Below are 105,368 nucleotides of genomic sequence, written 5' to 3'. Positions count from 1 at the left end.
GGGTACCTTAATAGTTAAATTTGCCCTTTCTATGGATAGGGACAAGATATTAAACTTGTTTATGAAAAAAAGATCCTCCCTCTATCTGGGTCAAAAAATATGGATCTATCCAGATGTAACGAAGGATACTCAAATAAGAAGAAAAAAAATTTATAGCGTTAGCAGGAATGGCCAGAACATTTGGAATACAAATTAATATAAGATTTCCATGTAAATGTTTTATGAAGGTAGATGGAATAAAATATGTTTATTATGACCCTACAGAGTTAGAAAGATTCTTGGAGGAACGTAGACCTCAAGGAGGGGATCCAGAACCCTTAAGTTGATATCAGTTTGGCTTTATTAGAGTGTTGCAATGCTTCTGTCATTTAATTAATATGACCATTAATGGTATATAGTTATGAATAGATTTGCTCAACAGGCTTCCTTTGTTTGTTAATACAGGAAACTAGGTTAATATGTTTGTTTTTTATTCTTAAGAATATAAATTATGTTATCTAGTGATCCTATAAAACTCAATACTGTTAAATGTGTTGAACATAAACGATTTCGTTTTTGTAAAATTGGAAATCTATAAATAAAGAAAAGAAAAAAAAAAAAAAGACAGTTCCCTAAGCAAGAGAGGTCTGCTAGTTTTTCATGGATGTCCTCTCAGAAGCTATTCACTTAAAGACATGCCATATACCTAGCCCTAATAGAGGCGGATGAATTACATGAAACAGAATCAAAAGGATTCATATACTAACCGTAGAAGATGGTGCATGCCCTCTTCTACATCTAGGAATGGTTGTGGATAGTAACTGCCTTGCTGTATGGCAGAATACGGTTACATATGAACTGCACAATACAGAACTGATGGGTGATTTTGCAAGCAGATACCATTGCACTTTGAAAACTTTTGACAAAAGTTATTTAGAAGTTTGTGGTCTTTTCCAGGAGAATTTGTGTATGCATGTCTGTTTCATTTTTTTCATAGCAGGATCAACTACTAAGGACTGATGAGGGAGCTAGATGACACTGAAGTCTGCTGCTTGCTGGACTCTGAATTTTGAAGTCTAACTTTCCCACAGTTGGAGTGACTGAAATGAGAGTTTCCCCACATTTTCATTTGTAGAGCATTAACACTGCTATGAACTGGAAGGACTGCTGGTTTGGCTGGAGTGTCCAATATGCAAAGAAGCTCAGCTCAGGCATCTTATTATGGACATAAGACACCCAGTGCAGTACTCATCTTTTGCATGAAGATATACCAGAGGATCTGAGCTATCTGGAAGAGGATTAGAGGGTATACCGGTAGAGTCTTCATCTAGCCTAAAAGGCAAAGGGTTGCTTACCAAGGACTCCAATAATGAAGCTGGGGAACTGGGAGGGACTTTAGTTGACTTGGAGGAGCAGCAGCCTGGTCTAATACCTCTGATCTTCTCAAATCTGTTGAAATAGATGAAGAATGCCCAAGCAAGGGTTCTGAGGAGTTGACCCCACACCAGTCTGTAGTATCGCCATTGCAATTGTGGAGAAGAGAGGGTGGAACCTTCCATCTCTTTGGTCACAGAGATAAAGAAACAATCAAATCTGCAATGTGGTTGCATGACTATTTTCCTATGGCCTGGCACAACAGGTGGTGCATCCTCTTTCAAGATCAGGATAGGCTCCTGTATGAGGACAGGCAGCCTGTTAAAAGTAAATGGTGGTAGAAAGGTTACTGGGTCTACAGTTGAAGGTTTGCTGGCACTAATCTAGGCAGAGCAAGTGCCCTGGTTATTGGCAGTGGCAGGAGTAGTCAACTCCCTCTCCTAACAATTTAGGATAGGTTCTATAGAGCTATGTGGGCAAAGCAGCTTGATAAAACAAAGTCAGAGGTGGATACATTGATAGAGTGGAGTGTTTGGATACCTTGGATGCCTTAGCATGCTTTAATGGGTCTTAAGAGATGCATGTCAAGGAATCTGGCACAAGTCATAGATGTTGCATCAGAGTTGCACTGTGGATTCTTGCATTGTTCATTGTTGGATCTTGCATGGAAGCCTCACACCTGTGTGGCATCAGAGCAATAAGTGCAGCAGAGATGTGTCATAGAAACACAGAAATGACGGCAGACCAAATGGCCCATCCAGTCTGCCCAGCAAGCTTTCATACTTATTTTTCATCTGGGTGACACCCTTATTGATAACGTTTTGGTTCTAATTTCCTTCAACCCCCGCCAATTGATGTAGAGAGCAATGCTGGAGCTGCATCAATGTGAAGTATCAAGCCTAATTGGTTAGGGGGTAGTAACCGCCGCAATAAGTAAGCTACTCCCACGATTGTTTGCCCAGCCTGTGCAATTTAGTCCTTGCTGGTTGTTGTCTGAATATAAATCCTCTTTTCTTCATCCCCCCCTGCCATTATGCAGAGCGCTGCTTGGATATGCATTGAAAGTGAAGTATCAGGCTAATTTGGTTTGAGGTAGTAACTGCTGTAACAAGCAAGCTACTTCCATGCTTATTTGTGAATGCAGATCCTTTTTCCCACATTTCCTCTTGCTGTTGAAGCATAGAGCAATATTGGAGTCACATTAACAGTGTGTGTTTATTGAATAAGGGTAGTAGCCGTCACTCCCGTAAGCCACCCCCCATGCCTCTTCGCTTCATTTCATTCACATCCTCAAGAGTTTAGGGATCCACAGTGTTTATCCCATGCCCTTTTGAAATCCTTCACAGTTTTGGTCCTCACCACTTCTTCTGGAAGGGCGTTCCAGGCATCCACAACCCTCCCTCTATGCACTGTGTGCCACTGGCATTGGTGAAATTGCATCAGGCAAGTCTATGCTTATGCTTTGATACAGGCTAAGATAGGTCCAGTGACTGATGCTGCCTCACCTTCAATGCAGGATGAGTGGTGGAACTCAACCCCCATGGTTTCGGCTTGAGCACACAGGGGAAGTCTGAGGAGCTGCTGCTCATCTCTCTTGGCGAGGCAGAGGCGGTTATAGTGCAAGGATGAGGACCTACTGCAACTCCAGCAACATTCACAGTGCCTAGATTCAAAGCACCCTGACCATTTGCAAGTGCAGGGACAGCAGATCACAACTATAGCAGTTCTTTTGGTTGTGATCTGGTTCAAGGTATTCAATTTTGTGGCTATCTGTGCAAGACAATCTTCTCACAAACACAACTCTTGAAACTGCTTACTATAGTTTATTTCTTTTTCTGCCTAGAGAAGGCCATATACACACACTAAGATTTTTTTTTTTGGTGCTATATGGGAATTTTTAGGATTGTTATAGGAAAAAAGTGTAGGAGAAACAGATCACATCTTTGCTGTGCTCAGACAAAAATGACTGAAGACTCACAAGCCAATGCTTGTGTGGGGAACTCACACATGCCCAATAAAGTAAAAGCTCTAGTAGATGGGAAAGAGACAAGTCCTTTCAGTGCCACTGGATGACATCACCGTCATGTAATGGCTAATTCACCCTACTTGACAGAAAAAGCATTTGCATGTAGATTCTAGTCCAATAGTTGGTGGAAGGATGATGAGCAATTCAAGTTGAGGAGAACACAAAGTACAGGAAAGACAATATGGCAATAAATCTGATTGTTTGTCTGGTCCCACCTAGTTATTTAATATGAAAGCAAAAACTTTCAATTGCACTCAAAACAGGGAGCCAATGAAGCTCCACTAAAAGAGGGGGTGAGATGATGCAATCTTTCTCCCATTCTCACAATGTTTTGAATCAACTGGATGCACTTAACTGCTATTTTAGTGCAACTTGGATATAAGACATTACAGTAGATAAATCCTGTTAACTTCTTTGCAGGAAGAAAGTGTTTCCTGAATGGACTCATGCCTCCTAGAGGTGAAGGCTTGTTTTGAGGTGGTACTGGCAAGTATCTGAAGTACTGTGTACTATTCAGAAAATAGCTCCTCTGATCCATAATGGGCTGGGCTGGGCTGGCCCCCCCCCCAAATAAAATACTCAAAAGTCACTTACAAAGTACCATCTAAGTATATAAAACCATGAATGAACCATCTTTGCACAATGAAAACTGACTTTTTGGGCCTCAAAGTTAAGTATTGCCAATGGTCTAAAAAGGTTTCCTTCTCATAGGCAATCCAGCTTCAACTCTGTGCATAACTACAAGTTCAACGATAGACTTCAATACAAATATGCTTCAGTAGGCAGATCACTAGACAGTAGGTAGAACTGAACTATTCAATGCTATCTATCCACTTATTTGCCTTCTGAGTTCTTCCTCAAAAAGATTTCTGTACCAAGACGTCAATCTAAACAGGACAGCCTCCCTTCAGCCATCCTGAGGGGAGCCAAAAGTTTGAAGTTGGACTTTCAGAGACTAACAAAGCAGCATGTAAAACAGAAGGCAGAGCTTCCCTCCACATAGAGTTGCTTCCAGGTCAAATAGCACACTTTAGAAGGTCCCTATTAGAATTATGCACCGAAGGAGAGCTGGACTGTGACTTTGAGCTCTTGGCACCATTTCTCCTCTGTTCCATGCTCACGCAGCATGAGCTAAAAGCAACATATCGTGATCTATCTTTGGGCCTATCAGACTTTGGCACCAGAGCTCAAATGCCATTCACAGCAATTACCTGCTTCCAGTGGTCAGTGTGGCTCCATGGATTTTGGATTCAAATCAAAATGTCTGGCCTTCTTCAGTTTTCAAGAAGCATCAGTCTCATCTTGCAGATCTTGATAGCACTTGGTAACATACACAAACTGCTGCTGCAAAGGGCAACATTATCCTCACCCAAATATTTGTAGGTGGTCTTGTGATGCAGTGATTGACATCTGTTTGCTGTCCAGCCAAAACTTGAAACCACTGGCTGCCTTCTCTGCTATTGTCAGAAAAAGCAGACAATACAAAACCAAATGAAGAAGAAAATATAATTGCCATGCTGGGTTAGGTCAAGGTGCATTGAGCCCAGCATCCTGTCTGACAGTGGCCAATCTAGGTCACAAGCACTTGACAGATCTCAGAGTAGATGTATTTCTTATTTCCCACTCCCAGAGATAGCAATAGCTTTCATTAATCTACATGGTTAATGTTATGGACCTTTCCTCTAGGAACTTGTCCAAACCTCTTAAACCACTAGATTCCACAATTTGATAGTAAACTTACTTTTTCATTCAACGCACTATATGTTTTCAATTTGTGGTGATTAGTTTCATGGAATGTCCCCTGGTTTTAGTATTTGAAAATATAAATAACTGTCCTTCATTTACCCATTCCACCCTATTCATGATTTTATAAAAACTTCATGTCCCATCTCTGCCATCTCTTTTCCAAGATGAAGAGATCTATCCTGCATAGCCTATCATAGGAGAGATGTTTCATCCTCTGATTTTTGTTGCTCTCTTCTGCACCTTTTCTAGTTTTGCTATGTCTTTCCTGAAATGTGGGTGACCAGAACTGCACATAGTGCTCAAGGTGCAGTCACACCATGGCTCCATAGAAATACAATATTTTCCATTTCTTTTTGGATCATTCCTTTTATTCTCTTTTTTTGATCACTGCAGCACACTGAGCAGAGGATTCATCTTTTGTCCACAAGGACTCCAATGTCCTTTTCCTAAGTAGTGACTCCCAATACAGAACCCAGCATTGTGTACTTGTTTCGATTTTTCTCTATGTGCCTCACTTTGCATTTTTTCACAGTCTCCTAGTTTCACAAGGTTCTTCTGCAGTTCCTCACAATCCACTGCTGTTTTAACAAATCTGAATTGTGCCATCTGCAAATTTGATCATCTCACTCATCACTTTTCCAGATCAGTTATGAATATGTCAAACATCACAGGTCCAAACACCAAACCATTTGGAAAACTGATCATTTAGTCCTACCCTCTTGTTTCTGGCTTTTTAACCAGTTATCAGTTCTCAATAGGACACTGCCTCCTATCCCATGATTTGTAGTTTCCTGAGGAGTCTCTTATGAGGGACTTGTCAATTGCCCTCTGAAAGCCCAAATATACTATATCAACATGTTCATTTACACCTTCAAAACATTCTAAAAGATTGCCAATACAAGACTTCCTCATGCTAAAGCCATATTGACTTCCCCATTAAGCCATGTCTATTTGGCCAGTACTTTTGTTTTTAAGAACAGCTTCTACCATTTTGCCTGGCACTGAAAAAAGACAGAAAAATGAACAAGAGGGCCATGCACAAAAGGCTTATCAGAAGGCTTGAACAAAAAAGTGATGACCAAAAAAAAATGTAAACTGAAGTCAACAAAAAATTTAAAGTAAAACAGAAAATAAAATTAAGGCATGCTAGAAATATCAAATGAGCCAAAACAGCAAAAATTGCAGTGAAAACCAACTGGCAGCAGGAAATGAACTCAAGCACACTGCATATCAAAGGAATTGCTGTGCATGCTGAAAAAAGGCCCTTCATATTTTCCTACAGTGCTCTGGAAGAGTGTTCTGTGGTCAGCACTGGACAACATCACCTACATGTGACTAAAGTGAACTGCTTTCTTAAGGAAAAAGAGATATGAACAGTATTAGGAGACTGGATAAAAGAGCCAGTATAATGAGTTAAACAAATGCGATTTTATTCTTAAGAAATAAAACTGTAAAGATAAAATTGAAAACCTGGGTAAACTGCATGATAAAATTTCATAAATCATACAGTTAACAGCAAATACAGAAATTCATTGGTTATAGATGACTTAATAGTACTCCAATTTGAAATGGGAAAAAAAGGACAGTTTAAGACAAAGGGAAGAAAAGTTTATTTGTAAAGGCTAAGATTAGTATTTGCTTTGTACATGGAGGACTGCCATCAACATTAAATAAATACATTCATACAATCTGATTGAGTCAATGCATTTAGCATTTGTTAATACAGTATGCAGACTGTGCCAATCAAAAAACATTTAGGCTACAGATATAAATATTCACGAACTCCAAGACTACTAGAAATCTCATTTATGCTACATTTGTGGTCACTAAAACCATAGCAACAAAATGCAAGATTTCTAAAGCAGGAACAAACAGGCATCTCACTTACTTTTTGTAAAACACAAGGTGCTTTATTTCCTCACCTGACATCAAATAGTTATTCACACATTATCAGAAGTCATCAGAATAGAAGAGATTGCAGTGTGAGCATCTTAACTTGCACTTACTACACAGCAACAGTGTGTAAAACAAATAGGATTCTAACCAATGGGCTATTAAGACATGATCTTGCAAGAAACCTCAACAAAAAGTTGTTTTATGCTTCCAGCATAGCTAGGGTGTGTTTTTGTTTTTAATTATTTTGTTTGGTTTAGTGCAGGTTTAACTTGCATGACCTCATCTTCAGCAGCAAATCTACTCAAAAAATAGTTTAAACGAGGGTTACCCAGGTTGTTTTAGCTCATGAAGAGGAGCAGCCCTAGTTTTCAGCTCACCTCAATGTATTTGTAGCCCTTTCATTTCTTTAAAGGGGAAATCATATTTACAATGTGCCAAACAATGGGACAAAATCTGAACTAGCTCAGTTTCTTCCAGATAACCTGAATATGGACAGTCTACAGTAGCCTATCCTCCGAGCACCACATTCAGCTGAAGATTTTATTTTTTGTTGCGTAGAAATCAGAGAAATGGTATTATGGAGTGTTTCTGAAAAGGAGCCAATAAAGTTGAAATCTCACGGATCACGAAGCAAAGCACTCAAATTCTTGATGTTCATCCATTCTTACTCAGAGCAGAAACTTTTCATTGTTTATCTGCAGTAACAGTACAACCTATAGAACACTGACTGCACTTACACATTCTGACTAGTAAAAGAAACATTTCCTGGTTCTTCTACATAACTTCCAGTTTTCAAAAAACTGACTTCACGCTCTGCATACTCTGGCAAAAATCTTTAGAAGGATCACTTTGTTCATTTGACAAACAATGTGCAGGTAAACAAAAAAAAAATTTTTTAAAAGTAGTGTCCTTTGATCTATACATTTGGTAAGGAAACCAGAACCAAATTTATCTCACTCCTAGAGCTCTAGGGAGAATGATTTGATAAGTCACTATACAACCTCGGAAATGTGGCCTGTCCATCTCATCATGGAACCCAGATACAGAGCAGAAACCCCTGGCACATGCCCAGCACAGATGCGTAACAGCTGGAGAAGACGCTGTGCAGTATGGCAGCAATCTCCTTCAGACTGCAAAAAGAAAAAAGTATACAACAAAATTTAAAATTGCAAGTAAATTGATAAACAAGGGTTGTTTACAGTGTACCTAAAAATGAATGTTTATTAGCAAAGTTCCTGATTTCCTTCAATAGGTTACAGGTAGATTCTACAAAAAAAACACACACAACCATACATATTCATTGCAGATAACCATGCACTGAAAACCATAAGGGTGAGGGGGTACTCAAAGAGTCAGGAACCAGTGAACTAGGGTAACTGATCTGATCTATTCAGTTGGAGCTGGAGGAGTACCAAACAGCTGTTATATGGTAATGACTGCCACCAATGGCTGGGTCTATAACAATCAGCTGGAGCTGAAAGGCTTTTCACTGCTGGAGCAGGCCACCAAAGCAACACACTGATGCTCACTCTTCTAGATGGGAAAAACAAAAAGCTACAAAGAATCTGGAAGAAATAAAGTCACAAGTGATAGTATTGAAAGGGGCTCAGTTTCTAGTACTGACGATTAGACATTTTTCACAAAATATTTAAATATGTCCTTACATTTAGTTTAGAAAACAGCAGGATGCTGAGGTAGGAGTCTGCCAGCTTCTTAACTGTGGACATCTCAACAATAGCATGTTTCATTTCATCACCTGAGCAGTAAGAAAATGGTGAGGTTATCCTGGTTGAACACCACTTAAAGGAAAATTGGGAGGAAGGAGCAGATGCAAATGTGTGCATGCAGGAATGAATTTTGTGTGTGTGTGGGGGGGGGGGGGGGAGGAGAGGATGGAGTATGAAGGAGCAGTAGAAGAGAGGAGCATTAAAACAGAGAAAGTGGACAAAAAATAGACATGTGTTTATTTATTGCATGTGTTTGAGATCGAGGACTTGGAAATCCATCCAAAGTCTAGAAGCCTCAACTCAAGTCACTCCCACAGTGCTAGAACACATAGGGATTTCAAACACTTGTCACCCATGGCCCCACAGAGCAGAAAGGCAGTCTGGAAGCAATGTTTGGGTATGCTCTTCAGTGTCGCTGCCTGTTCACTTACCTCCTGTAGCAAGAAAGCACACTTTTCCCAGGAAGAAGCTGGCATCCACATGTGACAGTGATGACACCACTGTGGAATAGCTGGCAAAGGAAAAGAACGCAAAGACAATACATGTTTCCATGGAAGAGAACTGAATGGAGGAAGGAGTGGTACAGATGACAGACAAAAGAACTGCCAATTCCTTTCCTAATAATCCCCAGCATTCTATTTGCTTTCTTGGCTGCTGTTGCACACAGAGCAGAAATTTTCAGCGTATCAATGATAATACCTAGATCCTTTTCCCCCCCAAGTGATGAATCCTAATGTGGAACCTTGCATTTTGTAGCTATAATTTGGCATACTCTTCCCTAAGTGCATCACTTTGCACTTGTCCACATTAAATTTCATTTTCAATTTGTATGTCCAGTCTCCCAGTTTTGCAAGGTCCTCCCTCTTGCAATTTCTCACAGTCCTCTAGTGATTTGAATAATTGTCTCATCAGCAAATCTGATCACCTCATTTGTTGTTCCCATTTCCAGATCATTTATAAAGTATATTAAAATGCAGTGGTCCCAGAACAGATCCTTGGGGCACTCCATTATTCACCATTCTCCAATGGGAAAGTTTACCATTTAGCCCTACCCTTTTTATTTTTCTGTCTTAGCTAGTTTGTAATCCACAATAGGACACTGCCTCCTGTCCCATGACTTGTCCTAAATTGTCTCATGGGAAACTCAAATGTTTTCTGGAAATCAAGATACATCATATCAAATGGCTCATCTTTATCCACATGTTTATGACTTAAAAAAAAATGTAGCAGATTGGTGAGGCAAGACTTCCCTGACTAAATCCATGTTGGCTTTGTCCCATTAAACTGTCTATTTGTACGTTCAGCAATTTTGTTCTTTATGATAGTTTCCACCATTTTGCCTGGCATAGATGTCAGACTCACTGGTCTGTGGTTTCCTGGATCACTCCTTGATCGCTTTTTAAAAATTGGAGCACCATAAGATTTTTTTTTTTTTTTTAATGCTATTAGTTTACAAATTTCCAATAGCAGGTCCAAATTTTCATTTTTCAGTTCTTTCAGCACTCTGGTCCAGGTGATTTGCTACTCTTTAGTTTGTCAATTTATCCTAGGACATCTTTCAGGTTCACTAATATTTCAGTTCCTCTGAATTATATTTGAAAATCATTTCTAGCATGGGTATCTCATATCTTCCTTAGTAAGAACTGAAGCAAATGGAGAAATTACTTACCTGATAATTTTGCTTTCCTTAGTGTAGCCAGATGGACTCAGGACCAATGGGTTGTGCTCCTCTGCCAGCAGATGGAGACAGAGTCAGGTTTCAAATCTGACATAACCCTAGATACACCCCTGCAGTGACCTCAGCCCTTTAGTATTCTCTTCAAAAGCCACTGTGGATATACTATTGAAAAAACTTGATTAAAAAATGATTAACAGATAACCATAACTGTACTCAACCAAACAAACCGTGAACCCCAATAAGATTATAGATGCCCTGATCTAGGGACTGGATGACAGCTTACCCGTAACACTGCTAAACAAATTTATGGGAACACCTTCGTTGAAACAAGTAGATTTTAACAAGCTGAACACAAATGTGCATTTATTATTTCTGTATCATGTACAGTTTGCCAGAAAAGTGCAATATACATTAAGCATTGTTGTGTCTGTAGCAGCATAAGCTTTAATGGCAATGTTGGCACCAGAAAACAAAACTAAAAATGTTTTGCCGCAGATTTTCGTTTGTAATCGCTGTCCGACAATCACCCAGCATGGAGGGGTTCCACTTGCCTTGATACAGTTTCTCCATTTTGTCAATGTCTTGATGAAACCTTTCACCATGTTTGTCACTCACAGCGCCAAGGTTGTCTGGGAAGAAGTCCAAGTGGGAATGAAGAAAATGTATCTTCAATGACATGTTGCACTTCAATTTGTATGCCTGAAGCAGATTTTCAACCTGTTCGACAGTCTGCTGCCTTATAGTTGCCTAGAAAGTTACAAATGACATTCTTGAAGGCTGTCCATGCAACATGTTTCTGTACCTTGCAGAAGACCAAAGTGGCTGTCCTTTATCACAGCTCGGATTTGTGGGCCAACGAAAACACCTTTAATCTTGGCGCCACTTATGCATGGAAACATTTGCCGCAAATAATCAAAGGCTTTACTTTGCTTGTTCACTGCCTTAAAGTTTTTCATCAGCCCAAGTTTGACGTGCAAAGGTGGAAGAAATCTCTTACTTGGATCCACCAATGGGTCGTGCGCAACGTTCTTCTGCCCTGGAACCAACTTCTTGCGGAGGCGCCAGTCTTTTCTGACGTAATGAGACTCTCTTGCTTGACTGTCCCACTCACAAAGGAAGCAATAATACTTGGTGTAACCAAGCTGCAGACCCAGTAGAATTGCAACTACCTTCAGATCACCACACAAATTCCAGCTGTACTGGAATCTGCGTATTATTGTCAGCATTCTCTCTCTCCCCGGATTGCGTCAGGAAAAAGGTACAGAGGGCCGGGACCACAGCATGGCAGTCATACATCTCCGTCTCGGGGCCGCCCTGGAGTCGTAGGTTACATCTATGGTTCCAGTTTTCTAAGTCTTCCAGCTTAAGAAACATTGATTTCTGTATTAGCCTGTTTATCGCATTGGGATTGCAGTTTGTCTATTTTGTCCGCTTGGGCATCCAATCTTGTATCGCAGTCGTCTACTCTGCGGCCTATCTTGGCCATTTCCTCGTGGATTTGACAGTTTTTCCATCATTTCGTGTTTGTTTGCTTTTACGTCTTTTCGGAGGTCAGTGAAACACTGGCAGAATTCGTCCCTGGTGGGCACTTGTCGGCTGAAGGATCGAGTCGGCGTTTGTTACAGCATCACTGTTCTGTTTGCCTGCCATCTTGGTTCTTCCCGCTCCAGTAGGCCCTCCGGGTCCGCCCCGCTTTTAAAATAAGAATATTGGCTGAGATCGGTGCCTTTTCTCTTGGAAGCCATATAGGTTTGCACTGAGGACTGTCACAGAGTTCTCCAACTGTGCAGTGTAATGAGGATGGGAGGTGATTCTCACAGGTATTAGTTGTGGGTACTCAGGAGCTCCCTGTTCAAGCAGCCATCACAGCCCGTGACGTCACCAGCCTCTTCTCTCTCACTTTTCTAAAATGCTTCATTCCCTGCCGCCCTTCACTAATGCTTTCTTCTCTCCCCCACTTTCTCTTGTCTTTCATTTCCCTCTCCTCCTTGCTCACCTCCATTGGGAGACCACAGCTTGAATACTGTGTGCAGTTCTGGTCGCTGCATCTAAAAAAAAGATAGTTGCACTGGAGTTAGTGCAGAGAAGGGCAACCAAAATAAGAGGCATGGAACAGCTGCCCTATGAGGAAAGGCTAAGGAAGTTAGGGCTGTTCAGTTTACAGAAGAGACGACTGAGTGGGGAATATAATAGAGGTCTACAAAATCATGAAAGGGCTTGAACAAGTTAATATAAATTGATTATTTAATCTCTCAGATAATAGGATTGGGGGGCCACTACATGACGTTAGCAAGTAGCTCATTTAAAACAAATCGAACAATATTCTCTCACTCAGCGCATAGTTAAGCTCTGGAATTCATTGCCAGAAGATATGGTTACAGCAGTTAGTATAGCTGGGTTTACAAAAGGTTTTGATAAGTTCCTAGAGGAAAAATCCATAAACTGCTATTAATTAATAAGCAATAGTAGCAAGATTTATTTAATGTTTGGGTACTGTCAGGTACTTGTGACTTGGATTGGCCACTGTTGGAAACAGGATACTGGGCTTGATGGAACCTTGGTCTGACCCAGTATGGCATATCTTATGTTCTTATGTTAAGTTGGAATCCAGGTCAGATTGAGGAGCCATAATATGACCAGCAGCGCAGAGAGCAAGGCACTTATGTTTCTTGGCTGCCAACGCCATTGGTGGTGGTAACTGTGTTCAAATCGGCTCGTGTTTAAAAATTTATGCGCGCACATTTTGAGCGCCTAGGCGGGGCGCAGGGAGGAGAACGCACAGCCTGTGCCCCATGTTTTTCCTGTATCCTGTGCTTACTTTGTTATGCGTTTTAAGTACGCGCACGATGTTATGCATGTGGCACGTGCGCAGAGCCAACATACTGTGCATACAGACATCCTATGGAGGGCAATATGTGATACACAAAGATACATGCAAGATGGCACCGCCACGGCCTACCATGCGGTGTGCCAACCAAGTTTAAAACGGGGCCTAGCCCACTCATAAGCCCAGTTCCCTATGCCCCAACAGGATCGGGAACGACATTGGTACTGCACGCCAAGTAAATAGACCAGAGGAAGTCTTACTGAAAACTCCTTTTCTCTGAAGATAAATCTTCCTTTTTTTTTTTTTTTTTTTAAACTTACCTGAGCTAAACGCTTATCAGCTGAGTTCAGAGTGTCTCCGGCTGCAGGGAGAGAGGGCTTTGGCCGTCACCGCCTCACTTGGCTTCCTGCATCCATTGCCTTTCAGCTGCTTGAGCAGCAAAGTCCATGCCGGGAACTGGCCAAGGCACACCACACTGGCCAAGGAACTGGACCAAGGCACACCTTTGAGGGATTGCTGAAATCACCTCAGGAATTCTTAACTCGGGGAGGGACCTTTAGGTATCACCAGATAGCAGGGCTCAATCTTTTCTCCAATTTAAACGTAGAATTTCTTCTTCCAAAAGGTACAACGATCCCCATAGGGAAAGCATGTCTACATCTGCTGGAGACTGAAATACTGAAGGGCCGATGCCACTGCAGGGGTGTATCTAAGGTGATGTCAGTTTTGAAACCTGACAGTCTCCATCTGCTGGCAGGGGAGAACAGCCCATCGGCCCGAGTCCATTTGGCTACACACTAGGAAAGAATTCATTTACTCTCTGCTATGACTGTCATCCCTAAGTGCCCTTTTTACCCCTTGGTCCAACTGACTCTTGCAGGCTTTTTACTTCTAATGTACTTTTAAAAGTCTCAGTTTTTGCTCATAAAGCAAGCTTCTTTTCAAATTCTTTTTGCCTTCCTTATCAATGCTTTGCAACTAACTTGCCAGTGCTTATGCTGTTTCCCCATTTTCTTCATTCAGATCCCTTTTCCATTTCTTGAAAGATATTTTTAGCTATTTATAGCCTCTCACCTCACCTTTTAACCATGCTGGTAGTTTAGCCTTCCTTCCAATTTTTCCAATACGTGGAATATATTTGGCCTGAGCTTCCAAGACAGTATTTTAAACATTCGTGCCTGATCTAAACTCTTAACCTTTGCAGTTGCTTCTTTTGGGTTTTTTTCCTGACCATTTTCCTCATTTTATCAGTCACCTTTTTGAAAGTTAAATGCTGTCACAGTAGATTTCTTTACTGTCTTCCCTCCAATTAAGTCAAACTTGATCATGTTGGAAACACCTGGCAAAAGTGATACAACCCTTACCTCACACCAAATCCTGGGTTTCATTAAGGACTAGGTCACAAATAGTTTCCCCTCGTGTTCATTCTTGAACCAGCCTTTTTTTAAATCTAGGAACTTTACTATTCTAGAATGTCCTGATATGACATTCACCCAGTCAATACTGGGGTAAGTGAAATCACCCATTATTGTGCTGCTGATTTTGTTAGCTTCATTAATTTCTTTTAGCATTTCATTGTCTACTAGTTCATTCTAGCCATATGGATGGTAACCCCCCCTGTTATTTCATTTTCACCTGGAATTTCTATTCATAAAGATTCAACATTGCATTTTGTTTCCGGCAGAACCTTTATCCTGTTTGACTCGACTCAATTCCCTCTAATATATAGTGCCACCGCTCCATCAATTTTATCCATCCTATTTCGATATAATTTGTACCCTGGTATCACAGTGTCCCATTCCACCAGCTCTCAGATGCCAATTATACCTACTTCTTCATTCAGTGCTATGCATTCTAACTCTCCCATCTTATTTTTTAGACTTCTAGCATTTGTATACAGACATTTCAAAGATTTCTAGTTTGTATTAGCAACCTGCTTATCAGTTGACAGGGGTAATTTGGAATCTTTCTGCTCTGTCAACTCTTTACTAAAGGCACCTGGATCCATTTTAGCATTTGCCACCTCTCTACTGGAATGCCCTAATTTCCTATTCTCTTAGTATCTTTCAAAGATGCATCATTTCAAATCTTCAGAGCGACTGTCGGCTTTCCTTCTCATCTACTTTAAAAGCTGTTCTCTCGCCTTTTTAAAAGGTTAATGCCAGCAGCCTGGTTCCACACTGGTTAAGGTAGAGCCCATCCTTTCAGAAAAGGCATCCCACTTCTCCAAAATGATGTTCCTAACAAACCCAAAACCCTCTTCCCTGTACCATTGTCTCATCCATGCATTGAGACTCTGGAACTTTGCCTGTCTCTGGGATCCTGCATGTGCAATGGGAAGCATGTCTGGGGATGCTACCCTGGAGGTTCTCTATTTCAACTTTCTACCTAAAAACCTAAATTTGGCTTCCAGAACCTCCCTCCTACACTTTCCAATGTCACTGGTACCTACATATATCAAGATAGCCAGTTCCTCCCCATCACTATCTAAAATCCTATCTGACGTGTAAGGTCTGCCACCTCCGCACCAGGCAGGCAAGTTACTAAAATGATCCTCACGTCCACCAGCCACCCAGCTATCAACTTTCCTAATAAATAAGCTACAAGAGCCATCCTAGTCCTTCCCTCCTGGGCATGTGCCCCTGGAGACATATCCTTGGTACGAGAAGATATTACATCTTGAGTGCAGGTCCTAGCTACAGGATTGCTTCCTGCCTCAAGGCGATGCTCTCCTTCCAGGGGCTGCCAGATTGGAGATGGGACTTTTGTTATGTCCCTGAAGGTCTCCTCTATATGTCTAGTCTCCCTTAGCTCCTCCAGGTCTTCCACTCTAGCCTCCAGGGTTCAGACTCGTTCTGACAGCCAGGAGCTCTTTGCACCTAGTGCACATATACAACCTCTCACCAGCCAGGAAATAATCATACATGTGGCACTTGGTGCAAAAGACTGCAAAGCATCTCTGCTGGACTGCTTTCTGCATCTTAATTTTCTTGATTTGTTAGAGTTAAAATTTCTAAGGGCGTAAGGATGTAAAGTTAACCTAAAGTACTTTCAGTCAATTTATTTTATATTTATCTGAAAATGACCCTCAACTCTACAATTAAACTAGTTATATCTATCTAGTTACCAACCTTATTGACTATTTTTGAATTAAATTTTTCTATACAAAATCTGTAGTACATTTATAAGAAGGAACTTTTGAGTTGCAGCACGCACTTCTGGTCCTCTTCTGCTGCAAGGGGTGCAGAGCCTCTGGAAGCTGGTGCTGTGGAGCCTGAAGCTTAGATAGTTCATGGTAACCTCTGGAGTCCTTTCCCAGGGGCTGCTGGGTAAAGGTATGCAGATGAGCCTTCCGGGGCCACAGAAGGCAAGGCAGGGGACTGAACTTAGATGCTCAGCACAGAGTGTCTAAAGTCAAGTCATTCATATACCTAGCCTAACTATATGTGCCCTTAACGTGAGTCATCCAAATTCAAAGAAATGTTTTAGGTATCCATACTCTGAATATAGGTGCCTCAAGTCATGCAAGTATATTTGAGTGCTCAGTGCTGAACAATGTGTCTTCAGTACCTGAAAAATGACCTGAGAAAAAAGTTTATAGAAAATTTCATGTACATTTGTGCTCCCTTCCAATATTTCTTCCAAGCTTATTTTTTCTGTAAAGAACACACACACATCGATTACAAGGTATGTGAAAAAGGAACTCAAATACCAAAGCAGCCATACACAGCACTGAAAAACACAAAGCAGGAGAAAAGGAAGAGAAGAAATGAAAAGGAGAAAGACAGGAAGTTGCAAACAAAGGAGAGAGCAGCAAGGGAAACTGGAGTGATGCAGGCTAGAAGAGGATGTTTATTCACAGGAACTATAAAGACAGCCAACTTGAAAAGTATTTCCTGCATGTGTCGCTCTTGAGCATGGTTAGCTTCTCCTTTATTAAAATGTTCCAAATCTTAGCAGCTGAAAAATTTTGAGGAAAGAGCTGGGGTTTTTCCATCTTGCTATATGCTGAGTTCATGGACTCTTGGGCTGAGGTAGAGTTGGCGCAACCTGCAGGAAGGAGTGCTGCAGGTCCCCATTGTCAGCAGGAGGACCTGGATGAGGCAGAGGCCCAACTGGAGCTTCACCTTTACCAGCCCACATTTCCCTCAGTTTGAGCCTTTGAGTGACGGGGCAGACAGCTCTTAGGTAGGGACCTCTGCTTATGGAAATATCAGTTGAGGTTGCTGGGTCAGAGATGACATAGGGCAGGCGGATCCTATATCAGGCTGAAGTCAGTGGCAGGCAGCAGTCAAGAGGATCCAGGAGTCAGGCCAAGGTCAATACTGAGTATCTGTCTGAAGGGAAGGAAGGAAGAATAGGCAGGGCAGAACAAGGAGATGAACAGGTGGGTGACGGGAGACAAAGGACTGAAGACATTAGAACTGAAGAATGAAGACAAGGATCACAGGAACTGATGATGAACACTGAAGCAACTCACACTACTAACAGAAGCGAGACCTGTTGCTGAGGCATTGGTGACGTATCAGCCCAAGGCCTTATATAGGCCTGAGAAGATATCATCCAGAGATGCCTCCTGGATGATACAAGCAAGACGGTCCAGGGTAACAAGCTCACAGACCACCAAATACAACACTATAATCATGATTAACTGCTATCATTAAGCACTAGGATAGAGACACCCTAGAATAAAAGCAGCATCTAGGGCAGCTACAACTAGCAGCAGCACAAACATTTTAAATTTCAGAACGAAATGCCAACAAAGGGAAAAAATCTCTGCCAATGAGCTGCCAGAAGGGCTGATGGGGTATGCCTATCATGTTTACTGGAACTACAACCCATCCAACCTAAGGGAAGCCCAATAACACCTTAGAAACTCAGTACAAAGTGAAGAGACTAAAACTTCCTTAATTTCCAGTACTGGCAATTAGCCCTCAGCTTCAAAATCATTGTCCAAGTAAAACTTCCATCTATGGTGGTGATGAAAGCTCTTCAGATGGATACTGGTCATATAGCAGTGCCTAACCTCTACATGTGTATGAGAAGCCTGGCAGATACTGCCTGCAGTCCTACTAGATTTACTTCTCTTATACAAGATTTCATTTCCATGTTTTTCTTTGTAGAGTTCTGGTAGCTGTACAGACCCTGGATGAAAACTGAAATCTTATAGGTTGTGAGAGCTTTTATCAGACAAATAAAGAGTTGTATTGCATGAGCTATGACCATGAAAGGTCCCTTCTGTTGTAACCTCAAGCTCCCTATTGGTCTTCCAGAAAATGCAGGTGCAAAGTGAGTACTTTTGCACCTGCCCCCACCATAGAAACAGAACACGGTAGCAGGTTAAAACCACATGGCCCAGTCACATCTACTCAGCTTTATAGGCCTGAATTTTCAAAGGGAAATGCCATAGGGAATTTTGCCTTTGAACAGCTTATTTACAAGTCCAAGCTACTTAGGCACTTAAAAATTTGCCCCATGCAAGATTTAAACAGGGTTTGCAAGCTTCATTTTCAAAGGGAATACCCCCTTACCCCTGTGGAGTTTCCCTTTGGAAACTGAAGCAGCAGCACAAAGTGGGTACTTAATTCTTGTGTACATTTCTATTTCATATTTAGAAATCCCTTCCCCAAAGAAGGGGATCCAAAATAGTTTACATCACAAAACATTTCAGACAAGGATAATCATTAAAATGCTTAATACAATACCTATGCCAGCCTTTTTGGGTTGGCGAGGGGGATTTTGAGATTCGAACATACATGGGAACCGAATGGTTTGATCTCATTTTCCTCGTTAAGTGCACGCTTCAAGTTACTGGCTCATGAAGTGTTTCACTACCTGCATCTGCGTCACTTTGAGACAGGGGGGTGCATGGAGATTTAGTGAAGGGAATTACCTTTGAGAACTTACATAGAGAGGCAGATAAAATTACCAAAATCTTATCCAAAATATATTTAGTGTTAAACAGGATCCCCAACATAAACATTCATTTATTAGAGCATGGGAACAAAATTTGCAGAAAGAAATTCCAGAGCATACCTGGAGAGACATTTTCAGAAATATAGGCTAGGGTTTAATTTCAGCGGGTCTTATTGAGAATGGATATAAAGTCTTATATCGCTGGCATTATACCCCAGAAAAATCGAAGAGAATTTTTCCAGAATCCTCAGACCAATATTGGAAAGGCTGTGGTGAGCTCGGTACCTTCCTTCATTTATGGTGGGACAAGCCGTAAAGCCCGTTAAAACGGGCTACATCCCTCTGTCTCTCACCTCCCCCTCATTCTCTCTCCCCTCACTCTTCACCACCCCCCCCCCCCCACCCACTCCTCTCCACCCTCCCTCTCCTCTCACTCAGTCCCCCCTCTCCCTCACTCCCTCCCACTCAGTCCCCCCTCTCCCTCCCTCCCACTCAGTCCCCCTCTCCCTCCCTCCCTCCCTCCCACTCACTCAGTCCCCCTCTCCCTCCCTCCCTCCACCCACCTCCATTTCCTCCCGGCGCCGTAAGCGCGACTTCCCGCAACCCTCACCCGGCTCCATTAACTCCTCCCGCTCCTGCCGGCAGATCTCGGGGGGGGTCACTCCCGCGCGCGCGGCAGTGACCCCCCCGAGATCTGCCGGCAGATCTGGGGAGGAGAAGCAGCGGCACCGCGCGCGCGCGCGGCGCCGCTGCTTCTCCTCCCACTCCTGCGGCCCCACCGCCATTTTTTTTTCTGATCGACATCCTTGCCCGCACATGCGCAGTAGAGCTGCGCTCTACTGCGCATTTGCGGGCCGGTCACAGGCCATTTATAAGGTAGATTGCCCTTCGGTACAGGTTTCAGAATGGTTGAGCTCCCTCTTTAAAGGTAAAGTTGTCACTTACACCAGCTCAAGCTCTTTTGAGCGTTGATATACCCATAGACAGGTATATGCAAAAGACGGTAAAACAAGTGATCCTGGCTACTAGATGCGAACTAGCTCTTAAATGGAAAGATAAGACTTTCCTCATTGCAACTAGTCCAGACTAGACAAGCTAGGAAAGATTACAGCCTTTAGAAATAGAACACATGCACATTTCTTAGAAGTGTGGACATGTTATATTCAATGGATATCTAACCCATAAAAGGATACCAATGTTGGCCAAGTATATCCTATTGGGCTCAAGGATAGCACCTGTTTAGGAGGTTAAATTAGCAAATTATTGGGCTCTTAGTTCCCTGTGAATTGGACTAGAGGGGGGGGGTTGAAATGGGAAAAGAGAGAGACAATTTTGGTATACAAGGTATTATTTAACTGGATGGGGTCAAGATGTTTTCATTGGTTTGTATAATTGAGAATTTTGTCAGCCCCATTTGCATCAGACACAGCTATGCATCTTTTGTATACAAGTAACATGTATATAGACTGCTGTGTATGGTAACAGGAGTTATTAATTAATACTTATATTTGCTCTTGAATAAAATTCTTTAATTAACAAAATAAAATGCTTAATACAAACTACACCAATCCCCACTCATTAGGGGAGGTAACAGGTCCACTCAGTTTCATTACAATTAAAAAAAAATCACCACATTTAAATCCTATTACTACCCCTTTCAGGTCCCAAGCATAATATCAAAACAAAACCAAAAATAGACATGAGCACTCATCCCATTTGCACTTGTTCTGAAGCATGTGGAAAGTACATGTGGGGCAGTCACACTGTCTCCCCCTAACCTAGCTGCCCCCCTTAATTGCCACAGGTAGAAGCGCTTGCATTGATGAGGGGTGGACAATTTTCAACTTCTCATAGCAAGTAAAATACCACTCTACCAACAGGAAGGTCTTTGAAAATTGCCCTCTTAATGACCAAACCAGAAAAATGTGGAAAGCTAATTATCCAGAAAAATAGGGCTTACTGAATTAAGAAAATTCTATTTTGGCAAATCCCAATGGGAAATAGCCAAAAACCTACAAGAAACCCATTGTCAAGAGTGGTATGAGACTACCAAGAATTCTACCATTTTATCCCGAATTCTGTATAATTTACAACCTTTTCTAAATATTTGATGGCTGCATGACTTTAGGAAGTACTAGTAATTATATCATGAAAAGGAATGGCCCAACTAGTGGTTTAAGGGTTAGATCGCTGGACTATGAATCTGAAGAAGTTCTGGGATATGAATTCAAGACTCCCCTTGGCCACTGACTAAATGGACATGGCTTTGCTCACTGTGCCTCCAAGAGCCAGTTGAAGTCAATACACTTGCCCTAAATTGGCTTTCAAATCAGGATTATACTTTTACTAATTTTACCAAAGTGATATTGGCAAGGTCTGGCAACAAAGAACCTCCATGCACTGCTAGCAGTGATCCATTCTTCAGCAAAATGACTTCTACATCAAGTATTATTGTAGCACTCCCACATGTAAGCACAGTTTCTTAAAAACTTAACCTCCTACTAGACATTTTAAGTCTAGATTTTCCAACTGGGCAAATCCCTGCATCTGAGATGGGTGCAAGGATACTAGGCATGTTGTGGACAGAACTGAGATTATCCACAGTTGTCCATGAGACAATGGTGCTGGATTGATGGCAGATAAGAGCCAGTTTCTATAACATTACAAATCCTAACACACACCTGATGGTAACACAACCTTCCTGAGACTGGATTTCTGAAGTGGACCAATTATATACTGTACCTGAATTGACTCTGTAGGTTGATCAGGAATACAATCAGGTCGAGACGGGGCCGGAGATGATCCTTTTCCACAGGGAGAGGCAGGGACTTTGCCAAATGGCTGAAAGCAAAAAATGACATTTTAATTCTTTTTTTTGAATTAAAGATTTTTATTGTTATTCAAACAAATACATAGCACTAACAGTAAAGAAAAAAAAAAGATTCATATCCTGAATCGGGCCAATTGACTCATTTTCATAGAAAGAAATAAAGCATTCCCCTCCCTCCAATAAGATCTAGAGGAATTTATCAAGACAGTAACTTCCATTCCCTGGTATCATGATGGTTCAAGTTTGATTAGTTTTCGCCCAATGTAAATAAGGACCCCATATTGCTTAAAATTTTAATTTGCTTTTAGACAGAGCAGCTGAAATGGCTGCCATTCTGCAATAAGAATTTACTTGTTGAAATATTTGTAAAGATGGAATTCTTGGCGACTTCCAGTGAAGTGCTATAGCTATTCTAGTTGCAATAAAAACTTGACAAAAATAATATCTGTTTCTGTCAATGGTGTGTGGGGGATATTAAGCAGTGCAAAGCCAGCATCAAGTAAATTGCTAAGCCCCAGGATCTTTTCCAACCAGTGTATTACCACCTTCCAAAACTCAAATCTTCCCACAGCTCCATGTATAAAAGAAGGTCCCCTCATGCCCTCCAGCATTGTTCACTGAATTTAGGATATCTACAGTGTAGGGTGTGGGGAGTAAGGTACTATCTGGTAAGTATCTTATAGCAATTTTCCTGCAATGCTGTAGCAGGGGTGGAAGGGAAATAGAACTAAAAGGTTACTAAAGGCCAAGAGTAACAGATAAGTATGAGAGAGAAAGAGAAAAAAAAAGTGTGGAAGCTTGCTGGGCAAACTGGATGGGCCATTTGGTCTTCTGCCATCATTTCTATATAGAGCATTTCCGTACAGAGTCATAAACCTGGTCCGATTATCAGATTTGATAGCCCTAGACCGGCTTCCCAAGCAATATGGGGGTGAGGTTGTTTTACTGGTCTATTTAAGATTGCGTATATTTTAGAAATCAGACCTCTTTTCTTATTTGCATCCTCACAATAGTGCTCAAATAGTGGTTTCCCTTGATTTAAGAAGGTGTCATTTCTGATTATCTCAGAAAATGCAATACTTTATAACCAGCCAGGAAGTCACTATTAGATAAATGGTAGGTATCTCATATGTCATCCCACTTCATAATAGAGCCTCCCCATAGTAAATGTTCAACCCTGGTAATTCCATGTATACGTCATACCCTGAACGATTTATTAAGTCTCCTGGCCAGGAAATGACTACTTAAAAAAAAAAAAGTGAGTTAATCAAAATATTCCATATTTCCCACTAGGCATGTTTGTCATTTGAGCCAAACTCATGGTTGTCTCCAAAGAGATTGCCAATTCACCCACAATAGTCCAGGTATCGTGGGGTTGCCACGGCATTGTTTACAGAGGCATGCCTCCTACAATAGTTTCTTCAAAAGTCACCCACTGTTTTACAGAGGTTTCACTATGCATATCTGGAATTGCTTTAAGTTGGGCAGCCACGTACCAACATTCTAGGTTGGCACCCCCAAACCACCTCTTTCTCTGGGTTGATAGAGCAAACGGCACAATACTCTTGAAGGCCTCCTTCGCCAAATAAAGTCAAATATTTCTCTTTGCCAAACACAAAGTATGGTGGAGCTTAGAAAAATTAGTAATATGATAAGTATAGAAGTCAAGGTAACATTCATTTTCACTACAGCAATGCGTCCCATCCAGGAAAATTGCTCCCTGTCCCATTTATTTAAATCCTTCTCTAATATGCAGATCAGCGGGACACAATTAAGTTGAAACAGATCTGTCACATTGGGACAGATGTGCACCCCTAAATATTTAATAGAGGTTGATGCCCATTTAAAAGGATAGTGAGATCTGAGCTCTGTTACAGCTGTTCAACATTAATATTTAGAATTTCAGATCTATCTTAAATCCATATACCACACTAAATGCTTGCAATTCAGCAGTGACATTTTGTAAAGATTGAGCTGGGTAGATAAAGTTAATAAAATGTCATCAGCAAAAAGAGAAATTTTTAAATTCAAGTTTCCCTTCTGTACCCCAGAAATGCCCAGATTCCCTTATTCTTATAGTGAACGGTTCAAGAAAGAGTGCAAATAGAGGGGACAATGGACATCCCTGATGTGTACCTCTTTGCACTGAAAAATAGAGCCATATCCCCCATTCACCTTAACCCATGCTAGCGGGTCTTGATATAATGATTTCACCCAGGTCATTAAAAGAAAGAGCCAAATCTCATCCTCTCCATTGTCACAAATAATTCCCAGTGGACTATGTCAAATGCCTTTTCAGCATCTATGGACAGTAAAAGAGTATTCTTTTTTTAGTCCACCATAAGAGAAAGTTTGCTTACTGTAAATGGTGTTTTCTGTAGATAGATGAATTAGCCATGCTGTCTGGGTACAGTCTTCCGTGCCACTAGGTGGCAGAGCTCTAAGTATAGCAAAGTCTTTCAGCCGGGTGCTCTCTCTTATAACCTCTAATTCACCTCAGGCTCCTCAGTCAGTATTAAAGCAAGTGCAGGTTATGCTGGAACTGTTCGGGGAGGCGGGTGGATCAGCATGGCTAATTCAGCTGCTATCTACAGAAAACACCGTTTACAGTAAGCAAACTTGCTCTTTTCAAGTAGATAAGCAGCTGAATTAGCCATGCTGTCTGGAGTCCTCAGCTGAAGTATTGAGCTTTTATGTGGATTGATTGTTAATTTTCTCAATACAAGTCTTTAGGCGGACAGTTCCTATGAAGGCTGTATATTCGATGAACATGTGCTCATCTGTAGGGTGGTCCTACCCATTACTGCATCATCCACAAATATCTATGATGGGAACTTCATGGAGATGGGCCATCGAAGCTGCTAGTGCACGAACTTGATGCGCTTTTGGATTAGAAGAAAATCTGCGAAAGTTGCTGATAACAAAATTGAATACAGTTCGAAATCCACGTGGAAAGCACTCTTTTAGTCACCGGACGTCCTTGTGCGTTCAGGTTGAAAGATAGAAAGAGTTGTGAAGGTTGGTTAGGTGAAGTAGTGCGCTGCTTGTAATAAGCCAGTGCACGTTTACAGTCCATAGTATGGAGCTTCCTGTCATTTTCATTTGCATGAGGTTTCGGATGAAGAGTTGGTAAGGTTATGGTCTGGTTAATGTGAAAACTGGAAATAACCTTTGGTAGGAATTTTGGGTAAGTTTGAAGAGTCACCTTGTTGTGGTGAAATTGAAGATAAAGCGGGTAGTGGACTAGCGCTTGCAGTTCACTTACTCTTGTTGCTGAAGTTAACGCAACTAGGAAAAGTACTTTCCATGAAAGGTATTGAAGGTGACAAGTGTCCAATGGTTCAAAAGGGGGGCGCATTAGCTGTTCAATGGCCACGTTAACGTCCCATGGTACTGGTGGTTTTTGCAATGGAGGGCGTAAGCATAACACTCCTTTCATGAATCTGGAGACTAAAGTATGACAAGAAATGGGTTCTCCATTAAGTATGGTAAGCTGCAATAGCACTTAGATGATCTCTGAGTGAGGAAGCTGCCAGACCTTCATTATAAAGTAAATTGAGGTATGAAAGAAGTTGTTCAGGTGGGCAAGTGAACAGATCTGTTTCTGTTGTTGAACACCAAGAAGCATAGCGAAACCACTTTCTTTTGTAATTGAGTCAAGTGGAAGGCTCTCTCGAGGATACCAAGATCTCTTGAAGATCAGGAGAAATATCTAGGTGTTGGTATGCAATCTGTTCAACCTCCAGGCTGTGAGATGTAGGAAGGAATGAAGAGGATTGTAGGAGAGACCCGTTGTCCTGGGTTAGAAGTGGAGGGCTGTTTTCCAGGGGAATGGGGTTGCATATCGATAGATGAACTAGGTAACTGTACCATGGTTGTCTTGGCCAAACTGGTGCTATTAAGATCAAATCGGCCTCGCCTTCTATGCATCTCTGTATGGTGCAGGAGATGAGGTATTGATGGAAATGCATACAGTAGGTTGTGAGATCAACTCACGAGAAAGGCATCAGACGCGATTCTTTTTGAGCTGGGGTATATTGAACAGAAGCTTTCCAGCTGCGCATTGTTTACTATTGCAAAAAGATAGATGGAGGGGTGACCCCAAATCGTGAATAGGCGATGAGCTACTTCCCTGTCCAACTGCCCTGAATGAGAATGAAATATCCTGCTGAGTTTGTCTGCCCTGGAGTTCTGAATTCCAGGCAGGTAAGTTGCTTGAAGAGATGGTGATCTTTGATGAGCACATTTCAGTAACTGTACAGTCTCCTTGCAGAGGTTCCAAGAACCAGACCCTCCTTCCTTGTTTATGTAAAACATCGTGACTATCTTCCCTCGAGATTCTTCGAAAGCTCGAAGGGCGTTTGACCGCTTTTAGTTCTAGTAGGTTGATGTGCTGAGTCCTCTCGAATGTTGACCATAAACCTTGAGTTGTCAATTGGTCTAGATGAGCTCCCCAACCCTTGGGAGAGGCATCTGTGGTGAGTATTAGATGTTGTAATGGTCTCAATGGCACCCCTGTCTGCAGTGTTGACTGAGAAATCCACCACTGAAGATCTATTTTCATACTGTTTGTCATGTAATGAGAGTGGATAAGGGATGGAGGAACTGATTCCATTGGTTTTTCAGTTCCCACTGAAGGCGACGCATGTGGAGTCATGTATAAGGGACTACATAAATGGAAGCTGCCATGTGGCTGAGAAGAGTCAGAATATGGCAAGCTGTTATCGAAGTCTGAAGGAGATCTGTGGCCAGAGTATAGAGAGCCACTGCTCTTGGATGGGGAAGGAAAGTCTTGTCCTGTATCATTGGACTGTTAGATGATTGAGGAGTTAAAGGGGAACTTAGGGAAAATAAGGCCATTGCGGAAAGATTAAATGATTTCTTTGCTTCGGTTTTTACTAAAAAGGGTGTTGGGGAGGTACCCATACTGGAGAAGGTTTTCATGGGTAATGATTCAGATGGACTGAACCAAATCACGGTGAACCTAGAAGATATGGTAGACCTGATTGACAAACTGAAGAGTAGTAAATCACCTGGACCGGATGGTATACACCCCAGAGTTCTGAAGGAACTACAAAATATGAAATTTCAGACCTATTAGTAAAAATTTGTAACCTATCATTAAAATCATCCATTGTTTTTGAAGACTGGAGGATAGCTAATGTAACCCCAATATTTAAAAAGGGCTCCAGGGGCGATCCGGGAAACTACAGACTGGTTAGCCTGACTTCAGTGCCAGGAAAAAAATAGTGGAAAGTGTTCTAAACATCAAAATCACAGAACATATAGAAAGACATGGTTTAATGAAACAAAGTCAGCATGGCTTTACCCAAGGCAAGTCTTGCCTCACAAATCTGCTTCACTTTTTTGAAGGAGTTAATAAACATGTGGATAAAGGTGAACCGGTAGATGTAGTGTACTTGGATTTTCAGAATGCATTTGACAAAGTTCCTCATGAGAGGCTTCTAGGAAAAGTAAAAAGTCCTGGGATAGGTGGAGATGTCCTTTCATGGATTACAAACTGGCTAAAAGACAGGAAACAGAGTAGGATTAAATGGACAATTTTCTCAGTGGAAGGGAGTGGGCAGTCGAGTGCCTCAGGGATCTGTATTGGGACCCTTACTTTTCAATATATTTATAAATGATCTGGAAAGAAATAAGACGAGTGAGAATCAAATTTGCAGATGATACAAAATTGTTCAGAGTAGTTAAATCACAAGCAGATTGTGATAAATTGCAGGAAGACCTTGTAAGACTGGAAAATTGGGCATCCAAATGGCAGATGAAATTTAATGTGGGTAAGTGCAAGGTGATGCATATAGGGAAAAATAACCCATGCTATAGTAACACAATGTTAGGTTCCATATTAGGTGCTACCACCCAAGAAAGATCTACGCATCATAATGGAACACACATTGAAATAGTCTGTTCAGTGTGCTGCGGCAGTCAAAAAAGCAATCAGAATGTTGGGAATTAGAAAAGGAATGGTGAATAAAACGGAAAATGTCATAATGCCTCTGTATCACTCCATGGTGAGACCACACCTTGAATACTGTGTACAATTATGGTTGTTGAATCTCAAAAAAAAAATATAGTTGCGATTGAGAAGGTACAGAGAAGGGCGACCAAAATGATAAAGGGGAATGGAACAGCTCCCCTATGAGGAAAGACTAAAGAGGTTAGGACTTTTCATCTTGGAGAAGAGACGGCTGAGGGGGATGATAGAGGTGTTTAAAATTATGAGGTCTAGAACGGGTAGATGTGAATCTGTTATTTACTCTTTCGGATAATCGAAAGACTAGGGGGCACTCCATGAAGTTAGCATATGGCACATTTAAAACTAACTGAAGAAAGTTTTTTCACTCACACAATTAAACTCTGGAATTTGTTGCCAGAGGATGTGGTTAGTGCAGTTAGTATAGCTGTGCTTAAAAGAGGATTGGATAAGTTCTTGGAGGAGAAGTCCATTACCTGCTATTAATTGAGTTGACTTAGAAAATAGCTAATGCTATTACTAGCAATGGTAACATGGAATAGACTTAGTTTTGGGGAACTTGCCAGGTTCTTATGGCCTGGATTGGCCATTGTTGGAAACAGGAAGCTGGGCTTGATGGACCCTTGGTCTGACCCAGTATGGCATGTTCTTATGTATCAATGACAGCCCCTATGAATTGTAAAGTTTGAGTGGGCTGCAGATGTGATTTTTTGTAATTTATGAGAAGGGCTAGATTGTCGAGGCAAGAAATAGTTCGTAGGAGATTGGCCCGTAACAGGGTCTGATTGGAGGCTACTAGGAGCCAATCGTCCAGATAAAGAAATATTTGCACCCCTTGACGACGAAGGTGTGCCACCGCCACACACATACTCTGGGGGCAGAGGAGGCGCCGCATGGGAGAACCTTGTATTGGGTAATGTTGACTGTCCACCTAGAAACATAGGTAGTACCAGGAACTGGGGTGCATAGGGATGTGTGCATAAGCATCCTTTAAATCCAGGAAGCACATCCAATCCTTTGGTTAAAGAAAGGGAAGGATGGATTTGAGAGAAGTCATTTTGAATTTCTCCCTGTAGAGATGTTTGTTCAGGGAACGGAAATCATATATCGGATGCAGTCCCCCTAATTTCTTGGGAATTAGAAAATATTGCAAGTAGAATCCCAGATGGGATTGTTGGGAAGATAACCTCCGAATGAAGTTCCGTAGAAGATTCTGAATTTCTTTCAGTAGAAGTTTTTTGTGAGATGTTAATTGTTTTTGCGGAACCCAATGTGGAAGGGTTGGGAGGGATGAGAAATGAAGTTGGAAACTGTGGGCTATGATTGATAACACCCACTGGTCCAATGTGATATGAGTCCAGGCGGGAAGAAAGTTTGATAATCTGCCTCCTACCGTGAGGTGATGGGACGGTGGCGGAATTATTTCTAAAAACTGGTTTGAGTTTTTGCGGACTGAGGGTCAGCCTGTTGTCTAGGCGGGCGAGAAGCCCTTGCTCTTTGGCGAGAGGCTGCAGGTTAGTATGGCTGCTGCCTTGAAGGTTGGTAGGGTTGAGGTTTGTATTACGAAAACAGTTTATAGGGCTTAAAGGGTGGTTTTCAGTATGACCCTGTGGGAGTGTATTGCCTTCTTGAAGTAGATGGCTGATGTGGTGAAGTTAGGGAGAGGAGAGGACAGCCGTCTGTTCCTTAAGCTTCAATACCATTTCCGTGAATTTATCTCTGAAAAGATTGTCTGGACGTCATGGCAAATTCGCTAATTTGTCATGGACGTCGTTTCGTATGGTGCGAGACTACGTGCAGCCAAAGCATTTGCTGAACCTCTGGATGAGATGTCAAATCCCTCAGACTGTTCTTAACAAGTGCCTTAAGCCTTGCTGTGATATTGAAGAGGCAAAGCCGTATCTGGAAAACTCTGTTGGAGATTTGTTTTAAGTGCCTGTAAATTATCAAACAGGTACTGAGTAATATAAAATTGGTGATTCTGAACTCGCATATTCAACATTGCTGAATTAAAGGATTTCTTTGCAAATTCATCCAGTTTATGGTCTTTGTGAGGTGGTGTATTCGAATGAATACGGGATTGTCATGCCTTCTGCATCGCTGACTCAAGAACAGAGTTATGTGGCAGTTGAGAGGAAGTATGAAAAGGAGAATCTTTCATCTTATATTTTATATCAATGTTCCTAGAAGTTGGAAGCATGGACAATGGAGTGTCCCAGGATTTCTCTATCAGCTGTGTTAGAACAGAATACTGTGGAAGGGCTATTGGTTCTGTGGGGGCATTAAAAATCTTCAGTATGCCCATCTTTTCCTGGCATGGATCAGGCAATTTTCTGGTTTCTACATTTAGAAATTTACCAACCTTCTCTATAAATTGAGTAAGATAAATCTTCTGGGGGTGAAGATGGCTCTGGAGGTATCTCTGCCAGATCAGACGGATAACCCATGGAAGTGTCTGCAGAGGTATCTGTATCATATTCAATTGGGGATGAATGTGGTACTGGATGAACCTTGGGTACTGGACCTGGTGTAACAGGAACTACTGGAACTGTTGGTAAGTTGGGTTTGAATATTTGATTTTTCTACTGACTGTAGAAATTGAGACAGAATGCTAATAATTTGGGTCATGGCTTGAATAGCGAGACCCGAGGTGGACTGTACCTGCGTTGGTTCCGTACTTGGCGGCAGAGGAAAAGGGATTACCTCTTCTGAACCGTTCCCTGGTGTGGGTTGAGATTGGCCTGGACTTGATGCCCCGATGGAAATTATAGACTCAGATGTTCCAGGCGAGGTAGGAGATGTGGGCGAGATATGAGAAGGCAAAAACTCTGGATCCAATTCTAAATTTGGAAGAGGAGATACTTCTCTTCGCCTCTTATGACCCGAATGGTGTTTCTTATGCTGTTTGTGTGTAATTTGTGTCGGTTGTGTGCTGATATGCGTCGACGATGTGTCTATTATATGAGATGTTGAGGCAGGAATAATTGTGCGATGGTATAGTTGTTGCATTGGAACAACGCAGCTTCGACGCAGAGGCATCCGTGCGCCGGACGTGTTTTGATGCAAACATCCTTTGCTGCATCTGTGCGCCATACGTCCTGTGGCGCGTCGATGCTTTGGGGTTTTTTTTAGCCGTCTCGACGCATCAGACTGCTGGCCATCGATGCGTCGAGTCCGGTGATCCCACCGACGCATCCCTGGCACTGTGCCCCGGTTTTTCGTGGATAAGCAACGGTGGGGGTTCTGACCTGGGGGGGCTCAACTGAGGAAGCTCTCCTTGAAGAGGGAGACCTTTTCCTTTTTTGGTCCTGGTGATGCACCAGAAGGTGCATAGGAACCTGAAGTCTTGGATTGAAGGTCCTGTATTTTCGCTGCCCGTTGATGCTGGGCACGTGGGGACATGTGTCCACAGTCTGCACAATTAATTTGGTCGTGGGAAGGTTCCAGACACAGTGGCTGACATTTTATTTATTTAAAACTTTTCTATACATTCATGGGTATATCACATCGGTTTACATTGAACAGGGGAAACCATTAGCTTTTGGGAGATGGAAATTAGAAATTACATGTAACGATGGGAGCTAGAACTGGGAGTAAGAGCTAGAGTAGCTGAGTCAGGTGCATGCAAGCTTTGATAACAAATAGTAACATTAACAGTTATTTACAAAAGAGAATCTTACCACAAGAGCAACATTTGAAACCAGGACGTGGCATTCTTCAATCTGTTTGTTTGAAGAGGATTTTCACTGGTTTCTTTCCTTTTTTTTGTTTGGGTCATACAGAAGGTTTCTCACAGGAGAGCACAGTTCTGCGTGCCACGCGGAAAAAAAACTGACTGAGGAGCCTGAGGTGAATCAGAGAGGATATAAGAGGGAGCACCCGGCTGAAAGACTTTGCTATACTAAGAGAGCTCTGCCACCTGGTGGCATGGAAGACGTACCCAGACAGCATGGCTAATTCAGCTGCTTATCTATGTGAAAATATCTGTTAATTTACGGACATTGTCCGCTGCCATTCTTTGGAGTATGAATCCCACCCGACCCCAGTGAACCAATAGAGGATAGTATTTAGGCATCCTGCTAGAACTCTAGCTAGAATTTTTAGGTCCACATTGATTAAAGATATGGGACAGTAAGACCCACATAGTGTAGGGTCTCTCACTGGCTTCGCTATGGTTGTTATTCCAGCAACATTAAAGTGAGGAGTAAGGAAGCACCCTCTTGGATACTATTTAAAAAGTCCATAAGGGGTCTCACCCAGCAAAGGGCTACATTTTTTATAATAGCAGCCCATGAAGCCATCTAGGCCTGGCGACATGCCTACTCTTAAAGATTTAATAGCTGCCACTTCTATTGTGCTAATTGGTTCATCTAAGAATTGTTTTTTGCGCCTCGGTTAAAGTTGGTAGGGAGACAGACTGCAGATAGTCTGCTATAATATCTAGTGTAATAGAATCATCCCTACTATATAGTGAGGAATAAAATCTAGTAAAGAATTCCCGTATGTCAGGGGAGGATGTTAAAATATTACCCTTGGTGTCCTTGATTTTAGCTATATTATTCTGAGTAGTTAAAATCTAATTTCTGTGCAAGCATTTTACCAGCCTTTTTATTCCCTTCAAAAAACCTTTGCTGCGTGCGTTCAAGTGCATGCGCTATCTTGGCTGATTCTAAAATATTAAGTTCACTGTGTACGGCACTAAGTTTCTTAAATTCTGTGCTATCAAGCGTGAATGTATAGAGGTGCAATAAGCGGGTTATATCTTGTAGCAATTTAGTCTTACGCTTTTCTTTTCTCTTCCTTTTTTTTTTTTTTTTTTAATTAGTTGCTTGTGCTATAAATTGACCTCGCATAACTTTAGAACATTCTCATAGGGTACCTGTTGAGTTTACTGTGGGTTTGTTAAGTTGGAAATATTCTAAGACATTCACAATCTTCCTGCAGTAAACAATCATTCAGCCTCCCAATATCTCAAGCCAGTATCTGAGTAAGATAGCTGTATTGTGACCCAAATTGGGGCATAATCGGACCATGTTATATCCCCAGTGCCCATACTGGACACCCCATTTTGCAAGATCTTGTCTAGAAGTATAAAATCAATTGCTGAGTATGTACCATGTGGTAAGGAGTAAATGTATATGATCTGGAGGTTGGGAAACTGTCTCCAAATGTCTACCATTCCCCATCTGGACATGATTGAGGATATCCAGACTTAGCTTTCCAGTTTGCCGTTAATCTATAATTAGATGTATCCAATCTGGGGTTTCATACTAGGTTATAGTCTCCCCCCATATTGTTTGCCTCTGTGAATTGCTCTAGTACTCCATCTAGTGATCTCAAAAAGTGACCCTGATCTGCATTCGGTGCATATACACTAATCGAGGTGAACACCTCATTACCTATTTTTATCTTAGTAAAAGAACACCCATATGGGTCTGGAAAATGAGAAATATTCATAAGTGATTTCTTGGGCTACAAGTATATCTACACCAGCATATTTCAAACCTTTGGTACTGGCTGCCAAATATTGGTTATGGAATCCATTTGCAACACTGACTCATACCGTCACTTTAAGTGGGTTTCTTGAATTAAAGTTATTGATACTTTATATCGTATTAAGTCCTATTGTAATAGATGTCTTCTTATGGGAGTTTAGACCCTTAACATTAAGGGACCATGCATTTAGTGAAACCATGTCTATTAAGATAACATTGTAAAATTTCATCTTCATCCCCTCTTAAATATAACCACAAAATATGACTTTCATAAATGCTAACAATATCCCCAGTGAGCTCACGGGTGAGCTCACGGTTAAACTCCCCTATAAGTCCCATACCTCCCCCTCCTATACTGTATCCTCCTCTTGGATACCTCCCTTACTCCGGGGGCTTGTTGCACCAGGAAAAAAAGTTTGCTCCCCCGCAAGAGCTGACAGAATCCAGTTCCAATCCAAATACTTTGCACATCTGTCAGGCAAATACCATTGTTTAACGCCACATGTGAAAAAAGAAAAAAAAAAAGCTGTCTGCCATCTGAATGATGTAGGTTAACTGCCAGCTGGATTACATGTGAAAACTCGCCGTCAAACACTGTCCTCAATCCAATCGATTGACTGATTGGAGACTTGGGCGTTAGATGTTGACACTCCAGCCACTTATGGTGATCCACTCTCTGCCAATGTGGGGTAGCAGTCGTTTTTATGTGATGAATCAGTTTTCCTTGCCACAAAATTAACCAGCAGATTGACTTGTTTCAAGGCTTCTGTAGCTTCAAAGTTTTTATTCGGTAAGACACTTGCCATCCACCATGAAAGATAGACCAAATGGAAATGTCCACCTATAAATCGCACGTTATGCTCCTGAAGCGTTGAGATTACTGCTCCGAGATCATATTGTTTTCGCAGTGTAACCACAGCTAGATCATTTAAGTTTAAGATCTTATGCCCTTCCCAATTCCAATCACACTGCTTCCTTGCAATAGCATACCATTTGATCTTTTAAAAATTATGTAGGCAGATCACTATGTCTCTCAGGCATCCCATTGTTTTTGGCCCCAGGAATTGTGTGCTCTGTTTTAAACTCCTTCGGTGTCTCAATTGTCTGACTGTTCAGCTGATGAATTTAGTAAAAACTTAAAATATTTACTGCAAGGAGGGCGAGAGGAGAAGGAGGATATTATATTACCTGTTTCGCAGCTGCTCTGCTTTCCGGGGGTAAGCAGTTTTGTTTGCCCCGACGGTGCCAAGATCTCCAGCCTGCGACTGACGCCGCCGGAGGGGCGTGGCTGTACCCGGAAGTGAGGTGACTTTTATCCTTGTTATAAATTGGACCATTCTTTGGTGCGCAGCTGAAGCTGCGCGCGCTAAAGGGGCACGCGGCAATAAGGCTTTGCCGGGATTCAGCCGGGCCCAGCCAGACTGCAGGTTATTTGTTTTGTCTTTTCCTTCTTTCTTCTCTTAAATAATTATTACACCACTGTATTTTGTGAAAATTAGTGTCCTTGAGTCTCTTAAGCCCTCCATCAAGTGATAGCTACCACAGTTTGCATTTACATTCGATACAACTCTGACTTTTTGATTTTAGTACTGGTCTTTATTACCTATTAAATAAGATATGCCTCACACCAAGAGGAAGGCAAGACTAAAGCCTCCGACTGGTGAGATGATGGCAAATTCAAGTCAGAGAACTGTATCTGAATGGTTGACTCAAAATTCCCCAGATGAGCTGACCATTGAAGGAGTAGGGTTAGAGCGGGACACACCCCTTCCGGTCGAGGAGACATCTTTGAGACCCTGGGGCACCCGATGTACCACCACCACCTGGGATAGAGGGAGTATCACTCCCAGAAAATTCAGGTGGAAAACGGGAAGAGGTAATTCTGAACACCTCGGTTCTTGATAATAAAATACATCAAGGGGATAGGTTAGATTTGATAGAAAGTCAATCAAGAACCAACTCAGTATACCACTTTGGACAAACTAAATGTTTCTCCAAAGAGTACCAGTACCCCTAAATTAGTTAAACACGATAGAGAGAAACCCCACCATAATGTTGAGGTTATCATCAAATCAGATGTAGCAATGTCTAAACCAGCAAATGTCACATTGGACAAAGTGTGGAATATTTTAGTTAAGATGGATGGATCAATCAATAAATTAACAGAGATAGTGATGAAACACACAAATATATCAGTTCAAAATTCTGAAAAATTAGTAGAACAAGAAAAGGTTATGAAGGAACTAGATAAGTGAATATTTCAGGTAGAGAAAATACAGAGTCATCAAATAACTGTAGAAGTAGAGGTAAATAAACGGATGGAGGGATTGGAAAATTCGATCAAATCATTAAACCTCAGAATAAACAATTTTCCTATTAGGAAATTGAATCCAGTAGAGCTTTTTAGAAATTATTTGATGCAAATTCTAGGGATTCCTGAAAAATGCCTCCCAGTAATTGTAAAAGCTTTTTACGTTGGTATAAAGAAAGAGAATATAAGGCAAGAACAACAAATGGAAGATGAAATACAAACTGATATATCCCCTGAAAAAAAAGTGGATAAAGATAGTTCTTTAGATCTGTCAGATTTGATTCAGAAGTCCCAAGAAGAAATCGAAGTTAAATCAAGAGGCACACTATTAGTCCAATGTGCTTTTATTACTGATAAAGATACAATAATGAAATCCTTTTTTCGCAATTGATTAAAACTGTTTTACGGACAGAAGATCTGGATTTATCCAGACTGTGCAAGATCCACTCAATTGCAAAGGAAAACATTTCTTTTGTTAAGGAAGGAGTTAATGGAAAAGGGAGGATCTCTCATATTAAGATATCCTTGTCTATGTTTTGTTAAATTTGAAGGGAAGAACTATATATTTACAGAACCAGAGGATCTCAGAAACCTTCTCGTTGTATAGTATCGGGTTTAATGGTTAAGAAGGGTCTAACAATGCAACATTCTTTAAATTTAATGCCTTTTCTTAGTATTGAATTTGTGCCGCTTAATGATAGTAGACTATCACTATGATTTACCTTTTCATTAAAAATAGACAGGTTTCTTGTTAGTTACTTTTACCTCTGATACTAAAGATGATGTAAGATAATGCGATTTCAAGAACCAGTCATTATTATTGTTTTTCTTGTTAGTATATTTATTTATTGTACTTATGTTTTTAAAACAATAAATAAAGAATTCAAAAAAAAAAAAATTTACTGCAATGGTGCTGCAGTCTGAGTATTCTTGAGGGATGCCACGGATCCTAAGGTTGTTCTGTCTTGACCTATTCTCCAGATCTTCTAACTTGTCTGCTAGGGCCTCCTGATCTAATCTGAATTGTTGCTGGAGGTTCTCCAGTCTCTGCTTAGAGTCCTTCTGCCTCTCTACCCAGATATCAAGCTCATCGTCCCTTGTTCCCACAGTGGCTAAGTCCTCCCTTACCTCAGAGAAGGAGATAATTAAGTCTTGTTTACTTCATTTCAGGTCTGCAAGCAGTTCTATAAACCATTCTCAGAGTTCCTTTCGGGAGGGCAGTTCTGATAAGCCAGATGGGAAAGTGAGGTCTGACACCTGCTCACAGGCCTCACCCAGGGCCTTCTCGCATCTGTTCTCTGCTTTTTCTCCCTCAGGTTTTGAATAGGAGAATTGTTGGATATCCGGATTTTTCCTTTTCACCACCATAGCAAGATGGATTTATTCTCTCATTTTGTGCCCGATGCTCAAAGGATGGCAATAATTCAAGCAGATTCAGTCAGATTCTCCAGGAGTTCACAGATCAAGCACATTCTCCGCTGGTGACATCATCGCGCCCACCATGACATTTTAATTCTATACACATGTCTCAAAATTGAAAAGCAAACAGATCTTAATGTTTACCATTTCTCTTTCTCCCCTTAGGTGGTGTATGTGCTGCAGACCATATTAAATTCGCTCTTAAGACACTGTGGCCTTTGCAGCCCTCCCCACTTCTACCACCAGTTTTGACTGGATGAACTTGGAGAAGAAAACGCCAAAAGGAATGAGAAAAGGACTGTGAGACTGGTAACTTGCTATTTTCAGAGAACACAGTTTACAGGTAATCGATTTCACTTGCACAGAAGGCAAGCTAGGTCACCTACTCACAATTGGCATACCCTAGCTAAGGGCTGCCCTCAGACTAAGAACATAAGATTTGACAACAGATTTTGGTTTTAAACATGGAAGACAAGGCAAAATATAATGGGCCCTAGTGAGGATGGAATTGGGTTGTAATCCTCAAAGAAACAGTGAACAGACCAAATCTACTACCCCAACACCAGGCCATATCCAAACAGTAATGGGATGTGAATGCATGGACTGAACGCCATCTCTCTGCCTTGACATTATCCTCAAAGATACACCATAAGCAAGTGACTGACAGCCATGCTTAACACAAAAGGATTTGACATACCCCTCTAAGGTCAGACCAGTCTGGCCAAAACAGCAGAAGATGCAATCTATCCAATTAGGAATGATACATTTTGTCACCATACTGCCAGGACTATTAAGGTAAAGGAAAAAAAGGTTTGGATAATGGGCTTTAGTTTACTCTAGGTAGAAGCTGATATAGTAGGTAAGAAAACTGGTGAGTATTTTGTCAGATTTCACAACACACTTTATAAGCATAGAAATTTTACTTAAGTCTGAGAACAAACAATAAAAGCATACAAGATTAGGGTTTGCATTAAATAAGTCACAAAAATACTTCCCCTCAATTCCCCAATGTGAGTCTTTGTAGATCTGGGAACAGCAAGCTGGGAAATCAACAGCTCATCAGGCACTACATTATCCACTTAATGTCCAAAGCCATTCTTTCTCCAATTTCAAGCAGCTTGTCTCATGTTGCTCTTTTTAAGTTAATTCTTACATAACTTACATAATTCTTACATTCTCTGACCTTTGCTCTAGTTTCTTCTCTGAACTACTCCCATGTGTCTTTGGGGTCTCAACTATCTTATCACATCAGCAAGCAATTAGGTGTGGCCAAGAGGTTACTGTCCTGTTTTCCTCTGATATCTGCACACAGTTAGCCTCCTGAATAACTTCTCTTTAATATACCTGATTATGACTTTTGTTGCAAGCAAGCTAAGAAAAATGGCATATTTATTCTCAGAACTTATAGACCTTATATCAAATAATTACACTAATATCTGCTTCAATAGCCTATCGTGGCACAATATTCTTCTCCAAGCCAAATAACTCCTTAAAATAATTTCCCACAGGCCAGAGCCCTTGCAATCCAGACAATGATGGGCCTATTTAACCTTGAGATGTTGATTAAGAAAAAAATGATAGAAAGGCAATTGACTAAGGAGGAAATCCACCACCATCCTAGGGAAGAACATGAAATATCACACTATGATTATGAAATCTGTTATAAGATGAAAAAGTCATTTAAGTCTGGAGCTTCCCAACACTGTTACTGATATGACTGCAATCAAAAACATCAAGATCAAGTGCTTAAGCTCCCAAGAATCTAGGGGCTTAATAAGGGGATGAGCAAGAACCACAATGTCCCATGACACCTGTGGAAGGCTTCAACTGAAGCAAGCCTGTCAAATTTGACAAATGAAAGTTGTACTGAAATGATTTCCTTCTACATGTTAGTGACAAGGCACCAACTACAATGAATTGCACCCTGAGTGAGCTGGTTTTAAGGCCAAACTCTGAAAGATATAGAAGGTATTCAAACAGGTTTTATGTAGGACAAGCAAAGATCTACGGTCTTTTCACACCAGATTACAAACCTCCATTTAAAAACATGACCTTCTGGTGAATTCCTTTCTAGAAGCCAGAATGACTTCATACTCCAAGGAATGTTATTACACCCTCAACATACAGGCTCTGAGGGCAAAAGACTGGATGTTAGGATGCAGCAATGTTCCCTTGTTCTGAATTATCTTGTTTGGACAATAGCCCATCTTGAGCTTCAAAGCACAGGTCCTATAGGAGTGGAAATCAGATTGATCTTGGCCAAAAAAAGAATCCATTAGCATCACAGTTCCTTGGACCCTGAGTTAAGGACTTTTCCACAAGAAGCATTTGAGAACGTGTAGAGAAGACATGTCATCCAATGAAAAGAAGTCTGCTGCAAGCCTGCCTTCAGATCTCCTGGTGCTGAAAACTTCCTATGCTGGGAAACTGCACACAAATCTCAGGTGCCTTGCTTCAGTAAGATTGTTTGCTAGAGCTTGATCCAGGAACAGTCATGGGGAACCCAGCGACAGTCTGTGTCCTGTCTCCCCAGGTACTTTCCTATTTATTCAGTGTCCTGTTTTCAAAGCAGCTTGTATGTTTGAGGCTGATGTAATAAAACCCACACTAAAACTGGAGATAGATTTTAGCATGTGGTTTATTTTACATGCTAGCTCAACAGGGTGCTTCCCATGAGATGCAAATAGACCAGGTGTTAAAAAAAGTGCACTATGTGGAAAAATGCACTTTTGACTCATGGTCCATTTACATGTCAATCTGTGCTTTAAAAAAAAAAGCCTCCCACAAACCAGTTGTCTAACCTCTCAAATGGAATTCCTCGTCAAAAAGACCAATGCCGAGTGGACTGGGCCAACAAGTTCTCCCTCCCTCTCTGGCATGCCCATTCTCCACCTTAAAGTCGGCCCACCGGGCCAGGCAGAGTACATTCCAGTTAGTCAGCTCCAAGTTGCGTAGGTCCTCCTTTTCCTAGCCCCCTCCCACCTTAAATATTGGTCCTGCAGAACTCCCACTTAACACCATCCGCATCCCCAGCTGGAGAAAAAAAAAGTTTACCTCCTTCTGGCAGTGCTGACAGCTGATCGGCTTCCTCCACTATCACATGTCAGTGAAAGGACGGACTTCTGAAAGGGAATTGGTCCTTTCACTAACAGCTGACACTCGAGGGACCAAATCAGCAGACAGTGAAGGAGTGAATTAATATTAAGTGCCTAGTTTCTTCTGTAACAGATACTCTCCCCTCTGGTCCCCGAGTTGTTTGATTCCACTAAGCCTTTAGGGTCAATTGAGCTGTGCCATTGGAATAACTTTTTTTTTTTAATTCTTTAAGAAACACAAATTTTGCTTACAGAAAGAAAAACAATGTGGGACTGTATATTTTTCCAGTATTCCATTAGAAATAATATTCAATTCAAAAAGAAAGACAATTATACTTATATTTACCCTATTCAGAATATCGCAAACAATTCAAGGTTTAAATTTTCCCCACTACCAAGCAGAATAGAAGGGAGGAGACGCAAATCAAGGGAGCTTATCCATACGAAAATACTATAGGAACAAAATCAAAGCAAATTACAGCACAATATATTTTTCACTACAGGGTAGAAGTGATAATTTGTTGTAGCCAGAAAACCTATTTCAACTGTTCCGAGGTGAAAAATACGAAACACTTCTTTTGTTATATAACATTTTCAAGGAAAAAGGAGTTTAAAGGAAAAGCCCAACCCCACAACCTCGTCTAAGATTTAAAAATCCAAGACGTCTGATTTGTGTGCTTGAGGCAAGATCTGGAAACATTTTTATAGGAGAATCATAAAAAGTATGTTTTCATCACCAAGTTTAGATCTTTAACAGCAATAAGTTATACTAGTAGTGTCCCTGTATCAATCACCTCCAGGGTTGAGTTTTCAAAAAAATTAGACAAATTTCCTTGAAAGGGAACACTGTTAGCATTCCTCAAAGACCTTGAGGTTGGGAGGAAAAAGCAAATATTTGCTGAAGGTAAACTTTCCTCATTAAAGTCCAGTTTTTCACAGAAAAGTTTTAGAGTTGTAGATGGTATATCCCCCACAACCCTTGGAAAATTAAACGGAGGTTTAAATGTCTCGCTTTGTTTTCCCCAAGTACTCCCTACGTCTAGATAGGACATCCCGATCTTTAATTGTTGCTATTTTAAATTCCTAAGAGTTTTTTTCTCTTTCCTCTAGACCCAAGACTTTAATTTTTAGAGAATTAACTTGGTCTTGTAGCTCCTTAAGACTTTTGTGAACACAGAGTGAGTGTTCCTTTTTTTTTTTTTTTTTTTATATTTAGGGAATTCAGTGTTGAACCCAACCCAGCCACCAAGTCCCATATGGCATCGAGAGTCACCATCTCTGGGCAGGTTGGAATCTTAAACAGCTCCCTGCAAGGAACCATCTCTACATTAGGGGTTGTTGCCCTTCTATTTCTGTTCTCAAGTTCTCTCTCCATACTCCCGATGCTACCTGATATCCCCATAGGCATCTGTCCTTCAACAGGACTCGACGTTGTTGGTCCAGGTTCCAAATTTGCAGGAGTCCATGGTGTTCCTTCCGTGCTGAAACAGGCTATGAAATCAGCCGATACTGCACCCAGGATCACCGCATCTGCCCTTTGAACTGGTGGATACCTCAGTTTGAAGAATAGGCCGAGCAGATAACCAAGAATTCCCAGATGCCTCTGCTGTACTGTGGCTTGTCAGAGGTGAATGAACTTTGAGTGCTTTTCTGAGCATGACTTGCAGAAAATCCCTGAGACAGATTTGCTGGCAACAACAGGAAGAATGGCAACATTTACTTCACAATACAGAGAAACTGGGTCCAGGCTGCAGGCTTTTGTCTTGCAGATGCCTATTTCAACTGACAGGAGCCAGGTAAATGAAGATGCCCCTGAGGGTGCAGCTTTAATTAAATCCTGGTGCCACAAAACGGAATTCATGCTGAGTTTCTATTCAAAAACCAGACTTGTTACCTGTTTATACAACAAAGAATATCAAGAGAAGAACAGAAGAACAAAAGCCAGCAAAGCCATGATTGATAAAGGAACTTTTTATGGTGGGAGGATATACAGGTTTAGTTGGTTAGGAATTCTCAGAATGGGGGGAGTGATCCTCACAAGCATTTCCTATACATGATAGATTGTCATGACTACAGCATAATGTATTTTTGTAAAGAAGTCTTTGGGCAGTCACGTCATGGATTCTGGAAACTTCTGTAGTGTTGTATTTTGATTATATAAGTCAGGGCATGTCACATACTCAGGGAGATGCTACTTATTACAGATAGAGGGCATATTGCATCTCACAAGAACACTTGTCTTTTAAGAAGCCAAATAAATTTGATTAAAAAAACCTCTTGCTGATTTTGAGTGTTTTTGTTGCCCTAAGCTTTGAGTCCAGAAAAAATTATACACTGGCCTGCTCACCAGGCTCCTCGGCTCTCTGGATGTTCTGTTGTGCTGGGGAGTCCATGAATTTGGTAATCTCCTGCTGTAAATTCAACAAAGGGAAAGAAACAGACGGGTATGTCCAGACTTTCCCTTTGCGTTTAGGAGGCATCTCTGTTGCAGGAAAAAAAAACCAAAAACGATAGCAACCCAGAGCAAGTCAAACTCATGTGCTCTCTGTGCGGCCATCTTGGCTCCTCCCCGGAATAACTTGAACCATGGATGCCATGTAGCCTAACATTCTCAACATGAACCAAGCTAACATCTGAAGAACTGAATTGCTCCTTCAGCTGAAATCACTCATCACAGGTCATTTTGATGGTACGAGAAGCCATGGCTTGAATTGCATATGAGAGCGCCCCTATAAATTCCAATTGATGGTGTCAAGATTCATATTGTATTTGAGGTTGTCTGTGAACCCCAGTGAGTGCACCACCAGAATGATACTCTGTATGGATTAGTCCACCCTGCTTACCATTTTCTCTTTGCCAGGTAATTTCTAAGTAGAGAAACACATGAATTCCTAGTTTGCATACAAACATCACAAGTGCAGCATTTTGTGACAACACATGGAGCAGATGTTAGACCAAAAGGCAGTACGTGGTATTGGAAGTGCTTCCCTACTACAGATTTGAGATATATCCAAGTCACAGAAGTATTTGTGGTCTGTCTGCCTCCTGCAAATCCAGGGAATTTAGCTAGTCTCCTTTATTCAAAAAAGGATTTACAGAGGTAATAGTAACTAGCTTGAACTTTCTTTTCCACGAATACTTTCCTTTTTGCAAAATGGATTGCAGAAAGATCTAGCCTCAAGTTCTCTTGAGGTACAGGTTGTGGCATTGGCCCATTACAGAGGGAAAGAAGATAAAGCTTTATTGGCCTCTCATCTGGATGTGGTAAGATTTCTTAAGAGTACAGCATTTGGGACCCCCCAATTCAGCAGGTAGTGTTGCATTGTAATCTTAATTTGGTTTTGACAGCCTTGCATAAAACCCCTTTTGAACCATTGAGAAAGGGGACATTGAAAGGCATCATCTTGAAGACAATCGTTTTGGTGGCTATTTGCTCAGCAAGTTGTCTTTTGGAGCTGCAGGCTTTATGAAAAGATGCCGCCTTTCAGTTTTCAAAGGAAGTGATTTCGATTAAAACAGTACCATCCTTCTTACTGAAAGTGGTTTCTGCATTTCATTTGAGTTTGTCTGCTTTTAGGAAATTGGAAGCTTCATATTCCAGAGAGCTTCATGTCTTGGATATGCGCAGGGTTCTCCTTTGATATTTGAAGATCATGAATGCTTTCCGTGGTCGCAACAAACGGGAGAAGGCATCAAAGGTTTCTGTTGCCAGATATATTAAGGAGGAAATAGCCACCAACCATAGGGCCAGTTGACTCCAGTTTTACATACTGGCAGGTAGGCAAGAGTACCTGGGAAATGGCCCTTGCCCCATTTTAGACCTGCAGACAGGTAAAGATAGGCTTGGAAGGAGAGAAGGTGTCAATTTTTAAAGTCTGGATTGCTGGAGGGAACTGGGCTTTTTTGCAGAGAAGGGGGGGGCCCAGTGAAGAGATACAGACCATTTTTTTGTGTACTGTTTATTGGAAAACTAAAATTAAGCATTAAAAAATTCAAACCAAACACACCACACTAAATGAGGAAGGAGCAGTACAATAATTGTTCATACAGGGCAGCAAAAAAAAAAAAAATTAGTACCAGCCCCAGGTACACAGTGTGTGAAGTTTCCCACGTATCTTCTTCTGAACATATTGAAAAAGGGTGGACAAACTGGTTCCAGTACAGATCTCAGGAGTATTACACCTTTTACCTCTGTCTACATTAAAGAATCATAGTTTATCACTCGCTTTTCCATCCAGGGAGGTCAAATCATTACAGATAGACATACCCATTACAAGGTACCTTTTGACATAGTTCAAAGCATATTACAGCAAGACATATATATGGTACTTATGGACAGCTTAGGGGTTATGTAACATTTCCTCTCCAACAAACTGGTTTGGACCATAGTACTTTGCTATGGTCTCCTTAGAGGCTGTCAGAGGGTCCAAGTTTCTCTGTGCCAACATCCTCACCAGAAGCCCTCTATCCTCTCCTTTAAGTTCTTAGTGTGAATTTTTATGCAGTAAGTAAGCTCTGGTATTTAACAGGGTTTCAACTCCTAAAAAATGCACACTAAACCAGGAGTAAGACCACCATTAAAAATCAGTATGGGGTCATGCAAATCCCATGGAAAAGAAGGTATTAGCTATTCCCCAGCAATGCAGTAAGGTGCTTTGAAGGTAAGACAGCTTAAGACACAACTTAACACTGGAAATTTAACTCCTGCATCAGAGCAATAGTAAAAAAAAAAACCTCACATTTCTGGCGGCCATATTGTACTATTGCTGTACACAGAAGCAGCTAGACACTATTAAACTATCAGATTAAGTGCAGCAGCAGAATAACTGACCACCAAGAATGTGAGTTTACTCCACCTCACACAGGAGTTTACATTTCCAGTGTAAGCTCTCAAGGTGGACACCTACAGTTGAACAGTACATAGGCACTAGGCATCCCAACTTTGGCACACTGTTTAACTGTAGATGCCCATTCCATGGAGCTTGCACTTTGTTCAGCTAGCTGCAAGTGCCCACTCCGGAGAGCAGATTCTTGCATCCAAGGCCATTTTGCAAGGAATGGCAAGTAAAATGCAAGCATAATCTCTATGGAAGGTACAAACAGCTAGCTTAAAGCATAAACTTCCCAGGGGAACACTTGCAGCTGAACAGGATACCAAAATCAGATGCAGAGCACCAAAGTGCATACTGTTTAGCTGAAAGTGCATGCCCCAGAAAGCTCATGCTTTGAATTTTCTTGCCAAAATGACATTGCATGTGAGATTGGTACTGTGCATCCCAACTTGTGGGCTCATTCTCTCATTTAAGGCCATTTTGACAAGGAATGGCAAGTAAAATTAAAGAATAATCTTTCTGGGAAGGCATCCACAGCTGGATAAACAAAGCATGGGCTGTCAGGGTAGGAGGCAACAGCTTAACAGTACACACTCAGGAACACAAAGAAATCCTGACTGGTGCCTACCTCAGAGAGCTTATGTTGAAAATTTAACTCCTGAGTCCGATATGGAGTAAACTCACATTCCTGGTGGCCAGTGTTATCTACTGTGCCCAGGTGGTACTCCCATCTCAGACCCAAGGAGGACTTAAATTTCCAACATAAGTTCTCTTGAGCTGGAACCTATAACTAAACAATGTGTTAAGCTCTCTAGGGCAAGCACCTACACCTAAATAATATGTCAAAGCTGGGATGCACAACACCAAAGTGCATACCATTCAGCTGAAAGGGCCTTCCCCAGAGAGCTTATGTTTTGTTCAGCTGTAGGTGCAAGTACCAGAGAGCTTACACCGGAAATATAATTCCTTCTTTGGTCTGAGGTTGAGTAAACCCACATTTCTGGCCAAACTCTTTCTAATGCTGTGCCCAGTGTGGTAGAAACAGCTAGACACTACCTCAAGGTCACAGCAATATAGATTATCATGGCTACCAAAAAAGTGAGTTAACTTTTACTCCACCTCAGGCCAAGGAGTTTAATACATAGGATTATTGAGGTAAATGCTCGAAGTTGAGGAGTATGACCAAATGGGCAACTACAGCCATTAGGGAGGCACACAAAAAAGAGTGTACTATTTGGCTGTAGGTGCTTTCCCTAGAGCTTATCCTTTGATTTCACTTAGCATGCCTTGCCCAAATGGCCTTGCATCTGAGATTGGCACTGGGCATCCTGACTTGGGCGCAATCTTGCATGCAAGATCATTTGTCACACTGCTTCCAACCTCACTTTCCTCTTTACTCCTGTTTTAAAGCACTTTTTTTAAATGCACGTTTCTTTTTTTAACATGAACAATTTTATTGACACACAGAGTAACAATAAAACAACAATAAAGTATTGAACATAAAAGAGATGCGTCACAGTGTCATCATTTCATACCCTCCCAAGATTCTTCCCCCACCCCTCCCCAAGTGCCTGGAAGGAGCCCCCTCCCTTGTTTCCAGCAGCTATGATAACATACAAATACAACAGCTTATTAAAGTAAAAGAAAAGCAATTGTCCATTAAGCCAAGGGTCAAGGCAATGAGAGTGTCTGCTCCACGAAGGTACAGTCTCACAGGCCAGGTATAAAGGCAACTAGTCAGAAAAAGGTCAGAGTCATCCTGGGCTTCCCGAGGGCTCGAGCTCTGTAGCAGACGTCAAGGAGGCCTCGGTAGCCCGCCACCGGAGATAAGGATTCCAGGTTTGATAAAATATTTTCAGTATCTTATGTCTTTCCGCGGTAAGTTTGCTAAGGGTGCATAGGTGATCCGTTCTCCGCTGAATCACCGCCAGACTAGGTCCGTTCTTGTCCCTCCACATACGTGCAATTTCCAAACGAGCAGCCATGCACACTTGTATACACAGTTCCGATGTCCCCACATGCTCGATGTTGCCAATATCATGCAGCAGTGCTCCAGCGATGGTAAGGGAGATAGGGCGTGTGAGCATCCTGTTCAGCCAGCATTCAACTTTCCGCCACACAGACTGGATACAAGCCCCCTCCCACCACAGATGTAAAAATGAGCCCCGCGCATCACACCCTCTCCAACATTTGCTATCATAATTGGGGTTCATTTTCCCCAACTTTTCTGGGGTAATATACCAACGATATAATAATTTGTACCCATTTTCTACAAGAAGAGAGGAAATTGAAGCTTTACTGATATGGAGATAAATCCGATCCCATTCACTTGTGGTTATGTCCCGACTGAGATCAGCACACCATGCTTTGATATGACTGGGTACCACCAGCAATCTACCATTAAGTAACTTATAAATCTTGGAGAGGAGGCCCCTCGTTCTATGAGGGCTGGAACAGAAACCTTCAAATAAGGTTTTACCTCCCCTCAGGTCCGCCGGCACACTGTTGGTAAAGCAAAAATGCTCCAACTGCTTGTAAGCCAAATATTCAGTAGCCGGGATGCCTACCTTCTCTCGTAGTGAGGCGTAAGAGAGAAGTTTATCCCCTCCCCATAAATGCTCCAATCTAGTGATAGACCTGTCCTTCCAAGCATGAAATGCTGATGTAGGCAGCCCCGGGCAAAAAGCAGTATTATGATATAGACTGGTCATATAAAAATATTTCTTATTGCCCACTAACTTGGTTTTCCAAGCGGTCCACAACGATAAGGTATGTCGAGTGGTAGGCAAGACATTGGGACATGCCCGCCATGTACTCCTAGGCTGCCATGGCAAGGCAGCTAACTGCATCTCCGACACCTGATATTGCTCAATAGCTACCCAATGTTTCGGGTCCCTGTCCGCATGCCACTCTATGAGAGAACGAAGTTGACCTGCCACATAATACCATGTAAGATTAGGCACACTAAGTCCCCCTTCCAGTTTAGATTGGTATAAGACCTGTCTCCCAACGCGTGGTGGACGCCTTCTCCAGATAAAGCTAAAGAGCCGTCGTTGCCACATTTTAAGTGCTGCATTAGGTATAGCTATAGGCAGTGATTGGAATAGATATAATAGCTTCGGGAGGATGTTCATCTTAACAGTAGCTATGCGCCCCAACCAGGACAGAGGTAATCTATGCCATACATCCAAATCGAAGTAAATTTTCCGGATAAGCTGAGGATAATTGCAAGCATAGATATCCCTCGGATGACTAGGTAAATAAACCCCCAAGTACTTGAGTTTTTTATGAGCCCAGCGGAAAGGGTGGAGAGGTTTTAAGGATTGTACGGTAGAAGTAGAGCAAGTAAGGTTAAGAATCTCCGACTTGTCCCAGTTGACCCGGTACCCAGAGGCCGCACTAAACCACCGTATTTCCTGTTCTATAGCCACTAGAGAAGCATGTGGGTCCGTCACTGTAAATATGACATCATCTGCAAAGAGGCAAAGTTTATGATGTATATCTCCCACCTGGACTCCTTGAATAGCCAGATTACTGCGAATTTTAATCGCCAGGGGCTCCAGGAAAATCGCGAAAAGAATAGGCGATAGTGGACACCCCTGCCGCGTTCCCCTTCCCACAGTGAATCTATCGGAATGCCCCCCGTTGATTTTGAGGCACGCTTGAGGGTGATCATACAATTTAAGCAGCCAATCACAGAAATACGGGCCAAATCCCATTTTACGCAGTACCCCAAACAGAAAAGGCCAGTGGACCATGTCGAATGCTTTTTCTGCATCCATTGAGAGGAGAAGCGCATCCCCCCGGCGACCATGAACCAACCACATCAAATCTATCAGTTTCCGAACGTTGTCCCCAGCCATTCTCCCCGGGATAAATCCCGCCTGGTCCTGATGTATAAGGCCCGTGATGTAATTATTCATGCGACCGGCAAGTATTTTCGCTATGATCTTAAGGTCCAAGTTTATCAGGGAGATGGGACGATAGGAGCCACAGACCGTGGGATCACGGCCTGGCTTGGGGAGTACAGTAATGCCCGCTAGGTTAGCTTGAGGACCCAAGTTGACTCCCCTTCTTAACGAATTATAGACTTTTTGTAGATGTGCTACCAAATGGGGCCCGAATTGCTTATAAAATTTAGCCGTTAACCCATCAGGACCTGGGGACTTCCCCACCTTCAACTCATGGATACTATCAAGGATCTCTGCTACCGTGATCTCAGCATCAATGGCCATCTGCGCCTCGACAGTGAGGCAGGGTAGCTGTATATCCGCTAGATATTCATCTACAGTAGCCTGGGAGATAGTATCATTAGAAGCATACAAGTGAGCGTAAAAATCTAAAAAACGCTTCCTGATATCCGTATTGTTAGTTAGAATGGTTCCGGTTGAGGATTTAATTTTGGCAATATTATTTTGATATTGTATGCGTTTTAAACGGGAGGCCAACTGCTTTCCAGCTTTGTTGCCCCCCTCAAAATAATCCTGCTTCGCCAGCAGCATGGAGTGAGCAATCTTTTTGGTTTCCAAGCGAGTAAGATCCTCCCGGGCCCTAGTAAGTTTCAACCATACCCTCCCCGAGCCACTAAGCTGATGTTGTTGTGATAGATGACGTATAGTGTCCCTCAATTCCATAGCAATTTTTGAATCCCTCTTTTTGACAAAAGTGCCACGAGAGATCAATAATCCTCTGAAATAGGCCTTAAATGCATCCCACACTATGGGCGCAGAGACATCCTCCCCCATATTGAGGGAAAAAAAACTCTTGATGTCTTCAGTGAGGACGGAAACATAATCTTCCTCGCTCAGCAGAGATTCGTTTAGACGCCAGAACCTTACCCCAGCATCATATCCCTGCAAGAATACCTCCAATGTCACTGCATCATGGTCCGACCACACCACCGGGCTGATATCTGAGTGATGGATCTGGTGAAATAACCCCTTATCTGCAAGAAAGAAATCTATTCTTGAATAGGAGCAGTGTGGTGATGAATAAAACGTATAGACTCTAGAGGTGGGATAATGTACCCTCCAGACATCCAGCAACTGCCAAGTATCCATGAGATTATGCAGCTTAACTCTGTGATCATGAGAAGAGGAAACACTGCCCTTAGAAGCGTCTAGTTGGGGCACCCGCACCACATTGAAATCCCCCCCCAGCAACAAAAATCCCTTGCTATGCAAGAGGAGCAGGTCACCAACTTGATCATAAAACCTTCCCTGCTCCTTATTAGGTGCATATATATTCATGAAAGTATATGACACCCCATTAATAGAGATAACTAGTATAAGATAGCGACCCATGGGATCCCTGATACAACTAAGACATTCAAAAACCACATGTCTACTAAACAGAATTCCCACTCCTGCATATTTCGCTTTGTTAGAGCTGGCTGCATAGTATTGGTGCGGATAATTAGAAGATACCATGAGCGATTCGTACCTTGCCCTAAGATGAGTCTCTTGCACGAAGACAATATCAGTTTGAAGACAGCCCAATTCCCTATAAAACAAGCGTCTCTTATAAGGAGTGTTAAGCCCCTTAACATTAAAAGAGGCGATACGCAAGGTTGTCATTTTATCCAATCTAAAATGGCCTCTGCAGTGCTATTTGGGCTGTGAGATCCCATCCCCCTCACCACCACCGTTGACCCCCCTACAGAATTATCAAAGCTGTGAGCCACTCCCGAGGTCAGTAGCGCTACCATGAAGTGTTGAGCTCCTCCCTGCCCCCCCCCATATCCCCCCCTCCCTATCCCCCTCCCCTCCCTCACGTCAGATCTACACGTTCCATCCTGTAGATCCATACTCTCTGTATGTATGGAGGAAGATTATAACTGACTTCGCTCCCCCTTCCCAAATAGCATGTTAATAAGGTAGTGACAAACTTAAAGTCCCCAACTCTGAACACATGCAATGTTACAGAAAACTAGATAACAAGTAAAACAACGAACGCAGGCTTGCTTGGACAATGTGCTCACTCAGCCTGAGGCAGGAAATTCAAACAGATATTCAACTCTATGATCCCTTAACAGGTCAGGTTTTCCCATCCGCGTGCTTAGTAGCGTCGGAGTTCCTCTTCAACCGGCTGTTTCTGGTACTGGCTCTCTGCCATCTGGGGTGTTGTCCTTGTGGGATAGCCTTCCGAGAGGGGCCAGATGTTGGTATCGTAGGGCAGAACCCCTTTTCTTTCAAAAGTGCATTCGCCTCCGCCACCGTTTGCAAGTGTGATGTCTTTCCTTCCCATATGAAAGTCAGCCCAAACGGGTGCAGCCAACGGTATTTTATATTTGCGCCCCGAAGAAATTGTGTTACCTCCCTAAACTCGTAGCGGCTCTGTAATGTTGCTTGGGAGAGGTCTGCATATATAGATATCTCCTGGGCTTCCCACACCCACTTCTGCTGTTTCCGTGCTGCCGCTGCTATTTTCTCCTTCTGTGTGTAGCTGTGAAAGCAAACAATTATGTCCCGTGGCACATTCGCTCTCGGGGGACGCAGCGCTCTATGCGCTCTGTCAATCTTTATTTCCGCCCCCTCCTGCGACGTATCCGAAGGCTCACCGTTTAGTAGATATGTGCAAAAGCGGGTAATCAGAATCTCACAGTTCTCGCTGTTAGGGTTTTCAACAAAGCCCCTGAATCGTAAATTTCCCCGTCTTGCCCTGTTCTCCAAGTCAGCCATTTTAGCACGCATGGCGACATTTTCTCCCTGTAAGTCATTGCAGATATCCTGGAGCTGCTTCGTTGCCTCCACCTGTTCATCCATTTTGCCCTCGTGGTCATCGACCCGCCGTCCCAGGGCGTGCAACTCCTCCTGAAAGTCCTCCATCAGTTCGCGAATCTCTTTCTTGTAGCTTTTTAAGTCCTGCCTAATGCCGCAGAACCAGTCGCGAAATTCTGAGCGCGTCGGCATCTCTTCCGATGCAAGATTAAATTCATCTGCGCCATCTGGGGGTTCAGAAAGCATGTCTGAAGTCGCGCTCCTCGTCGATGCCTCTGCCTCCTCTCCACCCGATTTCTGGTAAGAAAAGCAGCGGAAATCCACGGATTTTCGCTTCGTCGCCATCCTGGATGCCTGCTAGTAAGAATCGCCGTTTGTAAAGCAAAAGTTTGCGAATTGTCACCCGTAAAAAAGCTTTTGGTAGGGAAGATAGCGGGAGCTCAGAAGTTAGGCAGCCATCTCGTCGGCTGACGTCACTTCCTCCTAAATGCACGTTTCTGCATTAGCATACATTTTTCAGTTTAACTCACATTTTACCATTTAGTGCATTTATTTTTACTTGTGTTCTATTTGCATCCCATGGAGACCCCTGTTTAACATGTTTGTAAAGTAATGCTCACATTAAAAATGTACTTACATAGAAACATAGAAATGACGGCAGAAGAAGACCAAATGGCCCATCTAGTCTGCCCAGCAAGCTTCACACATATTTTCTCTCATACTTATCTGTTTCTCTTAGCTCTTGGTTCTATTTCCCTTCCATCCCCACCTTTAATGTAGAGAGCAGTGATGGAGCTGCATCCAAGTGAAATATCTAGCTTGATTAGTTTGGGGTAGTAGCCGCCGCAATAAGCAAGCTGCACCCATGCTTATTTGTTTTACCCAGACTATGTTATTAGCCCTTATTGGTTGTTTTTCTTCTCCCCTGCCGTTGAAGCAGGGAGCTATGCTGGATATGCGTGACGTATAAGTCTTCTCCCATGCCGTTGAAGCAGAGAGCCATGCTGGATGTGCATCGAAAGTGAAGTATCAGGCCCATTTGGTTTGGGGTAGTAACCGCCGTAACAAGCCAGCTACTCCCCGCTTTGTGAGTGCGAACCCTCTTTTCTTCTCCCCTGCCGTTGAATCAGAGAACTATGCTGTATATGCATTGAAAGTGAAGTATCAGGCTTATTTGATTTGGGGTAGTAACCGCCGTAACAAGCCAGCTACTCCCCTCTTTGTGAGTGTGAATCCTTTTTTCCACATTTCCTCTTGCTGTTGAAGCTTAGAGCGATGTTGGAGTCAAGCCTGTGTATGTTTATTTAATAAGGGTATTGACTCCAGGCAGTAGCCATCATTCTGGAGAGTCACCCACTCTTCATTGGCAGCCTCTTGACTTTATGGATCCACAGTGTTTATCCCACGCCCCTTTGAAGTCCTTCACAGTTCTGGTCTTCACCACATCCTCCGGAAGGGCATTCCAGGCATCCACCACCCTCTCCGTGAAGAAATACTTCCTGACATTGGTTCTGAATCTTCCTCCCTGGAGCTTCAAATCGTGACCCCTGGTTCTGCTGATTTTTTTCCTTAGGAAAAGGTTTGTCGTTGTCTTTTGATCATTAACACCTTTCAAGTATCTGAAAGTCTGTATCATACTTGTGTGCCCTTGCAGAAGACCGTGGCGACATCACCCAGCACTACCAATGATCTCTGCAAGATTCATAAGCTTCATGTCCCAAATTTTACATGGAAGCAAGTGTCCAACATTCGGCGTATTGATGAGAAGGTAGGTTGGGGGATTATCACACAAACAACCCCTGAAGACCCTCATGAAATATGAACAAGGAGGATTAAAGATAAGACCATCAAAACACAAAAACATGCACTAAAACTTACATTTTCACATCAAATGTTTTAGATTCCTTCAGCATGGCCTCTGCAAGTTGTTCCTGGTGACACTCCTCTGTTCCCACAAACTGGAAAAGAAAAAAAAATATGCCTCAAGGTAGATCTACTCCTTCCACAACAGCAACTGCTTGACTGTGTAAAGAAAGGTCTTAAACTGCAAAGCAAGTCCCTAGTTTCTCTCAGACATTGAGACTTTTCTGATGTGCTAGGCCAAAAAATTACAATGTACAGAGCTATGAAATGGAACCTGATGGGCAGCAATTTCAGTTTCCAAAAGTCTCAAACTGCTATGCTACAGTACAGGCGAGTATGTCACAACACAGCTAGAGGAGGTACAGAATTTATAGCTCGGGACAGCCAACCATGGAATTTTATAAGTTATGGATGAGGCTGCCGAATCATTTTAGGAAGAAGAATTAGAATGTGGTGGGATAGGAATTCCTTGGGAACAGTTTTAATCAAAACCGGGTTGATGTGATGCCTGTCATGAAACTCGGTATAACAAAAACAATAAATAAAATAAATAAATAAAAAAATCTAAAGAGTCATCTGCCAATTAGACCCACTCCTTGAATTTAGTGGTTCATCAGGCATTATGGACTCCTCCAAAGTTATTTAAATCAAGAATGGTCAATATGAGTCCATGCTGGTTGTGTCACCCCTGATCAGGGATCATCTCACACTTTTCTACTGTAAATATTTTGCCATTTTGAAATATCTGGCAAACAATTGCAGCTATATTGAACCTTAAATGTGATATACTTAGCTGTAATTTTGAAATCCTGCATGTTCTTAAACCAATTATTGTCCAATTATCGAAAATTGAGCAATCTATGTTAAACAATTGCTTAATTATAACTAATTTTAGATGTATATTACTGGTGATATACTGTTTATAGTATATAAATTCTAGTGGGAAATCCTATCATTAAACAAACAGGAAACTTAAGGAGGAGGAATATAAACCCAGTCTCCTGTTCACATCCTTCCCCCTTCCCAAAAGACACTATATAGCACTTCTAATTCCAACTACATCCTCCCCTGGAGTTTAGTGGCTAGTGGTGCTGCACAGTCAAGTGGCTTAGGTCAAGGGGGCGCATGGGAAGTATGCATGTGAGTGGTGAATATGAACGCAAGGATTTACTGTGTCCCTTGCACTCTGTTCAGTGTTCTGTCCCTTCCCCTCCTTTGCATTCCTTATTAACAAGCCCCTATCAGTCCTTGGCAGCTCTTAATCAGTCCCTTCAAGTCTTGCTGGCTACATATTCCCTTCAGCTCTCAGTTCCAATAAATGCACATCCCCCTTGGTTACTAGAGCCTGAACTCTGTCAGCTGTGCCAATGCTAGACAATATTGCAACCCCCTTTGATCGGACCTGGGCTCCCTGCCAGCTGTACAACTTCTACAGCTGGCAGAGTCTGGGCTCTCAGCCAACTGCACCACCGAGTGCCAGCAATTGATCTACAGCCAGAACGGCCAAGGCATTCCGCCAACCATGCTGTTGTGTGTAGCAGACACTGCAGGTGATCTCCAGTTCTGCATCTCTGCTCCCTCAGAGCGAATAGTCTATTCCACTTACATATGCAGTCCTCCAGCATATGTGCACTGACAGATAGTGTCGATACACATCACGCGAACAAACTTGCTTTTATATATAAATAGGATGAGATTGTAGTATCTGAACAATCTAGCACTGTAAGAATCTGTACATCTACACAGGACCATGGTAATAAGCCAAGTTATTCTTATAGCTGCATCTGATGTTAAACATTCATTAATACAGACATTATTATATTTGTATGTTATAGGAAAATTGATTAACAGCTAATTTTCATTCCTGTAACACCACAGATCAGTCTAGACTCCTGGGTTTTGCCTCCCTTCCAGCAGATGGAGACAGTTTTACACACACTGCCATATAACCTAGTGTGCCACTTGCAGTCCCTCAGAACTGACCTGTACGAGGAGAGGCGATACAAGATGGCCGCACATCGAGTGTAGGAGCGGAGTTCTCTCTTACTGCAAGTTTGAAATATACCCGTTTCCTTCAATTTTATGCCTTCGAAAAGGAAAGGGAAGATCAGGGTTTATCCCTCAATCCCCCCACAGACAACTATGCAGCAGGAAATTACCTGCTTTCCTGCCTCATCAGTTCTACATCCAGGAGTTGAGGAGCCCTTGGTGCAGGGGACGGAGAGAGAAGTCCTGGCACCAGAGGAGACCATACTGAGTCCAGATCAGAGAGTAGTTCTGACACGAAGATCAGAGCCACTGTTTCAACCCGACTTGCTGAGTGAGGGGACTTCTTCCGGGTTGCCTGCAGCGAATTCAACTACAAACGCAGCCCTCCAGGCACTAGCATCTTTGATAGCCGCCCCGGGAGTACAGCTCGGCATTGAGCAGCAGAAGTTGGTTTGGGAGAAGGGGCAACTGGGATAAGTCATATTGGAAGCGACTTGCAGCTATTACAAGAGACTATCCCAGAATTTAAGCCCCTAATGATCCCTGAGCGGCCTGAGGTCGTCACAAATGCTGCATTATGGGACCTAATGGTGGGGGTAGCAACCACAGTGAATAATTTGAGCAAGAGTGGAACTTTTAGCTTCACAAAATAATCTAATTTACAAAAGAAAGTTGAAACAATATCCACTAAAGTTTCTACATTGGAAGTGAAGCAATAGGAAAATGAAAAAGTTAAGGTGGCTATGGTTAAAGAAAGAATTTCTGGCCAGAAGAATAGAGACTCTCGAAAACGCCTCTCGTTCTTTAAACATCAGAATTCAAAATTTCCCAAGAATATTAGGAGAAACTCCTTAAGTCTCCCTGAAAAGATTCTTGAGCGAGGTTCTGGGCTTTGAAGAAGAAAATTTACCAACGATAAACAATGTAGAGATTACTTACCTGATAATCTCGTTTTCCTTAGTGTATGCAGATGGACTCAAAACAAGTGGGTATAGTGTGCTTGTGCTAGCAGTTGGAGACGGATCTGACGTCAGCACGGGTACATATACCCCCGCAGGAAGTGCAGCAAGTCAGTAATCTTCCTTGCAAAGCTTTATGGATATATGTGTAACTGACCAGTCGGATTAAATGAACAGGATTACCCTGACCGATTGATAGTAGCTGGAGACCGCCAGTGTTCTCAACCGGAAGGAGTCGACACCCCGGTAGGGTGGAATGCCCTATTATAAGAAAAAACATGGCTACCGTGAGTCGGTGAATCCCCATGTATGCCGGCAGCCGGGCGGATGCTGAGTCCATCTGCATACACTAAGGAAAACGAGATTATCAGGTAAGTAATCTCTACATTTCCTAGCGTGTAGCAGATGGACTCAAAACAAGTGGGATGTACAAAAGCTACTCCCGGACTGGGCGGGAGGCTGCCTGAGGTCCATTCAGGATTGCCCTCGCAAATGCTGTGTCCTCCCTGGCCTGGACGTCCAGACGGTAGAATCTGGAGAAGGTATGGAGGGAGGACCACGTCGCCGCTTTGCATATCTCTGCAGGCGACAGCATCCTAGTTTCTGCCCAAGAGGCCGCTTGCGCTCTGATAGAGTGAGCCTTGACCCATAGAGGTGGTGGTTTTCCCGCTTCTACGTAGGCCGCCTTGATAACTTCTTTGATCCAGCGGGCGATGGTTGCCCGGGAGGCCGCTTCCCCTTGCCTCTTCCCGCTGTGAAGGACGAACAGGTGGTCCGTCTTTCGTACTGCTTCTGACATTTCCAGGTATCTGGACAGCAGCCTGCCGATGTCGAGATGGCGTCGTATTTGACCTTCTTCCGACTTCTTCAAACCTTCCGTGGTAGGCAAGGATATGGTTTGGTTGAGGTGGAAGTGTGAGACTACTTTGGGTAAGAAGGAAGGAACCGTGCGAAGATGGATAGCCTCTGGAGTGATTCTGAGAAACGGATCACGGCAGGACAGTGCTTGTAGCTCTGAGATGCAGCGTGCTGAGCATACAGCCAGCAGGAACACCATCTTCAAGGTTAACAAACGGAGGGACAGGCCTCGAAGTGGTCTGAAAGCATGTCCTGCTAGAAATTCCAAAACTAGGTTGAGGTTCCACAGGGGTACTGGCCACTTCAGTGGCAGGCGAATGTGTTTGACTCCTTTCAGGAAACGTGAAACGTCTGGGTGTGTGGCGATGCTGTTGCCGTCACTCCGGGGACCGTAGCAGGATAGCGCTGCCACTTGAACCTTGATGGAATTGAGGGACAGACCCTTCTGAAGTCCATTTGCAGGAAATCCAAAATGATAGGGATTTTAGCGGCATGTGGATTGGTGCTATGAGTTTCGCACCGGGCTTCAAATACTCTCCAGATCCTTATATATGTTAGTGATGTGGAGAACTTGTGTGCTCGGAGGAGTGTATCTATTACCGGCCCCGAGTATCCTCTTTTCTTCAGTCTAGCCCTCTCAATGGCCAGACCGTAAGAGAATTGAGCTGGATCCTCGTGGAGGATGGGACCTTGCCGCAGCAGGTCCCTGTGTGGAGGCAGGGGAAATGGAGTCCCTGCCAGTAGTCTTCTCATGTCTGCGTACCAGGGTCTTCTTGGCCAGTCCGGGGCCACTATTTATTTATTTGTGTTTTTTTCTATACCGGCATTCACGGAGTTCGTATCATGTCGGCCTAGAAGAACTAGGCCTCTGTGCCGCTGAATCTTGTGTATAATGGCGCCCAGCAGGGGCCATGGAGGAAAGGCATATAGCAGGATCCCCCCGAGGCCATGGCTGTACCAGGGCATCGATCCCCTGGGATAGCGGATCCCACCTGCGGCTGAAATATCTGGGTACTTGAGCGTTGGACCTGCCGCTAGTAGGTCCATGCCCGGCGTCCCCCACTGATCCACAATCATCTGGAAAGCTGTGGGCGACAGCTGCCATTCCCCTGAATTTAGGCTTTCTCTGCTGAGGAAGTCTGCCGTGGTGCTGCCCTTCCCGGCGATGTGGACGGCGGAGATGTCCTGGAGATTTGCTTCCGCCCAAGTCATCAGGGGGGCTATTTCTAGGGATACCTGTTGGCTTCTGGTTCCGCCCTGTCAATTGATGTATGCCACCATGGTGGCGTTGTCCGACATCACTGACCGCTCTGTTGCGAAGTCTGTGGGCAAATCGCAGGCACGCTAGCCTGACTGCCCGTGCCTCTAGTCTGTTGATGTTCCACCCGACTCTTCTCTGTTCCACCGCCCTTGGGCGGTGAGTTCCTCGCAATGTGCTCCCCCATCCGTTCAGGCTGGCATCTGTAGTGAGCAGGGTCCAGGTTGGGGAGGACATTCGTGACCCCCGGCTCATGTGGCCGGGCTGTAACCACCACCGTAGCTGATTCCGCACTCTGGCTGGTAGAGGTAGGTGTACGGTGTAGTTCTGTGATCGTGGGCTCCACAGAGACAGGAGGGCGCGTTTGTAATGGTCTCATATGAGCCCGCGCCCATGGTATCACCTCCAGAGTGGATGCCATAAGGCCGAGGACTTGTAGGTAATCCCAAGCTGTGGGCCGGGTGGCGCTCAGCAGGGCCTGCAGACGATTCCGGAGCTTTGCTCTCCTCTTGGCGGTCAGACTGACCTTGTCTTCCTGGGTGTCGAATCGGACTCCTAGGTATTCCAGTGACTGAGAAGGCTGCAGAGAAACTCTTGTTCAAGTTTACTACCCATCCTAGGCTTTCCAGAAGAGATATAACTGTTGGTTTGCCTGGTGGCTTCTCCTCCGGTGACTTTACCCTGATCAGCCAATCGTCCAGGTAGGGATGGACGAGATTCCTTCCTTCCTGAGTGACGCCGCCACTACTACTATGACCTTGGTAAAGGTCTGCGGCGCGGTGGCTAACCCGAAGGGTAAAGCTCGGAACTGGAAGTGTTGATTCAGGACCTTGAAGCGTAAATAGCGCTGGTGATCCGATGGATTGGGATATGCAAGTAGGCTTCCGACAGATCTAGGGATGTGAGAAACTCCCCTGGCCTGTACTGCATTCTTGACAGACCGCAGGGTTTCCATGCGAAAGCTGGGGACCCGTAGGTGTCGATTGACTGACTTGAGGTCCAGGACGGGCCTGAAAGTGCCCTCCTTCTTGGGTACTATGAAATAAATGGAATAATGCCCAGAATTTTCCTCCCTGCAGGCAACTGGGATTATGGCTTTTAGGGACAGGAGCCTCCGCAAGGTAACTTCTAGTGCCGCCCTCTTGAGGGGTGAGCAAGGAGATTCCACAAACTTGTCCGGCGGGAGCCGAAGAAAGTCCAGGTAATACCCACTGGTCCGAGGTAATCTCAACCCACCTGCGGTAGAAGAGGGTTAGCCTGCCCCCTATGGCTGCTACCCCCGGATGGGTCGGCTGATTGTCATTGTGGGGTGCGACCGGGACCAGAGTCCGAGCCGGTTCTCCTCTTGTTGTGCTTAGTCTGAAAGGGCTGGTTCCTGGCCTGAGAACGAGGTGCTTGGTAGCGAGCCCTGTAAGGGTTGAAGCGCTGAGAGTTTCTACCTCTGGATGGTCTAGGAAAAGGGCACTGGCTCCTCCTTGGCCTGTCTTCTGGTAGAGGCGCCCCATTTATTGGCCAGTTTCTCGAGGTCGCTGCCGAACAGGAGGGATCCCTTAAAGGGCATTCTCGTGAGACATGTCTTTGAGGAGGAGTCTGCCGACCAATTACGTAGCCAGAGCTGTCTCCTGGCTGCCACTGAGGATGACACTCCCTTGGCTGCCGTACGGACTAGGTCGGAGGCTGTGTCAGTGAGGAACGAGAGAGCAGATTCCATCTCTTCTCCTGGGGTGTTCCTAGCCTGTGATAAACAGGAACGCGTCACCACGGTGCAGCAGGTCGCAATTCGTAGGGACATGGCTGCCACCTCAAAGGCTTGCTTCAGTATGGCGTCCATGCGCCGGTCGTGTGTATCCTTGAGGGCCATCCCCCCTTCCACAGGAATGGTGGTGCGCTTCACAATTGCGCTAACTATGGAGTCTACCTGAGGGCACGCCAGCATCTCCTTAGTTGCCGGGACTAAGGGGTACATGCCAGACAAGGCCCGACCCCCTTTGAATAAGGCCTCCGGCGCATTCTATTCCAGATCGATTAGCTGCTGTGCTGCTTGTAGGAGGGAAAAATGGTGAGCCATTTGGCGCAGGCCCTCTAACAGGGGGTTCATTCTAGGTTCCCCTGGGGTGTCATGGCCCGGGAGAGCCAGTTCCAACAGGCATTGAGAGATCCTCTTTCAGAAAGAAGCGCCTCATGGTCCGATATGGTTCAATCCCCGAGGGAAGTTATCCCTCCTCGAGGGGCTCGTCGTCTTCCTCAGGGCAATCTGAATCCCCATAAGTGGGGGTTCCGGGTGGCAAGTGGCCGTGCCTAGGCCTTGAAGGTCCAGGGGCCGGGTCATCCGGTACGTATGGACCCATTCGGGGAGCAGACTGCATTGTGACAAAGGCATGAATCCCCTTGAATAATTCCACCCAGGAGAGCGAAGCAGGATCTGGCCTTAGGGGCATCAGGTCTCTTGGGTTCCCTGGCAGCTCACCGCTGCCTGCTAGGTCCTGGGTGTTCCCTGAGGAACTGGCAAGTACGCTGGGCTGAGACCGGTCCTGGCCTGGAACTCCCAGGGCCTCTTCACATTGGGCACATAGGGAGTCTGCTTCCTCGCTCTGTGTGGCTCTGAGGTTGCATGCAGAGCAGAGGCTTATGCCTGATTCTGGAGGTGCCAGCTCCGCTGACGCATGGGCTCTCTTACGCTCCATCTCGTCTGTTAACTCGGCTAGAGTCTGTGCTTTGTAATACGCGCGAAAGATGTGCGCCTACCAATATGCGCGTATCCACGTGCGCCCAGCAACAGGCGCCCATGGCACGGTGACGAACCAGGGCAGAAGGCGACAGCGAGCAGGCAGGCAAAATGGCGACCCCCTTGGCGGGTTGCCACGTAGGCAGACTCTGCTACTCCTCGCTTCCTCGGAGACCAACAAGTAAAGATGTATGCCTTACCTTGTCTTTGGCGCTTCCCGGCTGCGACCCGGGCGGTCTCCGGCTGCGGAGGGAGAGGGTGAGTACCGTCACCGCCGCGCTCGAAGAGGTGCACCCGCTGCCTCTAGGCCGCGCCCGAACTTGTCTCGCTCGAGGGCCAAGTCCACGCCGGGACAGAGGCTGCCTCTATGCCGCGCCCGAGCCCTTCTCACTCGGGGGCTAGGTCCCTGCCGCGAACCGGCCACCGGACAGAGGCTCTTACCTCCGAGGGACCACGGAAATCGCCTCGGGAAACTCAACTGGGGGAGGGACCGAATGGTATCACCACAGGAGTGCGGGGCTCATCTTCAGGTAGGTTTCTTCTATGAATTTAGTCGTTAGAATTTGGAAAACACTCAGCGAACGTGAGGTAGCTCCAAAGTGCTTTGGAGACGGAAATTACTGAATTGCTGCACTTCCTGCGGGGGTATATGTACCCGTGCTGACGTCAGATCAGTCTCCAACTGCAGCACGAGCACACTATACCCACTTGTTTTGAGTCCATCTGCTACACGCTAGGAAAATGTTATTTTTTGCCTAGAACTGTTACTACATCATAAGAATTAACGTTCAGGAAAATTTGACTGAAATTTCTGGCCGGTCCACTGACCAGTAGCGCTGGTCGGGGAGGGCCGACCCGATCCGAGGGAGGAGCGCAGGACCGGATAGCACTTCCATGACTACCGCTCGGTCCTTCAAGCCATACTATTCTCAAAGATTGATTATTGTAATGCGCTGCTGCTTGGTCTCCCGGCCTCTTCTACCAAACCTCTTCAAATGCTGCAAAACGCTGCAGCCAGGATACTCACAAACTCTCGCCGTATGGACCACATCACACCGATTCTAAAAATACTTCACTGGCTACCCATCCGCTACAGAATTCTCTTCAAGACACTGACCATCATTCACAAAACCATATTTCAGCAATCCTCTCTCCAACTCACCATACCCCTCAAACCACACTCCTCAGCAAGACCTACCAGATCTGCATACAGAGACTCCCTCCAGGTTCCCCCGAACAAATCCGCTATACACAACGCCATTGAAAAACGAGCGCTATCAACTGCCGGTCCGCATCACTGGAATTCTCTCCCACCAGATCTCCGCCAGGAACATTGTCATATCACATTCAGAAAAAAATTAAGAACATGGCTGTTCGCCCAAGCATATCCTTGAAGAAGCCTTATGGTAATCCACACGGACCAACACCCCACGGTTGCGTCCCCTTTCCGCCGCACAAAGGAACTGTTTTGCTGCTAACTGCGCTCTCATATAACTTGTCTAATCGACTCCACTGTGTAAATTGTATATAATTCTTACCATGTAAGCAATTACTCTCTGCTTACATGCACTGCTCTCCAGTTAGAAATGAATCCCTTTTTTCTAACAGCCTTGTTCCACATTCCCTGTTGTAATGTAACTTTCGCTTTCAGTGTTAACTGGTTTACCCCCTAGTTTATTGTAAACCGGTACGATAAGACCTGGTCTTGAGCATCGGTATATTAAAAGAATTTAAATAAAATAAATAAATAATAAATAAATAAATACTAGAAAGTTCAAACTTAAGAGGTTTTGGACAGAGCAACTCTTCTGGTCTCATTAATATCTCAATTAGATGTTCAAATTATCATGAAAAATTACTTTAGGAAATTTCCAACTTCCTTTTTGAATGAAAATGTAAAACTTTCCAGATCTCTCCTCCTTAACCCAAGAAAGATGTAGAGCTTTTTTAGCTCTATGTCAAGAAACTATTTCCTTAGGCTTTACCTTCATGTTAAAATTTCCATGTAAATGTAGGTTAAAGAGGGGGCAGAGGTATATATATTTTTTACTGTAGAACAATTAAGATCCTTTATTCAAACACACCTACCACTTCATCTCCCATAAATATATAAAAGATGAAATGGGTTACGTGCACATTACTTTGTTAAATATAAATTGCTTAATATGAATATTTTTCTCTAAATTTACGGATCATTTTAAGAGTTGCTATATTGATTTATGGACATATAAATGGAAGTAGTTTATGTATTAATTGCTTTAAAATTTTACAAATGAATATTTACTTGATTTCTGTACTTGCAAAAAACTTATTTTTTGTAATGTGAAAATCTGTTAAAAAAAAAAAAAAAAGAATTGACTGTACCAAAGCCAAGATAGTAGAAACACTAATAACAACCACAAATTAATATCCCTTGAATGAGCAGTGGGAAGTAACTTGTCCACATTAAAAACATGAAGGATTAAACAAAACCTGTGCCATTCTTCAGAATAATTACAATAGATCACGTGGACTCTCCTAAACTTCCTACCTCAACCAGGCAGGACTCTGGACTGATCTGTGGTAATTCAGGAACAAAGGTTAGCAATTAAGAACCAATTTTCCCTTTCCCTGTATATACCCAGATCAGGCCAGACTCCTGGGATGTACCAAAACTTCCCTAACCGGGGTGGGACTGCGAGAGTTCTGCTCAAAGTATGCTCTCCCCAAAGTCCATGGCTTCTGGGGCCTGGAAATCCAAACGATGTCTGGCGAAAGTGTGCAAAGACTTCCAAGTAGCCACCCTGCAAATTTCTTGCGGTGACACTTGTTGACATTCAGCCCAGGATGCCGCCTGGGAATGAGTAGAATGAGCCTTTAAGCCCTGAGGGACCGGACACCTCTGACAGATATACATGGGGCCAATGGCTTCCTTCAACCACCGTGCAATCGTGGCTTTTGACACCTTATGCCCCTTTTTCGCACCACTCCACAGCACAAAAAAGGTGATCAGACAACCGGAAGCTGTTAGTAACTTTAAGATGCGTACATTGTTGAGGTATGACATCCAAAAGCCATAACTCTTTCGCATGAGGTGCTATAGCCTCCAAATTCTGGAAAGCCAGGAATTCCACCAACTGATTTAAGTGAAAAGACAATATCATCTTCAGCAGGAAAGCTGGAACTGTCCACAAGGAAACTCCCAAATCTGAAGTGCTCAAGAAAGGATCTCTCCTTGACAAGGCTTGAAGTTCCAAAATCCTTCTGGAGGAACAAACCACCACCAAAAAACCACCTTCAAAGTGAGATCTTTCATAGTAACCCTTTTAAGAGGCTCAAACAGCGCCACACACGTCTTTCAGGACTAAGTTAAGGCTCCAGGAGGGGACACAGCCTCTGAACTGGAGTGGAGGGTGCAAATGCTTCACCCCTCAGAGAAAAAAACGCACTACATCCAGATGTGCATCCACAACCACCCCGTAGACCTCACCTCAAAGACAACCTAAGACTGCCACCTGAACTTCAAACCTCTTTGCAAGAAGGTAAGAATATGTGCTACAGAAGCTCAGATAGAGTCAATTCCCTGCTCCATGCACCAATCTTCAAAACCTCTCCAGACCCTCACATACACCAAGGAGGTGGAAGACTTTCTAGCCTGTAAGAGTAGCAATACCATCCTCAGAGTAACCTTTCCTCCCAAAAGCCAAGCTGCAAGACAGAAGCAAGTCGCCTGATCTGAAAATATGGGACCTTGGTGCAGAAGCTTTGGCAGATGAGCGAGCCTCAACAGGCTGTCTACCACCAGATTGATCAGATCTGCAAACCAAGGCGTCCAAGGCCACTCCAGAGCCACCAGAATCACATCTCGGGTGAATCTCCACCTGCCGCAAAATCTTGCCCACCAGCAGCCATGCCGGAAACACATACAGCAGAACATCCCACAGCCAAGGAAGAAACAAGGTGTCTACTCACTCTGCTCCATGCTCTCTTGTGACTGAAGTGTGGTGTCTTGGCATTTCTCTGTATTGCCATTAAATCCATGCGGGGCTTGCCCCACCTGCAATAGATGAGCACCATCGCTTCCTTTGACAGCTCCCACTCTCCAGGATCCAGCTATTAACAGCTGAGAAAATCTGCTTGCACATTGCCAGTCCTGGCTATGTGAGAAGCTATCAGTGCCAGATGCTGCTTTGCCCATTGGATTAGTTCCAGAGCTTCCTCAGCCACCGCTCGACTCTTGGTACTACCCTGCCTGTTGATATACACCACCGTCGTTGCATTATTGGACAAGACTGACTGGATGGTCACAACATAGAAATGACGGCAGAAGACGACCAAACAGTCCATCCAGTCTGCCCAGCAAGCTTTCACACTTTTTTTCATACTTTTCTGTTACTCTTGTCCCTTTAAATAATTTTTGGTTTTATTTCCCTTCCACCCCCATCGTAGATAGCAGTGCTGGAGCGACATCTAAGTGAAGTGTCTAGCTAATTGGTTTGGGGTAGTAACCACTAAGCAAGCTACTCCCACGCTTGTTTACCCAGCCTGTGCATCTCAGTCCTTGTTGGTTGTTTGAATACAAATCCTCAAAATGCACTCAGCGCCAACTGTACCGCTCTTGTCTCTAAGCGATAGACCATGACGCTTCCTCTGTCAACCACTGGCCTTGCACCAATTGATTTTGACAGATGGTTCCCCAACCAAGGAGGCTGGCGTCTGTGGTAACCACTGTTCACTGCCAAGTCCACCCTTTGACACAAGTGGTCCCAACCAAGCCACCACGAGACTCTGGATCTGGCTAACTCCATAAGTGGCAGTGGAAGCTGAACGTACAGACAACAGATCCCACCAGGAAAGTAATGCCGCTTGCAGAGATCTCATATGATCAAAACACCCAAGGCATGAGCTCCAACATGGACGCCTTGAAGCTGAGAACCTGTAGGTAATCCCAGACCCAGGGAACCTGGCTCTCCAACCTGCAAACTTGTGACTGCAACTTGACAATACGCTCCTCTGTAAGAAAAACTTTCCCCAAACTTGGTATCGAAGCACACTTCCAGAAATTCCAATACTTGCAACGGGACGGGATGATTCTTGGACCAATGACTTGGACAAAACATGTGCTGACCAGTCCCTCAACCAAAAGAAGTCTCCTGGCCAAGACAATCGACATTGTCTTAGAGGATGTCCTAATGAGGTCATACAGTGCCATAGGTGACCACAGCTTCCAGCCATTCTGCCTGCTTTGTTGGTAACAAGGGTGAGGGCAGCCTGAACACAGACAGGCCCAAAGTGAGCACAGAGTTGGGTTCTATACCTCAAACACGTTCTGAAGGACAGATTTGCCAAACCTACTGTCACGTTGACTATCCCCATCTAGGCAGTAATGTGATGAGAATATGTGGAGAGAACTCCATGTCTCAGCTCTGTAGATCTCCTCCATGGGAACTAATTGCAAGTGGGCCACCGACATTGCCATGGCTCAGAGTGAGCCTTCAGATGGTCCCCAAGATGCAGGCTCACATGGGACTAACAGAAGGAGATGCAGTCTAGCAGCCAACTGGAAAGAGTGCTTGGCAACAGGATTGCCCAACTTATTCCTACCAAAAGAAACAAAATATTGGGTGGACTATCTATGGGCTTCTGTCTGCTCTAGACAGAAGGCTAAGGCTCTTTTGAAGTCCAAACTGTGCAGGGCTTGTTTGCTTTGGTGCGAATGGGGTCTGAGAAAATGTCAGCAGGATGATGGACTGGTTAAAATGGAAGTCCATCCTGGACTGGTTAAAATGGAAGTCCATCCTGTCATGGAGAAACAGTCCATCCTGTCATCCTGTCATGGAGAAACTGGTTAAAATGGAAGTTAAAATGGAAGTCCATCCTGTCATGGAGAAACAGTCCATCCTGTCATCCTGTCATGGAGAAACTTAGTATAAGGTGGATAATTCACTAAGGTTCGAAAATGCTGCCATGGCCTACTGCGCAGCATGCAGGAAAGAAGCCTAACTCCAGGGCCTAGCCCACCAGGGCCACTCAACCCACCAGACTGCCCAGTTCCCCTAAGCCCCATGGGAGCAGGAATGAACGTTGGAATGGCGCACAGAGCATGGAGACTGGATGAAGTCCTGCAAACCCCTCTACATTGTCTCTGCCTTTACTTTTTCTTTTCTTTTTTTAAACTTACTAGAGTGCAGCCTTATCAGCTGAGTACAGAGTGTCTCCAGCTGCGCAGGGAGAGGGCATGTGCCATCACTGCTGCACTTAGCCTCCTGCACCAACTGCATTTAAGCTGTACAATCAGCTAAGTCCACACTGGGAAACCCAGCTACCAGACCAAGGCAATAACCTCGGGAATTCTCAACTAGGGAGGGACCATCTGGTATTACTGCAAGAGAACAGGGCTTTCCATATTCCATTTTAAATTCTCCTTCCAAAATCTGATGGGAGACTGAGCACTCCCACGTCCACTTACAGTCAGGGGCTACGGGAGGGCCGACCCTTCTGATTACCTTAAATCTTATTATGCATGTGATTTTTGCCCAGGCTCTATATTGTTTAATACTGCTCTACTTAGTAATGGTGTGAAATCACCACGTTCTCTATGTTCTCTATGGACCCATGTCTCCATTAGTGATTATTACCTTTTACTTTGTTATGCGGACCTAGTAGAGAACTTCTCTGACGTCTGCTGCTGTCTTCAACTTGGTGGGCGGGGTTCCATCTATGATGAAGGGTGGATCCATCAGCTACTAATTACACCTTAATAAATCCTATCGGGGTCACTGCTTAGTTTAATGGTCTTGCTGTATCTGCCCACCTCCCTTACGTTCCAGTGTTAGCGCGACTGTAGCCCCTGACTGTAAGCGGACGTGGGAGTGCTCAGTCTCCCATCAGGTCCGCATGACAACACGCAAAGCAATGATTCATTTATTAATTGGATTTGTTATAAGGGACTGGCGCGATTAGGACAGATAGAAGATAGCACCTCATTCTATAGAGCTGGGGTATATAGAATGTACACCTCGATGAATGCACGGTCTTTTTTAGAGATATCACCCTAATTAAACACACCGGCGTCAGCCTCGGTTCAGTGACGGGAGGTGTTTGAAAACCCGCGGTAAGTATAAAAGTGCAGTATAGGCACTCGCGCCTTAGACATGGAAGTAAGGCGTCGTCCACGTATAACTGAATAACTACAACAAACGTAAGTGTTAAAGACTAGATAGTGGTAATTAACAAATGAGTAGAGTTACAATAATGATTAAGTAAGAGCTAAACGCTTTGGTTTTTATAGTTGGAGACACCACAAACGCTGTGTACCCGGAGAGGACACAGCAGTTTTCCCTCCCGTAGCCCCTGAAGCAGGCACCTAGTGCCGAAACATGGCCCATGTCGGGCAGGCAGACGCGACCCACTGAGAAGGAACAGAAACGGCAGCCTTGATAAGTATTCAAACATAAGAATTAACTGTTGGGTCGCCTCAGCAAACAGGGAGGTGGGATTTTACGAAAATAGTCAAAGAGAAAAGAAAGAATAAAAATTGGTTCTATACAAGATATCAATAATAAAGAGTAATGGACGGGGCGAATGAAAAGGACAATTAAAAATTGGTTGTCCTTAAACAGAGCCACCGTACAGGAGAGACACCACAATACAAGTTTTCCCTTGTATTGGTGAAGGTTGGAGAATAACTGATGCTAGTAATAGCAGTGGCTATTCCCTAAGTCAACTTGATTAACAGCAGGTAATGGACTTCTCCTCCAAGAACTTATCCAAACCTTTTTTAAACCCAGCTACACTAACTGCACTAACCACATCCTCTGGCAACAAATTCCAGAGTTTAATTGTGCGTTGAGTAAAAAAGAACTTTCTCCGATTAGTCTTAAATGTGCCACATGCTAATTTCATAGAGTGCCCCCTAGTCTTTCTATTATCTGAAAGAGTAAATAACCGATTCACATCTACCCGTTCTAGACCTCTCATGATTTTAAACACCTCTATCATATCCCCCCTCAACCGTCTCTTCTCCAAGCTGAAAAGTCCTAACCTCTATAGTCTTTCCTCATAGGGGAGTGTTCCATTCCCTTTATCATTTTGGTCGCCCTTCTCTGTACCTTCTCTATCGCAACTATATCTGAGATGTGATGACCAGAATTGTACACAGTATTTGAGGTGCTGTCTCACCATGGAGCGATATAGAAACATTTTCCATTTTATTCACCATTCCCTTCCTAATAATTCCTAACATTGCCACAGCACACTGAGCAGATGATTTCAATGTATTATCCACTATGAAGCCTAGATCTCTTTCCTAGGTGGTAGCACCTAATATGGAACCTAACATTGTGTAATTATAGCATGGGTTATTTTTCCCTATATGCATCACCTTGCACTTATCCACATTAAATTTCATCCGACATTTGGATACCCAATTTTCCAGTCTCAGAAGGTCCTCCTGCAATTTATCACAATCCGCTTGTGATTTAACTACTCTGAATAATTTTGTATCTGCAAATTTGATTACCTACTAGTCTTCCTTTCCAGATCATTTATAAATATATTGAAAAGTACAGATCCCTGAGGCACTCCAATGCCCACTCCCTTCCACTGAGAAAATTGTCCATTTAATCCTATTCTGTTTTCTGTCTTTTAACCAGTTTGTAATCCACGAAAGGACATCACCACCTATCCCATGATTTTTTACTTTTTAGAAGCCTCTCATGAGGAACTTTGTCAAATGCCTTCTGAAAATCCAAATATACTACATCTACCAGTTCACCTTTATCTACATGTTTATTAACCCCTTCAAAAAACTGAAGATTTGTGAGGCAGACTTGCCTTGGGTAAAGACATGCTGACTTTGTTCCATTAAAACCATATGTTCTGTGATTTTGATCTTTAGAACACTTTCTACTATTTTTCCTGGCACTGAAGTCAGGCTAACTGGACTGTAGTTTCCTGTATCGCCCCTGAAGCCCTTTTTAAATATTGGGGTTACATTAGCCACTCTACAGTTTTCAGGTGTATACCATCCAGTCCAGGTGATTTACTACTCTTCAGTTCGTCAATCAGGTCCTACCACATCTAGGTTTTTACTGTGATTTGGTTCAGTCAACCTGAATCATTACCCATGAAAACCTTCTCCAGAACAGGTGTCTCCCCCACATCCTCTTCAGTAAACACTAAAGCAAAGAAATTGTTTAATCTTTCTGCAATGGCCTTATCTCCTCTAAGTGCCCCTTTAACCCCTTGATCATCTAACGGTCCAACTGACTCCCTCACAGGCTTTCTGCTTCAGATAAATTTCAAAAAGTTTTTACTGCGAGTTTGCCTCTACGGCCAACTTCTTTTCAAATTCTCTCTTAGCCTGTCTTATCGAGGACTTATATTTCACCTGCCAACGCTTATGCTTTATCCTATTTTCTTCTGTTGAATCCTTCTTTCAATTTTTGAATAAAGATCTTTTGGCTAAAATAGCCTCTTTCACATCACCTTTTAACCATGCCAGTAATCGTGTTGCCTTCCTTCCACCTTACTTAATGTGTGGAACCCATCTGAATTGTGCTAAGATGGGGGTTTTGTTTTGGGTTTTTTTAAAGTCTACAAATCTTGCACGCGTTTTACCTTTGTAGCTGCTCCTTTCAGTTTTCTATTTTTCATTTTATCAAAGTTTAGCATTAAAGTCATGGATTTGCTTTCTATCACCCTTGCAGTCATTAATTCAAATTTGATCACATTATGATCACTTTTGCCAAGCAGCCCCACCGTTACCTCTCTCACGAAATCATGTGCTCCACTTAAAGTTAGATCTAAAATTGTTCTCTCTCTCGTCTGTTCCTGAACCAACTGTTCTATAAAACTGTCATTTATTCCTTCCAGGAACTCTCTCTAGCATGTCACATTTACCCAGTCAATAATGGGGTAATTGAAATCTCCCATTACTGTACTACCAATTTCGTTAGCTTCCCTAATTTCTGTTCGCATTTCACTGTCCATCTCACCATTTTTGCCAGGTGGACGGTAGTATACTCTCACTATACTCTTCCCCAACACACAAGGGATTTCTACCTATAAAGATTTGATTGAGCATTTAGTCTCATGTAGGATCTTTATCCTGTTGGACTCTATGCCATCCCAAATATAAAGCACCACCCCTCCTCCCAGATGCTCCTCTGTCATTGCGATATAATTTATACCCCGGTATAGCACTGTCCCATTGGTTATCCTCCTTCCATCATATCTCTGAGATGCCAATTAAGTCTATGTCATCATTCACTGCTATACATTCAAATTCTCCCATCTTACTTTAGACTTCTGGCATTAGCATACAAACATTTCAAAGTGTGTTTTTTTGTTTGTATTTTCATTCCAGTTTATCCCTATCAAAAAGCAGAATTTAACTCAGGTGAATTTTTAATTACAGGCACTTGGACTACTTTTCTTATTATTGGAACCTCACTGTTGGGATGACCTAATTCTAATGCGTCATTAGTATCCTTTGAATATACCTCCCGCCGAACCATGCGCTGTTGAGCAACTGTCTGCTTTCCTCTTTGTTCTTGTTTAAAAGCTGCTCTATCTCCTTTTTAAAGGTTAGCACCAGCAGCCTCGTTCCACCCTGGTTAAGGTGGAGCCCATCCCTTCGAAAAAGACTCCGCCTTTTCCAAAAGGTTCCCCAGTTCCTTACAAAACTGAATCCCTCTTCCTTGTGCCATCATCTCGTCTACGCATTTAGACTCCGGCGCTCTACATGCCTCTGAGGACCTGCGCGTGGAAGAGGGTGCATTTCAGCTTATGCTACCCTGGAGGTTTTGTATTACAGCTTTCTATCTAACAGCCTAAATTTGGCTTCCAGAACCTCCCTTCCACATTTTCTTATGTTGTTGGTGCCCACATGTACCACAACAGCCGGCTCCTCCCCAGCACTGTCTAAAATCCTATCTAGGTGTCTCTTGAGTATTGCACAATGGCAACTCCTAATGTCCAGCCTCATGGTGCACATGCACTTGGTTCCAGAAAGAGTATGGTCACTGCAATGAGCTAAATGAAGGTGGGAAGAAATGTTTAAAAAAAAAAAGAGGGGGGGGGGGGGGGAGAACACCCATATAGTTGCAAATGAAGGGCTCTTGGTGTCATAGCCCAACAGATGCCAGTTTCAACCACATTGGAAGCCCAGAAGAGCATCTCTAGCTACAAAAGCCATGGAAGAAACCAAATTAACAATTCAAATGCTGCACTGAATACCATAGTCATTGTAAATCTGATGTTAAATACACAGGAATATATAATCTGTTTACTTCACTTTCTTCGTCAATATTCTCTGGGACAGTAGTTCCTAGTCTGGGAGTCCTACCAATTCTCTAGAATAACTTCAACTTCCACCTGTATACAAAACGTCTTCAAAATGACATCCAGTTTCACAGTGATTTGCTTAAGTCCCTCTCACTCATTACTTTCAAAGAACATTTCTAGTGTGGGTATTTCACTAACATCCTTTTCAGAAAAGAAGAATGCAAAAGAATTGAATTTTTTCTGCAATAGCCTTGTCCTCCATCATCTCTCCTAGTGGCACAACTGAATCCTTAACAGGCATCTTGCTTTTGACATACATGAAACGTTTTTACATCTGTGGCAAGCGTCTTCTCAAATTCCTTTCTTAGTGTGTCTTATTAATGTTTTATATTAATTAAATGGATAAATGAGGATCCACCAGACCAAGATACGTGGTCATCCTTATGGAAGGGGAAAATGCAAATGAACAGCTGTAAATAGAAGGCAATCATGATTTGAGGGCATTTCTGGGTATCTGGAGCAATTGCCTAAATTCAGCGAAAAAGAAACTAAAAGTTAGGCTTGTCTTAGACACCTGCAAAATCAAAATTTAAAGCTGGCAGAGCTGTTTCATCTTCCCCCCCAATAGAATTTTTTTTTTTAGGGTGTCACCATCCCTGTCATGAAGGCGGCCCGAAATCTCACCCGCCACCACGGAGACCGCGGCCAACCGCGAGCGACTAAGCCTTACGTCACGAACGCCAAACATCAACCCTAGCGGCCAAGTGACAACTGAGCACGCCGAGGTCTCTCTCCCCCCCCGTTACTATTCCAAAATCAAAGCAACAAAATAAATGCATCCGGCGCACGTGCTGAACGAGGAGCCGAACACTCGCCGTCGATTCCTGGGCACCCTTAACCCATCTCCCAGGGCACGCACCAGCACGGTAGCCGTGTTCAGCATCGGCATCTTGTCGAACGGCTTCAGCACAGACATGGTGACCGCAGCGCGCGTCCGTCCTCGCTTGCTCGCTCGCTTTCAGCCTCACTTCAGCCTTTCTGAACCGTTAAAGCTCCGGAAGGCGGGATAGAAACAACGAAAGGCCTCGCCCACAACCCAACTTCGAACGGACCGCGCCAACCTCTGACATCATACGTAAGCGTAGAAGCAGACGTCCTCACGCTGAGGCGTTAAATAAGCCTGCGTATTTAAATCAGGTAGGCGCGGTCTAATGAAGTCTTATTCCTATTCCCGCCCCCTAGCTCTTCCGGCATGCAGGGCGTGTGTAATTTGAGTCTTTCCCGTTACTCGTTTCGCTCCAAGCTCCAAACCACCTCTTCTTCTTTTGGTCTAGTTACATCCTCCCTTCCCTTGGACAGATCCCACCTCATTCGTCTGCATTTTATACATTTCCCCCTTCTTTTTCTACCCTTTTGTTTTAATTATTCTGAATAATTAATTATTCTGATAATTGCAGATTTGTAAACCGTTATGATGGCTCTACCGAATAGCGGTATATAAAACCCTACAAATAAAGAAATAAATAAATATTATTTTAGGAACAATAAGGTTATCTGAATGTGAATGTGCAGCACTGCTTAGGTAGTCGAGGCTTGGGCTCACTTGACGTCCGTCCGTGTTTCTCGGCTTCTAGGTAGCTGCACCGCTGTGGGAGTGGTGATCTGTTTGGCCGATGTCAGCCGACACGCCTATCCAGCTGCAGGACTGGTCCAAGAATATTCAGTGTTTTAGGTGAACCTTTAATCATGCACTCATCTCTCCTAAAGTACTTCCTGAAACCACTTCCTCTTACCAGCGGAAGTGGTTTTAGTTCTCATCCTTCTTTAGTGACATTGGCTGTGGCACAGCAGCCCTCCTGGCTTCATGCTGGTGGGATTTTGTCACCCCCCCCCCAAAAAAAATGTTGGTGTTCTAGGACAGGGGTGCTCAAACTGGTCCTATGGCCCCTGCAGTCAGTTGGGTATTTGGGATATCCCTAATAATATGCATAAGATTTATTTGCATGCACTACCTCCTGTGTATGGAAATATATTTTATGCATATTCATTAAGGATCTCTTGAAAATCCAATTGGCTGGGGGGGGGGGGTATGACATGTTTGAGCACCTCTATACTAGGAGACTGCCTAGTTTGTTTAATAGGTCCTGCATAGCTGCATCATCAATTTCCCTGGTGCGGCTTTGTGCTGGGATGCGTTGCCCCCATACCTCTCCCCATTCTGCTCTCCAGGATCTGGGTATGTCCAGGAATTGCAGATTCCTGGACATACCCAGATCAGTCCAGACCAGTGGGTTATGCACTCCCACCAGCAGATGGAGGCAAAGAATAAAACTTCGAGGCACGGCTTTATAACACTAGTGCCTTCTGCAGCTCCTCAGTATTTCTCTGTCTCCAGCAGATGGTGGTCGTGCATCCAGCAGCTCTGGTCTGGTCTGCAGGGCTCCCCGAGGTGTGAGATTCCGATCGCAGGCCATCCCTTGGGTGGAGCTGGGCATCCCCGGCTATAGAGCCCTTGGATTCTGGGGAGTTGGATAGCCAGGGGACTGGTTCCCTCCACGCCCCGAAGCCCTCTTCCAGCACTTTCTAAAGGAAAGTACCCCATGGGGATTTTTTTGTTACTTACAGAGTTTAAAAAAAGAAGAAATTCTTGCCTTCAGTTTTTTTCTCTGTAGGGGCTTTTCTCTGAGGCTTGACGTTTTAGGCAGTGCTCGGCTGGGGGAGGAGGAGCATCCTAGTGCCCGGAGCCTCCTCGGGGCGGGGAAGTAGCTCCTGGGCGTTTTTGGCCTCAGGGCAGGGGTTCTGAAGGCCTGGGCAGTTAAACTGGAGGTTTGCAGTACTTTTTAACTGTTTCCTTCCTCCTCTGTGGAGAGCTGAACCTGTGCTAGGTTTGGAGCCATTTTGTTTTTTTCACGGATCCCATGCTCGTTCTCAACCCAACCGATTTTCGTCCTTCTGGGACCCCAGGGGAGCTGGGGGAAGGACTGCCATGTCTGAAAGTGCCCTGGTGAAGATCTGTAGGGCTTGTGGCCTGATTTTAGAATTGGATGCTCACTCTCTCTGGGCCTCATATGCTGCAGGGGGGAGAGGTTAACTGCCAAGGGTCAGAAGCCCAGAAAGCCTAAGAGCGTGCCTGGGGGACAAGCAGGAACGAAAGCTAAACCTCCGGGGTCAAAGGTTACCCAGGGGAAGGAAGCTAAGGAAGTCGTGTGTGTGTGTGTGTCGTCCCGTCCCCGTCCCCCCGCTCTTTCCCCAGTAGTGGTAGAACCAGGACAGGGAGACCCGAAGGATGCAACTTTGGATTCCAGTAGCGGTGATGTGGGACCCGGAGTTTGTGCTACTAATGCATAAGGCCTTCCTGGCTAGGAAGGCTGCGAAGAGGAGGTCTCAGGACTGCGCTGGTGGCTCTGCCAAGGGTCTAAAGACTCAGGTTCTGCCTTCTCCGGGCCCTCGGGCAGCCACACCCCAGGGTGACTCTGACCCTGATCCGGACCCAGATACCGGCAGGGACAATCTGTTGTTGTGCTGGACGCCCCTGGGGGGGGTGATGACCCTCGGGTGGTCCGGCTGTTTAAGCAGGAGGAATTGTGTCCCCTTATTCCCCAGGTGCTGGAGGAACTGGGGCTCAAACTGTCACAGGAGGATTCAGACAGCGAAGGGGTCAACCAGGTCCTGGACGGGCTGTGAGGACCCCCCTCCGCTTTCCCAATTCTGAAGAAAATTCAGAAGCTTATCAGCAGGGAATGGGATGCCCCAGAGGCCAGCCTCAAGGTAGGACGAGCCATGGCCAAGCTGTATCCACTGTTGGAAGAGCATTTGGAGTCCTTACGAACTCCCAAGGTAGATGCGGCAGTCGCCGTCGTTACTAAGAAGACTACCATTCCTGTGGCAGGTTCGGCGGCCCTGAAGGATGTCCAGGTTCGAAAATTGGAAGTCCACCTGAAACGCCTTTTTGAAGTCTCGGCTTTGAGCCTCAGAGCGGCCGTATGTGCCAGTATGATGCAGTGCACCTGCCTGTGTTGGATTCAGCAACCACAGGATCCGGCCGCCTCGGGGATCATGTCCCAGGCAGAGGCAGCGTGCCTTGAGGCGGGGGTGGCTTAACGGCGGATGCTCTGTATGACCTGGTACGGACTTTGGCGTGTTCCATGGTCTCTTCAGTGGTGGCCCGACACTTGCTGTGGCTCCGGAATTGGTCGGCTGACTCGTCTTCTAAAGCACTTTTGTGCAATCTTCCCTTCAGGGGGAAGCTCCTGTTTGGCAAGGACTTGGACCAGCTGGTAAAGTCACTGGGAGAATCCAAAGGGAATTGGCTCCCGGAGGATAGAAAGTCCTTTCAGAAGGCCTTTGCCCCAAGGACCCAGGTCAGAGATTCCAGAAGATTTGTCAGGAATCCGCTTCCTATGGATCCAGGCCTTCCTTGGGACGTCAACAGACCTTTCGGGGACCCAACTGGGCTGTGAGAGGAGATTCTGGCCAGGGAGCTGGAGCCGGCAAAGTCTCCCAATGAAATCAGGAGCACCCACTCCCCGGAGGCAGCTGTTGTGCCTCGCAGTCGCAGCCGCAGCCGCAATCCCCCAAGTGATTCGCGGCTTCGGGGTCACCGCAGCAATGTCGAGGAGGGCACCGGAACCCAGTTCTGCTCACCCCCGCTTCTCGGCGCTGGTCCTCGCGGTGGCTGCCAGCGGGGAGGCGCCCCAGGTCTCCCCTCGTGGCATCTGGCCGCTCTGCTTCGTTCCCGGGAACCAAGATGGCTGCCTTCTCTTAGGCACGAGGCCGCGCCTCCTCAGGATTTAAAGGGGCCTCGTCATCTAATTGATTTCATCTGTGCCTAATGGGCCAGACACAGGGAAGAATAAAAGCTGACTTCCTCCACTCACTCCTCGACTTGGCAACTTCGTTGTATGAGTCTGCTTGCTTCGGTGAGTCTTCCGGATCCTCAAGTTCCTGATTCCTGGTTCCTGTTTCTTCTCGATGATTCCTCGGTGTGTGACTTCGGACTGGCAAGCGGTGATCCTCTGGTACTCAACCTCGGACTTCTCTTGGACCATCCTCCAAGGGCCCACCTAAGTCCCAGCGGCCCAGGTCCTACGGGCTCCTCCCGGGGGGACCGCGGGCTTCCAGTGGTGAAGATCCAGTTAGCCCTTGCACCATCCTCACGCCTCTTCGACCTCTCAAAGGTCCACCTAATTCCCAGAGACCTGGGTCCCTACGGGCTCCTCCTGGGGGGACCGCGGGTCTCCAGTGGTGAAGATCCAACTGCCCCTTGCTCAGCATCAGAAACAAAAATAAATATGAAACAAAAGCAGACCTGAAATGAAAGGTTTTTGCCATACACAGCCCCTGCTCCTCACTGCAGTGGCGTAGCGAGGGGTGGGCGGCCGTTCCGGGCGCCGGGTCTAAGGGGGCGCCAAAACGCCTGGCTCTGCCTGCACGGCTCCATCGGACTCGTCTGGCAGCAGAGCAGTGCAACTCGACATAGGATTTATTTTCTGCTGTGCCCTCAGCATTTCTTCCCTAAAACCAGCATTATGTGCATTTCGGGAAAGGCCTCGTCTTGCCTTCTTGTAACCTGCATGCTAAGCTGTGCGGGTCTTCACACCGATTCGCTAGCATTGAGAGGGCCCCCAAAGGCTTTCCCACCCAGCCCGCGTTCACTTCATGTCCACCGATTACACGGACTGTCTGCGCTCGTCCGTCCTTCCTCCCTTGTAAGGTGCGTGACTGTGAGCTGGAGGCGCAAGGGCTGTCATGCTGTCTGCTCACGCTAGGTGGAACCAGCAGTCGATCATTAAGCACACGCCTCAAATCAGAACCTATTAACCAAATAGCACCAAAGCAAAGATACAGCCACTTGCACGCTTCTCTAATTCATTTGCATTCTAATGCCAGGTAGCATGTCTTCTGTTGCTTGGTGGTTGTAAATGGAGTTTGCGCAGTGCCATTCTGTTGCAAACTTTGCCTCAGAGCTGTCTGTCAGATCTGCAAGTGCTTCTACCGATTGCAAGAGGCCCTCTGCACAGGAGGATGGCACCCTGTCACAGTCTGTTTCATACAGATGAGAAGTGACCCTGGGACAGGTCTGTAGTGCCGGCTTCCTCCCCAGTGAAGCAATAGGTCAGCTTCAGAAGAGAGACAGCACACATGTGGATAAGCCCTCTGAGGATGCTGGAAGACATTCTGCAGGAACAGGCTCCTTAGGCTCTCCCGTTTTAGGCAGGATTGCAGAGGGGTGCAGACCTTACAGTTAGGGATGGGGATTTTTACACAGGTAAATAGCGAATTTCCCAGGCAAAATGGCTTGGATGAAAATTACCCTCCTGGGAGCAGCCGAAAACACGCGCAGGCTTCCACAGTGTGTGGACTTTTAGTTGCAGGGACAAAAAAAAAAAAGGGGGTGTTTCTGGGGGCCATGTGTAGGTCGGAAAGGAAGGCCCACATTCAGTCTGTCCCTTACCCAGAGATGCAGAAGGCGCTTCTTGCACTCATGACCCAGGATTTACCCTTGAACCTGTATTTTTTTTTGTTTTACTTTTTTAATTGAACTCTGCAACATTTTCCCATTAACGCCTATTTTTGTGGCTGTTTCCCGTGGCTTTCTGCAACAGGGCTTAAGCGTGGGCAATGGCGCATGCATTTGGTCTTGTGCAGGGTTTTTTTTTGGGGGGGGGGGGTTTGCACGTATCTCATTTGCATGCCATTCTCTTATTACATCCTGCGGAGCCGCCTGTTCTTGCCGCACGCGCGCTCATAAAAATGAGTGCAGAAAAATAGCACCGATTTCAATGCAAATCATTGATGGAGGGAGGGGGCGTCGAAGAAGTCTCTTGCCCCGGGCGCCAAATTGTCTAGCAACGCCACTGCCTCACTGATTTTTTGGGTCTCCTTGCCATTACCTACCTTTCTATGTGTCTCTTCCCTCTTCTCCATCTCCCCTACTGCCTCTCTAAAATCTATCTTGTATGTCAGCCACTCTCCAGTTTCCAGTATAAGCAGGGATTTATTCAGAGCCACTTAACAGAACGTAAGCAGCAATCTGACTTACATTACTGCAGGGTAAAACTATATAGAATAGGGATAACGCAAACACAGTCCAAGGTCCAGGCCGGGTAAATTAATCCATTTATATTAATCTTCTATCTACTTGACACAGTTAGATGAATTTCACAATGCTCTTCTACCAACAGGAGCACCATGCTCACTCACTTATCAGCACTCATGGGACTCTCCAGATCCACCAATGCGCTTCAGGTAGACTCTCTAGCCATCAAGTATCCAGGAATACTGTGGTGTTCCCAGCAACCCCTTTTGAACCTGTAAAAGCAAAATTCTGGATCATTAGGAGGGGGGTAGGGCAGATCCATGTACCAGGCTAAGAGGTGTTTAAGCCTTCTTCTGCTTAAGCCCACTCTGGACTCTACCTGCAAGGTGCTAGTCTCTAAGGGGTAGATTTTATAATTTAGAGGGAACGCGTACTTTGTTCACACCGGCGAGCTGCGGCAGGCCTGCGGAGGGCAGGCCTGCGCAGCTCGCCAGTGCGCAGGCCTGCCTCCGCACCGGCGTGCGGAGGCAGGCCTGCGCACGCCTGCCTCCGCACCGGCGCGCGGAGGCAGGCCTGCGCACGCCGAGCTGCGCAGCCTGCCTCCGTTCCCTCCGAGGCCGCTCCGAAATCGGAGCGGCCTCGGAGGGAACTTTCTTTCGCCCTCCCCTCACCTTCCCCTCCCTTCCCCTACCTAACCCACCCCCCCCCCCGGCCCTATCTAAACCCCCCCCCACCTTTATCGCCGGATTTACGCCTGCCAGAGGCAGACGTAAATCTGCGCGTGCCAGCGGGCCACTGGCGCGCCATCACCCGACCCGGGGGCTGTTCCGGAGGGCGTGGCAACGCCCCCGGGCCGAAACCACACCCGCGGCGCCGCCCCCGAAATGTTGCGTCACCCGCGCCACACCCCCGAAACACCGCGTCACGACCGCCACGCCTCCCGGCATGCCTCTCCATGCAAGCCCCGGGACTTACGCGCATCCCGGGGCTTGCGCGCGCCGCCGAGCCTATGCAAAATAGGCTCGGCAGCGCGCAGGGGGGGTTTGGGGTAGGTTTTCGGGGGGTACGCGCTTATCCCTTTGAAAATCTACCCCTAACTGGGTAGAGTACTTTTTGCCCTTACATTTTTCTTCCATCATCACCTCTTCACATCTTTTCCTATATTTTTTATTTTCTTCCCCATATCCCTCTTTGTCTTTCATTTCTTAGTCTTCCCCTTCATCTCCCAATCTGTTGTTTCTCCATTCCCCTTCCCTAGCTCTCTATCTGTCTCTAACCCCAACTCCCTGTCCTCCAGCTTTCTCTCCCTCCATCATTCATCTCCAGCTGTCCAAACTCCTGTCTCTCTTCAAACCAATCGTCCATGTGCTTCTCCCTCACAGTCCTCAATCTCCCCTCCCCCACTCTGCTTCCTCCTTCAGCTGTCCATCACCCCTCATCCTCTACACAGCCCACCATCTTCCTTTCTCTCTCCCCTTTGGCTAGTTGGAAGAGACCAGTACTCTTTAAAACCACTGACTGTCCTGGACCACACGGTACCCATAGATCTCATGAACAGTGCTACTTGAAAAAATGCACAGGTAGCACCAACGGAATCATACCAACAGGCCCATGCAATACCTGCACGAGAAAAGCGGATGCTCACGATTGATCGCCTGTTGATCGCCATCCACCTCTCTCAGGCGTGCGATGCAATAGGCTAATGAGCCGCTGCGTTAAAAAGGAGGCGCTAGGGGAAATTGTGCGTCCCTAGTGCCTGCTCGGCATCGGGCGCCCAGGAGAAGTGGCTGTCAGTGCGGGTTAGGAAAATGGATCAAGTTGGCCATGGTAGGGAGGGGAACAGGAGGAAGGGAATTGGACTGGCTGGGGGTTGAGGGAGGAGCAGGAGGAAAGGGATTGAGCTGACCCCAGATGGAGAGGGAGGGAGAGGAAGAAAATTGAGTTGACTAGGGGTTGGGAGGTAGAGGGATTTAGCTGACTGAGGTGGGTGGGGGGAGAAGTTGCCCCTATTCATTGAGAATTTATCAGGTCTGGAGATGCAGCAGTTGCTTATGTACTGGCAATCATATTGCCGGTTTAAGGGTCCTGCCAGCTGCTGATCTCCTGAAATAAACACGCTCCAGGCCAACTAAATGCTGATGAGAGGGCAAATCTAGATAAATCTCAAAATTCTTAATGTTGGTAGAAGGCTTACTTCTCTTTTGACCTGCATTGGACTAGAGTAACAACTGGACAAAGAATACAAAAAAATGGCCTTATTTTTCTAAAAAGCTGGTCCAGAGGCGGGGATCACTCTGGGTATGTGCTGTGCTTGCTTTACTCCTCTGCAGAATGCTGGAGCGATTGAGTGTGCTGACATCACAGATCTAAAGTCCAGCTTTGTGCTTCTTCCTGGCTCATGCTAATAAATACTGGCAGCTCAGCCAGGGAAGCCTGATTTGAACAACCACAGCAGCAGGTCAAGCAGGATGAGCTGGAGGAGTACTGGCTGAGTGATTCGCCTGCAGGTCTCTGGGACTGTCATAGGCTGTGATCTCACCCAGAGCATGCTTTAATAAGGTGCGCTGTGCACAGTTGCACCCACAGTTTTGTGCATATTTTTTATAAGCTGATGCAGCAAGGAGTTTCATGCACCAAAAAAATGTGTGCACAGCAATGTGCGTATAGGTTAGAACCGTCACATAGAAAGTCCGTGCTAATGATGGCAGAGAGGTGTGCTGGCTTAACTCGTGTTTTCTTAGTGCTGGAAATTGTACTCCTGGTTAGAGGTGGAGTAATGTTTTCAGTGCTAGGGTTAGCTTATGCGCAGATGCTGGGAGTTCCAGTGCTGGGACCTGTACTTCGGATCTGTGCGCAGAGAATATGCTATGTGTACACAAAGCATGCTTCCTGTGCATCAAATATGATTTGTGCGCACAAAAAAATGTTTTCAGCTCAGAAAGACTTTTTTTTGTGCACAGCCATCACATTTCATGCACAGAAAACATGATGTATGCGCATAATTATGCAGGCTAAGACTTTGCTTTATGCACATTTTTGGGGTAGCTTGCTTTTTTCTTTAACCTCCAGTGCATTAGCATAGCATTTGCTTGCTGCATTGGGAGTTTCAGTGCCACAGTTGTAATGCACAGCTTATGACCTCGCCCCTTCCCCGTGGAGATGGGGGAGTCTTTTCCAATGGCTTGCCAGTCTGTACTTCAACATTAGATTTTCTTGGGTTATTGAAGATATATCTGTGGAGAAATGCAGGAGGTATTCGCATCATTTCTGGCCAGTGTCTTCTCTGCTGCCTTCTCTTTCTCCTGTCTTGCTCCTTCCTGTCTCAGGCTCACAGCCTTTTTTGTCTCTCTCTGCCTTTTCTTTTCCCCCTCTCCGTCTGTCTGCCTCTTTCTCACACCATTGCTCTTGTTTTGGCTTTTTTTCTTTCTCTCCCCATTTTTCTTCTGCCTTCCCTTTTTCTTTTTCATTATTTCAACCCCTAGTTTTATTTCCCTTGTTTTCCTCTTCTGTCTCTCCCCTGTGCCTCACAGAACAGAATTCAGAGGAACAAACTCCAGCAGCAGTGCTGCGAGTCATTGACCTCACACACAATGTCCCAGCAACACTGAGAGGGTTGGATAAGGGGAGCTAATTTAGAGAACAATAACGTTTTAAGAAACCCCAAAAAAACTCTACCAAGTGTAAACACTCGCTGAGAATCTATGGCGTTAAAATAACGCTCTGTAAACCCTAAGAGGGAAAACATAAAGAATTACTGTTTTCTACGATCTGAGATGCCATCCATACTGGAGATTCATAATTTGCCCTGGACTCGTATTTCAGGCCTTTTCGCATGTTTTGATATGTAGAAATTGGAGAACAAGAACAAGCAACAAACATGGTTAAAGTAAAAAAAGATCCAGGAAGTAAAAAAACTGGGAAATTATATTTTTATTTTCACAGATGTATATTCCACAATTCACAAAGCACCAATGTGGATCACAGCTGACATACACAAAGATAAATACAAATGATATAATAAATAATGCATTCAATAAAATCATTCAATAAAAACTTCTAAAAATAAGTTTTCAATACCTTTCAAAATTTCATATAATCAGATACCATACGAATTTCAATGGGAATAAAATTTCAAAGTTCAGGGCCCGATACAGAAAAGGCCTTAGATCTGGTTCCAATTAACTTTACTGAAGAAATAGAAGTAACTACCAATAAATGCTGGGAGGCAGAGCATTGACACACAGGAAGTTAACCTGTTCTTCAAACTGAAATGCTGCTTCACTAAGGAATTCAATAAACATCCATTAGAAATACATTGGTGCATTTTAATAGGAGGAAAAAAGACTTCAGAAACTCCATGAACGCAACAGTTCCCATATCAAGCTGATGCAAATCAAAAGTTTAAAAAGCCTTCAAATGTGAAATCATTTTTAATGTTGACTTTTGTCTTAAACGTTTAAACACATCTATGAATTTAAAAAATCTTCAGTATTTTCAATAGTCCAATGTGGCCAACAGTTTTCCTAATACAGCTGCATCAGGGAACCATTTATTTCTGAAAAATAAAATAAAGCGCAATTCAGTTGTGTATCTCAATAACAATTCAAAAATATAACTGTTTTAACTCTTATATATATAGCAGGTGTCCATTTTTTAATAACGCATTCTCAGTGGTTCACGACCTTCTCCAAAGATTTCGAGAAAGATAAATGATGTATTTAAATATACAAGAAACTAGGGATGTGAATCGTTTTTTGACGATTTAAAATATCGTCCGATATTTTTTAAATCATCAAAAATCGTTAAAGAGTGCGATACAATAGAAATTCCCCCGATTTATTGTGAAAATCGTTAATCGGGTTTGTGTCCACTAACGGGAGTTATTTGGGGGGGAGGGCACACCAAAACAACCCCTAAACCCACTCCGACCCTTTAAAACTAATCCCTTACCTTCCCCCACCCTCCCAAACCCCCAAAACATCAGGACTTGCTAGAGACATAAAGTTCCTGGATGTAATAAATGACTGCTTCATGGAGCAATTGGTTCAGGAACCAACAAGAGAGGGAGCTATTTTAGATTTAATTCTTAGTGGAACGCAGGATTTGGTGAGAGAAGAAACAGTGGTGGGGCCACTTGGCAACAGTGATCATAACATGATCAAATTTAAACTAATAACTGGAAGGGGGACATTAAGTAAAGCTGCAACCCCTACACTAAACTTTCAAAAGGGAAACTTTGATAAAATGAAGAAAATAGTTAGAAAAAAACTGAAAGGTGCAGCTGCAAAGGTTAAGTGTTCAACAGGCATGGACATTGTTAAAAATACAATCCTAGAGGCACAGTCCATATGTATTCCACACATTAAGAAAGGTGGAAGGAAGGCAAAATGATTACTGTCATGGTTAAAAGGTGAGGTGAAAGAGGCTATTTTAGCCAAAAAAAACATCCTTCAAAAATTGGAAGAAGGATCCATCTGAAAAAAATAGGATAAAACATAAGCATTGTCAAGGTAAGTGTAAAACATTGATAAGACAGGTGAAGAGAGAATTTGAAATGAAGTTGGCCATAGAGGCAAAAACTCATAATAAAAACGTTTTTCAGTATATCCGAAGCAAGAAACCTGCGAGGGAGTCGGTTGGACCATTAGATGACCGAGGGATTAAAGGGGCTCTTAGGGAAGATAAGGCCATTGCAGAAAGACTAAATGAATTCTTTCCTTCCGTGCTTACTAATGAGAATGTTGGGGAGATACCAGTTCCGGAGATGGTTTTCAGGGGTGATGAGTCAGATGAGCTGAACGAAATCACTGTGAACCTGGAAGATGTAGTAGGCCAGATTGACAAACTAAAGAGTAGCAAATCACCTGGACCGGATGGTATGCATCCTAGGGTACTGAAGTAACTAAAAATGAAATTTCTGATCTATTAGTTAAAATTTGTAACCTATCATTAAAATCATCCATTGTACCTGAAGACTGGAGGGTGGCCAGTGTAACCCAAATATTTAAAAAAGGCTCCAGGGGTGATCTGGGTAACTTTAGACCAGTAAGCCTGACTTCAGTGCTGGGAAAAATAGTGGAAACTATTCTTAAGATCAAAATTGTAGAGCATATAGAAAGACATGGTTTAATGGAACACAGTCAACGTGGATTTACCCAAGGGAAGTCTTGCCTAACCAATCTGCTTCATTTTTTTGAAGGGGTTAATAAACATGTGGATAAAGGTGAACTGGTAGATGTAGTATATTTGGATTTTCAGAAGGCATTTGACAAAGTCCCTCCTGAGAGGCTTCTAAGAAAACTAAAAAGTCATGGGATAGGAGGCAATGTCCTTTCGTGGATTACAAACTGGTTAAAAGACAGGAAACAGAGTAGTATTAAATGGTCAATTTTCTCAGTGGAAAAGGGTAAACTGTGGAGTGCCTCAGGGATCTATACTTGGACCGGTGCTTTTCAATATATATATAAATGATCTGGAAAGGAATACGATGAGTGAGGTTATCAAATTTGCAGATGATACAAAATTATTCAGAGTAGTTAAATCACAAGCGGATTGTGATACATTACAGGAGGATCTTACAAGACTGGAAGATTGGGCATCCAAATGGCAGATGAGGTTAGGGCTGTTCAGCTTGGAGAAGAGACGGCTGAGGGGGATATGATAGAGGTCTTTAAGATCATGAGAGGTCTTGAACGAGTAGATGTGAATCGGTTATTTACACTTTCGAATAATAGAAGGACTAGGGGGCATTCCATGAAGTTAGCAAGTAGCACATTTAAGACTAATCAGAGAAAATTCTTTTTCACTCAACGCACAATAAAGCTCTGGAATTTGTTGCTAGAGGATGTGGTTAGTGAGGTTAGTGTAGCTGGGTTCAAAAAAGTTTGGATAAGTTCTTGGAGAAGTCCATTAATGGCTATTTATCAAGTTTACTTAGGGAATAGCCACTGCTATTAATTGCATCAGTAGCATGGGATCTTCTTAGTGTTTGGGTAATTGCCAGGTTCTTATGGCCTGGATTGGCCTCTGTTGGAAACAGGATGCTGGGCTTGATGGACCCTTGGTCTGACCCAGCATGGCAATTTCTTACGTTCTTATGTTCTTAACTCGTAGGAAGCATAGGTCGGATAGCTTAAATACACTGGCAGGTGACATCATGCGGAGGGGACGCCCCCGAGGTTCCCGCCATGACGTGTATAAGAGAGGGCCTAGCGCGCACGCACGTGCCCTAGATAATCCCCGATTCAAGATAGCAGATGGAATCGCCCACGCCGTCCCGGGGATGCCGGGGAAGGTGGCGTTTGCAAGCGGAGGCCGCCTTTCTTCCAAGAATCGCTGGTGCTGGGAAAAGAGAAGTGAGCAACAGAGGTCACAGCTGGCTGTGACCGATGGGCGCAACAGAAGTAAAGTTACGTGGCAGGGCCCTCGGTGCGCACTGGATCACATAAGTATTTATGCACACATATCAGGTTTGTGTCCCGAAAAGCCCGAGCCCTGCCCAGACCACACCCACACCCCGCCCCTTTTTGAAAACTTCCAAGATGTGCGTGCTGCAGGAGATACGTGCGTATCTCGGCAGATTTTAAAATCCGCTTGGTGCGCACGAGCTCAAAATATTCGTGCATCCCCTATTTAATGCACGTGTCGGGCTTTTAATATTCACTTTAAGAACACATTTTTCTACTGTCTTTTACTATGGGTCGCACTGTTGCTTTCTTTAATTGCAATGGAACTAACCCTTCTTGCAAAGATTTATTCACTAGCATTTGAATTATGCCAACCAAAATCTCATCTGTGGCTTTAACAAACACCCATCAAAAATACAATTGATATCTTTGAAAGCTGAAACCACAGTTGATCTTTTTGATTCACAATACTCTGCTACTTTCTATTTCATTCTCTCCGTTATCCTTTAACATGGGCATATCATCACCCACTTAACCCAACTCCTCACCCTGCAGATGCTCCTTCAACCTCCACTCTTTACTGCCTGCAGACTCCTCCTCCTTCCCTAGCTTCAGCTCCTCACCAGGCATGAATTCCTCCTCTCTTTATCCCATTCCCTCAGCTTCTTCCACAAACCTCCCCACTCCCAGACTTCCCGTTCTCTCTGCTTGTAGAAGAAAGCAAAATCTGTGCAGTGCAAGCAGCTGGCTTGGTTCATTACCTTGACTACTGCCTGTGGCTGCCAGAGCTCTTACCGCTGCAAATCCCAGCATCCAAAGTGAGTCACATCGTGTGATCAATGCATGCTTTCCCCACCTCCCTCAGCTTGAGTTTAGGTCAGAGGCTGGCCTGGAGGGACTCTAAGGAGAGGAGGTAATGAGGAGGCGGTGCTATGTGCCATATCTGTGTTACACAAAGCAGGGCCTGGCTGTCCATGCCCTACATGCTGCCCCTTAATTCCCATGGCTCTGAGACTTATACGATAGCTAGAAAGGGGAAGTATGCATCACCTACAGAGTGTGCTCAGAAATGAGCTTCTGCATGTTTTCAGACCCACTACTAGAGGTTCTTTTAGTGGTCTACCCCTTAACCTTCGTTTGGAGCCATGCCCTCTTAAGTTCAGAAAAATGCTAAAAACCTGGCTCTTTCACCAGGCTTTCCCTGATTAATTTTCCTCGTTTGACTACTATCTACCTCCCCGGCACCTCTTACTCCTCCCGTCGCTCCATGACACCTCTCAATTGCTCTCTGATGACTCTATGTGGCCACTTACTACTGCTTGTATATTTATAGATATGTTTTTACATTTTGCATACTGTATTCTCTTTAGTTTTCATTTTGCTAAATTTCGCCTGTCTGTGCTTCCTTTTGTATTTATCAGTTGCCCCGTTCCCCCGTTCCCTGTTTATTGTAATTTTCCACCTTTTTTTGCGTTTAAAATGTAAAACCGATATGATGTGTATTTTAATGTCGGTATAGAAAAGCTGTTAAATAAATAAAAAATACACCCTTAGAGAAATATACCAAAATCTTTTAAATAAAGTTTGTCAGAAAAAGACCCAAGTGGTCCATCCAGTCTGCCCAGAAAAGTTGTTTTTTTGTTTTTTTAATTCTTAGGGTAATTTTTGCTTTGGGCAGGTCACCCCTGTGAATATGAGTTATTCTTTTCTTCATCTCCATCATTTAGGCATTAGGAATCCTCTGTGTTTATCCCATCCCTTTTGAATTCCATTTCTTGCCTTGTCTTCACAACCTCTTCTGGGAGGGCATTCCCATGAATCCACCACACTTTCCATGAAGAAATACTTCCTGATATTGCTCCTGGCTCTACCCCCTTGGAGCTTCATATTATGACCCCCCTTATTCTACAATTTTCTTTTCATTGAAAAATGGTTTGGTTTCTGTGCATTATTTATACCTTCAGGTATTTAAAAGTCTGAATCATATCACCCATGTATCTCCTCTCCTCCAGTGTATACATATTTTCAGTAAACCTCTGCCATAATTACACATCACCATCACCCCTACATAAAGGCTAAGAGCCCTTCCCCGCCCCTCCCTCCCACGGCAAAGAACCCTGCATGTGAGTTTTGGCACATTTTTTCTAGAAAAAAGCGCAACTGTTAGTTGAAAGTTTTCAACTGTATGTGGAAATATACTCTTTTGGCAGCAAGACATGGCCATCTCCACACACAATTAAAAATGATATATTTATAATAACATTCAAAGTACTGTGTTATGAGGTAAAAATATCACTTACAGCACATGTATATTGTGGTACCAACCAGAAAAGCCTGCAAAAAGACACTTGGAGCCCATATGGTATTAGGCCTATTGTAATGCATGTTGGGTGTGGGTTGACACTTGGAAAGCCAGGAGTAAAACTGTATTACAATTACAATATAGAAAATCTGCCAAACCAAAACAACACTAACTGCCAGGACTCAAATAGCACCAACCCTACCTATGATTAAAAGGCAACATTGCAAATACTACAACAGACCCTAAAACACCAATATTCTTTGTATTAGGAAAATGGAACAAGCCAGGCTGCTATAGATCTCTACACAGAAGCACACACTAGTAGACTACCTCACCTTGGCTACAAATACAGAACATGGACAGACACTCACCAAATATAGATTAAAGCGATCATAAAGTATATATAAAAACATAGGGACAAAAAACTGAACTGGAAACTGCAACAAGCCAAACACTGTATGCAGTGCAACAATGGAAACATCACTATTCCTCATAAAATATCAAATAATAAAATCAAGAAATATAAAACCATGTAAGAATAAATATTTCAAAACAACTGATGAGTAGAACATTCAATAATTAAAAACTCATATAAAAATTTAAACATTTTTTCAAAACAATAATAAAATATTTCAAAACAGCAGACACATCAAATAACACTCAATCATTAAAACTAATAAGGATTTTTAAAAGTCTACCACCGTTCATACCTGGGAACTTATGATTTTCATTTTCCCTAAGATTGTCATTTTCTCACACACAGACTCACTCATATACCCCTTCTCACATATACCCCTTCTCCCTTTTTTCCTCTTAAGCACATACGCATACACTTGCTCTCTCTCACACACAGATGCTCCTTCTCTCATTCACACACATTGTCTGTCTTACTAATACTCTTTCTCACTCTCACACAAGCTCACTTATGCTGGACCTCACTTTCACTTTCCTTTGGCTGTTGATGGGATCGGGATGGAAGCTGTCAGCGGCCTCTGTCAGGCCTCATTTTTCTTTTTGTCGGCCTCACACACAGACACAATCCTCCTCTCTTACACACACACTCAAATCTCTCTTGCATACATACCCTTCCTCTCTCATACACATATGCTCACACACACACTCCTTCTCCCACTCACAAACCTATGCTCTCACACGTGCTCTCGCTCACATACACATACGTTTCCTCTTTCACTGACATGAATACACACTCCTTCTCTCACTCACACCCACACACATAAGCTCTCTCTTACTAACAGTCCCTTTCTCACTCACATAAGCTCACTCAAGTTGGGCTTCCCATTTCATTATTTTTCAACTGTTGGTGGGATAGGTTCCACTGGCAGCCCTGCTAGACCTCATTTTTCTTTTCTTCAGCTGTCGGGCTTCACGTTCCCTTTTTGGGGGTGGTTAGGGACCGCATTACCAATTTTGTCACCTCCCAAAAACTTATGCTCTAGGCGCCTGCCTTATTCAACTAATGGATGTGCTGGCACTGCCACAGTTTAATTGTGTGCTGAGTGAAAAAATACTTTCTCCAATTTGTTTTAAATGTGCTACCTATAAACTTCATGGAGTGTCTCCTAGTCCTAGTACTACTAGAAAGGGTAAATAACCATTCTCTGTTTACCCATTCCACCCCACTCATGATTTGATAGACATCTATCATATCTCTTCTCAACTGTCTTTTCTCCAGGTTGAAGAGCCCTAACCTGTTGAGTATTTCTTCACAGGAACAGTTCCATCCCCTTTATCATTTTGGTCATCTTCCTCTTTACTATTTTTTGTTCTGACATATCTTTTTTGAGATGAGATGACCAGAACTAGTCACAATACTTAACAGTCAGTTGAACCATGGATCAATACAGAGGCATTATAATATTCTCCGTTTTATTTTCCATTGCTTTCCTAATAATTCCTAACATTCCGTTTGCTCTTTTTAGGCACTGCTGTGCACTGCCCAAGGATTTCAAAATATTGTCCACAATGATTCCAAGATCCTTTTCCTGGGCAGAACCCAGCATTGTGTATCTGTAGTTTGAATTATTCTGCCCTAGATGTATCATTTTGCACTTGTCCGCATTAAATTTAATCTGTCACTTAGACACCCAATCCCCTCAGTCTTGCAAGGTCTTCTTACAATTTTTAGTGTCTGCAGCATTCATGTGACATCAGCACTATAGATACCAGAATGTGAGGAGGAAGGAAGGGATGTGACTATCCTGTCTGGACTGGCGTGAAGCCTTCCTAGCGGAAACTGGGTCACTTCACATCCCTGCAGCTTGAAAATTATCTCCATTTTTTGCTGGTAAGTCATCAGCTAAAAGCACAATGAGCTTTGCAGGCTGTTGCTATGGCAACATGGTGGATACAGCTCTACTGGAGTTTTAATTGGTTGAGACAGGCCCCTCCATCCTTGATTTTGTGCACTCCCCCTTCGGGAGGGTGGAGGGAAGAGGATCCAGCTCCATTCTTTAGAGGAAGAGAGGGGGCTGCATCTGTGCACCTCTTAAGAGGGACCGGGGACAGAGCAAAACGACTTAACTGGAAGAGTGAGAGAGAGAGATACTGCAAAAAAAAGGAGCACAGAAGAAGAGACAGACACAGAAAAAAGAGGGATGCAGAAAGGGAGGGAGGGAGGGAGAGATAAAGAGGGACAGAGATCAATGTGTAGGGCAAAAACATATGCAACAATTTGAGGCTAATGCTGACTCTGTCTCTGCTCCCACCGGCTCAGCCTCGTCCTCGCTCTCTATCCATCTCCTTCGCTGACAGACCGGAGAGGTCTTCCCCTTCCACCAGCAGCCCGGTGTCATGGAGAGACAGCACGCCTAGCTTCATCTTCAGGGAACTAGTCTCCCCGCTGTACCACAGGAAGGAGAGGCAGTGGAATCAGCACCAGCACGCGCACACCCCCAGGTAGGAAAAAGGAAAAAAAAAAAAATCAAAACCACACTAAAATAAAACTGTAACCTTAACACAGCGATCATAGAGCATGAGGGGAATTTAAGGGAGATGATTTAGCACCAGTTCACCCTTATGCAATAGTCTCCTCTACCAGACCTTCAGTGATGGTGTCATAGTGTCACATCCTCTAGAATAGTTTAGAAACTGCTCCCTTTCCCTCTGTTCTCTCCAAGGTCTCTCTCCTGGCCTTTTCTCCTCTGGTTTTCCTTTGTGTCTCTGTACTTAAGAAAGCACATCCTATGTACAATTTCTAATCAGAACTAATCTCTAAAGATTCAGTAGAAATAACCCACTGATTTCCCAAGTGTTTATAAAAATTCCATAAACACCTATAACATTCTAAATATAAAACAATCCAAAGTTTCTAGAGCAATGAGATAGTCTTTCAGTCAATAATTTTCTATGGCAGTACTGTTTTACAAAACAAGCTTTATAAAAATTGTACCCAGGAAATCTGCTGTAGAAAATGCAAAGAATTATAACTTGGCATGAGGTGCATTGGCAGAGCTATATGTAGGATCCCAATACTGAAATAGCAGGGGGTGCTGCAGGGCAGGATTGAGGTGCATTGATAGAGCTCTATGTAGGATCCCGATACTGGAATTGCAGGGGGTGCTGCAGGGCAGGATTGAGGTGCATTGGCAGAGCTATAAGTAGGATCCCGATACTGGAATAGCAGGGGGTGCTGCAGGGCAGGATTGAGGTGCATTGGCAGAGCTATATGTAGGATCCCGATACTGGAATGCAGGGGTGCTGCAGGGCAGGATTGAGGTGCATTGGCAGAGCTATATGTAGGATCCCGATACTGGAATAGCAGGGGGTGCTGCAGGGCAGGATTGAGGTGCATTGGTAGAGCTGAGTGTGGGAAACGTTCACCCTTTATTGCCCGGAGGACTGTGCCCTTCCACCAGCTAGTACCAGTCCCTCACTTTTATGAAACAATGATATGACTTGAACAATGAAGGGCCTGCTGAAGACCTGCACAAGTAGATTTTTTTTATATAAATGTTACAATAGGGCAATTAAATTCCAAGCCCCCTGCATAAAGTACTGCAAATACGCCCAAAAGTTACACCCATTTTCCAAGTGGACTTACGCATATATGTCCGCTTCGAAAATTATCCCACCAAATTTACCTCGCTCAAGTTACTCCTGCTATTTAGGGTGCACAAGATTTTCTTGAAAATGTATGCCCATACTTGTCGAATTGTACAAATGTATGCGTGGTAATCCAAACCTCACATCAACTGAGCCCCCTGAGAACGCCTCCGCTCAATTCTGCTAAGTTTCCGTGCAAACATGACATACATGCATAAGTTTACCCGCATATCGGGCGAGCATTTTTGTAAAAGGCCACTTGTGCATCAAACGTTCTTTGACCTGCATGAGTCCCTTTGAAAATTACCCTCTCTCTATATATATATGCACCAAAACCATAATCTACCTAATATGCACCATATGCATAATATGCACCATATGCACCATAAACAAACTCTCTACTCAGAGACTGTACATATGAGACACCATATTTATATTGAACTTTTGTATATAATTATTCTCCTCTATCTCTTTCTATTTCTTACATTCCCAGTTCATTAGCCCTTGTTAATTGTAACTGCTTCTCTTCATCACGTTATTTATGTTGTTTTGGTTGTATTATCCGCACCCCTGTTTTCTGTAAACCGACATGATGTGAACGAGTTCATGAATGCCGGTATAAAAAAACCTTAAATAAATAAATAAATAAAATATACATAGATATGTAGCTATATTTTTTTATATCCACACTACAGCTTGTTCTATGTATGTCAATTACTTGTTTCAGGATTCTTTGCTATACAATGAATAATATATAATATTTGATTTAAAAAAAATGTCTATAAATTGGATCAGGGAAATCCTCAATCTGATTGAATATTTTATGAAATGCTATTACAGAACATCGATTATTGACATAAGCCAATCAGAATGTGGCCTGGACAATGCTTATATGATATCAGAAACCTGCTGGGTTTCCTTCCTATTTAAAATATGCCAGCTGAGCAAGCACCAGCTGCAACTGTTAATGGAAGGTACCAACTATCTCCATCTTATACCTGTTCTGTGTTCATCCATTTTGTAAGTACAATGAAATCCAGCATGGGCCATACCAGAGCATAATTCTGCACTCTCATGCCACGCAAGGACTGGGTGCGCAGCCAGGACTAGTAAAATCAGCTTTACTGAGCGCAGGTCATGCTAGAAGCCAGAATACATATCACTGGGGTGAGCAGGAGGACCAGCAGTCATGTACATTCTGGTCTGTAGCATGATTTGTACCTCATAAAAGTGAGGTGTAGAAATCTGTTCCCTGCTTGGGCCTAGTTTGATGGATGGATTCTGTTAGGATTGCCGCTGTTCCCTAGAACACGCCATAAACCTAGTTGTTTGTTCCGTGCACTGTGCGTCATTTCAGAAATCACATGACAAGTAATAGTGCTCAGCTGCTGTTTTTGGAATATTTTTAGGTAATTCCTCTACCATGCACCTGATCCTTTAAGGAGCAGCCTTGTTTACAAGCCTCCAAAACCCCCCGCAATCACTGGATTTCATTGGTCCATATTAACAATGATATCACAAATGACATTGCATAGCAGTTCTAGCTATGTCTTAGTAATGCTAGACATATCTTCCATATTTGATACCTTAGACCACAATATATTGCTGCTCCGTTTAAGAGAATACAGAATTGCTGGCAATGTATTATCCTGGTTTACATTTATCTGACTGAACTTTCCTCACAAATAAGAGTAGGAAGTAAAATCTCTGCTTCGTTTAGTAACATCACTGGTGTATCCTAAGGCTTTGCTCTTTCATTTTTACTATTCAACATCTATCTTGCCCCTTTATGCATAAATCTATCAGGCCTATGTGAAGGTTATAGAATATTTGCAGATGATATTCAGTTTTTTGTCAAAGCACTACCCATATGGTCTGAAACAGTCAGTTTAATTGGAATTTGCTTATTAGCAATCAAACAATGGCTACACCATAACAAATTAGTCTTGAACATTTAAAAAATGGAATTAATGTTCATCCAAAGAAAAACTATTGATTCCACTCCTTGCTCAAAAACCTTGGATAATTATAAGTTAACTATTCTTCCGTATGCACCTTGGGGTATGGTTAGATACTAAGCTATCCTTTCATTATCATATTAGAACGGTCATAAAAAATGGATTCTTCAAACTTTGGGTCCTCTGTGTTTTGAAGACTTTATTAGAAATTGATGACTTCAAATTTGTTGTACAAGCTTCTATATTACCTATAATAGATTACTTGAATGCTATCTACATAGGACTCCCAGCTTTATCATGGAAGCCATAACAGCTGCCTGTGAATTGTACAGCCCACTTAATTAGCAGAAAAAAAATGTAATGATCATATCACTCTGACCCTGATCCAGCTTTAATGGCTGCCTATGCAGTTTCGAATTCAGTTCAAAATTCTTTTTATTACTCACAAATTGCTTAGTGTTAACTGTCTCCCATTGATAAATTCTTGCTCCAGATTTACCAACCAACACAAACTCTTCGATCTCAACAAAGAGGCCTCCTTGAGGTACCTTCAGTGAAAGTTGTGTGGTGGGCTGTAATACGAGACCATGCATTTTCCGTGGCTGCACCCACCATATGAAACACAATATCTGAAGCATTAAGACTTATGGAATGTACGAGAAACTTCAAAGCATTCCTTAAATCATTTCTGTTGGAACTGGCTTTTGCATGATCTTTTGTTTCTATAACCTCTCTTGGCTCACAGTTCAGTTGTTGATTATTTTTGTGATTACCGCTGAAGAGTGGTGATTATTTATGTTGTTTAGTTTGTCTTAAGTTTGATTTCCTGTTGTTTTATTATGTATGTGGTCATGTATATCACTCAGGACACAGCCATAAGCGATCAGTAAATTTTAATAAAATACAAAAAATACAAATACAAATATGCACCGCATGAACTGGTGGCACTGCACCTGAGTTAATGTGTGGCCCTCACACAACCCAAGTCTTCCCAAGTCTTCCCAGAAACTCCTGGGCTGCCTTGTGCTTCCTTGCATTAGCCCCAGATCTTGTGAGTTCTCGGGATCCAAGCAGGGAGGGGAGGCCACGCCTCCCTTTCTCTCTCTCCCCTCATCCATTCAACTCTCCATTCCAGCACGGGGATGCCTCAGGTTTCCTCTGCCGCCCCTCCCCTGGGAAATGTGCTTCTCCTCTAAACAGGAAGCATATGAAGCAGGATAGCTAGAGCGGAGGATCATGAATTTGCATATCTGCCCTATCCCCCTGTGATCTTTCCCTTCTTCTCCGCTTTCATGGTGGCTGCACCTATAGCTGCCAATCTTACTACAGCCTGCGAGGAAGTGAAGACGAGATGCCAGGAAGAGGGAGGGGAAGGTGTAAGGAGAAGTGGCAAGAGCAAAAGGGAGAAGAGGAAGGGGAAGAGAGGAGATGAGAAGGGAAGGAAAGGAAGAAGGAAAGAGGAGGGATGGGGAAAGGACAAAGGAGAAATGAGAAAGAAGGGAAATAGGATAGATAAGGGGGTAAAACTGGAAAGATGAGAAGAGGGGGAGAAAGAGATGGAGGGAAACGACAAGATAGAAGACAGTGAGAGACCAAAAAGTGGAAGGGTTGCAGATAGAGAGTACAGAAGGAGGGAGATGGAAAGGTGAGAGGACTGTGAAGGGAGGGGATGGAGTGAGCAATGAAAGGGAAGATTGAGGAGTGAGCGAAGGTGGGGAGATGAATGAAGGAGATTGGAATGTGCATAGGCAGGGAAGATGGAGATATGAGTGATGGAGGAGGAGGGAGCAATGGAGGGGGAAACTGAGGGTTGAGGCCTTCAGATGATGAGGAGGGGTAGAAGTGAAAAGATGATGGATGGAAGGGAGGCAGGAAAGAGAGAAGTGAGATGGAAAAGAGCCAGATGTCAGAGAGGCAGATGGAAGGGGGAAGCAAAGCTGCAGAAAGGAGAAGGAGCTAAAATGAAATGGAGAACCAGGGTGTGGATCTTCAAGAGGACAAACAAGATGAAATCATGAGATACTGAGAATAGTGCTGAAGGAAATAAATCAGGCAACAAAGATACAAAATATATGTACACTATATTTATTTATTGGATTATTTAAGTTTTGAAAGTTTTAAATTTATATATGGCACAATTTTTGAAACTGTACTGAATTTTAATTAAATCATATGGATAATAATTGACAAGAGGGACTGCTCCATCTTGTTAGCTATTATTTGTTATATTTTCCCTAAGTTGGAGGGATATAGTTGCTTGCTCTAGATTCTCTCACTTTCACCTTTCTCCCTCCCTCAGTCTCCCTGAACTCAGCCCTACAAGCTTGGACTGTCTGGACACTCTCCTGAACATGGCTGCTCCCAGGGAATTGCAGGGGAGCAAGTTAAAGATTTTCAAGAATGTTATTGACAAAACATGAATACTACTATTTACTGTACATATTTTTTTAAATATCGTACAATATAGGGACAGCTTTCTTTTCAGCCATGGCCATTTTTCCCATGCAATGGCACAGTTTTTGGCACTTAACACCACCTGCTGCAGGTCAGTGTTGTTATAGTAAGTGTGTCCAGAGTCTGTTATAATATATAATGTTGTTTTCACCCACCCTTATCCTGTAATATAGTGAACCTTTCTATGTCTTGCCTTCTAGTCACAGCAATGCCACATTTCTTGGACTGGTTTGTCCCAGTGTACCTGATGATTTCCATTCTCAATCTTGGTTGCTTCGGAGCCTGCATCTAACTACTTTGAGCCAGGCCTACAGGAAGCACACAAGTGGCGGACCCAGCGGCCCATCATGGCGCGAGACATTAGGAAGACCCTGATGATACGCGACAACCTTGGTTACGGAGTTTCCAGAAGTCTAATTCAAGGAGGTGTTATTTCAACCAAAATCTGAGCCATTAACCTCCTGGTTTACAGGAAAGTAGTTCTAACCAATCAGCCAAAATGAGGCCTCCTAATTGCCAAGCAATATACATGCTGTTGTCTTTGGGGCAACAGTTCTAAACTCTGATCATTAAAGTGAGTATTCATTATGCATTATTCCCTCTTTGACAAGTGTTTGATCCTGACTAAACCAGTTCAGTATATACCGTAGATCACCATTTTCACATACCAAGCTCGTCATTTTCTGCCACCATGTAATAGTTGTAAGACAGTATCAAGATCCAAGCACCACTGAATGGAAATTCAACTCAATCAAGTCTTAAAGCAGCAGCTCAACTGGTCAGCCATAAGGAGGTCCTTTTCCTTTTATTGCCCAAGCAGTAGGAGCTTTTCTAACTGACACTAGAGAAGGTTTATTAGATGTGGAGAAGGTGATTATTGCTTCTTTAGGTTCTCCATTGATATAGGTAGCTATTAAACCTCTGTTTCTGGGAAAATATCCATATTGGAGGATTTCATCTGCTCTGGATCTGGCAAGAATCCATCATAAGCAAAGTTCCCTATGATCCCTTATCAAGTTGAGGATCTCCACCAGCTAACCCACAAAAAGGTCTTGCAATGCCTGGCTTACCAGAACAATTCACTCTTCAAGAACTAATCAGTTTAGCTTGCACCGGATCAGAACATTAACCACAGACTGAAAATTGTTACCAGTCAGAGCAACTGAAATTCAAGAAAATTAACTGAATTATTTTCTGTTTCAAATTAAAAATGAATCCAAAGGGAAATATATATAGTATATACAATCAACACTGAAGATGCAGCCAATCATCATTGATCCATGAGCGCCAGACGTTTTAGCAGAAAATATTTTGCCCATGATCAAAATCATTTTCTCTTGGGAATCTATTAGGATGTAAGATTATTTTATGGTCCACTGTAGAGGATCTTACTCATCTCTGATGTAATTTACTTGTATGAGGTACCTCTCATAATATAAGGCCTTTACCTCATTTGAAACTGGGTGAGAAAACCACATGTGATACAGTCTGCTGAAGCTTGTGCATGGTGGTATTTTTATTTTTTGTTGTTGATGTTATTTATTGATTTTTATACCACCTTCCTGGTCAATACCACCTGAAGTGGTGTATAACATCATCTAATAACATAAGGAATTCCTCCTGGAAAACATTTATTTTTTTTATATAGTTTCTAAGGTTCCATTTATAAATTTTAAATATACAATGAAACATGTTCCTCTCCTCCACGCTAGCACCATCAGATGTCTGCCACTGCCCTGTGCATGGCCGCATGGTATCCAGCAAACCATGTGCAACTCAAGACAGCCACTCACGTTATCTCAATGGTTAATCTGCCCGTGATGCTTTATAATATTTCTTTCTCATTAGTAGAACAAGAAAAGTTTTGTACGAACCTTCACTACATAGAAGACCTATCTTCATTATTTATTAGTTTTGGTCGCTGAGATCAGAGGAAAAAAAGAGGAAAAAAAATCGCCTGGATTTTGCATAGCATTTTGGTTTTTTTCAAATTATGTCTTCACAAATAATTTCTCCGTGTGCCATGACTTCAAAAGGCGGAGCTCCTCCTCCTGTCTGTAATCTGTATTCTTAACCAAGAACAAAGTGCAACCTGATCCATTACTTTTAAGAAATACTTTCCAATGAGCTATAGCTTCATCATGTTACCATGGGAGATGTCCATCAACGAGGATCTTGGCCCCTCCCATGAAGAAAAGATTTTCACATTTTTAGTCCACCACTTTTAGTCTTACCTTGTTGTTTACACCCGCACAGATTTTTTTCTTCAATGTATTCCCAAATGTAACTGGCCTGGAACTCCTCCCTTACTGTTCTCCAGATCTATCCCACGATGAAGGTGAGGCTGAGCCTGACTGACCAAATTCAGCAGTGTCCATTACCAGCATGACTGCACTTTCAGGAACGTTTCCATGCATCTGTCACTATAGTAGCGTTCATCTTTTTATTTGTGTGCATATGTCCATATATATTCTATACATAAATGGGCCCACATGCAACCACATAACAGTTCGTCTTTAAGCAGCCATGACCTAAAACTTCGAGGAATGATAGAACACAGTTTTTTTTATCTCCCTTTAGAAATTGAAACATTTAGGTGTAGTACAATGGCTGGAGAGCTGTTGTGCACACTATCAACTGTTCCTCCATAATGTGAAGATATCTTGCATACTGTGAAGCAATATTATCCATTGCCCAGGGTGAAACATCATGGACCTTGGGAAGGAATCATCCATTCTTGATAGATGGCATCCATAATGTGAATATCTGCATAGTATTTCTGTGAAAAGGCTAAACTGATGGACCTTGTGAATCATCTCTCACCCATACTGTATTGAATAAATGGAGACATTGACTGGATGAAGGTTCTCCAGGGACTGGGGAGGGGGTGGGGAAGGGACCGTGTCATGGGTAAAGGTAAGCGGGGCAGAATGGCAGGAGTGGGTGTTTTCGGTGCTATGGTCCTCTCTCAGTGAAAATTGCTAGGAAAGCTCATTTGGATTTTGCTAAATGTAAATACTGCAAATATTATTAATCCAAGCAAAAATATCATTGCACCCCCTTGCCTTGGGTGCTACCTATATAATGCTGTGGCATGACAGGGCACAAGCTAGTCAAACGAGAGCAACAGAGCTCTTCAGACCTTCCAACGTGAGCAATTTGATTTTTGTTTGTTCTGGCAATTTCCTCCTGCTCCTTTTGGGCCTCCAGCTCAATCGGAACTGGGGCCGTGATCTGGTACTAGGAGCTTTCATTTGCAACTACCCGGGGATTTTCCCCCTATTTTGTATCCCTTCCCAGTGTACTTAGTCCAGCCATTGCATGATAATCCTCAGCCGGGGGTGGGGGGAGGGAGTCCCTCGGGGATTCTAAACTCATGGGCCCTACATCCAGCCACTAGGTGTCGCCATTGCACAACAGCGGGGATTTCATCCCCTCAAGGCCTGCCTCTGTAGCAACCCCAGCCCTGGCTGACCCGGGAAATGGAGGATCTGAACCAGCAATCTAACCCAAGTCCTCTGCAGCACATGGCGTCGCCACCAAGCCAGCAGGCTGGCCTCATGGAATTAGATTTTTTTTTTTTTTAGGAGGAGAACTGTGCCTATAAAATTAGAGCATAGACTGGCTAGTAAAATGGGCAACACAATGATAATGGGAGACTTCAGTATTGATTGGGTAAATGTCACATTAGGACATGCAAGAGAGGTGAAATTCCTAGAAGCCGTCAATAACTGCTTCATGCAACAGTTGGTCATGGAACCAACCAGAGGAGGAATTATATTAGATGTAGTTTTCAGTGGAACACAGGACCCGGTGCAAGAATTAAGGTGGTGGATCTGCTAGGCAACAGTGATCATAATGTAATAAAATTTGATATAATCATTGCAGGGCAAATGCTAAGGAAAACTACTGCAGTAATATTTAACTAAAAAATGGAGACTCTAATAAAATGAGGACATTTGTTAGAAAAAAAACTGAAAGGAGCAATCCACAAAGTTAAAAACTTGAAGGAGGTTTGGACACTGTTTAAAATTACCATCCTTGAAGCCCAAACAAAATTTTTCTGTGTATTTAAAAAGGTTAAGGAAAACCAGACTGACTGCAGCGTGGTTTAATAGTGAGGTGAAAGAGGCAATTAAATCGAAAAGGGCATCATTCAAAAAATGGAAAGTAAACCCAAATGAGGAAAACAGGGAAACGCCTAAGCACTGGCAAGTTAGATATAAAAAAGTAATTAAGCAGGCTAAGAGAGAATTTGAAAAGAAGTTTGCCAAAGAGGTAAAAACAAGTAATAAAAATGTACAAATGTGCTTACAGACCCACAGTTTTTCTTGCGCGATTGCATGCTAATGGCATGCAAAGGAAGCAATTAGCTAATCATAGGCAATGCATGAAGCTGCTAATGCTAGTGCAGGTTTTTTACCGCCACGGTCAGGGCACGAGTTAAGTGTTGGCGCCGACTCGGGAGCCTATGTCGGTGTCCAAGCATCCTGAAAACCACCTAGCTGAGCGCTTCTCTTGGTGTCCAAATGGCTAGCTTAGCTAAGCACTTTTCTTGATATCAGAGCGACCAGCTTAGGTAGGTAGGCGCTTTTCTCGATGTCTGAGCGCCTAGCTCAGCGCCCGAGTGGCCAGATTAGCTAGGCACCTTTCTGTGCACCCAATCGTTGATGGCGCTATTAGGTATTCCCGCATGATTCAGAAAGGAAAATGTGCAGCCAAGCCGCACATTTTACTTTCAGAAATTAGCGCCTACCCAAAGGTAGGCGCTAATTTCTCCAGGCACCGGAAAAGTGCACAGATATTAAGTCGGAGGTCCCGAAAGTTACAAAAAGGTAAAAAAAAAAAAAAAAATTTGAAGTCGGCTTGCGGGTTGAAAACCGGACGCTCAATTTTGCCGGCGTCCGGTTTCCAAACCCATGGCTGTCAGCGGGTTTGAGAACCGACGCCGGCAAAATTGAACGTCAGCTGTCAAACCCTCTGACAGCCGCCGCTCCTGTCCAAAAAGAGGCGCTAGGGACGCGCTAGTGTCCCTAGCGCCTCTTTTTACCGCCGGCCCTAATTTGAATACTGAATCGCGTGCACAGGAGAGTGGCCTGTGCGCGCGCCGGAAGAGCGGGCGTTCACCCGTTCTCCCGCGGATTTTAATGTATCGGCCTGTCATTGTCCTCAGGAGATTCTAGTGCTGCCTGACGTATCTGGCTCTCAGAGGGCGGGCTTAGCAGGAAGGGTAGGAAGCGGGTGGGGGTTGGACTGGATGGAATTCTCTCAGTGACGCGCAGGGAGAGTGGAAGCACTGCACCCATTTCACCATGTGCCATATTACCAGCCTGGATGCAGTATTACCAGTCATACACTGTTTTACTAGCTATGTACTATACGAGATGTGGACGGGCCTTACGGTCTTTATCTGCCTTCATGTTCTCTCTTTCTATGTTTCTATGTATGACCAGTTAGTTGTATAACTAAACTGAAATGTGAATTTCCTTTTGGAATAAGAGAACTTTATTTTAAGCTGAATTTTATTTTTATATTTTAGGAGAGTCTGTCCTGCATTGCATTTTATTTCACAAAACGTTTCTTTCTTCCAGTCCTAATTACCCATTACCTCTGAAATATAATGAGATGATGATTTTGAAAAAAGATTGTGAAGCCTTAGAAATATAATAAACTGATACACAATAATTACTACGCTTTGTTTTTATTTGCTTGCGTACCCTGGACAGGGCCCATGTTAAGACACCCTGAAGGCCATGGCAGAAATTTGGGAGGGGCCCCTGATCTCAGGTCCTTGCCCTTCCTCATGGTCCCTTCCTCTTCCTCCTCCATTACTACCACCTCCGATCTCCAGTTTTTGAGTCCCTCTGGGGTCCTCATCTGCTGCTGTCACCCTTCTGTCTCTCTTCCTCCATGGCCTCTTTCTCCTACTCCTCCCTTCTGGCCCCTTCCTGGGTCCTCTCCCTCTTTCTTTCTCATGACCCTTTCCTGGGTCCTTTTCCATCCCATCTCCTACCCTCCCCTCCCCACACTTCATCTCATTTGGTGGAGATCTTTGGGCCAAAGCATAGGAGGGAAAATCTGTGCACCCTACCTCTCACATAAATTTCCTTAGTAACAGCAAGTCCATACAGCAGGAGACAGCAAAGCCTGTGAGCTCAAGTTGATTCACAGGCTCTGTGCAAGTTCTCTTTCCTATTGCCACTGCTTTAAGATTTCTGCCACCAGCAGGCTAATCCAGGACTGGGCTGTGCTTCCTTCTCCTCTAGGAAGGCCCGCAGAGCCCATGGTGATGTGGGGACCATGGACAATTGCATGGTTGCCCCCACCCCAAAGTTAGGCCTGACCCTGCACATGAATTACATAGCTAATCAACTGTGTACAAACCTCAGGTCATTGCAGTCCATCTTTAGAACTGAGGTGAGCACATTGGGGCTGATGCAATACAGTGCGCTCAGCCGAGCGCACGGTATAACCCGCAGTCGGATGCGGAGCAGGCGTTAATAGCTGAGCACATTGAAAAAAAGTACAGAAAAGCAGAAAAAATTGCTTTTCTGTACTTCTTTGAAAGTTAAAAAAAAAAGAAAAAAAATCCCTCTGCCAGCCGCTTTGAAGACCAACGCCAATATACTCTTGGCGTCGGTTTTCATAACCGGCGGACTGCAGCAGTTATGAAAACCGATGCCGAGTTTATCGGCATTGGTGTTCATAACCGGCAGGCCACCAGTAACTGCGGGGTTGCGTTAGCAAGGAGGCACTAAGGTCGCGCAAGCGACCCTAGCACCTCCTTGCTAGCGCGACCCCCAAATTTGCATATAGCATGGTGTCCCACTTGCGGGCGCCATGCGCACATTAAGAAAGCGGGCACTGACTTTTCAGTGCCCGCTTTCCGCATTTTTTATAGCATCGGCCCCATTGTCAGCTGGCTTGGGAAGGAAGTGGAGTGCATTATAGGACAAATTTAAGTTTTGAAGAAAAATGGAGAAAAAACTATATAAACTGTTTGCTTGCCCAGTTTGAAATTACTTATCTGTAGCCTAAGGATTTAATTTCCTGCCACTTGCAGAAGCAAAAACAATTCTCCTGAAAACACCTTATACGATTATGGTAGAATTAGTTCCTGTAGCTACATGGAGAATATTGCAACCAAGCTCACATATTTCTTTCAGCAGAATAGATTTTTTATAGTCCCAAAAACTATTATTAGCAGCTTTGTGCAAACTGAAATGTTAACTGTTACCATTTCTGATCATGCCTCAGGAGCATCAACTTTAAACTACAAAGTGACATTAGGACAGACGTTTGAAGGCTTAATTGTCCTCTTCTGAATAATGAGGACTTTAAATAATATATATCAAATGAAAC

General features: G+C 43.8%; 1 protein-coding gene across 2 annotated transcripts; it reads right to left on the bottom strand.

Moving 5' to 3' along the window:
- Nucleotides 1–6,711: 6,711 nt before the first annotated feature.
- On the bottom strand, nucleotides 6,712–74,521 carry LOC115084962 (centromere protein M-like). 2 transcript variants are annotated; one of them, XM_029590433.1, is made up of 6 exons: nucleotides 74,389–74,521; nucleotides 53,744–53,823; nucleotides 21,912–22,010; nucleotides 9,180–9,259; nucleotides 8,686–8,777; nucleotides 6,712–8,151 (listed from the first exon to the last, which is right to left on the bottom strand). In XM_029590433.1, exons 2-6 carry the CDS (start codon nucleotides 53,776–53,778, stop codon nucleotides 8,014–8,016), a joined length of 444 nt encoding a protein of 147 aa, XP_029446293.1. In that variant the 5' UTR covers nucleotides 53,779–53,823; nucleotides 74,389–74,521; the 3' UTR covers nucleotides 6,712–8,013. The 2 variants fall into 2 exon arrangements, with proteins under 2 accessions (XP_029446293.1, XP_029446292.1); XM_029590432.1 differs by lacking the exon at nucleotides 74,389–74,521 and adding an exon at nucleotides 73,705–73,930.
- Between the last annotated feature and the right edge of the window lie 30,847 nt (nucleotides 74,522–105,368).

The sequence above is a fragment of the Rhinatrema bivittatum genome, chromosome 2 (genome assembly GCF_901001135.1).
Source record: "Rhinatrema bivittatum chromosome 2, aRhiBiv1.1, whole genome shotgun sequence".
Taxonomy (NCBI): Eukaryota; Metazoa; Chordata; class Amphibia; order Gymnophiona; family Rhinatrematidae; genus Rhinatrema; species Rhinatrema bivittatum.
This window is presented reverse-complemented; position numbering and strand designations above follow the sequence as displayed.

Bases quoted from the DNA above. Each gene is read 5' to 3' on its own strand.
- LOC115084962 (XM_029590432.1), bottom strand. From the start codon at position 73,761: ATGTCTGTGCTGAAGCCGTTCGACAAGATGCCGATGCTGAACACGGCT. The intron at 8,778-9,179 runs GTAAGTGAACAG...CTTACTGCTCAG, and splicing joins GTGCTTTCTTGCTACAGGAG to GTGATGAAATGAAACATGCT. The intron at 8,152-8,685 runs GTAAGGACATAT...TTCTTTTTGCAG, and splicing joins TGCTGTTTTCTAAACTAAAT to TCTGAAGGAGATTGCTGCCA.